Raw genomic sequence first — 127,791 nt, 5'->3', positions numbered from 1 at the left:
CGGTTGGGTATGACGATGAAAAGGGAATTTAGTTGTAGTCAGTCCCCGGGAATGACACAGCGAAACAGGACTCGCCCGGTGGTCCTTCGATCCGAGCCCAACCTAGGGGCGTTGGCGGGCCCCAGGATCCCTAATGATTCGCTGGAAATCATAATGCAGTCCATAATACGTACGTACGTACTTTGCTGCACTGCGACTGACTCCCGCGCAATCTTTGAAGTTCCGCGCCCACCCTTGGGACTAGTAGCACGCCCCAAAGGAACGCAGAGCAGAGTTCCTTTGGAAATTCAGCGCTATCCTATCTGCACATCGGCAGGCAGCACAGGCAGCACATGCAACACAGGCAATAAAAACGCTGTCAATTAGATAAAAATGTCACACAACAAACCGCAACCCAAGCGATGAACATTGAATTTATTGGACGAACAGGTAAACCTGCCTGACCTGCCTGCCCTGCCCTGTCCTGCCCAGCCTGTGCAGCCATCGATGACTCCGAGTTGCCCCTAACCAACCATGAATGTCCACCGATGTCCTGTGCAATTTACGAGCCAGTTGCGGCCACGACAGTTGTGCAAGTGACGCCCTCGGTTACACCTGCAATGCAATGTACGAGTACGCCGAAAAGATCGATCGCATCTCTCTCTCTTTAGCTCTTTGCACTTAAACTTTATGCTTATCGGCATTAGCTGATGTCCAGGCATCCGCCAAGCGACTAAACTCTTGCATATCGATTTGAAATTTACATTTACATTGCCACTTGCCACACCAGTACACCAGTACACGTGCTGGTCTCCCTCCGCTCCCTACTTTTGTACAAAGAGTTAAAACAGTTTTTCTTTTTTTGCTCTTTATACGGGCGCCTTGCGTGCCTGTCAGTTATCGAGTGGACGCTTGATGCCTCCTCGTAGCCGCTTGATATGAGCCGTGCAGGGCCCATATTCCATATACCGCCAGACCGAATGCATTCCCAGCCTCACATCATTGGCATCATTATCATGATAACGGGCCGTTCCTTTCATGTCAATGTACATAAATGCAACTTGTGCAAGGCAACGGAGGCTGGCACTGGCACTGGCACTGGGACTGATGTGGAGCAGCTTCCAGAAAGCGCATGACAAAAGCAATTGAAGCCAATCGACTGCCATCGAATATGGAAGCTTAAATGCCCTAACCACAAATTAAGCACACAAATAAAGGGTTAAACGCTAGACGTATCGAATAATACTCTGAAACTTTAAGTTTATTCAGCATTATTATCTATAAATATCTGGCAATTAATTTTCTACTCTTTGATCATATTTATCCGAATTTTGTGAGAACTCTGAATGGATTTTCCTGGTTAAACATAATGGCTTATGGATTCCTGCTGCATATTTTACCCTTTCGTGGGACCTTTCCTTTGGCATGCGGAACGTGTAGGCGCTGAAGAAGCAACCAAGAAGAAAAGTAGGCGCACGTCAACGACTCCCATTAGCAAGTCGCTCTGGGCCGTGAAAGTGTTGCTTCAGCTTCAGCTCCAACTGCTTCTGCGGCCCCAATTCCTTCTTTTTTTTTTTGTCGACTGAAATTGAAAAATTTGTATGTTACTTATTTTATTAGCATTTAACACTCCGTCCGCCCGTCCGCCCGTCCGCCATCCCACAAGAACGAAAAGCAAAAGCGAAAGGGGTTGGCACTTGGACATGCAATGCGCTGCATGGCGTGCCATCTTCAGATCTTCAGCAGCTCTCCAGCTTTCCAGCTCCTCCTCATCCTACTCTCTGTCGTTGTGGGTGGCCCCAAAACGGGATTCGTGTGCGGCATTTTGGCAATTGTCAAATTGAAAATTCATTAAAGCCAAATTAAATATGTAAATGCCAGAGCCCAAGTCGAGGAGCGACAGGCGACAGCCTGGTCCCCGTTCATGCTCCTCCATTGTTCCTCCCACCCAACCCACTCCACGGCTGCTTCGACTGAGCCCCAAACTGTTTGACTTGGCTACGCAAATATTGACCACACATGCCCCAGCCCACCCCCCCAGGGGCAGGAGCAATCTATGGACGCGCAAGCAATTGAAAAAAATGCAAAAATATCATATGTACATATGCTCGAACGGCAGCGATAAAAAGTCAAGTGGAAATCAAAGCAAATACGAAGGCTTCAAATGGAAGCAAATACTGTGATGCTGGATACGTTGCATTGGATGGTTCCATCAATCCATCAATCCCACATCGCACAGGACACGGACCTGTTCGAAAAATTGTTAAACAAATATCGCATAAATTGCACATTGTTCGAACGAGTAGCCGGCAAATTGCCGATGGCATGGGTTAATTCCCATGAAAATTAAAACTAGATTATACACACGTTCATGCCCATGGGCATGGACATGGGCATGGACATGAGCATGAGCATGAGTATGGGTTGTCCTTTGGTGCAGGACCCTTGCAGCGCCCACTGTGTCATTGTTTGGGCACGCCCAAGGGCCAATTCTGCTCATCTTTGTGCCGCCTGTTGTGCCCCGGCGCTTTGTTATAGATTGCATATACTGATGGTTATCAGTATCTAGCTAGAGTCCGGCAAGAGTCTGGAGCGCAGATCTGTGTAGATTCAATCTCTCAGTGCATGGACGGGCAATTTTTGTCGCACGGCAGCCGACTTTGATGCCGCAATTTGGGAATCGGTTTCGGTTGGCTTGGGTCTGGTCTTGTTTTGCCAACACTCGAACCGATCACAATCTGAGGTGATCTTTGGCAACTGCCTGGCGCCAGGTCCTCATATTCCCCCGCCCCACTTCTCTCCCTCTGTGATCATTCAAAATTTGACTAATATGATGGCATTAATCTTGCAATCAGGAATTAATTTTATGCCTCGCTTCGCTTCGCTTTGCTGGCTTATTGGTTAGTTCCACACTCGTTGCGTTGCGTTTCCGAGTCGAGTCGGAAGTGAGACTCATAATCGATCGACAAATTGTGATGGCCATTGTGTGAGATGCAAGAGACAAGGGGTTTTGGGTCCCACGTTAATTCAAATTTGAAACACTGCGAGTTCGAACAAAAGAAAACAGATGAAAACTACGCAATCACTTGAGAAAAATCAAAAAGACTCTCGAAAGGACCTCGCTGGAGTCTCTCTCTCTCGGTCTTAGCCATAACCATAACAGGTGGCACGGAAGCCGCACAAAATAAAAATGATTAAAGCAATAAAAAAAATACAAAAAAAAAGCAACGAAAACGAAACCACGCAGACAGACACACACATACACACACATACACACAAAAGACGGAAAAAAGGCCACGCCACGCCACGAAAGAAATAACAACAATTTTTAATAAGATTTTGAAAATTTTGAAACAACATTGAGAGCGAGAGAGGGAGAACTGGGATGCTGCCCCTTGCTCACGCTCCCGCTCCTTCCCTGCTGTTGCTCAACATCCGATTTCGATTGACGATCCGAGATGCCGAGATCCTTGGGCGTCTACCAGCAGCATAGAGCATCCTATCCTACCAAGTGTGAGAACATTTTGCGGAAGGATGTGGCTAGAAAATGAATAATGATTGTGAAAGCGAAGGGAAGGGTTCAGACACTACCCACGGTACCACGTGGTCAAGATTCACTTTCGAGTGACTCACAGCTTCAGCCCCTGGAATGGGTATGGCTATGGCTATGGGTATGGGTATGGGTAGGGAATCTTCTGAATGGCATTGAAATTACACAGGAATTCTCGTTGCAGCGTAATTGAGCATCTAATTTGCGGCGGCAAGCGGCAAGCGGCAGGCAGGCAAAGCAACAATTGCTGGAACCCCTCTCGCTATAAACCGAGGATCCAGCCATCCAGCGATCACGATCCCTCTTAGATGCACTTCATGAATGAAACGACGACGAAGACTACAATGGACCGCAATGTCTGGGGTTTTTATTGGGTCTGGAAAGTGTTTTCCCCGGAACCCTGAAGTGTGCCCCATCTCCCCTAGCCCAACGCCCATTCAGTTGGTCGTTGCGGCGGCCTCGGCCACGGCGGCCACTCGAGCGCGAAACAATTAACAAGTTTTCGGTCTTTTGATAGCAGTACACAGTACAACAATTGCCATATTGTTGCACTTAAGATTTGTTTAGAGCGAGAAAGAGGAAGAGAGTGCTGCTCTGCAAATTCCTTTGAATTCACCCTCTGAGAATGCAACTGACCTTAGCAGAGGAGGGAGTGCACCAAAACCATGCCAGCAACAGAGATCGCCAGAGATCGCTGAAAGAAAACGAAAATGTATAATAATGAGAACGGGCCGGGCCGTATACATATGTATGCACATTTGTATATGCATAAGTATATATTTGTATAAAATGTAAACTAAAGATACTATTTATATGCATTATTTCGGCTGAAAAGGAAGTAAGAAATTACATTTAATTAGGTGAAACAACAAAATTCGCGTACGGTACGCGAGCGATGGCAATGGCGACGCAGTCAAAGTTGGAGTGGAGTTGGAGCTAAAGTTGGATGATGATGATGATCATCATCATCATCAGATCAGGAGCGGGTGCATCTTCAGTCAGAAGTCAGACCGATTACCACCGAAAACGAAAACTGTACGGTGGTGTCCCTGTCCCGCCAGTTCAGGAGTCTCTGAAGCCGATGCCTCTGGGTGAAATTCGCACGTTTAACCTTTAGGCAAACAAAAATTAACAGAACAGCAAGAGAGGCAATCGGCAAGCGGCAACCAGCAACCGGCAACCGGCACAACGAATCCAACAACGATCAGCAATCGAAAACTGCGAACGAACCTGTTGAACCCAAATGCAACCCAATTTTCATATCACTTTGATTGCTGCCCGGGATGACACGCGTGCGCCGGCTAGAGAGAGATGAGATAAGCTGCCGATGATCAGTGCCCTGGCCATGGCCAGCACAAGCACAGGACAGACCCCAGAATGAAGATGAGCCAAAATTAGGGTAACAACCGCGACGCTTAACCCAAAGGGAATCCAGCCACAAAAACAAAAAACATAAAAAACAAAAGCGAAACTTTCAAACGGTTTCAAGGATTTCGCTGAATGTCTGGACTGTTGTTTCTTCCTTCGTTCATCAGGGTTTTGGTTATCTTATTTTTATTTTATTTTTTTTTTTTTTGTTGGTGCTGAGGTCAGTTTATTATAATTCCCATTTCCCATAGGTGCCATTGGCAGTTTTGGCACCTCTCAACCGTCCTCTGTCTGTCTGTACGTCTGTCCGACTGGCGGGGTACTATGTAGCACTTGGCCCGAAGTCAAGTAGCACACATAACACTTGCTTTGGTCGCCTGTCTGGAGTCAGACGAAGAGACAAAAGAAATCGAAATGAAATACAAACAAATCCCAAACGGTCAGTGTGAGAAATTACTTTCTAGGAAGGATACTCCAGCTACCAAGAGATCGCCAGGAGCAGCAGCAGCAGCAGCAACAGCAGCAACATGAGACTGTCAACGATGCTCGATCGTTAGTAATTGATATGTTTTTGGCCTTCGTGTAGGAAAAAGTGAAATGTAAATCGTAACTGATATCGATGGGCCTTTTGGGCAATGTAATTTCTCAACATCAGTTCATGAAATTGAAAAATTGCCCATCTGATAAGTGGCCGTGTTACAACGGCTACTGCTCGGGAAAGGGAGGGCAGGGATGTGGGAAATGTATTTATAATTTCCAATTTGAAAATCAAATTCAAGCAAGTGTGCTGCTGGGCTGCGCTGTGCTGACAGTTTCTTGATCGTGGAGGGAGGTCTCCTCTGTCGATGCTAAGGTGACAATTGCATTATATGAAAATTGATATTTTCCAGCCGCAAGAGTGTCAATTGTTTTGCTTGAATCTGAGACTGGAGTGACCACACAGGAGCTGGCCAGCGCAGGTAGCCATCCGAGTTGGGCCCAGAAGCAGTTCCCAGCAAATTAACGCAATGATCAATGATCTTCTTGGCTGCGAAGAGCATCCTCTTGATATTTGCAATTTGCAACAGGAAAAGGTGTGCCGGATAATTGGAACTAGACCAAATGTGTGAAAAAAATACAAGTACTTGGCAATTACGAGTACTGTGCAATGTGCAATGAGGTTCCCTTCGGTGGGAACAAAGGCTCAACATGACACTAGACATTCGATAAATGATCTGCCACCAAAAAGAAGAAAGAAAGAAATCAAACTCATAATTAGCATAATTACAAACCAATAAGCCGACGCGACGCGACGCCAGGACAAATACCAAAATGGAGAAAGGTCTCTGAATCTCTGCGGCTGATGATGATCGCTCTATTTCGATTTCGATTTCCAGGAATTTCCACGAATTATTTGATAAATCGACCAGAAACTCGTGTCTGACTTAACGCCCTCGCAGCAGAGGAGCAGAACAGAACAGAACCGAACATGGCAGAAGGGGTTAATTGGCCTGCGGATGAAAGGATAGCAGGATAATTTCTCTGGCTCCGACACTGGACCCTGGCCCTGTTCTATCACGTGTCTATTCAGTCGTGAGTCGTCGAGCGTACAACTTTAATTGCCCCAATTCACAAGGGGAATGGATGCATTGGCGTTGGCGTTGGCGTTGGCTTTGGCTCGCTCTCGACCACAATCCTTCGCTTGTTTGCACTGCATTCACATATAGAATTCATATATGTACCCCGTTTGGATGTCGAGGCACACAAATATAAACAATAATCAATCTCTTCGAGGGTTGGGCAAACAAAAAAAAAAAACACACACACACACAACGAGCCAAGGCAAAAGGCAAGGACATGCTGATGAGAAATTCTAGAGCGAGCGATGGGATTTGAAGGCGTTCTTGAATTGATTATTCCTTTGGGTTTAGGGGCCACAATAGAATTGAAATGTGAAAGCAGCTCTCTAATTTAATACATATTTATGAGGAAAATAGATCAATGCCATCCAAGTTGGAGTAGGAGTAGCGCTTCCACTCCGCTGCTGCTGCTGCCCTCCTCTCCACTCTCCCTAACTGTTTTCAGCATTATATTTTTTTCCACTTGACCACAAGTTAATTTTTAAACGCTTCATTAACTTTTTGGCCACACGCGTACCAAACTTTTTTTTTCTTCCAGTTTTCTTTCCTTTTTCGGGACTCGGGCCGGGCTCGTCTGACGCGCGTCTGCCATGGAGGTCGGTCGTATGTTTTTGGCCTGTTGTTGTCTCGTCACGTTAGCTGCTTAATTGCTCGACTTGCGGACCTTGGTCTAAACACCTTAACTTCTCCACCTCACCTCACCCGCTGCGATGGTCAGGGGATGGAGCACCAGCACCAGCAAGCAAAAACGAGCCAACGCTTTTTACTTCCGATTTTTTTGTTCTCTCTTGGTTTGCATCAATATTTTTGGAAATGCAGTGTCAGGCGACAGCTGGCACACGCTTTTTTCGGATGATTTGGAATCCATACAAGACAAGCAGCAAGACAACACGCAGCGTGTGTGGGCATACTTTTTTGAGGACAACGTGGGTGTAGCAAATAGAAATACGAGTGAAAGTCCTGCCAGATGGTGCTGGCAGTGATGCAACAGCAAGTGTCAAGGCTGGGCTAATTATTAATAATAACATAAATCCATTTAACTAACGATTAGAAGGCGTGTGTGCACAACTTGTGCGAACAATTGCATAACTCAAAAGTATACATGAGCGGTCAAAAAGGCAGCAAATAATATGTATGTATGTCATCACAAAAAGAAACACAGAATATATTAAGACCGGTACGAGAAAACGCAAGTTCTAATGAGATAAAATGTCAATTGTTTACATACATAATTTAATAATACGGGGACTCAAATTCTAATAATTTATATGATTTTTATGTAGATATGTACCCAGGCTGCCTCTTATATACATCTGGATGTATATATATGTATTTTAGTTAGCTTACAGTGCCAACTAAATTTAAAAAAAACTCAATGCATTTTGAACATTTTTCGAACGTCGCTTGTTGTTGATTTTTGAACCCTAACGGCGCACCAAACTCCAATCGAATATGCACCGATAGTAGTCGAAAAACATTTTATCGTTTTCGATAAATTTACCAACAAAACCAAAACGAAATGAAAACAAAGTGCTTTGGCAAGGTACGGCCCCAGTATTAAAACGGACAAGCTTTTTTTAAGGGCCTTGTAAGGACCTCACCCTGGCCCCGAAGGACTAAATGTACAGTGGGAGCCGAAAGCTCAAAACAATCCACGGTTTTATCCTTGAAAGCTCTGGATTTTGTGACCTTGCTTGGCCAAACACAGCTTAACTTTTCTCAGCATTTAAAAGTTTCCTTTAAGCTTTCATCCTTAAGAGGAAGAAACAAAACGGGGATATGATGAAATGTTTATCATCCATGCAATGATCGATTTTAAAAACTGTGTTTTTTATTATGAGTAGACGGATATGCGAAAATTGTCACTAATTTTAAATGCATCTCATTTTATTTTGCAGTTTCTGGTATTCTTGCAGATACCAAACGGGATCGAGATATATATAGAATCTAGTCTAGGTCGAAAACATGCCAATACGAGTAAATTTATTGTTACTCAGGTTTCAAAGCAGTTTAAGCTGCTGTATTCCAGTTGGAGTACAGGAAATTTCCCAATTGGGTATACAAAGTGCCATACTCCTCAAATAAGTCGTTGATATGTAGCAAATGTGTAGTTGCTGTGTAGCTACCGTGCTGATAATGACGTGGTATATATTGGTATATTTCTGATGTATATTTTATCGGTAAGTCCGCGGTCACACTGGTTCGTTCCAATTGCGGCGTTTCGGCAATTTTTGGGTTTTATTCATTTTATCTGAATTATAATACCTCGTTGGACCATTAAGTTAGCTTGACAGCATGCCTACCATTGGAGTAAAACGTGATCTGCTTTTCGAGGCGCTCGGCAAGAAGTACAGTAAGTTGAACAGTCCACGTGTAATCACGTTTTCCATTCGCGATCTAAACATTATTTACCCCTTTCCGCAGCCGATGATGAATTTCAGGGGCTGTGCTTTGCCTTCGGCCTGGAGCTGGATGAAGTGGTAAGTAGGAACACCAGTCGTGCCGTGCCGACAACTAACTAACCAATTGCATCATCCGATTAGACCACGGAGAAGCAAATGCTGACCAAAGAGCAGGGCGATGTGGCGGCAGCGGCGGATGCCAGCGAGGAAATCATTTATAGAATAGATATTCCAGCCAATCGTTACGATTTGCTGTGTCTGGAGGGTCTAGTCACGGGCCTTTTGGTATTCCAGGGCAAGTAAGTAGCAGCCACTGCAATGCTACAACCGTTAAATATATGAAAACAACCATAAATTTTCAGAGTCAAACCACCAAAGTTTGAGTTTGTGGCTCCTGCCCAGCGCCAGGTGCTGAAGATTGACCCCTCAACGGCGCAGATTCGTCCACATGCTGTGGCCGCTGTGCTGCGCAACGTAACCTTCACGCAAGAGTCCTACACCAGCTTCATTGATCTGCAGGACAAGCTGCACCAAAACATATGCCGCAAGCGAACCCTTGTGGCCATCGGCACTCACGATCTGGACACGATCAAGGGACCCTTCAGCTATGAAGCCCTGGCGCCGGAACAAATCAAATTTGTGCCACTCAACCAAACTCAGGAGCTGAATGGAGTCCAGCTGATGGACTTTTATGCAACGCATGCCCAACTCAAGCAGTATCTGCCCATCATTCGCGATTCTCCAGTTTATCCGGTGATATATGATGCTAATCGCGTGGTGCTCTCACTGCCGCCTATCATCAATGGCGATCATTCCAAGATCTCGCTGAAGACAAAGAATGTGTTCATCGAATGCACAGCCACGGATCTGACCAAGGCCAAGGTGGTGCTGGACACCATTGTCTGCCTCTTTTCCGAGCATTGTGCCAAGAAATTCACGGTAGAGCCATGCGATGTGGTGCAGCTCGACGGCAGCATTGTCTCCTACCCAGAGCTTGCCGTGCGAGAGGAGCGGATTTCGGTGAAGCGTGCAAATGCCTACATTGGTATTGATGAGCCCGCTTCAAAGCTGGCGGATATGCTGACCAGAATGTACTTGGAGGCTCGGGTCGATGGAGACTCGCTTGTTGTCAAGATTCCACCCACTCGACACGATGTTATCCATGCCTGCGACGTCTATGAGGACATTGCCATTGCCTTTGGCTATAACAACATCAAGAAATCCCTGCCAGCCTTCATGCAGATAGCCAAACAGTTTCCACTCAACAAGCTCACCGAACAACTGCGCGAACAGGTGGCCCAGGCTGGATTTACCGAGGCGTTGACTTTCACGCTCTGCTCTCGGGACGACATCGGACGCAAGTTAAACAAGACGATTGAAGCCCTCCCAGCGGTACACATTGGCAATCCCAAGACACTGGAGTTTCAGGTTGTGCGAACCACCCTGCTGCCTGGTCTCCTTAAGACATTGGTGGCCAATCGCAAGATGCCGCTGCCCCTGAAGCTCTTCGAGATAAGCGACGCTGTTTTGGTCGATGAGAAAACAGAGGTTGGTGCCCGCAACGAGCGTAGATTGTGTGCTGTGAATTGCAACAAGACTGCCGGCTTCGAGGTGGTCCATGGTCTCTTGGATCGTGTCATGCAACTGCTCTCTGTTCCCTGGAAGACGGCCAATGTCGACAAAGGCTACTATCTGGAGTCTACAGAGGGTGAGCTAAATACATATAACACTTCCAACTATAAGAAAAAGGATTTACATTTCTTGTTTGTTGCCCTCTTTTCAGATGCCAGCTATTTCCCTGGTCGTTGTGCCAATGTTATGTACGATAATGTGGTCATTGGCAAGATTGGAGTCCTCCATCCTACAGTGCTGCAGGCTTTCGAGCTAACGACACCCTGTTCGGTTGTCGAATTCACAATTGAACCGTTTGTCTGAATGTCCTTATACTTGTTTCCCTAAATAATGCAGTCCACTGTAAGAAATGTTTAACATTTTGTAAAAGTTCACAAATAAATTATCACAAAAAATAATGAAAGAAGTGTACTCGAAATGCGAGTCCAAAGAATTTGTATTTCAAAGCACGGCGTGCCACATGATGTTGGCACATTGATGCTCGAGTCGAGATGTACGAGCGAATTCAGAAAAATAGACTGCCCGAGAATAGTCCAAAATTGATGCTTGTCTTCAATTATAAATGAAATGAGTTTCGGGGGTATATTTTTTGTGCTGCTTTAAAATTAAAAAAAGAAAAGCCTGTCGGCCGCTGATCTAAAGTTTTCCCGATGTGCCTATGTGATTTTCAGGAAAGCATAGAATAGACCCATTCTTTATAAAGATAAATCTAGAAAAATCATTATGAGAGATTTTTAAAATTAATGGAGAATCTTTTAAATAAAAAACCCATTGATTATGCTTTTATTTTTTATTCATGCTGTTTAATGTTCTCTTTTATATTTTTCCTTCAATACAATAATAATAATTATAAGAGTAATAATAATAATCCGTAGTATACTCATATAGTATGGGTGTATTTAATATATGTAGGGTTTTTATTCATTTTGTTTTTTGTTTCCTTCAGTGTTTCTCTTTTATTTCTGTTTTGTTTTTGCTTTGTTTTGCATACTTTCTCTCATATTTGAAGTATATTTATATTATTTTTTAAATTAATAAATCTATGTGAATTCAATTTCTTTCGCTTGAAAAAAATTCTACATTTATTCTTTAATTTTATTCTCTCGCATTGTTTTTTTTGTTTCTCAAATTGAGGATGCATCATATCATCATCTGATGATATTTTAACGGCTGCATGCATATTCATAAGGTGCTCCTTCAGCTATTTTTTTTTCTCTTATATTTTGTGTGTTGAATCCTGCTGTTTTTGGGGGCATATATATGTGGTATATGTTGTATATATATATGTGTTGTATAGCATTTGCGGCTATTTATTCCTCGTATTCTCGGTTGTATCAAATAACTTAAACGAACGATCTCCATTCTCATTACATTATTTTGCTTGCAGCTAAAACATTGTTTGAAACAAACAAACAAAAAATACGACAAAAAAGGTAGTTTCATGCTCACTTATATTATCCCTTTGTTTATTTTTCATTCAATTTTTATCATCATTAAAGTTATATATCCGTTCAGTGTGTATTTTTTTTCTGTGTATGTGTGTGTGTGTGTATATATCTGGGAGTTTATCCATGCGTGGAGGGATTGTTCATATAACGATCCTCTTCTCTTCTAAGCATTTGCATTGCGATCTCCTTTCTCCAGAAGAATTTTACAAGATGATGCCACCATCCAGGATCATCCAGCGTAGGGAGGAAAGTAAAGTGTTCTTCATCAAGTGTTTTTACATAATTTTTTTCGTTTTCTGTTTTTGCTTTCTTTGAAATAAAAATTTGTTTTGTTTTGTATAATTCGTATGCTATTCGCTAGTATATATATATATATGTGTATGTATATATAGTATGTACGTCTATGAGCAGTGTTGGAAAAGCATCAAAGATGGCAAGCAAGCGCCGTTACATCGTTTCATCTCGTTTTTTAATTTTTTTTCGTAAATGGAATATTAAATGTTTTTCTTTTCATTTTCATTTGTGTTCTTTTGCTTAAGTTATTTAAGCAACTTCAATTTCTACTAGCTACATTTTTACGTGTTGTGTGTGTGTGTGTTGTTTGGGGATGGTAGTGGTGGTGTCTCGAACTCAAACTCAAAACCAAATCATAGAACAGAACAGAAACGTTATAAGACCTAACCACTAATCCGATTTTCTGGAATACTACGAGGTGAGAACACTCCACTCCACTCCGGTACACTCGCTGTATTTATCAGCATTTATGCATCATTTTTTTCATTCAAATATAGTATCTGTATAACTGTAACTGTTAGTTAGCGTGTAGTTAATGGTATGTATATGTGGTAAGTAGAAAGTTAAGTAATTTCTTGACGGTTTCCATCATTCGTTTCCGTTCTCTAGTTTCCGTGTCCATATCCGCTACGTATCATTTGCTTCTTATAAATGGATTGGTGGTTTAATGTGTGGAGGGGGGTTCGGGGATAGAGAGAGATAGAAAAGTGCGCTCCTAAAATGTACAATTTCGGCATTCATTTTGTTGCTTTTATTAATGTTATTAAATATGTATAGATAGATGTATTTATGTATAAGTGTAATATGTGTGGGGTGTGTGTGTGTGCTTTAGCTGGCGCTAAAAAAATTCACTTAAATCTTTCCATTCATAAGACCGACTTCTTCTAAGTTAAGCTTAAAATTAAATTGTGGTTTTGTAGGTTTTGGATGTGTGTTTGTGTTGTTGTTGGTATTTTGAAGCTTTCCAAATTTCTTTTCTGGGTTCTTTTGCATTTGTGTGTATTCTCATCATACAAAATGATATAGCCATAGGCTGGGGTTCTGCCAAGTTTTTGCTAACTTCATGCTTCGTTTTCAAAAATTATCAAAATAGCTTGTACATTTTAAAAATAAATAAAGTATATTGCGCCCAAAAAGTACTATACATTTTGGGTGCCATTTTTTTCGAATCATATTTTCCGTTTGTTTTTTTTTTCCATTTATGCGCAACATTTTTTTTTCTATCTTTTTTCTCTGTCTGTTGATCGTTTAACCAAAAATATGGATAACCTGCGAATTTAATTATTGGTCGGAAATTACCAAAAAAAAAAAAAAATAGAATAATTTAAAATCGAAAAAAATAAGAATTAGCAAAGCCAAGTTTCAAATCCCGAGTCTTCGTTGGAGTTCTTGTGGTTGATTGATTGGATAAGGACGTGGTATGATTGATCCGTTGATTGAATGAAGGTTTGAAGCAGTGGATTCCGCATGTGGAAAACGTTGGAAATTCAATAAATATTATCTTGCTTTGCTTTGCATTTTGTTTGAAATATCAGGTAGATGCTGCTGCTGCTGTTGCTCCGGCTGCTACACTGTTGCTGCTGTTGTTTCATCCTTTCATGTTTTAGGATTAATTCTCACTCATAGCTGTTCGTTTCACTTGGTTGAACGACAGATATCGAAGAGATCCTCCTGCTGAAGATCCCCCAGACATCAGTTCGACCAATTGGTAGTGTAGTTAGTCCAGGGCATCTGTTTTTTGGAAATTTGGAAATTTTCGATAAGTCAGAATGCTTCCGAGAGAGAGGAGAGAGAGGATTAGCCGCATTGTCACATACATGTTTATCGTGGTGATCCCACACTTCCATCTTGTCTGCCATATGGGGCGCAATATCAGCAGCTCCAGGGGCCCCAGCGAAATGCTGGAAGCCATAGGATTGCATCAAGTTGATATGGTGGTGCTGCTGCTGCTGTTGACCCATATTCGGTGGCGCCTGCATGTTGTGGTAGTCCATGGGCATCTAAAATAGAGTAGAAAACTTACATTGGAGGATCGATCCCTGCAATCGCATATTTCATCCAAGAACTTACATTCATCTGCTCGTGCTGCTGCTGCGGGTATGGTCCATTGTTGTAGGGCCTGTACTGCTGCTGTTGTTGTTGTTGTTGTTGCTGCTGCTGCTGCTGTTGCTTCAACCAATTGGGCGGCTGCTGCTGCTGTGATTGGGGTGGCGGCGGCTGTTGTAAGCCCGGCGGCTGAGCCTTGGGCTCGTGCGCCCACGGCGGCAGTACATCGTCCATGCTCAGTGCAGATGCGGCCACATTGAAGTTGTTAAACTTCCAGGAGGCAGCACGCTCGGTGCCGATTGGTCGCGGCATCTTGCGTATGTCATCGTGGTTTGGTGACATGGCAGAGGGCGAGCCCAGTCCAGCCATGGCTCCTCCGTTCTCCAGATGCAGCATGTCGCGTCCCGAATACGAGGGATACTCCAGAGCGCCGCCATACCAGCGTTGTGGCGCAGCGGTGGCCGACGGTCCACCGGGCAGGCGTGCCGCTCCCGGTGGCTGACGGATCTGATTGCCAAACATATTTGACTGTTGGCCAGCACCTTGATTGATTGGTGGCTGATTCATGCCGCCACCACCAACACTGGGAGCCTGCTGCTGCTGCTTGTTGCCCTGCGTAAACACAGAGGCGCGAGGATTCAGACGCAGCATATTGTTGCTGTCCACAATGTAGTGCGACGCCGAAGGTTCCATGGGATAGTTGAGCGGCTGCTGCTGCTGTTGCTGCTGCTGCGAGGCCCCCACCTTGTCGTAGATCAGTCTCTGCAGATTCTGCTGCTGGCGATCGATCATAGCTGCAGCGGCCGCAGCCGCAGCTGCTGCTGCTGCACTGCTTCCGCCAGCATTCGAGCCAATGGCCCCGAAATTGAGACCACTCGCTGCAGGCGGTGCTTCCGGGGCAGAGATCTGCATGGGGACATGTCTCTGGATGGGAACAGTGCCCGGCGGCGGCTTGATAACTCCCGGTGAGTGCGCGGCACTAGCTGCTACCTCGCCATTAATCGAGGGTCCAACGCTCGAGGAATTTCCCTCGCCGGCTGTCACCAACGGTGATCTGGCTGGCGCTGTGGATGGCGCTCCACTGGTTATTATGTTCAGTGCCTGCTGCACACTCTGCTGCTGCTGTTGTTGCTGCTGCTGTTGCTGCTGTCCCTGTCCGGGCTGTGTCTGTGTCTGTGCCTGTGGCTGCTGCTGCTGTTGCTGCTGGATCACATTGCCCACCGGTGGCGAGGTCGAATGATTCGACGAAGCCTTGGAGCTGCCAACGGGAGAGCTCAGTATATTCCTGTTGTATCCAGGCGCCTTGGAGGCATCGGCCTGGGGCAGGCCATCCCCCACAGCCCCACCGGCTGTCCCTTGATCCAGTTTCCCCCACTGCGAGGTCTGATAGTCACTGAACAGGGAATAGGCACTCGAAAGCTTGGCAGCCAGCTGTGCACTGAAACTATCGCTTGCGGTATTGGCGGCCATCAAATCGGCCATCAACATGTTGGTGTTGATCATCAGATTCTGTTGGGATGTTGTCGCCTGTTGCTGTTGTGGCGACTGCTGCTGCGGTGGGTGTTGCTGCTGCAGTCCGGGCACGGCCGACGGCTGTGAAGCTGTTGCCTGCGATTGCTGTTGCTGTTGTTGCTGCTGCTGCTGTGTGGGTGAACCGATCCTCTTGTTTGGCGGGCCAATGGGTTTCACATTGCTACTGCTGCTGCTGCTGCTATTGTTGTTGCTGGTTGCTGTTGTTGCTGTTGTTGCTGCTGTTGCTACTGTTGTTGTTGACTGTGGTTCCAACCGTTCCAGCGGCCGCCACTGCAGCGGCGGCATTCACGGCCGCCACATCCGCCACGTTGAAGGTGCCAATTGGTCCAGCCAATATGTTGCTGGCTGCGGCGCTTCCCAGCTGCGAAATGTTTGCTCCTGTGGCCCCGGTCACGGGTTTTCCACGACCGAAGGGAGCCACCACACCACTACTGCGTCCGCCAGTGGATGCAATCACCGATCCCGTCCCCGCCGTCGTCCCACTACTGTCCACCTTCTTGGGTGAGGATTGAGCGGCAATGGCCGCTGCCTTGGCAAAGTTTTGGGCCGTCAAAGTGGAAGACGGCTTGCCTGCAGTAGCAGTGCCAGCAGCGGCAGCGGAAGAGCTGCTGCTGTTCTTCTGTGTTCCTGGCAGAGATGATTTGGCCGAGGAGCCCTCCTTGCTGCTCTTGGAGAGCACACCATTGGAGGAGGAACCTCCGCTACCACGGCTCGAGGTCGCCTGCTGGCCTGCATATCCGCCACGGCCGTTCTGTCCGCGTGAGCCAGAGCCGGAGGTCGAGAGCGAGGTGGAAGCCTTGCTGCTGCCGCTGCCATTCGCTTTGGCGGATGAAGAGACGCGTCCACTTTGTCCCTTTGATGGCGGCTGCTGCTGCTGCTTGTGTGCACTGCTGTAGGCAGCGCCCGTCGCTGTGGTGGAGCTGGCCGATGAGCTCGACGATGTGGACGTGGTGGATGCCGCCGAGGAGAAGGTACTGGCCGAAACACCGGCAGCCGTACGATTATCCCAAGTGCCGACTGTCATGGGGGCCGTTGTGCCTGCTGCTGCTGCTCCTGCCGAGGCGGCTGCCTTGATGCTGCTATTAATGCGTGGCAACATTTGCAGGATGTCCACATCGGGATCCTTGATCAGGGCCAGGATGAGCATGTGCGCCTGCTTGGTCGCATCCGTCAGTCCCTTGATTGTAATGCATCGCTCCGACTGGTTCTTGCCCTGCTTCTCCACCTCGATGTGGGCCCCGGTGGTGGCGCGTATGGCATTGATGTTGCTTCCGCCGCGGCCAATCACACGGGAAATGGCATTCACCGGCACCTGCACCTTCTTGCAGGTCATCTCAGGGGCTATCGATGTCGTTATGGTTGTCAGGGAGCCAACGCTTGTCGAGCTGTTGGCCACATGCGGATGATGGGCACCCCCACCATGAAGGCTGGTGGCCGAACTGGCGACCGTCACTGTCACTGGGGCACCACCTGCCACCTGCTGTGTGCTGCTCTTGCGCACCACTTCCTTCCAGCCATCCACTTCGCTGCGCTTCACAGGATTCAGGCTGGCGGCACTTCCTCCGCTTGTGGCGGATGTCAATGGCTTTGTGGTAACCTCTTTCCGGTTGCTGCTGGCTATATTGGTGGATGATTCGCTACTCTGCAGCTTAGCAGCACCACCAGCACCGCTGCTTGTGGATTGATGTTGCTTCGATGCCGGCTGTTGTTGGCTCGTCGACTCCTTGGGTGCGAGGTTCTCCTTCTCGCGCTTGTTGGCGGCGGTGCTGCTGTTGCTGTTGGGCTCCTTCTTCTTCAGTGACGCCTCTTCCTTCTTAGGAACCTCTACCTGTCGCTTCACTGGAGCTGCTTGGACTGGCGTAGACTGAGCCTGCACTGGTGTAGCTAGCAGCCTAACACTCTCGATCATCGGGTGTTTCTTGTACACGGTTGCGGGTGCTGTTGCTGCTGCTGCTGCTGATGCTGCCGTGGCAGGTGTGGCAGATGGAAGTGCTGCGGGTGTTAATGCTGTAGCTGAACCTGTGGCAGGCGTTGATAATTCAAGAGAAGACGATGCCGCTGTGGTGCTCTTACTCTTTGGCTGCTTCTTGCTTTTCTTCATCTGTTGGCTGTTGCTGGCTTCGGCTGTAGATGCTGCGGCGGCTGCTGCTGCTGCAGTTCTGGTGGCAGTAGTTTTGGTGTCGCCACTCGAACAAGAGCCCTGATCAATGCCAGAATCACCCTCTTCACGTGCCCCTGAGCCAACACCGGCCCTTGCACCAGGTTCAACCTCTTCATCGTCGTCATCCCTGTCGGAATCATCATCCTTGTCACTGGCATCATCGTCATCGCCCTGATGGTCACCACCACCACCACCGCGGCCGCCCTGCTGCTGTCTGCGCTTCTCCTCCTTCTTCTCCATCTTCTTTTTCTTCTTGCGCTCGCGACGCCGGGCGGCTGCGGCCTTGCGGCTCTCCTCGCGAGTGCGCTCCAGATCAAGTTCCTCGAGCAGAATCGAGGCATTCTTGTTGGCCTTGACGGCCTGGGCCTCCTTGGCACTGCGCAGGATCTTCATGCAGTCGTAGCACTTGTCGATCAGCTCCTTGTCACTGATTGTGCCAATGAAGCGTATCATCTCCTGGTCCGACGGGAACTGCGACACATACTGCACCATCCACTTGACGATCTTTGTGTGGCCCTTGCGGAAGGCGGCCATCAGACAGGAGACCCTCCGATTATCCTGCGAATCAATGTCCGCATTATGATCGTACAACAGCTCAACAACACTCAAATGCCCCCCGTGTGCAGCCAGCCAGAGCGGGGAGTTCCCCTTCTTATTCTTTACCTCAACACTGGCTCCACGCGACAACAGCAACTCCACAAACTTCTGATGTCCCTTGTCGGCGGCAATGGTTAGTGCCGTGTCCCTGGACGTGGGCACGGGCGCTGCATTCACATCCGCTCCCTTGTCGAGCAGCACGCGTCCCACCTCAATGTATCCCCCAGAGGCGGCCTCCATTAGGGGCGTCAAACCGGTCTTTGCTCGATGCTCCACATTGGCCCGGCGGTCGAGCAACAGGCTGACGACCTCGTGCCGGCCTTGGAAGCAGGCCAGCGTTAGGGCCGTATTGCGATTGGTCTCGATTTGAGCATTGATATCGGAGCCCTGATCCAGCAGCAGCTTAACCGCCGCCGTGTGGCCATTCATGGCGGCCAGCATGAGCGGGGAGATGCCCAGCTTGCTGCCGGTGCGCGAATTGATCTCTGCCCCATGGTTGAGCAGCAGCTTGATGATATTCACATATCCACCGCTGGCTGCTAGGCTGAGCGGAGTGTAATCGGATACGTTGCGATGCTCCTTATTGGCTCCGACACTCAGCAGCAGTTCGACGACCTCGTACCGACCGCCTGAGCAAGCGAGCGACAGCGGTGTGTCCTTGGTGCGCTCAGACTGTGCCTCCAGCTCGGCGCTATGCTTCAGCAATATGTCCACGACCTTCTCGTGGCCAGCCGTGGCGGCCAGGATGAGCGGTGTAAATCCCTTCTTGTCCCGATGCTCGATATTTGCACCACGATTGATCAACAGCTCGACCAACTCCTCATGGCCGCCGGCACAGGCCAGCGTGAGGGCTGTGTCATGGTTTGACTCCGTCTCCGAATCAATCTCAATCGTTTTATCAACGCTCGCAGTGGCTGCAGCAGCCACAGCCAACTGATTCTGCAGCTGTGCCTGCTGTTGGGCGGCAGCGGCCGCTGCTGCTGCCGGCTGTTGATGCTGATTGGTGTTCACTATAGAAAGAGGACATAGGTGTTTAATATAGTAGCGACAAATATCAGCTGGAAAACTGACCTTGACTGCCTGCTGGCGTTTGACGGAAGGTTGAGCATCGTCGATCCTTGCGCGATTGCTTGTCAATGGCCTTCTTGGCAATGCCTCCCGGCATCGACTTGCCTCCTGCAGCGCTGGGTGTCGGTGTGGGCGTGGCCATGGGCCAAATGGATAGCTCATTCTGTGCTTGTCCGGGCTGCAGTTGTTGTTGCTGCTGCTGCTGCTGTTGCTGCTGAGGCGGTTGCAGGGCAAACTGCGTATACTGTCCGACGGCGGTTTGGGGTACCATCACCGAGGCAGGATGCGTCTGCGTTCCCACCTTCAAGACATACACAAATTAATAAATAAATGAAATGGCGCTCGGATCTGTAGCAAGTGCTTACCTGATGCTGGACACAGGTGGGCGCCTGCATGTTCGATGGCTGATGCAGATGCACCTGTTCTTGCAGATTGAAGTGCTTCTGCTTGAGTGGCAATGCCTGTTGCTGCTGCTGCTGGACACCACTTGGAGCTGTTGTCTGCCTCTGCAGCAACAATTCCTGGGCCACCTGCTCTAGTTCACTCTGTGTGGGTGGACGCTGTCCGGCTGCCCGATGCTGCTGCTGCTGCTGTTGGTGCTGCTGGAAGAGATGCGCCTGCTGCTCGGCATGCAACTGATGATCGCCGGTTTGGTCACAGCCCACTCCCTGAGACATGTTGGGTGGCAGCTGGAAGAGCAGCTGCACGGGCGGTGCATTCTTGTCGCCGCTCTCCACATTGTAGACAAAATTGGTGGCCGGCTGCTGTTGCTGCTGGGCAGCCACTGCCTTGATAATGCGCGCATTCGAGTATTGCTGCAGCTGCTGCTTCAGTTCGGGATCGCCCTCCAAGGCGAGCTGTTGCTGCTGGTGGAACTCGGCGGCGGCGGCTGGATGTAGTTGTTGCTGCTGCTGCTGTTGCTGATCGTCCGGGGCAAATGGTAGAAGGGATAAAGGAGTCTGCTGGTGCTGCTAAGGATATATCAAATAAATATCCTTTCTTCACAGATATTTAGAGCTATAAAGAATTCTCACCTGCATGTGCATATGCTCTTCGGCCTCCAGTATATTCTGCTGCATGGGATAATCCAATACAACAAGATTTCCCTGACGCTGGGCAGCAGCAGACGCAGCATCCTGCGGCATACCGTCCCCAGTGCGTACCACACCCACTAGCTGTCCATCCTGTCCCGTTGTCCACTTGCCTGACGACTGTGTCGCCCATTGGCCCGCAAATCTGCCCTTGCACATCTGATTCAGGCTGAATTCGGCCAACTCTGGGTAGTTCAAGCTGCTGGCCAGCTCCTGTTCCGATTGAAAAATAGACTAAATCAAGGGGGCTTTCAGTTGAAGAAGAGCTGCACACCACACAAATCAAACCCAAAACAATCACCTGGAATATATCCTCCATTTCCCCATCGTTGGCAAACTGCTCCAATCCCGAGTATAGATCACTGGCTCCAGCGCATCCTTCGTCATCTGTAAATAAGTTTCAAGTTCTCATTAAATCTACAACTAAAGTTGTTGCATCACTTTTCCCTACCGCAATGCTGGACGCCTTCTGCTGCTCCATGCTGATGCTGATGGTGCATTTGCTGCTGTTGCTGCTGCTGCTGTTTCTGGTGCTGGTGCTGATGCTGGTGCTGATGTTGATGCTGGTGGGCTGCTGCTGCCTTGGCCTGTGCAGCGGCTGTGGCTACTGCCAGTTGCTGGTGCAGCACACTGTTCAATGCCGCATTGTTGGCAGCGGCCGCCTTGAGATTGCTTATCTGTGGCAGGACATGGACCAGCTCCGAGTTGGTCATATCTTGACGGAAATCGCACAGCGTCTGCTGGAAGATCTCTGGTTTGGTTAAAATCAGATTCTCCAATCGCGTGGCCATTTTTCGTTGCTTCAGTGGCAATGAACCGGAGCCGGTAGCAGTGCCACCGATGCTGCCTCCGCCGCTCTTCGGGTTGTTGTTATTGTTGTTGTTGTTATTATTATTGATATTTCCATTGTTTTCATTAACGGGCACATCCAGAAAGAACTCATCATCGTCTTCATCTTCGTCCTCCTCATCGTCGGCTGGGCCCTCGTCCTCATCAATGTAATCAACATCTCCATCCCCATCTCCGTCCCCATCTGTCTCAATCTCCCCGCTATTGCTCTCCTCGGGCTCATCCTCATCATCATCCTCCTCCTCGGCCTCCACCAATATAATGCCATCCTCGCGCAATGCTTCAGCTAAATCCATTGGCTCTGGCGGCATTGTATTCTCATCGCCCATGGCATCGTCCTCATCACTATCCAGATCCGTACTGATGTCATCCTGATCCTTATGGGCTGCTGCCACAGCAGCGGCTGCTGCTGCTGCCGAACAGAGTGTGGCCAGATTCTTCATTTCGGGACGCGTTGTCTCCTCCTGATGCTGCTGCTGTGGTGGTGCTCCCGCTGATGGTTGCGGCGGCGACATGGTCGTCTCCTCCATCTCGGGTGGCGTTTCGGTGGGCGACTTTGGCTGATCGCCAAAGAAATTGTGCACTCCCACCATGTGCCAGCCCTCCTTGAAGAAGTTCAACGGTGGCGCTGTCATGGCCAATTCATTCCTGCCCCGCGATCCATTCACAGCTGTCTCCAGCAGACCACGAAAGTCCTCCATGGCCGTCTTTCGCTGCATGGCCACATCCAAGGTTCCTCCGCCTGGATTCTGTTGCTGCTGCTGCGTTGGCTGTTGCTCGGGATAGTTGCCGCCGCCACCTCCTGTGGGCGAGGCCAGCGGTGAGGCCGGGGAATTGGTATAGAGATTTGGATTATTTGCCACGGCTGCTGCTGCAGCGGCTGCATTGTCCAAAGCCACACGCTGGTGATGCAACTGCAGATGCTGCTGCAATTGCAGATGCGTCTGCTGCATTTGCTGCATTTCGGAGAGAAAGAGAGAGAGAGAATTTGATGAGATATTCAATTCCTCAGTTAAATGAAACTCACCAAATTGTTGTAGATGGACACCATTTGATTCTGCTGGAGATTGGGTAGCGCATGCTGGGCGGCCACTGCTGCGGCGGCGGCTGCTGCTGCTGCGGCTGCTGCTGCGGCGGCTGCTGCCTGCTTTCGGTTGTTCTTGTTGGTGGCCTTGACCTTTGGCCTATCGCTGATGGCTGTGCTCTGGAGAACATCCGAAATCTGCGTAATGGGTCCACCAGGTCGCTATAGCGGTTTGGGTTAGAAATGTTTAATCCTTGATACTTGAATCGTGTTATCCTGTTATCCTTACCGGTGGATATATGGGATGCGAACACGATGCCACACCACTGTTTTCCATTGCTGTTGTCACCGTCGTCGTCGTCTGTGCGGGCTGCTGCTGCTGATTATTTTCGGCTGCTCCTTTGCAAATGAAAAATTCAAATGTTGTCAGAAATCCCTTAAAATATTGCCACATTTTGTTGTGACATACCTTTCATGGCCAGCTGGTCGTTGGTGTCACTGCCGCCTTCACTTGGCGGCAGTTCCCCCTTTTTGAGGTCCGGCATGAAGCCTCGTCGCCGCTGCAAGCGTGGATCCTCGCCAGTGCATGAGAACTGCGGCTGATGGGATTTGCCACCATCTTCGCCCAATGGCTGGGAGCGCACCTGCTCGTTCAAATGATCCAACGGACACTCGATGATGCCCAACACTTCGCTCTTGAGCGGACGATTCCTGCCGGGCAGTGTGCCACCCCCCTTTAGCTTTGACTGGGCATGGAGTTGTATCTGGTGCTGCTGTTCCCCGTGTTGTTGCTGCTGCTGCTGCATATGCAGCACAGGCTGTTGGCAAATCGTATGGAACAGCACGGGCGGCGCTGGCGGCGCCTTCTGTGGCGGCTGCAGCGAATTGATGTGCTCCATATCTAAATCGAAATGCTTGCAGGGCACAAGCTGCTGATTCTGCCCTGCCGCTGGCTGCTGCTGCTGCTGCTGTTGTTGTTGCTGCTGCTGCTCAAAGCCTGGCTGTAGATGAAAGAGTCGCGACTTGGCAATGAGTCCCTCCTGTTGCTGGGCTCCCAGGGTGGTTAGATCGATGCCACCGACTCCACCAGAGACACCACCGTATTCCTCGGCTCCTGCCTCGCTGCCAGTGGCACTGGCAGCTGCTGCTGCTGCCGTAAGTTGCAGCTCGCCAGCGTCTAAGAAGTCGCCGGTGCCAAGGGCAACAATGTTCGAACCATTGCCGCCGGCACTGAACTGCTGCTGGTGGAAAAGCTGCTGGTTGGAGGCTCGAGCCGCCTCGGAAAGCTCGTGGAGGCCGGGCGGTGCATTGAGCTGCTGTAGCTGGTGTTGTAACTGCTGCTGGAGGATCTTCTGCTGCTGCAATCGCATTTGATTGGTGCCCGCAGCAGCGGCTGCGGCGGCGGCAGCGGCTGCAGCAGCGGCAGCAGCCTGTGCCTGGCCAGCGCTTGAGGCCGCCGCCAGCTCAGTGGGCGAGATGTTGGGATAGCGGAAGAGCAGCTCCACGACACGCGTATGGCCACCCTTGGAGGCCTCGATCAGCATGGTGCTGTTGTCCTTCAGCTTGTGGAAGGGATCGGCATTGTTCTTGAGCAACAGTTCCACCACCGACTGATGGCCGCCGGCACAGGCCAGCGAGAGCGGTGTGTGATCATTGCTGGTCGTCTGTTTGTTGACATTGGCGCCCTTCTGGATGAGGAACTTCACGGTGCACAGATGTCCCGCGCGGCAGGCCTTCATCAGGGGCGTGCGACCGCCCTCGGACTCGTGCTCCAGCTCGGCGCCATACGAAAGAAGCACGCCGGCCGCATCGGTGTGTCCATTCTCGCAGGCATGAGTGAGCGCCGTGTCGCCCGTCTGCGTCTCGGCATGCACATTGGCCTTGTTCTTCAGCAGGAATCGCACCAGATCCGTGTGTCCCTCCTGTGAGGCCTCCATCAGGGGCGTTGAGGCGCCCAGCTCCAGATTGGCGCCCTCTTTGATGAGGAATGCAGCGACCTCACTGAACCCACCGCAACAGGCCAAAGTTAGGGCCGTTTCCTGGGTCTCCTCGGTGGTGGCATTGATATTTGCGCCCTTGCTAAGCAGCAGAGCGACCATTTCTTCATGCCCCTCCCGTGCAGCCTCCATCAGCGGTGTGTAGCCCTCGTCGTTGACCTCCTCAATATTAGCCCCACGCTCAATCAGCAGCGTGGCCAACTCCACATGACCGCCACAGGCGGCCAGTGTTAGGGGCGACTCAAACGAATCGGTTGGCATATTCACCTGGGCCCCGGAGTCGAGTAGCAGGCGCGCCACTTCAACATGGCCGTCCATCGATGCCTCCATCAGGGCTGTATGCATTTCATCGGTTTTATGCTCCTGATCGGCACCGGCTTGCAGCAGGAAACGCACCATATCCAGGTGGCCCTTGTAGCAGGCCAGGGTGAGGGCACTCTCCTTGAACTCGTTCGAGTGGGTATTAATGCCGGCTCCATGGTCCAGTAGCACCTACAGGGAGGATTAAGGGATATTCGCATTAGCACTTGCACAAAACCGTGTAAATTATTGCACTGCATCGTCGGACAACTTGCATTGCATCAGATAAGATCAAAATAAATCACAGAGGCGACAAATCAGTAACTCGATTAATGTCATTTCCTCTCAAATCTCGGATTATAATCATTTTTAATGTAAATACTCGAAAAACGATCGTCAGAGGCTGATGAATATGGACTCACCTTTGCTACTTCCACGTGGCCCGCTGATGCCGCTTCCATGAGAGGTGTATGTCCATTTTCATTCTGCTCCTCCACATTTGCGCCATGCTTCAAGAGCACCCTGACAACGTCCACCTGACCGCCTGCGCATGCAAACATTAATGGTGTATTGCCGGTGGCGCAATGGGCATTCACATCGGCGTTGTGACTGAGCAGCAGGTTGACAATGTCCAAATGACCGGCTGATGCGGCTTCCATTAAAGGTGTTGAGTCCTTTTGGCCTTTGTCCTCCACTTGCGCGGCGGACATGGCCAGAAGTACCTACAGGACACATACACACATACGCATTATATACATGTTTGTTTCAATTGAACGGGGGGAATGTTTGGAATTTGTCGATCAACCAAATCTATTTTCGCGTTTCAGCTAATTTGTGGCACAATTCGTTAAGTGTAAAGAACTTGCACAGCCTTTAAATCTTTAATTAGGTGGGTTTTTTTTTTGTTTTTTTGTGAATGTGCAGCACAATTTTGGTTGCGTGCTAGCTTAGCTTCTTCTTCTTATCGATAGGGCCAATGATGCCAACAATCGAATCGAGACGCGTGCCAGTGAAGCGTTGCCACACCAGCGAAAAGAGACGCGATGGCGGACATTTTCGAGTGCAGCTGGTAACCCACACACACACACAGCTGCAGCGATCAGCTGATTCGAAAATTTCATTTCACGTGCAGCAAATCCGAAATCCCAATTTTTGCTTTTTTTTTTTTAAAAGAAATTCGCCTTGTTTGTTACATACCTGTGCTAATTCATAGTAGCCTGCTGAGCAGGCCATTGATAGCAGGGACTCGCCGTCGTCGGTGGAGGCGGCGGCATCGTTAAGATTCACATTGCCCTTGCAAAGCAATCGTTTCACCGTGTTCACGTCATTGTCCGTGCAGGCGGCGACAAGGGAGCGGGAGAAACCACTGCTGCAACCACGGATACGGAAAGAAAAGTGGTGGCGGATTAAGTACATTGGCCATGGCATTAACAGAAACAGTAACAGATTGGGATCTATTAATTTACTAACTTCTTGTCGCGCGGACTGTTGGCACAACGCATCTTGGTCAGCGCCTGCTTGGTCTCATCGATGGCGTGGGTGGCGTGTCGCAGGACGGGAGCTTTCTCATTGGCCGCAGCCTCCAGCAGGGCTGTGAGATTACTCGAACGCTTGTTGTTCGCGTCCAGCAGGAAGGGACTCACTTCTGGCGCATCCTCCTCCTCATCTTCGTCATCGATTTCCTCATCATCTGCATCGTTGTCCTGAAGGACATCTAAAAAAAAAAGGGTCAACGATTAAAATATAACTAAAAGAGAACCATTAACTTTTAAAGATAAACAGTACTTACCAATCTCTTCCTCATCCTCCTCATCGTCACCATCGGACTCTTCGGAATCCTCCGACTCTTCCTCCGTCTCATCTTCATCCTCGCGCACCTCTCCTTCGTGGGGGCAACTATCCGGATCAGACTCGGGAATATCGTCCTAAAAGCAAACGAGAAAACATTGTTGGGTTAATTAAATTCGTTAAGCGGACAGGAAATGAAAAGGATTAGAGGGAAAGAGTCTAGAACTGCGGGAGTGGGGGGTTATATAAATACGCTAGAAGTTGTATACATATTAATAAAGCTTTTTATTTGATCAGTAGAGCGCACATTCTTGTTGTCTAAGGCCAGCAACAAAGTGGTGTTGGATTTATCTATGAGTGAAGGTGTTATAGGGGGGGAGTGTTAAGTACCGATTGAAATTAATGTTTTAAAGGACCAATCGTTGGATTAGTAGTAGAGAACTGATTTGAAACTTTAGAGACTATGGTAATTATTTGGGATTATTGTTTTAGGATCTGTCTGTAGAGCAAGATCAAGAGCGGGACCGGGTGCGGGTTGTGGCAATTGTATAACGCGAAACTGAAACTTACCAGGAGATCTGGCCTTAAACACAAGAATGCCAATAGGATCTACAAATAAAGAGAAACGAAAGAAACGTACATAAATAATAAAAATTAACACGGTCTAAGCAGAGCAGGGTATGAGGCAAGGAGTGTGGAAAGACGGAGACTTGGAGCGTAGCGCCCTCTGATCGAGGCGAAAAGCTTGGCTCGGCTGAAATCATGCACGGGAATTTTTACGTGAATAAAATATTGCAAAACAATGTCCATTGTAGATCTTGCACTCCGCATCATCACTTCGGCAATATCAAGGAAAATGTCAGCCATGCCATCAAACTGGGTTTGGTTGTCGGATGGAAATGCAAATGGAACAAAAATTTACTAAACTTTTTTTATAACTATTTCGTTTAGCCGATAGTAACAGATGTGACAACAAATTCCTCGAATAACTGTAAGGGGTAAAACTATCGCAGCGATGTTGCCAGACCGCAGCGCAGAGGACGGCATGTGCATGCAAACGAAATATCGATAGCCAGCAAATGCGAAAAACTACCAGCAAGAAACAACAACAACCATTCCCTTATTGCTGTCCCTTTCTTACCAATTCTTGAGGTTCTTCTCATTTAGCACTAAACTCAAAAAATGTGTTTCCCCAGCTGGCCCCCCGACCTTACTGATAACTATCAAATAACATAACTATCAATAACATATCCAAAAAGTTTTTTTTTGGAATTTAAGAGATTGGCATGAGTCAGATTTTACATCGATTTAAATATTGCACGCACTCTCGCATACACAAACACACACACACAACAAGGAGGTAGAGCCACGTATGGTCTGCAAGTGTGTGTGTTACGCCCACGCCTTAAACTATTGAACCAAAAAAAGAAATGCCACAATCCAAAATTTCCCGAAATATGCATGTACATTTTCAACACGCGGCCAAGTTCTGGGCTGCGCTTAAACTTTCATGAATGGAGAGTAGATAAAAAGAACAGAACATAACCAAGCAGCGCAGCAGCACCAGAACCAGCAGCGCCGAAGAGAAAGACGAAACAGCAAAGAACATACAAAAAAAATTCAACATCATGAACATGAACGAGTTCAACAGCAGCCCAGCCAGACCAGCCCGCAGACCGTTCGTTTGTTCTCGTTACACGGGCGCGTGTGTGTGTTGTGCGCCGTGCATTGGTGTATGTACGTGTGGTTGTGTGTGGGAAAAAGAAAATGAACCATCAAAATGTTTGCACGCCACACAAAATAATCAACCAAACGAAAAAAAAAGATGAGGAATATAACTTGTCTCCCCAAAATGCCATCAACAGAGTATCTCGAAAATTCGCAAAAGTTCATTACTCTCTCTCTCTCTCTGTCTGTCTCTGTCGACATTCGTTTTCTACCATCATTATTATTATTATTACTTTTATTTATTATTGTTATTTTTGTGTATTTGTCTCTTCGCACTTTTGCGCATTTTCTCTTCACACAACGATTTCACCTTCGTTGCAACAACAAAAAACAGCAGCTAGAAAGAAACAGCAGAGGAGAGGCTATGCTGAACCGTCCGGTGTTGCCGGACCTTCCGTGGATATCTTTGTCACGCTGCTCTGCTGCTCAGAGAATTCGCGAAGGCAACCGAAAAAAAAGTATATACATATGTATGCGTGTACATGGCAATGCATTGTATGTATGTTTTTTTGGAGCAATTGATTCGTGGAAGAGGCAGGGGGTGGGAAGGTCTCGAACCGTTGGGTCAATTATGTTGGATAGTATAGTGGAGGATTATTGAACGTGGGCGGTAGTGATCTGATCTGGCTAATGACCTTTGATTTATCGAATGGCAGACATGAAAGCGTTTTTCGCGAGAAACGAAAAACAGGCTGCTAGACAAAGAAGTACGTGTGTAGTCAATCACACATACACTCGCCCAGCCCAGCAAGCAAACAGCTGATAAATCATTCACCAACACCAAGGCGAGAGAGCGAAAGGGCTTGCTTGCACACTCACACACGCGCACAGATGAGAAATTCTCAACGTGTTTTTTTTATGATCATATCATATCGAAATAATTACGCGAATTTGTGTGCGTGTGTGTGTGTGTGTGTGTGCAATCAATTCAATGGAAGGTATTTTTCTCCACGTCGCTGCAGTGCTGCTGCAAGCCTGATAAAACACAGTGGCGCCCACCCACACACTAACAACCACAACCACACACAGAGAGAATACAAATATGTACAAGTGAAACAGTGAATACAAATATGTACATTATAACAGTGAAATTAGTTGGAAAACATTTGTGCCACTAATTTTTTTTTCAGCGAAACGCAACGCAACTGCTTTTTTTTCCAAGCAGCTGTGATAACGCTGATAATGTATGATATAGATGCGTCAGGTAAGAAAATTGATACCTCCACGAAACATGCGATCGGTTCGCAGTTTCATTCATGTTCACATTTCTTCTTTCGGATGCGGGGTGCTAATCTAGTCTGACCTTAGACCTTCGACTTTAATAATGATTAATCTATGAAATAGTTCTACAATCGTCACGATTTATTGGTTCTGTTGGAGTACAGCTTTGCTTTCCTCGTTGGCCAACAGCCTACAATAATTCAGTGTTTAGATGTTAGAAATGTGGAAAATCTAGGTTTTTTTTTTTAGGAATAGGATTCATAAGAAACCTTTAAGAACTTGGATATCCGACAGATATAATTCTCTAGCTACAGACCTTTCAACTGCGATGAAAACTTCCAAAGAGGAGCACTTAAAATCTAAGGTATACAAGGTCCAAAAGGGCACTCACCTCTGAGACAGACTCCTCTTCGGACTCGGACAGATCTGTGGTGACGGGCTGGGGATAGAACTCGGTATCGGTGTCCGTATCAGGTGTTATGATGTTCTGCAACGCCGACGAAATGGCATTCACAATTCCCACCGATGAGGAGAGCGACGAGGCGTTCGAGGACATGGACGACGAGGCAGATCGGTTTGAGGCGGACGCAGAGGCTGAAGCAGCGGCGGCGGCATCCTTTAGCTTTTGCTTCAGCACCGCAGCCGCATTGGCCACATCGACGGCAGGATTGAGGGCCATGCTCAGTGCCCCGGCGGCGGTAGCAGCGCCAGCGTTGCTATCGACGGCAGCGGCGGCGGCTCCCATCAGCAAAGTGGTTGCGGCGAATTTTAAATGCGCTGAATCCTTGCTTCCAGGCAATCCGACGGCATTGTTGTTGGCGGGCGAGGCTGCGTTCTGCTGCTGCTGTTGCATGGCCACCTGTCGCTTAAGGGCGGCGACTGCGGCTCGCGTCTTCTTCGAGCTGCTGCTGCTGCTGCTGGAGCTGGACGTGGGTGCGTTGGCATTGGCATTAGATGTTGCTGCGGCAGCGGGCGATGGTCCGGGCGCTGAGGCAACGGCAGCACGAAACTTTGCTGCACTACCGGCGGCAGTTACAGATACGGGATTTGCAATGACCGTACTGCTGCTGGCGGCATTCCCGTTACCACTACCGCTGCTGCTTGTGGCACAGCTGCCGGCATTCGTTGTTGTTGTGGTTGTTGAGGTGGCAGTGGCCGATGCGGGCGAGGGCGTGGGAGTGCTGCTGCTGCTTGTACCGGACATTATTTTGCCGTTGTTGTTAGTATTGGCAGTGGCTGAATTGTTGTTAACTTTAAGTCTGCCCGCTGTTGTGGCACTGACTGAGGCACCACCGGTTGTGGCTGTGGCGGCGGCTGATGTCTTCTTCTTTAGTAGACTCAGCTCTGCCACAAAACTGGAGGAGGGCGCCTTGGAGTTGGAGGTGGTGGTGGTGCTGCTGCTGGTTGTAGCTGGTATGGTTTTTACTCCTGCCGACAGATTCTCATGCTTTGCTATCTTCCTGGCACTGCCACTGCCGCCGCTTTTGTTGCTGGCGAGTATTGCAGCGGCTATGGAGTTCCTGGCCGTCGAGATGCGTGGCAAGTTATGGTTAAACTGTCTATTCGGCTTCTGGTTATTGTTGTTGCTTGTTGAAGTTGCTGCTGCTGCTGTTGTTGGGGTAGTTTTGCTGGTGGCAGAAGATGCAGACGCAGCTGAAGTGCTCCTGTTGTTGTTGTTGTAGTTGCTGGTCACTGCTGTTGCTGTTGCTTTTGCTGCTGCTGCAGCTGCAGCTGCATTTGTGGTTGATGTTTTATTCAAATACGCCGATGAGCGCACATTCAAGTCATCGCAATCATGATTTTTCGCATCATTATTCATTTTACTCTTTCGTGGGAGTTGGGTCTATCTCTCTTATGCTTGATTCGTGCGTCCTTTTTTTTTGGTTTGGGGATTATCGAAAAATAAATTATTCTTGAAATTTTGTGTTTTTGTTAAAATTTGACTGTATCCAAAGAAATGTACTTTAACAAATTTGACATTTTGTTGCAGTGTTTCCCAAAGACCGGGGCAGCCGGAACGAAAAAAAAATCCTGGCCTATGCGATTCATTTGGAGCACTAGAACAAAACGCAAACATGTTTGGGTCTTGGAGATTTTTACAGTTTTATTGATTTTTTTTTTATATTGTTAGGAATTGGAGGATATGTATATATATACATATATACAATGGAAGGGGCACACACACACGACATACACACAGCCACAAAAACTCATACGCGAGCATACACACACGGCACGGGGGTCGTCTGTAGCGGTATGGCAACGCTACGCATTCTTTCACTTCTTTGCCATTGCACACTCATTCGTATATTCAATCGTATTTTAATTCTTCCAATTCCCATTCTCTGATTCACATTTTTTAACATTCGAAATCGGCCGAGATAGGAGAAGAGAAAATGAATGATACCCGCACGGCGACATGAGAAAGGAAATCACTTGTATTTTCTTTGCACATCGTTTTCCTTTATTTGCGGAGGCAATCGATGCGCAATTAGGACTTCGGAGACGAGCAAGGCAACGTGCTCCACTATTTATATAATCGCTTTGGGGGCAAAACAAATCCGCCAATCGATTGATGCATTTTATTCGATCATTTATTTGTTGTGCATTGGAAACTGCAGCATTTTATTTATAAAACTTTTCGAGCAGTTTCGACTTCGCCCGAACGAACGGAGGAAAAAATCACTTTTCGACTTTGGCGTATGCGTTTCGCTTGGTCGATATCCTCGTCTCGCTTGCGCGCACGAAATGCCTTGACGCGGCCACTCGGACCGATGTTGTTATCTCGCTTCGACGCGCAGACGAGGGCAGAATATAGAGACTAAGGGAAAATTTTTTTTGTGCTACTATTCCGTTCATTTTCACTAATTAACTGCGGTCCCAGCGCTTAAAAGCTATCACATTGCGTCAAGCACTTGTTCGCCATCACTTTAGCGATATTCGCGCGTATTACCGTCTCAAATTAATAGCGAATGAATCAATTTTCCAGCAGTGTTAAATTCTCTGTCTCTCATCAGAGTTATTTCGGATCGCCATATTATTCCCTTCCCGGATATAAGGTTGCCACTTGATGTTAGGTTGCCATCGATGTTGCTATCGATGCAACGATATTTTTTCCATTTTTTTACACATCGTTTGCTTGCGACGAAACATCGATTAGTCTGTGCGTCAGTCCCGTCTCTGTGACAGGAAGAACGTGGAAAGAGAAGAAGGAGAAGCTGTAAAGGGGGGGAGTTATTTTAATTTCTATGTTAGTTTTACCAAAGAGTAAAATAACTGAGCGAGAGACAAACAACTTAAGAATAAGTAATTCAATAATTTTTACACATGCGCACACATGCATGTGTGGTTTATGTAGGAACAAGGAAAACTGCAGGCGTGTTTCTTGGAGGAGAGTTTGGTTTGTTTGCTGGCAATACGATGAACATAATGGAATACCTAAAGCGACTCCACCCGGCGACATTGGATGCATTCCTGGTTCGAGATGTTCAGTTTCCGGCGGGATGAGATCGAAGCATGAGGAAGCAGCAGATAGGGGGAATGATCGCAATGGACCTGCAACCTTTGTGTGTCCTTCGTGTCAGCAAATTTTAAGACAGCTTGACCAGTCATTTCTGTTTGTTAAAGTTTTTATAAAAAATCAAAGATTTGATTAAAGATTAAATCTACAAAATCGTAAATATTTTAATATCTTGCTTCCGAACGAAAGGTCTCTGATACACTTTTAATGATTAATTTAAATTAAATTATAATTTGTTTTTGGAAATTTGAATACAACGCCGTTCCTGATATTTTTCCACCTCTAGACCTATCGATAGACAGCATATACACTATGGTGTGACCGTCCGTTGAATCTAGAAAAAAGTGCTACCGTCTGATTTTCTCAGTACTAACAAACACTACGTGTCATTTGCCGAATTTCAGGACGAATTAACGATGCATACGGTTTTAACCAGAGGAAATGCCACCGTGGCGTACTCCCTGAGCGTCCTGGCCTGCCTCACATTCAGCTGCTTCCTCTCCACCGTTTTTCTCGACTACAGAACCGAGGCCAACATCAACACCGTCCGGGTGCTGGTGAAAAACGTTCCCGACTACGGCGCCTCCCGTGAGAAGCATGATCTCGGCTTTGTAACCTTCGACCTGGAAACGAACCTCACCAGCGTCTTCAACTGGAACGTGAAGCAGCTGTTCCTCTACATGACCGCCGAATACAAGACGCCCTCGAATACCCTAAACCAGGTGGTGCTCTGGGACAAGATCATCCTGCGCGGCGACAACCCAGTGCTGGACTTTAAGAAAATGAACACCAAATATTACTTCTGGGACGATGGCAATGGCCTGCGCGATAATCGCAATGTCTCGCTATATCTCTCATGGAACATCATTCCGAATGCCGGCCTTCTGCCCTCCGTGCAGGCCACCGGCAAGCATGTCTTTAAATTCCCCTCAGAGTACGCCACATCGTCCATTTAGATCCAGGTTTAGATTAAAAGATACTGCATACTACATATATTAAGGGTTCTGTTCTGTCTGAAACGTAGTGTGTATCGAAAATAAAAAAAAATAAATTAAAATCTCAAGTACGATTTTACGAATGTGACAATATGCTTAAGATAAAGAGCAAGAGAATGTTTTTGGACACGACACAATAAAATAAGGTAGAGTGAGTTTCTCTACATGAATTCGTAGTTGCTATCGTCGAAATTGCGATTGCCGACCATGGGACCGCCGGCGCCGCCCATTTGATTGGGATTCTGGACGCCACCGCCCATCTGGGGACGGAATTGGTTGCCAGGCGTCGTCTGGTGTTGGAGTAGCTGCCGCAATCCGGGATTATTGTTGCTCATCATGGGCCGAACCATGCGCTGCTGCTGCGCCGCCTGCTGTTGCATCGCCGCCACATTGGGTGCCACCTGCTGTTGCAATTGTTGCTGCAGATTCGGATTAGGCACGCCGCCGGGCACACCCACACCCACGCCAACACCCAGGGGCATTCGTTGCTGCATCATGTTCATTTGCATTTGATTCTGTTGCATGGGCATGCCGACGCCGCCAGGACCGGGTCCGCCACCGCCACCTGGACCGGGTCCACCACCGCCCTGCATTTGCATATTCAGTTGATATTGATTGTAGTGCTGCTGCTGCTGTTGGGAGTTGTCCTGCTGCTGCATCTGCTGTTGTTGTTGTTGCTGCTGCTGCTGCTGTTGCAGCTCCATGGGGGATTTCCCCTGCTGCTGGAGCATCTGCTGCTGCTGTTGCTGCTGCATGTTGCCATGCTGCTTCTGTTGTATGACCTTCCGCAGTCGCTCCACAAACATGGCCTGGTTGTTGGGTATGAAACCCAAGAAGGCATTCCGATCCGGTGTATAGAGGAGTATGAGAACCTTGAGCTCGCAGGCGGGGGCATTTGGCATTGAGGAGAAGTGCACGCAGCCGGCATAGCCGGAGGTCATCATCTTGGCCAAGGAATCGAGCGCCTCGCCGGGCGTCGGCCGAAAGACAACCATCTTGGAGTCCTTTAGAAACTGCCCCCCAATGTTGCCTACCAAATGTTTGGGCATCAGTTGCATCAGTAGCTTCGGTGGCCAATTCTCCGCCTTGATCTCTGGCTCCCCATCCTTGATGTTGGTACAGACAGTGCACTGAAGCGTGTGGGGTATCTTCTGTTGATCATTTTTCGGCTTCTCCGACCATTCCAATAGACCTGTCCAGATTTTCTCTCTCAAGGAGGCCTGCTCCTGCTGCTGTTGGGGATTCGATTGTTGTTGTTGTTGTTGCTGCTGCTGTTGGACCTGAACTTGTGCCTGCTGTTGGGGATTCTGTTGGGCCTGTTGCGCCACTTGCTGCTGCTGCTGTGGATTGGGCATATTTCCCGCATTGGATACTGCCGGCATCATGTTGCTGGCATTGGGATTCCCTTGCTGTTGCTGCCCTTGCTGCTGCTGCTGTTGTGCCAATTGCTGTTGCAGCTGCTGATTAAATTGCTGCTGATTAAGCATCTGCAATCTTTGTTGCTGCTGCTGTTGCTGCAGAGAGTTCACCGTCTGATTTGGCGGGGCATTGATCCTGGAAATAAGCGCAGAATTGGCATTCTGCTGCTGCTGCTGTTGTTGCTGCTGCTGCTGCTGCTGCTGTAACTGCTGTTGCATGTTACCGCCACCACCTCCAGCACCCTGCTGCATGAATGGCGGACGAGCCTGTCCCTGTTGATTCGGATATATCCAACGATTCTGTCCAGGCACCACATTTTGCTGAAAATTGGGATTCTGCATCTGGTTTTGGGGCACAAATTGATTCTGCTGCTGCTGTGCCAACAGTTGTTGCTGCTGTTGAGGATTCAGTAGACCCGCCTGAGGATTGGGACCCGGTTGCTGCTGTTGCATTGGATTCATGTTCATCACCTGCTGCTGCTGGGGCGGACCTCCCTGTTGTTGCTGCTGCTGCTGTTGTGCTGGTGTGGTGTCCATTGGCATACCCGGACCCGCCTGCTGTTGTCCGCCTGGATTCTGCTGCTGCTGTTGTTGTTGCTGCTGCTGCTGTTGCTGCTGTTGGACCGCAGCCTGAGCTGTGTTCGGGGCTGCCATTTGAGCAGCCATGCTATTGGGACTGGCGGCACGCTCCTTCAGGCTGTATCCCTTCAGCAGAACCAAATGACGAATGTTTTTGGCGTAGTTCTTGCTGGTAATCGGCTGATCGCCGTCCGCCTTCATGAACAACTTGAAGAGTATCGGCATTTTGCGCGGTGCAATGATCGACAAATTGATCTTCCGCTCGTTGAACAGCCCTGCCAGCTGCTCGCACGACTTGCCCAGATATTTCCACGACTCTGTCACCGGCATCTGATACGGCGGACTGTTGCAGATGAGTATGCAATGACGCTGGACATTGGTCTGGTCGAGCATCTGGCGGCGCTCGCTGATGTCCTCAAAGCAGCCATGGGCGGCGGCAAAGCCCTCGGCCATGTGGGCACACGACTCCATGCCGCCCCCAACCAACGGCAGACGCTCGATCGTCTCCATCACCTTCTGGGGCTGCAGGAAGGGTCCGTAGGTGGCGCACACCGGCTCCAGCAGATTGGAGGCCGTGCGGTATATGACAATGCCGTAAAGGGTGGCAAATCGCTCCGCTATCAGATACTCCCGCTCGTCAATGGAGCCCGTGGTGAAGTGCTCCAGCGTGGGCAGAATGTAGTTCGTCTTCAGCTCGTTGATGTACGCACCGTTGATGGCGGTGCCCTCGATGACAAAGACCACATCGGCCAGGGACAATTGGTCCACCTCCATGACCAGGCAGGGGGCAGCAAAATTCGAGACTTGACGCCTTTTTATTGCAACAATACTTGCAGCAGTGTGACCCTCAGAAATGTACGGAAATATACCTTCTCAATACATATACCGTAAATATACCGAGGAAATAAACAAACTCAACAAATGTTTGCAACGACATGAACTTTTTGTATATATAGTGCGTATGGTTATGTTATGGTATTCCTACATGTATCAAGAATCTGAATCGGGATCGCGATATATATATAGAGGAATCTAGCTTAATGATGAATAGCTATAAAACATGTCAATCTGAGACAAAAGGGTAATAATAAATATTTTGTTGATATATAGGAAATGTGTAGTTACCGTGTATTTACCATGTAAAAAAAAAGACATGACCTTTATTGAAACCTCATTTTATAAGTTATCCAAGAAAAAAAACTCCTTTAGATTAACCAATCCTGGCGAAAATCAATTCATAAATAGGATAAAATTATATTTTAAGTGGTGAGATACCTAACTAGGTTGTAATATTAAATCGAATAACAAAATTGAGGAATGTGATTTTTCTCATTATATTTACGGTATATTATGAAAATGTCAATCTGAGAATAGGTATATTTTTGAGGGTCAGACGGTATGTTTGATCCATAAATTTGCGGTCACACTGCTTACTTCTTCTTCTGCGTTTGTGTTTGTCAAAACAAAATTAACAAAAAAAACAATTAATTTGGCCTTAGTTTTGATAATTTAAAACATTGGCCGATTTAAAAACTTGCATGTAATTGAAGATATCGCGCGCTACTACATACATGTCCGTGTGATCAACAATTGTTGCTGCTACAGTCTCGAATTCAAAAGAAAAGTTGCGCGTCTGGAAAGAAAAAAATTGAAATGTTTACTTTAAGTCCCTTGCAAGTTGAAAACCTCAATTAAACAGTTGGAAAGGCAGTCGCAAGTAGCCAGTATGCTGCAGTATAAGAATGCCACGGCTGCCAATAGTGCGCCAGCAGCCACGCCCGCTGCCAGCGTTTCCGGGAAGGCGCCACAAGGGAATGGAAACACCAACGCTGCTGCTGCTGCAGCCCCCACCATGCAACAGATCATCAATATCCACCAGATGCCCACACAGTTCGGGGGCGGCAGCGTTTCAGGCGGACAGCCCCAAGCCATGCCCCAGAACATGTTCCAGATTGTCCAGCCGATGCACGGGATGCAGACGGTGAATATCGATGGACAGGAGGCGATCTTCATACCCAACCTGAATGCACAGCTGGCGACAGCACAGGCCGTGAATATCAACGGGCAGCAGGCCTTCATCACGCCCAACGGCCAGATCCTGCGTGCTCCACAGTCGCATGCCGGCCAGGCCGGTGGTCAGGCCATCCAGCTGCAGCAGGCCACGCCCACACAGATCATCAATGGCCTGGGGCAGGAACAGACGCAGCTGTTTACCATTCCCGGCACTAGCATTCAGATACCGGTGACCAATCTCATCCAGCAGCAGCAGCATCAGGGGGCAGTACAGGTCCAGCAGCAGCAGCAGCAGTCCCAGCAAGTATCGACGGCTGGTGGTCAGGCTGGAGGTTCCCAAGGCGTAGCAGGCGGCGGCGCCGGCACGGGAATGGAGGCCTGCAGGCCACACAGCTGCCGAGCACCATCACCATCCCAGGCACGAATATCCAGATACCCACATCGGTGGCCGCGGCCAATGGGCTGCTGGGTAACCTCTCGAATCTGTTGGGCGTCGGCGGTGGAGGCGGCGGCACCTCCACGCTCAAGCTGGAAAATGGCCAGCTCCAGCTGCGGCCACAGTTGGTGCAATTCCCGCAGCCCGTGCAACAGCAGACGGTGGCCGTGCAGATACCCGTACAGACGGCAGGCGGACAGACCATTTACCAGACGGTCCATGTCCCAGTGCAGGCAGCGCCCGGTGGTCTGTCCAATCTGATGCAAGCCCAGTCGATGGGCATGCCCGCTGCGGCGGCTGCCACACAGATGCACCAGATGATGCCACAGTTTGCGCAAATTGCACAAATTGTGACGCCCAACGGGCAGATACAGCAGGTTCAGCTGGCGCCGATGCCTTACAGCCAGCTGCCGCCGAATGCGAACATAATACATATCCAGAATCCCCACCAGCAGCAACAGCAGCAGCAGCAGGTGCAGGTGCAACAGCAGTTGCAACAGCAACAGGTACAGCAGCACCAGCAGCTCCTCCAGGCCATTCAAGAGGCCTCGGCGAGTGGCCAGATACCCGCGAATCAGCCCATCACCATAACGAATGCCCAGGGACAGCAGCTGACGGTGATACCCGCCCAACTGAGGCAGAATCCACAACCCACTGCGACGCCCGCGCCACAGGCAACCACTGCCATGCAGCTACCCGCCGGACTCCAGGCCCTGCCCATACAGAATATCCCTGGATTGGGTCAGGTGCAGATCATTCAGGCGAATCAGTTGCCCGCCAATCTGCCGGCCAATTTCCAGCAGGTGCTGCATCAACTGCCACAGATGCCACAGGTGCATGCCCAGGCGACAGCACAGACGCAGGCACAGGGTCAGGCGTCGACCAATGCAACATCATCATCATCCACTACGATGCCCAAGCAGGAGCCACAGAGTCCCACGCAGATGATTACAAACATCAAGCAGGAGCCGCCGGATACATTTGTCGCTGCTGCTCCAACGGCTAATCCTCCGCCATCCACGCTCACATCGATGGCAACGTCCCAGCCGCAGCCACAGCAACAGCAAATCAAATTCATTGTGCCGCAGGCGCTGCCAGCCCCGCAGACGGAAGGGGGGAATCCGAATTCCCATTCGAATACGAATCCCCTCTCGAATGTGACTATCCCAGCGTCCATACAAATCACAGCATTGCCACAGACCCAGCCACATCCACAGCCCCAGGCATCCAACGTAGCCACGTCCCTGCCACCGCCTCGAACGCCACCGGTTTCGATAGCCACCATTGCCAGGAGTGGCAGTGGCAGTCTCCCCACAAAGGCCACCACCATAGTGAACACCTCCAGCGCACAGATAACGATTGCACCCACCGGCGGGCAGCAGGTGATGCGAACCACAGCAGCGAGCGGCATCAGGAGCAACAGCAGCAGCAGCAGCAGCGTCAGCATCACAAATCCCAGCATTACAACGCCAGCGGCCCAGACGAGTGTGAGCGTGAGCATGGATGCCAGCGGAGCGGGGGCAGATATCAAGCCCAGACTCAAGCGTGTGGCCTGTACCTGTCCCAATTGCACCGATGGCGAGAAGCATTCGGATAAGAAGCGCCAGCACATATGTCACATACCCGGCTGCCAGAAGGTCTATGGCAAGACCTCCCATCTGCGTGCCCACCTCCGTTGGCATACGGGCGAACGGCCGTTTGTCTGTTCGTGGGTCTTTTGCGGCAAGCGTTTCACCCGCTCCGACGAACTGCAGCGCCATCGACGCACACACACCGGCGAGAAGCGCTTCCAGTGTCGCGAATGCAACAAGAAATTCATGCGCAGCGATCATCTGTCCAAGCACATCAAGACGCACTTCAAGAGTCGCTCCGGTGTGGAGCTGATCGAGCTGAGCATCAAGCAGGAGCAGAAGAACAGCGCCAAGAGCATCAGCACGATGAGTGGCATTGTGACGATCGAGATACCTGGCGGCGGTGGTCAGGTGATGGGCAGTGGTGCCTCCAGTGTGGCGGCAACGGTTGCGGGCTCAACTGTTACAGCAGCACCGGGCGGGGCGACTATTGTCCAGCTGCCAGCTGGCGTTGTGGGTATGGTTAGTTATGGCGAGGACGAAGAGGATGTGGATGATGAGGACTCATCTGAATTCAATTCATCTGAGGAAGATGAGGAGGAGCTGGATGAAGAGGAGCAGGACCCGGACCCGGACCAAGAGAGTGGCGAGGATGAGGAGAAGGCAATGACCATTTCGGTGAGCGAAATGGGTGAAAATTCATCCAACTAGCATTCGGAGTCGCTGTTCATGGAACAGTTCATGTTTGATCATTTCCCATAGCACAGGCAGCAGCAGCCTCAGCCTCAGCCGCAGCAGATCCTTCTCCTTTAGGAGCGACTCATTTGTAAATAATGTTCATAATATTCCTAAGCATTTCAAATGTTACTTTTTGTTTCGTGTAAAATTGTACATATAGCAGAATCAATCGAGAGGATCGACAATTGTATTGTTAGTTAAGGGTTTTTTAACATTTGTACTCAATTAATTAACTAGACTGTAGACTTTAATCGAAATGTGTTTTTTAATGCAGTTTTTTATACAATCCACCCACACACAGACACACAGAGCAACAACAAATATATACTATAAATAACATCAAAACAACTCGCAATTACTGGATTCATAGGTCAGCCTCCTGTGTGGATGCGGCTGCCACTTGTGTACCAAAAGCAATGTAATCCTCACTGCTTGGTGCTACTGGCTGCGACTGTGACTGTGAGACAACCAGGGACATGCTCTCCGAGTTCATCTGAACGCCAGCCTGCATCCAATCTTCATCGTCCTGATCATCGAACTGTGGAGTACGTGGCCGCGCAAAGAACGAAGTCTCCGTTTCTGATTCCGACGGAGACGTTGGACTTTCCTCGCCTGGGAGAGACTGTAAGCAATCGATAGCCGTCTGGGCTAGGCGCTCACGCTCACGCTTCCAACGATCTAGTCGAATGTTGTTCGTCCTTTTCAGCTGGCTTCTGTTTACGAGATTGGCGTTGGCCACATCTTCGTCCGTATACGGGGTCACCATTTTCCTGACCACCGCCTTCACCAGCATAGCATTGATGAAACGCTCCGAACGATTGTCCAGACGATTCTTCTCATTAAACCGCTCCTTGGCGTCCCACAAACAGTTGAGATGTGTCATGTCGACGCATACTTTGACACGCAGACACAGCTCCTTCACCTCATCGCGGCTGTACTTCCGTTGCAAATCCTCAGGGGTTACTACCTGCCAATGGTTGCCCGGATTATACAGATTATACATACATGTATGTGGATGCCATCCCGGTTTGATTGTAGTGTAATTTTTACTTACGGTTCTCGAATAGTATGTCAAAGTTAATTCCCTCTCGCTTTCTTCGGTATTGTCCATCAGCAATTTCTTCTCCGCGGCAAGGTACTTGACGAGGTATTTCGGCAGTCCTGTTCCTGACATGGCTTTGCTTTGACTATAATACTATAATAACGCGAACAAATAACAAATTTTCTAATAGCATCTCCCGCTCGAATTATCGAAATGCAACTCCACCAAACAATGCACTAAAATACCAACATTCGAGAAAATACCAGCTCGGATTGGTATTTTAATACCGAAGAAGATAAGAAAAGAGGAAATGGCCAAAGACGAAAAGAAGAGCGACGGTTTACACAGCAGAGCGTTGATCAAACTATACTATATTTAAACATAAATACAACAAAAAGACGTCTGTTGTTAACGCGCCAACACACGCAGTTAAAGCCAAATAAAACGAACCCAGAAAGTGGCTAGTCTAGTTAAGCAAATAGTACGAAATCTCTACGTGTTTTTATTTCATTCCTGTACCTGAGTGTGCGTGTGTGTGTGTCGTGTCTGCTTGCGTGCTTGGATGCGTGTGTATGACTGTGTGGGACAAGAGCAGAGCAGAGCGCTTGTTTTGTTTTGACTAAAAACCCAAGTTTTGTTTGAGCATTTGAAATGTCTGTCAAAATGGAGCAGAGTTTCCAATTTTGGGATGTTCTCGTGACGCGTAATATTGTCAGCCAGCGGCAACACTCGGCGGCTGGCTCCAAGCCACCATGTATACAAAAACAAGAAACGACGGTGAAAACGAAACGCGCAATAACCAAAGGGAAGACAAACGCGCAGAAAGAGGAATGAGATGGGGGAGAAAGCAATATAATAGTAGTTTCCATTTGAGTTGAGAATCATGACTAGAGAACCATAAATAAGCGAGAAAAACGAAAAATATAAAATTTCTAGTGCACTACAGTTTGATGAAGAAATACTGACAGCTACAGTTACATTTGCAAAATTATTGAGTAATAAGCGGCGACGAGACCGGACCGTACAAGGGAAGCGGCAGAGGCGCGTTTGTGGAAAGAGGCGGGACAATAGTCGCTGGAAAGGTGCAAAAAGTTGAGCCACAGCCACAGGAAACCCACATGCAGGTGAACAGCCCCGGACACGGAATCTAATCAATGCTGCATCGTTTCGTCCATTTTCCGTGGTTTCGCCCACCCACGCTATTAAATAGCTTGCTCTCTAACTGTAACGCTCCATTTTCGTGGTCATAAACGAGTATACGTATGTATGTGTGTGGTGTGCGTATGCTGTGTCTGTGTGTATGCTTGCACTTTGCGCGCGCTTGCAAAAATCCTTTTTTTTGCATTTATTTTTGATTTTGGACCCCAACCAACCACCCACACCCTCTCCCCTATCGAGTCTATCTTTGTTTACTAATACAAAATAATAATTCAAACCAATTTATTAATATTTTGCAGAGACGCTTATCATCAGGCGGTTATTATGAAAGGTTATGATTTGTTTCCAACTATCCTAAACAAAAAAAAAAACAACAAAAAATACGTACTTACAAAAATACATTCCATTTGTGTTGCTAAGCGAGGTTTTGTCTCCTAACCTGAGCGAGCCCTAACTTCCTTCAAAGAGAGCTTGCACCGCAGTCCGTTAATACCGAACACTACTCTAACTGTGCTCCTCTTCCCCTCTTTCTCGTCCATCTCTCACAGGCAACCATTATAAGATGTCTCGTAACAAAGACAAATACGACAGCGCCAATCGAAGGCAGCAGATCTTTCTCTCCCAAGAGGACATTGCCGCTGGCAAAAAGACAAACTGGAGCGGCCTCGAAATAACTGGTGAGTGATTGCACCCGAAATAACTGTGGATTTCTCTGTCTCTCTGCCATCCACATCCACATCATGGCTCCCATAATTACCGTTTCTTACAGGCTGCGTGCGGAACATCAGCCCCTCGCTGTGGGAGTTCGAGCATTTGACCGCCCTCTACCTGAACGACAACCAGCTGCTGCGACTCCCCGCCGACGTGGGCATGCTGACCAGCCTCCGCACCCTGGATCTCTCCAGCAATAAGCTGCGAAGTCTGCCCGCCGAGCTGGGCGAGTTAATACAGCTGAGGTGGGTAATACGGTTACGACGCAGCATGCATGCAATGCATTTCATATGGAAACCACATCTTTCACTCACAATTGTTGCTCCTTTTTAGGGAACTGCTGCTGAACAACAACTTTCTGCGCGTGCTGCCGTACGAGATTGGCAAGCTCTTCCATCTGGTCATACTCGGCCTGATGGGCAATCCGCTGCAAAAGGAGTTTATGAACATCTACAACGAGCCGAATGGCACGTCCAAACTGCTCACCTACATGCTGGACAACTTGTCATGTGAGTGTCTACGCTTCGTTTTTGTTTTGTTTTTGTATGTGTGTATGAGTATGCCATGCCGCTCCTGTTCATGGAGCGGATCTGTGTGCGTGTTGGGGTAAAAAGGAAAGCACATAAGCACATGGAAGAAAAGGCTTCCGAAAAGAGAAAGTTTTCTCTGTGCCACCAAGGGTATTTTGACTTTGTGGGGAGATATGATATTGCCCGGAATCTAATATTATGTACATATTTATTGAACCTTTTAGCCTTATCTCTTTCGAGTACATGGCACGCATTCCAATATAAAATTAACATACATATTTATAAAGTTTAGCCAAGCCCTGAAAACCTCTTCTTTTTTCCACGTCTATTATTGATTCAATATCGATTATTGATTGATTGATGTTTCCATCAGCTATTTTGAACAGGATAATCTTTAAGTCTAGCCACAGCAACAACAAATACAGCTAGTGTATTAAATGGGTGTTTACGAGTACCAGGATCAGCCAAGTAACCGGTTTTGGCTGGCAGCTGCTGTAATTAAAGTTCAAACTCATGGTTTCTCATTAATGCCAAAAAACATAATGCACAGCCAACAATTATAAGTTTGTTTCTTTTTTTTTAATTGAATGCAACAATTACAACAATTGGCAGCGGCTGAAAAAAAAGAACTGCACGACCTCGACATGCAAAAAGCCGCGCTCTGGACGTTGGCCCGAGAGCAGCGTGCAGCTTGCAGTGTGCATGATCAAGCCGGCAGTGTTTGTGGATTGCAAGTGTGGAACCCAAGAGAATCCAAAGCAACAGAGAGAGAGAGAGTGCCAGAGCGAGAGCGTGCTCCAACTGGGCATAACGGCTTTTACTGTTAACCGGTGTGGGGGCCGGCGCGCAAAAGCTTGAATTGAATTTTCAGCTGACTTCAGTCTGCCGCACGCCAGGCTACGAAGCGGACGCTCTCTGCTCTTGCTCTTGGCCACAGAAACAAAAACCCGTTCGCGACCGTCGCACCCGATTTGTCTCGTACTCCGTACTCGTTACGTACCCGTACCCGTACCCTTACCCGTGTTTCGGTTGGCAGCCGCGCATGCGCAAAGTGTTTCGTAATTGACAGCCAGCGAGCAGCAGCAACGGCTTGTCCCAGTTTTCAGTTCGCTTTTCATTTCGTTGTAGACAGAGATTTTTGTAGATTTTTTGGTAATGCCCACGGGCCGCGCGAATGCATCATTGAGTGTTGGGGGCATAGTATATTGAAAGCGGCCAAGTGATGTGCAATCGACTACGTACCAAGCCCAGACGACAAGCAACAGACGACGCCACCACCCACAGAGATCAGGAGCAAGGAGCAAGGCGGCAGGATTATGAGATCGCATGTGGCCGTCTATCACGCGCCAGACAACGGGAATATCCATGCTGGACCCTTTGCTAGATACCATCAGCATCAGCACTTGCACTGGGCCTCAACGCCGCCGGTTCCTCCACCCACATCAGCCGCTGCCGCTGCCGCCGCCGCCGCCTGTTACAATCAGCTACAGCGCCAGCGCCTGCATCATGGACCACACGCTCCCTGGACACCTGCTCAGGCGCAGGGGCAGACTCCACTCCCTCAGGCAGGCAGCTATGGCATTGGATTGTCCCTACCGCCTGTGGTTAATCAGCAGCGGATCAACGAGTGTGCAGGAATCCCACTCATCTCGAACGCCTCCAGCCACTTGTCGCCGGGCCAGCGTCAGCGTCTGCTAAGGAAGACGGCTCCAAAGACGCCGCCATGGCCACCGACGGGGTTGCACTCGATGTCCCAACTGGCGGCCCATGCCCAGGGCATGCCGCTGCTCCAGCAGAACGGCAAGCAGCATCTGTCACAGCACCACCATCCGCAACAGCCGCAGCAGCACCAGCACCATCATCCAACGTCGTGGAGTGGCTACCAGCCGATGCCCCCAACCAGCCAAAGCTACAAGCTGGCGGATAAATGCCGTGCCCTACGCTACCAGAACTCTGCTCCGCCCATGCTCCAAAGCCAGGAGAAGCAGACGCAGGCCGGCAGTGCCACTGGCGGCCAGGATGCCACACCGCCGCCGGAGAGTTGCTTGCCACGGATAATCAAGCCGCGCAAGCGCCGCAAGAAGGATCGGAAGCCCGGAAACGGGGTCTTGCTCAAAATGGAACCGGACTTGCAAATGAAGGCGTCCGTCCAGGGAGAGGACCATCCATACCATCATCATCTGCTGCCTCTGGGCGGAGGTGGCGGACTCTTGCAGCACGATCACACGCACGGCGTTTGCTTCTGCCGGGACTGCGATCCGCTGCGATCCCTGTGGGACTACCAGACACAGACGCTGCGTCGCTCGCTCTCCGATGCCTCGTCCAGCGAGCCGGGAGGCGGCAGCCGGGAGTCCTCCTCCTCCACCTCGTCCACGCACTCATCGGATAGCTCCTGCGATAGCTCCATCTGCTCGCAGAGCTTGCCGCCGGCCAGCGACTGTGCGCCCACTGTGCAGGAGGAGAGCGTCGAGGAGTTTGCCCCCATAACCGTGGACAGCAGTCGGGCGGAGATTGTGGGCGTCATTGGATCGCAGCGAAGCCACCAAGTGGGTCATGCCCATGAGGGCGTCACCGCGACGCCTTCACAGTGCAGCCTCAGCGATGACTCGGGCTATGGCGACATCTTGAGTGGGATCAACATTGCCAACGATCTGTTTGGCAACATTGGCTTCAAAGGCAGGGCCTCATCATCGGAATCATCCTACTCGTCCGCCTGCGCCCAGGCGGAGACGCTGCTCGACGAAAGCATCAGCGAGATATCGAGGAAGCTCATCGAGACGTGCAGCAGCAGTGCGTCGTCGTCGTCGACGTCAAGCGGAGATCGGCACGGTTCGGTATTGGGATCGGGAGCTAGCGACAGTGGCTTGGATAGTGCTGGCAGCTACAGTCGCGACTCTGGCCTCGTCTTTAGCTTTGAGCATTTGAATCTCAATTTGAATCTGACGGATGCGACGCCCACATCTTTGGATTTTCTTGTGGATTGCAACAACAACAGCAGCAGCAGCAGCAATAGCAAAAGCAGCTGCGACAGCAACCAAAAAAACAACAATAGCATCAGCATGGGCAACGACAAGGGAGGAGCAACCTCACAGCAATTTTATAACAATTGCTTTGGCCTGTTGTGGCAGCAGCAGCAGCAGCAGCAGCAGCAGGGTGGAGGCGGACACGATGACAGCCAAGTGGCAGCTGCCAAACCAAACCAAAACCAAAACCAAGACCGAGACAACCGCCGCGACACACCCACAACCAGGCGACTGATACTGGGAACGTTGCACGGTAAATTGAAGCCAGCATTTTCCACCATCTCGTGACGCCGACAATGAAAAACTAATCAAAAATCCAAAGCGACAATCCCCCATGGAATATAATAACTACAGGAAGGAAGGGAAGGGAAGGCAAACGAGGAGTCGTCACCGGCGTGCCCTTAAATGGCAGGCGTTCGAAAGTCGTTCATTTTGAGAGAATGGAGAGATTGATCCGCTCAAACGCAGCTGTTTTGGGGCTGACGATGCGTGGGCGGGCGGGCGCATGAAGAGAAAATGTATATTCAAGAAATTTTCAATTTCAACCGAAAACATCAATTGCATAACCAACCAACCAACCACCTTCCAACGAAAGACAAACGAAAGAAGAAAAGCCATTAAATCTGTTCAAGGCATACACATATGTGAAAGATGGTCATCATCACGATCATCACGATCATCGGGCGACGATAAAGAAAGCAAAAACAAAAGGCCAACAAGTTTTACAAACTCCCCAAACCCCAATGGAAATCGTACGAAACGGAACAGAAAGACAGGCCGCCGCAATCGGGACTTGGGAGACTGGATGGGAAACCTTGTACATACATACAACATACAACACTTTAGCTGCTTCAAAACTTTCACTTTCACTGCCTGCCGACTGGCGACTGCTGACTGCTGACTGCCGACGATGCGGCGTTTTATATTTTTAAGACAGTGTTTCTTTTTCTTTTTGCCAAAGACCACCACAAAATGTTGACGGGGTAGCGGCTTGGTGTTGCGGGTGGAGGGGAAAGAACGTGAGAGAGAGAAGAGAGAGAGATAGAGATAGCGAGACTTGGGTGCGCGAGAGAGACTCTTATGCAGATTTTGTGGTGAAAAAAGAAGAAGAAACTTTGTAAAAATCGAATTGAACTACAAACTATGACTATATATATATATATATATACCTGTACGATATCTACAGATCTAGCGAGTATATTTCACTGTATCTACTACAGATCTACGAGTACTATATCTAACCATACTTAGAAATACATCTATGTACAATATGTATGTATCCATCTATATATGTACTATTTACTTTAATTGTTGTTATTTGTGCATTAACGTTAAGCCCCAGAGTTTTGTATAGATTTGTACGGGTTGTTTTTATATGGAGGGGGTACTTTTATCAGTTAGCTGTTGGACATAATCGAGCTTAAGCCAACGTTCCTACATAATAATATTGTTTTGTTTCAGCGACTCCTTGGGTTCCATTTAATATTAATTTTATTTTAGTGTGTAATCGTGCCGAAGCGCTACAACGTGAACTTTTCTTAGTTTTGTAAGTCCTTAAGTTATCCTTAGACACAAAAAGAAGGATCTCTGTGAGGGTTATAGAAGTTTATTTTATTAGTAAATTGATTATTGCATTTCCAAATGTTAGGACACTTGTTGTCTTTAGATTTGAATGGAAAGTACTTACATATAAAGTGGTTATTAGGGTTTTTATTCGACGAAGTCAGTGTCCAGTCGAGTGGGGATTGGGGGTCTTTCTTGTATTTAAAGTTATTTCAGTACTCTCTTAAGCATTTCCCCCCTTCTTTTATTTAGAATTCTATAAAATTTCGAATGGTATTTTATGCGTAAAACTATATTTAAATTTTCTTCTGATTATAAAACTCAGTTTAAAGAGTTACTGCTATGCAAACTAGAATAATGTTTGTTTCGTCTTCAGATCAACTTCTGGTCTCCCATTCCCCTTTGAAAACAATTAACTATCAATTCATTCACATCTTCCTCATACATTTTCAAGTGAAGTCTCATAATTTGTTAAATTGTATAAAATTTGTTGTGCTGTAGACGACGAGATCTCCCTCCGTGGCTGTGGAGATCTGGTGCAACAATTAATTCCGATTGTGAAGATCGCCAAAGCATAAAATCTAAATCTGAAAATCGAGAGCAGCCCTAGTTACCTGCTTTGTTTGTTGGCGAGTAAAAGTTTTCGCCTGTTATTTTTTTTTTTTCTTTCTTTTTAATTAAAAGAAACTCACGAACGCGGGCGCACAAGCGCACTGAAATTACTTGGAAGTTTTCCGCTCTACTCGACGCTGACTGTAGACTCTGACTCTAGACTCCGGCTTGGAGGCATCGTCACAGCTCAGCATCAGAGCTGTTGGAAAATGTCACAGATTTTCCATTGGCAAGTTCCGGCAGACAGGCAGGCAGGACAGACAGAGACTTGTGTTACCATTCCCCAGATAGAAATTACCACTCGAAGCTAATTTATTTAATTATTATTTTCACTAGTTTGTACTCGTATTGTATTATCCGTATTATTGTAGTGTTTGTTTGTATGTAAGCATCGTTTTTGCACAAATAACAATATATGTAGTTTACACACAATACTCTCCCCCTCCCCCTCTTTTATAACCCAAACACACATTTGTATGCTCCCCGCCACCACCCCCACCCTATACAGAAACAAAAAATTGAAACCTTATTTATTTTGATTAAGATCGAACTCAAGAACTCAATAAAAAGTGTAAACAGAAATGTCAAACAAAGAAAGAACTTGATTGCTGTTTTGATAGTCTCAAAAAATTCGGAGAAAAGAAAAGAAAAACCCAAAAAAACTTCATCTTCTAATGAGGCACGTACAACAGATGGAAAAATAAACAGAACTGTAGGCCTACACACCATTTTTTGGAGTAGCATGCACTTGAAAATGAACTTTCCCAACACATTAGCTCTTGTTGACAGAAGACGACGTCGACGACGAAGACGAAGACGCAGACGCAGACTTTTCTCATTGCACAGCGACAGATCTCCATTGTCAGGGAGTAGAGGATCCCAGTATGCTGGAATACCAGTATGGATGGATGGATGGATGGACGGATACATAGATGAATTGGTTGTTGCGGCCCTGGGTCCCACCTTTCACCTTTTTGCGAAAAAGATTAACCGCTGCAATAACCGTAACTGGCAAATTAATTTTTAAAAATTTTTGTGCCCGTCATTAGGCTAATTAATGTCTCCATTTTAGGATAGTATCTCTCTCGTCATCCAGCTAGTTCTTTTCTGTATTCTATTCTTTTAAATGCTGTTAAAGACGCCTATTTCCCATTTGCAACCATCATCAGGGCTTTCACAACGAGGTCTGAACTTCCAGAGGTCCGGACCCGGACCGTACCGGACCGGACCAGACCAGACCGTCGAGCGTTGAGTGGGTCAGTGGATAATTGGGTCATTTGCAACACTGTTTGCGCCATCAGTTTCAGTCAGCATCGGGTACGGTACGAGCCACCGAGTGGCAGCAGCAGCAGCAGCAACAGCAGCGGTGGCTAATGTGTTTTGGCTACGTCAATAAATGCGTCGCGTCGCGTCGCGTTTGTGGCGTTGCTGTTGTTCTTCTCTCCAACGAAGCGGGACCAGGCCAGGCCAGGCCATCTCTCTCTCTTGGCAGACCATCCACCATGTTGCTCGGCTTCGCTCTCTCCCTCCTTCTGGCCACTCAAAATTTAATTGTTTTTTCTCACCTTCCCTAACCGGGCGGGGGGGTATGCGCGCTTTATAGTTCTGTGTGCATTGAACCGAAAAAGAGGCAACCAATTAGTTTTCTTTTAGCTGGGACATGATTTGAGTATCTTTTTGATCTTGAGTCACGTTTTATAACATCGAATATATTTTGTTGATAAGTTAAAAAATGTAGCAAGAATTTGTGGCACTTTTACACCATAATATTCTGTTTACACGTGGTTTTCATTATTGCGATTCAACAAAATCTCAGTTTTTTCCCAATGCCAAAAAGTTGCATTATTTTTGCGCACAGGAGCGTTTATTCGATTAGTTATGCCCCCGTCTATCATTCGACTTCCAGCACCAACAGCGATAACCAAAAACAGCTGCTCCAAAATTAAAACTTTGGCGTTTCGTCCATTTAGCTGTCGTTTCCCATAGCCTAATTGAATCTTCAAAATTAGCTTGCTTTCCATTGTTTCCAGCTGGTTTTTCATAACGCAATAACGCAACTTTATACCAACGAAAACTCTCGTTCTGCGTTATTGGCTTAATTTCGGTTTCAATAGCTAACGTGCAGCAGTGCAACTGAGCTATAAGTATTCTATAAACTGGGTATAGAAAGTCCTTTCAGTATAACCTGAACCCATAAACCATAAATGTATCCATGACACTGACAAATGAGTTTCTCAATAGTTTATCGAATGGAAATATACAATTGTACAAATTAAATATTTCAAAACATACATATATTGAATAGAATGTACATAGCTCCTGGAAAGCGTATTCCAATCGCCACTTGGGACTTCTACATGAACAACGATCTTTCCTGTTGCTTCTTCTAATGACATTTTTCACTTTGTCTTGCCATGTTTTTTTGTTGTTGTTGTTTTTTCAAACTTCCTCTGGCGTGCCCAGCTACTTTTCCACCAAGTTGATTTTTCTTTTGGATGGGAAATTAGCATTTCGCCATGAAATTGAAAGTTTCAGTTTCCAATTAACTTGGCCAGTTCAGTGGGCCAGACGAAACAAAAAAAGGTTCATCATCACGGCATGGCATGGCATGAGCAATGGGCAATGGCTGATTGCTCAAGTTCCTCTCTGAACGAAGAGAGAGAGAGAGAAACAACAAACACACAGAAAAAATATGCTGTTAATCCGAATAAAGGCCAAATGTCTACGAAAAAGGTTACGCAAAATGTCAAACAGTTAAGAATCCCAACTCCTAACGGCCACAAATGTCATTATTACATTTATTTTCCCCCATTTTTAATGTCGTCTGCAAACGCTCGCGCTCATGTCGTTCATGTGGTTTACTCGTGGTGATTCTTATATGTAGTTCTGCTTCTGCCTTGGTATTATTTCAGTTCTTAGACAATGTTCTGTTGGTTTCTTTGTCTGTCACAGCCAGCAGAGTGTTGATCGCTCGCTCATTCGCGCTCTCTTTTGCACAGCAGAAGAATGATGGAAGGAAGGGCTCTTGGGTTCCACACAGCTTAATGTGGAGTGGATTATATGTGCATATAATTGGATGCTATTAAAGTATATTTAATGTGTGTGTGTGTGTGCAAGCACTGTACTATGTGTGTGTGGAAATATGGGGTATGCGGTTGAGAAATTTACAGATCTGAAATACAAATAAAGATTTGATATTTGGATGGAAATAATAAAATATAAGTGTACAGAGATACATATAGACAAAACCCCCAAAGATCACACCTCTTTAGCTGCAAACTTTCTAAAGTTCTAGACTTCAGAAGATGCTGCTTTTATCAGACTTTTCCAGCGTAACCATTGTTAGTCAAGAGTTTCATAATCAAAAGCCAATTAGGTTGTCCATTTCTTTAGAAGATTATTATTGAACATGATTAGGTCACAAGCTAAGATTGCAACCAGTGGCTGGGATGGCATGGTCATTAGAACAACTAATAACCGATTCGGAGCCCATCAACGCATCTGACCACTCATCCATCTCATTGTCATTACTGCAGCCAACCACAAAAGATCTTGCCAAGATCTCTTGAAGATCTCGCAATGCGTGGCTGCTGCTGCAGCATCAAATGATGAAATCATTTGAGGCCTAATGTCGCGCCTCTGACGTAAACACACATTAAAAAAAAAAAAGAGAAAGATGCACACAGTCAAAGGGCCAGCTGGGCCGGATCCCCACCTGACCGGAGATCGTAGACCGGAGCTACTATGAATGATGGGGCTGCTTGATGGTTGGATGGTAGTAGATGGACTATCTATAGAGACACTCTGGTGTTAAGTCTTTCTGCCATTTGTGTCTGCTGCTGCTGCTGCTGTTGTTGTAACATATTCTTTTGCTTTTTTGTGCGCTCGCTCACGAAATGAGCACAACATGAATTCATTTTTTCTGCTTATAATACCCTGTATTAGTGGGGTAGTGTGGCAAGAAGTTGCACTGTACATATTCTTAAAATAAGAGGGTTGTCAATACCCCAACGATGGTTTATATTCAGACATATATAGCACAAGGGTAAATTGTAGAGGGTTTTTCGATCTCGAGCACAATTGGCAGATAACATTTAAGAAGAGCTGTGGAGTTTTGGAGCAAGTTTAACTACATTTTTGTGGCTACATTTCTTCAGCTAATTCAAAGCTTTGGTTTAGCTATTCCCCATCAATCTGCTACAGATGTGTACTTTATTTATAAATTTGAAGAAAGCTTAGGCTAAACCTCGTCCTGGCCGATATTCTTTTACTTTTAGCGGGGGGTATACTTGTAGTCGAAACCTTAGGGTCTTCTACATATTTTTATTCATTGTCTGTTTGTTGCGTTGTTGCGTTTCTCTGTCTATCTCTTTCTGTTGCTGTTGCCAACGTCTGTACAAATTTTGCCCCTCTAGTATGTAGGTTTACGAGCATCACTTGGCCTGGCCCGTCGTCTGGGCTTTATTATTATTGCTGCTGCTTCTGCTGCCGCTGTTTGATGACGATGTTTTTCAGTGCTCATTGCATACACTGCCACTGCCACTGCCCCGCGACTGCTGCCTGTTGCTGTTATTGTTGTAACTGTTACCTAATCGTTTAATTGGCTTAAGTCTGTAGAGTCTGTTTTTTCCGCCGCTTCGCTCCCTCCTGGTGATTTTATTACTCGTTTTTTGGCTTTTATTTAATTTAATTTTTATGACAACTTTGTGCTTTGTAATGCATTTTAAACGCATCGCGGCATCATCGATTCCCACATTGTTAGCCGATTTAGTGGAGCATGTTGATAGCCAAAAGGGAAGAGGAAATGTATATAAATACACTGAGAAAATGGGGAGATCATCAAACAACAAGGTACACTGTATTTTTTGTTTGTTTTACGATCATCCACGCCAGCTAAACGCACAATCGAAAAAGGCAAACCAGAAGTCAAGGGAAACCATAAACAAAATACATGTTTTGTGCATGATGTTCGGCTGGAGACTATGATCAAGGCTCGGTCCCACGAATAGAAAAACATGACGATACATATTGATACTCTACTCGAGTCTGGACAGGAGTCTCGAAAAGGGTTCAGGCATGCCCACAGCAGGTTTATACTTTTAATTTGTAGCTCTCTGCCCAATATACCTTTTGAGTTCCAATTGTGTGTCTTCCTGGGTATGGAAAGCATGACAAAGAGCTGAAATGGTTTATTTATACTCCACTCGTATGCTCGAAACCGGTATTTATAACTGCAATTGGGCGAGGAAGAGGCGATACGCGACAGAAGCAGCAGTATCAAATGATGATGATGATATTAGTGCCAAAAATTATAATAGTAACAAGCAACAACAACAACAACAACAACATTAGCACCAACATAAAAAAAAACAGCTGTTCATTTGGGGCCATCACGTACCCAAGCCATCGCCCCCCGCGCCGTACCCCTCCCTCTGTTGGCTTTTGTGAATGTTAACGGTTATTTCGGTTACGAAATGTGAACTTTTTTTCTTCTTTTTTTTGTGTGTTGGATGGGGCAGTATTTTGTGCTTGGTCATGACAAAGCTTTTTCCGTTTCTCGTTTTGTGTTTTTTTGAAGTCTCTTTTTTCGAGCGATTCGCATAATTGGCCCATATTTTTTCTTATAAATATGCAACAGAAATCGGAAATGTCTTCTGTCTCGTCTCGTCTCGCGTCCCCGCCTCTTTGTTATTGTTTTAAATGCGGAAGTGAGGCTTACAGCCAAGCCAGCCTGTTTTCATTTCATTTGGTTTCTTTTCGTTTTCATTTCACTATATTGTGCCCGTACCCTTACCAAGCAGAGGGTATTACCATATTTACTAAGTGTTTGCACTGCAGTAGGAGCAAGCATAAAGTACTCCATATGTATGTAGAATTTGTGTGCTTTTGTGATATTGAGACAGTTCATTTTGCTGATGTAGAGCTACTAAGATCTAGAACCCAGAACCTGGACGACTCCCCTACTCGATCTCTCTCTGAGTGAGATATAACGGCCCGATATTATATAGTAGGTGGGAAGAGAAAAAGTGAAAGATAAAACGTAACGTGCTGTATGGAAATAGAAATAATATTTGCCATCAGTTGGAAAGAGGATGACGAAGTGCAGGAATCTACATATTACATTATTTACAACAACAAAAAACCATAGAATATAAGACTAAGACTGACTAGGAGTACTAGGTATTGTAGTGTCGCGGCACGTGTGCCGTTTTGTATTTGTAAGAGTATCTAAAGCTTCGGCCGCTGAAGAAAGCCTTTACTTCTGGCTTGGTTTTTGGTAGGGGGGCTTATCAAGGTTTTTGTTGCGTAAAAGGAAGTGCAAATGGTTAGAAAGTTTTATGGGTAGACGGAAAGATGGACTGACAGACAGAATGGCCAGGGAATGGGCTTTTGCGTGTGGAGTGTCTGCCCCTTAGATGTATGTCTGTGCTACAGGCTGTGTCACTGTCAGAGTCGCGTCCCTCTGCCCATCTCTGTCTCCAGGCAGCAGGCATCATGCGGCATGAGGCATGCGGCAGGCAGCCAGCAGCGTAGGCCGCTTTCCAACTGCGGGAGAGAGAAAGTGCGAGTCCGCCGAGCGAGTGCGCTCGCGCAAAAGTTTCAAAAGTGGATCAGCGAAAGAAAAATAAACGTAACCAGGCGGCGTGCAACAGCAGCAGCAGCATTGTTGGACGATCGCGTGAGTGCCGCTGCCTCCTACGAAGATGCTGCATCGGGTGGAAAGAAAGCCCCCACACCATTCGCTCTGTGCATAATCATTGTGTGCTGCGCGCGCGCACACATTTCCAATTGATTTTCCATGTGACGCAGCACAATTGAAGTTTCAGTTGCAGTCTTTTGAATATGGCGCTCACGGATCAGTCACGATCGTCCAATGACCCAAAGAGTCTCCACCAGCCAGCAACTAACAACAGCCATTGCCACTGCAATGCTGTCCAACTGGTTTCCCACACGCATACGATACGTGTGTTTGCCGAGTGTGTGGACTGGACTGGAGTGGAGTGGAGTGCAGTATGAGTATGGAGTGCCTGAAGTGCACCTTAAATTGTGTTTCATTATTATGATTTTAATGCCAGATTGTCTTAAGTGGAAGCATCGAATCGACAGTCCAGTGGTTCGTTCACTACAGTCGTACTTCTCTAACTGGAACTAACTTTGTCATACATCAAAATTGTTTAGATATTATTTAAGTTACAGATATCTGTAAGAAATACTCATAATGCTGCATTGAAATGTTCATGTTAAACCTCCCGCACTGCGATAGAAACTAGCTTTTTTATATGCTAAGTTTTTTGTGTTGAAAAAAATCACGGATCACGGAAATCTACCAAGGTGACATGATGTGCCCCATAAAAGCATTACATCACAACTTAAATTGTGTTTTATTGTTAGGGAAATTTCATGTTAAGGAAGTTCCCCGTTTGAGTTATGGAGATACATATGTAAAGGCCATTTAATAAATAAAGATTACAGATTTAATACAGATTCTCATTCTATAATCTTTCTAGCAGAAATATAGAAATAGCTATCGATGAAAGTCAGTTTCCCGATCCTTGCGTTTCTTATTTGTAAATTTAAATCCTGCATCAAAAGGAAGGATCTGTCTAACATTTGTTTTGCAAGGATGGCAAGTGCTAGTCATCCATAGCAATTGTGGATTTCCATTGCTCCGAGATTTATTCTTAGCCTCTTTTTTTATTTTTGTTTTTAGACTGCTCCCAATAAAATTAAAAAAAAGTCTGCCCACCCTTGATGTGTAGGTTTCACTGTATGTAGTCCCCCCAACTGAAGCTAAGAGTAGCCGGAGAACGCCATTGAACATTGGCAGTCATTTGCTGGGAGCTCGTCGTCGCCTTCGATGTCGATGCCGATGTCGATCTCGATCTCGATGCCGCATTGGGAAAGAAAAAACTGGTGCAAATGAAACAAGTTATCTAATTGCAGTGCTTCGAAGTGTGGCAAGTGGCGAGTTGACTTTTGTTTTCTATTCGGAGCAGGCCTCCGATCTGCTGTGGCTGCTCCTCCACCTCCACCTTCTCCTTCTCCGTTGTGGCTGCAACATGTTGTGCATACGAAATGTCTTGGCTAACCCAACACCACACCACACAGACACAGATACAGACACTCTCGATACTGGTGTGTGGAACAGGCTCTTGCCGCATTGGCCTCTTGGCGTTTTTAATCGCACCAAATTTCAATTTGAATTTCACTTTCTTTTTCGATACGCTCACTTGGGTTTTTGCCTTTCGAACTTTTGTCTTGTGTTGTGTTGTGTGTTCGTTTTTCTGTTTCTGAAGTTTTGTGGCTTTTGTGTATTTCATTTCTTTTTGTTTTCGAATGCAGAGCCAAAGCAACGACCATGAAAAATTGTGTGAGATAGAAAGGGCTTTCTTGAGAAGCAGCATTGAGAAGGCGCTGGCACTTCCAAACACGACATGGCGTGACATCAGGCTCTCTCGGCTCTGAGCGCTGAGCCGCATATTGAACTATTATTTGTGGAGCTCCACTTCGTTTGAGTCTGAAACTTCTCCTCCTCTCTGAAACCGTGTCAAGAGAGAGTAAATATAATTGATATGCGGCCATTAGGCAATAAATAATCTCTATTGGGGGCGCACAAAAGAGCGGTCAATGGATGGCAATAGTCGAACTTCCATCTAACGATATCTAGCAGGAGGTTAAGAGAACGGATGGGTTAAAGGCTCAGATTAAGATCAAGAAATATGGAGAAAGGTCTCCCAATAGAATAGAAGAAGATTCAAAAGAGAAAAGTGCCCCACAGGGACTATTTTCTATTCATGAAAGGCAAAAAAGAAGGACGCTAGGAACACAGAAATAAAATCATTGATCTAGATCTAGTTATCCATTATATACGTACATACATATGCTCAAAGACAGCTCTAAAATATCTCTTAATGTACCTCTTCGTCGATAGTTTAGACTCTACGGGACTCTTGAGGAATCAAACTGTATCTAATTTGTATTTATACATACCTACTTACTGTGGATCTGTCCAGTCATAAGTTTGTTTCCACTGCATCTTGGGTTTCCATTAAATTAATGGATTTTTTGCGGGGTACTCTATGATTATCGCCAGATAAGATCCCAATGTCACATAACATCGGTCAAGTCCAAATATTTGTTAGCGGAACTTTCAGTTTCATTTTTATTATTTTTTCATTCTTCTATAAAAACAATAAACAATAAAGTTTTATTTTTTTTGGTTAGTGTGAGATTTAGGTAATGTTTCTTATTAGTTTTAAAGCGTACATATATAAAAGAGTTAAATACAACAGTACCGTTAATGGCTCTACATGTGGTCATTGTTTAGTGTGGAAATTAGATAATCAAAGACTATTTGAAATATTGACATCTGAAATATTCAATGGAGTCTTTTGTATGTAAAACATTCGTCTGTCTTTCAGTGGATACCACCACAACTTTCCTCAAATAATATTATTGTTAATGAGGCACGCTTGGCTGGATGAACAAATTTGTTTTAATATTTTGTCAAAAAGTGTTTTTTTGTTCGGTTTCCTCTCTTTTAGTTACCCCGTAACGCGCTGCTTTCCATATGTGTCACGCGTGTGTGTGTTAGTTTGTGTGTGTCGTGTCGTGTGGGGGCAATCAGTCATAAATTTGGTGAAATTATTTACCCATTCATCCCCCACCCACACCTGTTGGGTGCCGTTTAGGTGCCATCTCTAGGCTCGAAGCGAATGCGCGGGCGCACGCGTCAAGTAAAAGTTCCATAATTTACCATACCCCCCCCACCCACACACACACAAACCATACGAATATATCCACCACTCACTCTTTTCCTATCCCAACAAAAATAACAACAACAACAGCAACTGGGAGATGCCACTTGGGGGATACTCGTATTTGTGCATCACAAAATAGTTGGCATTGAGATTGTGATTCTACAATATTCTGTCGAATAATCAAAAATCAGTTTTCGCTTGCAATCCAACCAACCAACACATACAAACAACACTCCAAAAACAACACTCACCTACACACACGGATAGAGGAGGCAACCGTCAGCCGTATAGAGAAGAGAGTTACCGTTACCGCTGCTCCGCTCCTCTCCTCTCAAATATCCTGTTTTGCTATTCGCACTTTTTCGGGTGACGCATTTGCGTGTGCTGCGTAATTTCTGTTGTGTTTTGTTTGCAATTTAAATTTCAATTCCAATTAAATAACGTTTTTGCATTAATAAGTTTGCAATTAAAATGCAATCAAAATTATGTTAATGTAGTCATTAAAGGGACGACAGTCAAAAAGAAAAAAAAAACAACAAAACAAATCCCAGACCCCCAAACAGTAAATAAATGCTAAAAACAGCAAGCGGCAACACACACATAATATTATGAACCAAAAAAAAAATCACAAAATTTATTAATAAGTGAAAGTTTTTAGTCGTTGGTTGTTGTATTTGTGCACAAACAAAATTATCCGAGAGGGAAAAAGAAATGCAAAAACAATCATCGACTCTTGGAAACAAACCAAAAACAAGAACAACAACAACAACAGCAGCAACAGCAGCAAAAGCAGCAGCGGCAGCAACAGAAGCAGCGCAGCAACAAGCGCCAGCCCGCCAGGTCGTGAGAGGAGGAGTCCAAGAGAGTTTGTGCAAACCAGCAGAGGGAGGCGAGGTCGTGCGAGGGGCCCAGAGAGTGCGCCCAGACAGCAGGTCGCGAGAGGAGCCCAGAGAGTGCAAGCAGCCAGGTCGCGCGGGAGAGAGGGCCCGCGGTTAGCAACTGAACGAATGCGTTCCACACATAACGGCGCCTAACTGGTCATAATAGAATCCCCAAACAGCAGCAGCAGCAAGCAACAGTAACGACAAAACAAAACAAAAAAACAATAATTTCTGCGCCGACCCCCTCTTTTGAAAATGCTGTAAGAAGGAATAGACGCCACGGATAATAACAGAAGAAATGGGGGCGGTGTGGCGCGAAGATCTTTCGCGCCCCCGCAACCACGCCAGGTCCTATACCATCCGATGGCCCAGGCATCCCAAGTTACCGCCAATTGGAGAAATCCAGGTAACACCTGTAAGTGCACATTTCTTTCTCTCTCTTTCTCGGTCGCTCTCTCGCTCACCTTGTATACATATGCAAAAAGGCCAAAGTGAAGCAAAGGCGGAAGCAATTTGATTGCTTGTGCATGTCACTTTCACCGTTTGTAATCTTGATGTGTGTGTGTGTGGTGGGGGAAAAGAATGAAGATCAAGGTAGATCAAAACAAGGTAAGGCATTCCCAGATGACACTCGGGAACTAGGCAACTCGTGAGAGCGGTAATGAGTCACCTGTGGGAATGTCCCACCTGCTGGAAATGCACCCTGCTAGAAGTGGGTCATCCGGGGATAGGGGTGTAGGCGTAGGAGCATGTGCGTGCATGCAAATGTGTGTGTTAGGTGCATGGTATATAGTACATTCGAATGAATGTATGTTTGGGTGTTAATTTCATCATCGAATGACTCTCTTTGCATTTCACTCACCAAATAACAATATATTCATCTCTGTCTCTTTTTAGTTACTGTGAATCCACCACCCCAGAGGCCATGGCTGCCCCTGGCCAAGCCGAACAAAACTCGCCCAGCCTGTAAGTGTTGTAGTCCTAAGCCTTTCCAGCAATTATCCAGGTATATACAATGGTACATGTGCACTCTAAGAGAGTGACCTATTTATACGAGTGCCTGGATCTTCCAATAGGCGGTTGTTGGGGACCTTTGGTAACCATGGATCTAATGGAGCCATTCCTGGTTCATTCTAGTATAACTACCTTGAACAAGTGATTCCTGTTCTTGATGTGGAATATGTCCCTATTAATTGATATTTTTCCACTCTCTTTTGGCAGGCATTTTTACGGTTATGTGCTACAATGTGCTCTGCGACAAATATGCGACACGGCAAATGTACGGCTACTGCCCATCGTGGGCCCTGTGCTGGGAATATCGGAAAAAGTCAATCATCGACGAGATACGTCACTATTCGGCGGATATCATAAGCCTGCAGGAGATCGAAACGGAGCAATTCTATCACTTCTTTCTGCCAGAGCTCAAGAATGATGGCTATGAGGGCATATTCTCGCCCAAGTCGCGTGCCAAGACAATGTCCGAGGTGGAGCGGAAGTATGTCGATGGATGTGCAATATTCTTCAGGGCCTCAAAGTAAGTATTGGCTATAGAGAATGGTAGAGGATGCTAGAGGATGCTAAAGTATGATTCGCTTACAGATTCACCTTGATCAAAGAGCACTTGATCGAATTTAATCAGCTGGCGATGGCCAATGCCGAGGGATCGGACAACATGCTGAACCGTGTGATGCCCAAGGACAACATTGGTCTGGCTGCGCTGCTCAAGGTGAAGGAGAATGCCTGGGAGCCGATGTCCGAGGTGACACAGATCTCACAGCCGCTGCTCGTCTGCACGGCGCATATCCACTGGGATCCGGAATTCTGCGATGTTAAGCTCATTCAGACGATGATGCTCAGCAACGAGCTGAAGACGATAATTGACGAGGCCTCGCACAGCTTCAGGCCGGGACACAAGAACGACTCGAACAGCGTTCAGCTGCTGCTCTGCGGCGACTTCAATTCGCTACCCGATTCCGGAGTGGTTGAGTATCTGGGCAAGGGACGGGTCTCCATGGACCATCTGGACTTCAAGGACATGGGCTACAAGTCGTGCCTGCAGCGCCTGCTCTCGAACGACACCAACGAGTTCACGCATTCCTTCAAACTGGCCTCCGCCTACAGCGAAGACATCATGCCGCACACCAACTACACGTTCGATTTCAAGGGCATCATCGACTACATATTCTATACGAAGACGGGCATGGTGCCGCTGGGTCTGCTCGGGCCCGTCTCAAATGATTGGCTGCGCGAGAACAAGGTGGTCGGCTGTCCCCATCCGCATATACCCTCCGACCATTTTCCGCTGCTTGTTGAACTGGAGCTGATGCACACGGCCAGCCAGGCGCCTCCCAATGGGCTGATCAACCGACGGTAGCAATAGAATAGACGCGGCAGACCCACCACAACCACCATGATGACAACGACAACTACACGGACAGCAGCCACAATCGGAGGAGGAGCAAGTGGGAGCAGTGGTAGTGGTGGTGGTGGTGGTGGTGTCGCCGGCGTCGTCGTCACTAGCAGCAGCAGTGGCAGTGGGGTAAATAATATTCACGGCAGCAGTTACAGGGGACGCAGCAACAGTGGCAGTGGCAGTGGCAGCGGCAGTCACAGCCACAGCCATCGCATAGTGGCACAGAGAAAGGTCAATCCTGTAGCAGCTGCAGCGGCACCACCAACAGACAAGCTGCCACCACCACCGCCATGAAGAGAGACATCCAATCCACGACCACTTGTCGCACAGAGACACACACACACACACACACACACACACACACACACCCAACTGACGTGGCGCTCTGTCCGCATCCAAGATTCAGTTTTAGTTATGTACGTTATAAAGATTTGATTTACCCCTCCCCTCATGCCCCTCCACGCAAACTATCATCCTCAAAAATCCAGTAAGTTATAAGTTGACGACGTTGTAGAGGCCTCGCTCCTTTGTGCGCTGGTTCGCAAATCGCGTTACCAATGCAATACAAAACAAAAAACAAAACAAAACAAAAAATTATGATCGTAGCTCGTAATTGGAGGATATTAACTTACTTGCTGATCTGACCCTCGCCCTCACTTCTCGTTTTTGGTTTTATCCTCATTTCACACACACACACACCCCAAACACACCCATGTTTTCCCCATCGAATAAAACTATATTTAAAGATACGATCGATCTGTGTACATTGTTTAGTTCTTGTAACAACCGAAAAACCGAACATAAATGTAAGCCAAATGTTTCATTTAACAGTCGTAGATCGTAAGAAAGTGAGAAAAGAAAATAGCAAAAACAAACCCTTAACTATAAGTAAAAGGTAACAAAATAAACCTAAAATACTGTAAAAAAAAATTAAACAAGATGGGAAAATATGCAGAGTTAATTGATGGACCGTTTTTTGAAAAAAAGGTTTTAACCAAACAAAACAATATATGTAATCAAAATGGGGGAAAAATGGACAAAGTAAACCCTACTATATAGAGATACTCCGGTACAAGATATGCAAGCTTATGTGTATAGATATGTATACTTATTGGGCCACCCCACAACCAATCAATTCCCTGAATGTGTATTGAATGTAGAAACAAAACAGCAAAACCCGAACCCTTGCATACCTCTACTTTTTGTGGTGTGTCTGCTTAAACGTCCACATATTGTAGACCTGAAGAGCTGCGCTAACTACTTTACAGTAGATACATGTACATACAATACTATATCCGTTAATGCATAAGTGTCGTGTGTGGTATGGGATAAATGTCTAGCAATAGAATCAATCGAAACAACCAAGCACCGTCTCCATATACCAGCATATACAATGTGAAATTCAACAATTCAATATGACAGTTTCAACAAATAATAATACTAAATGTAAATCTGATTGATACCGAGGCGCACATGGGCAGGCCATCTTCATTCAGAGAACCTCCACCCTCCCCTCATACATACATACATACGAATAAAACCAGGAATCAAATGTATAACAAACGTTATGTTGTTTTTTAATTGGAGATCAAACTACTTTTGGAAATGCCTCGCCTATGGCATTGGCCTCCTTCAAACGTTTGTCAATCGCTGACCACAGCTCAGAGTTGCCCTGCAGCAGTGTCTCCATGTTCCCAATGATGTAGAGCGCCCAGCGTGCACGGGAAAGGGCCACACAAGCACGATTCGGCTTACCCAGAAACCCTATGTGGCCGGACGGATTGCTGCGCACCAGCGAGAGCAGCACAATGTTCGCCTCCAGGCCCTGGAAACTATCCACGGTCGACACCTGGACACTATTTGGACCCTTTGCATATTTCATCGGGAGCTGCAGAATAATTGGAATGGATTAGCAATTAAAAGTTGAGGTAGAAATCTGTTTATGAACCGTTTTCTTGATGCGCTCCACTTGGGCATTGTAGGGTGACAGAATCACAATATCACTGGCCTCGTATTTCGATTTTTCCAGCAGGAATTCCGTCAGCTCAGCCAGCTCTTTGGCCTCGTGAATATTCTCAATGGACATATCTAGCTGCGGTTTCTCCGGTTTATTGTGCGACACAAAGAACAAATTCTTGTCCATAAGGCGGACGTCTTCGTAAGCATTCGTCGAGTCCGAGCAGAGCAGCTCCTCATAGATGCTGGGCACCAGAAGCCCCGAAATGCAGGGACGCATTCGGTACTGGACATTGAGCAGAGAATAGGGCAGGCCCTTATCGATGAGGCGCTCAAAAAGGGAGACTTGCGACAGCTGGCTGCAGCCAGTGAAGGGCTGAAGCTGCTTGTGGTCCCCCACGAGAATAACGTGCTGCGTGTGGGGTGTGAGGCAGGCCAGTATGTGTGCCTCCTGAATCTCGGCTGCCTCCTCGAAGATGAAACACTTGGATTTCAGCAGACGAAACAGAAAATTCAAACGAGCCGCGCACGTTGTGGTCATGGCCAACAGATCCTTGTTTCTAGCCAAATAATATTGGAAGATGATGCGCACAGTGTCCAGTCTCTCGGACACCTGCTGCAGCTGCTCCTGTGCGACCAGGGTCTCCTGGTAGCTCCCCTCGCTCCCATCAAAGTTGGCGTACAGCGTTTGAAGTCGCTGGAACTGCTCTTTGTATTCAGTGTTCACCAGCCACCACACGCGCTTCAGGCGTGGCGGTACCAGCTCCGGGTCAAGCATTGAATTGGCATTGAATTTGGCTAATTGTGGATCGCGCGTCTGGCAACCGAAGCGCAGTATTTCCCTTGTGTATTTCGATGCCTTTACCAGAAACTTGTCCAGAGAGTCGTTCGTATAAGTTAGCACAATGATGGGTCCAGTGCCCAGCACTTTGGCGTTCTGTATAAGACTGTTTACCAGCTCCACAGAAACATGCGTTTTGCCTGTACCAGGCGGTCCCTGTATAATGCAGAACTCATTGGTGTAGGCTGCCTCAAATGCATTTCTTTGCCTGTCATTTAAAATCAGGTCCTGGGGTGGCTGCGACGGCGTAAACGGTTTCCGATTATACGTGAGCTTAACGTCAGGTTTAATGTACGCTGGTGGCCGTATATCAATCTGCAAGTGTATAACTTTAGGTTTAGAATATTCACATATTTTAGATATACATATGCTACTTGCCTGTCCATCCACAATGTAGCGACGCATTGGGAACTGCTCTGTGCTGCAGGTGCTCAGGTAATTATGCACCCGAACATATGGCTCAAAGAATACGGGCGTCTGGAACATCATCAACGGTCGCTCGTAGATGTTGCCAATGTTGTATTGTTTTACAATCACCACACTCAGCTGGGGATTACAAATATGATTAGATTTAACGTGAGAAAAACCTTCTGTTATCACTTACAAGTCCTTCGTTCAGCTTGGCAGGCTCGGTGTAGCCAACGGTGCACAAAATGAGATTCTCAAAGTCCAAGCCAGTGGTCAGGCACAGCAGAGCACCCGTTTTGAAGTTCTCCATCAATTTTCTATTAATCTTTATCTTCTTTGAGTCAGCGACAGGTCGTAGGTTAAGGAAAACCAGGCTGTGTCGTTGCGCATCCACAAATTCCGGATTCAGATCAAGTTGTGTGCCTCGCCAGAGGAGACCCCGCTCCTCCAGACCATCTACATTGCATCCGGCTCGTAGATACTGAACGAATTCCAGTAAAGGCAGAAAGAAATCCTGCTGCAGTATGTGACGCTGTGTGCTTAGATAGTCTGCCACTTGGTTGGACGCAGATGGTGCTGGTGGATTGGGTGGCTCCAAGTTTTCCAGCTGGAGCAGCCTGTCCACCGTTGGGTAGATTTCGCCCTTAACGTTGATCAAGGCTGGCAGTGTGTCTGTAAACACCTCCAGCTCTTGAGACAAGTCAGAGGCTAGAAGCTGCGGCAGCTTGCTTTCTGCGATCAGCTTCTTGCAGATGCCCACCAATTCGTAGCCCTGCTGTCCAAGAACTCCGATCTTGTTCGCTCGTGCCATCAGCCATATCATGTTCCTTAAAATCTGCTCAGATTCTGCATCGCATTTGCCTTGCAAAGCGTTTGCGGAGATCGCCAGGGCAAAACGCCGGAACGAATTGAAGATTACCGTCTGCTTGGAGAAGGCGGCCAAGAACTGATCATCGAATCCGCCCAGCTCCAGCTGACAGATCGACTTGAGAGCTTCCAAAAGTATGGACAGACGCTTCAGGCTGTCATTGCCGGCAAGTTGAGCCACAAACAAATCCCGATCCTCCGACATGAAATAGAGGAACATATCCACGGGTAACATTTTCAATGCTTTCGACAGTTCTATGGTTGCAAAGCGACCCGATGCCTTGGTTTCACCAGCGCTGCTCTCCAAATCAAGTTGTTTCAAACAGTCTGAAAGTGGCCGTCTCAAATAACAAATCGTATAACAATGGACTATGAACTGTGACTATAGAACAATGGAATTCCCCCACATACCCACGGCATCGCTGCACAATATCTGCTCATCCTCCTCCTTCTGCTCATCCTGTTGCTTCACCTGGTCCTGGAAGCTCTGCTCAATCTCCTCCTCGTCTTTGGTAAACCAGTCATCATCTTCAGAGCCAGACATAATTGCAATTGTGCATAAAAATCCTGTTGCACTTCAAGGTCAATTCGTAGCTGGAAAAACAATAGAGATGGTAGCATCGATATAGTCGCTGTTTTTCCATTTGCACATATCGCATACAGACAAACACATTCAAACAAAAATCGTACTCCACTGCATTTAAATTGAAGAGTGTGAGACCAGCATTTATGCTCGGTATATATATTCACTGGTATATATGTATATATTTATATATAAATATAATATAGATATGTTGCCACTTCGGCGCCAACCCAAACATCGATATCTGCAGTCATCAATCAATGTCATCGAAGTTTTCCCAGCTCTGGTCACAGCAAGCGTTTCACTGCGGAATTATTTAGCAAAGCAAACAGTTTCGTCACAATTCCCGCATTCGGCATTATCATTTCCTATGCCGAACCTCAGCTAACTCTTTCTTTCTAGAAAGCAAATATCCAAGTAAGTTCCGATCACAATATGTTAGTGCGACTAGCGTTTACTTTCAGTTCGCCCGCGCTTTTTGTTTTCAGAGATATAGAAATTGTATATTCGAATCGAATACCAAATCCAATGGAGAACAAACGCAAAATGCGTCGAAAATTATCGTCGGAATCGGATGGGGATAGTTCTTCCTCGGAGCCGACAAATAAAAAGAGCAAGAATGCCTCAGTTCCAGAAGATTACGTAGATATTGTCGAGCAGGACTTGGACAGTCTTCTGGTACCAGCCAACAACAGCAGCAGCAGCAGTCGACAGTCGACAGGCTCGCGCAGGTCCCAGGCATCATGTTCATCGTTAAGTCTTTCGGTGAGTTTAGTTCAAATTTAGTTGGTTAAATTGGTATCTAACTGTGTTTCATCTCATTTCAGTGCGAACCAGAGATACCATGCGAATTTAATCGCTGCGGCAAGGTCATATCTATTCATCTGGAGAATTTCATGTGCCATGAGAATTTTACCGTGGATTTTGGTCCCAACATCAACTTCCTTGTGGGCAAAAATGGCAGTGGCAAGAGTGCCGTGATCACAGCGCTTTCATTGGGTCTGGCAGGCAATGCGCGCGCCACTAACCGTGCGGCCAGCATTAAGAGTACGTTCTTACAACCATACCACTTGCCCTTTCAGCTGATTTATTTGTTCATTTTGTTTTCAGAGCTAATTAAAAACGGCGAAACAGCAGCCAAAATCGAAATAACCTTGTGTAATGTGGGAATGTGCCCATTCGATGCTGAACATATGGGACCGCATCTGACGGTGGTGCGGCACATTCGCCAATCAGCCTCGTCATATGAGCTAAAGGATGCACGCGGTAAAATTGTCTCCAAAAAATTAGATGATGTTAAGCGCTTGCTGCGCCGCTTTCGCATTCACGTCGAGAATCCAATTTTTGTGCTAAACCAGGATTCTGCACGTGAATTTCTAAAAAAGTAAGTTGCAATTTTTGTTTAACCGAAAAGATGAACGTTGATTATACCTAAATACTTTTGCAGACTGGAGCCATCATCGAATTTCTCGCTGCTGATGAAGGCAACACAGATGGATACTTGCATTAATGCACTAGGCGAATGTATGGCTCAACGTAAAATGCATCACAGAGCCTTGGAACATTTTCGAAAGGTAATTCAAATCGAATCATATATGTAGGTGCATTTAGCTTACTCAGTTTCCCATTAACGCAGAGAAAGGAAGTATCGGCAGAACTGGTGAAGGCGGAGGAGGAAAAGCTGGCCACATTCAGGGATAAGGAAGCAGTCAAGGCAAGTATTTGCTGCCCACTAGATACATATATTTTATTAACAACTTGTATGCACTTTCAGTTGAAGCTAGCCGAGGCCAACTCCAAGCTGGCTTGGCTGTCGGTGGGGCGACAAGAGGAGGAGCTAGCTAACTGTGAGCAGTCGATTAAACTGATTGAAACAAAGAAGGCCAAGCTGGTAGCAGCCACATCACAGAAGGACTCAGCTCAAGCCACACTCACGCAAAAGTTGAGGTCAGTTGAGCAGTTGACTCAGTTGAGTCCCTAACAATCTTCATGTACCATGCTATTTCTTTTTGTAGCACCTTTGAGGAAAAGAAAAAGCATAACCAAGATGTCTACAAATCGCATGAGACAAAGATGCGTGAGGCCGCGCGCATATTGCAGGAGCATTATTTGAAAGCCAGCAATATCCGAACACAAATTAAAAATGCCGAAAAACGCCTCAACGAGGAGGAGCACGAATACGATGCTTGTGAAAAGCACATCAACAATTACCATGCCGACTATGCTAGAGCCAAACAGGAGCGAGAGGAGAACGCCACCAGAGCTGTGCAGCTGAAGAAGCTGGTCGTCGAGAGCGAGGCGCTTGTTAAACAGGCCCGAGACGATCAATTGGAGACAAAAGAACGATTGAGTTCTGTCCGCGAACAGGTGGACGCCCGGCGATTCGATAGGAACAAAATTAATCAAACCAAGCGTGAGTTTTAGGTTAATTTTAATTTTCAGCTGAAGCTATTATTTGATCTTTCTTGTTTTTCTCTGTGCAGAAAACATCCAATTGGAAATTGACACGCTTGGTCGCAACAAAAGCAACAATCTATCCATTTACGGCGAGCAGGCGATCAAAGTGGTTTGTGCCCTGCGCTCTCAGTATAGCGGCCCGAACCAGCACCGAATGCCGCGCGGTCCGATTGGCCAATATATAACTGCAGTCAATCCCAAGTACAGGGATTTGGTTGAGAAACAGTTATCCTCTTGCCTACGCTCATACATCGTTAGCTCTGACAAGGAGCGTCAAGCGTTGAGAGCCTTACTCCAGCGGTTCTATGGCAACAAGGTGCCCAACATCATTACCAGTACGTTCACAGATCGCGTCTACAATGTGTCCAAATTAAAAGTTCAGGCCACTACACCGAACACAACAGTGCTGATCGATGAAATCAGGTGAGGCTTAAGTCACGACTCATAATATATTTGCACTATCTAAGTACTCTATTCCCTAACGAATTCATAGCTGCGATGATCCGGTTGTAATGAACTACCTAATAGATACGATGCGCATCGAGACGGTGCTGGTGACCGAGTCCAAAGAGATAGCCGAATTCCTTACTTCCGACACGGAGAATGTGCCACCCAATTTGACGCGTGTGCTGGTGCCAAACCTGGGACTGGAGTACATACCATCGCCCAACTATGCCGTCTATACGGCTCGTATATTCCCCGGACGATACATGCAGGTGAATGTGGACGATCGCATCCGGCAGCTGCAGGATGAGCAGCGTAGTCTGCAGGAGCGTGCGGCATCGATTGAAGCCGACTATCAGACACTGAGGGAAATGCTGGAGCGCACAGCTCAGGAGGTCACCCAAAAGACGAACGAAATATCTCAATATCGTGCCGTGGTGCAGAAGGCTACCCAAGAGATAATTGAAATTGAAAACATTGAGCATCCTGATCTGCCAGAATATGATCGCCTGGTAAGTGCATTCATTATAAACTCAAAGTCTAAACATTTACATGTTTTTTGTTTTGCACAGAAAACCCACTTGGCCGATTGCGCCGAGAGAATGGAGAAATGTAAAGAAGAACGCCGTGAGCTGAAGCTGAAACTCGAAGAAATCGATGAGCAAAAGGCCCAATATGAAGCTATGAAATCCGATGAAATGAAGGCCCTCGAGGAGATAAGCAAACAAATGGAGACCCTCGATACGGAGGCCTACGAAGTCACAAAGCAATTACGTACCTTGGACTCTGAATTCTCGCAAAATAATCAACGTCTCCAGAAAATGGTAGCGCTCGGCCAAAATCATCAAGCAGCTAAACAGGATATTATCAATGAATTGGAGAAGGTGCGCCAAGCGGCCAAGCTGATGGGAGAATTTATCGCCACGACAGAGACAGAAGAGGAGCTCCAAGATTTAATAAGTCAACACAAATCGAAAATACGGCAAGTGGAGCAACTAAATTACGATCCCGAAGAGTTGGAGAAGAATTTAAGTGTCCTGCGGGATAAGCTTGGCGAGGATGCCAACCGTTTTAACATAACGGACACTGTCATCAAGCATCTGCGCAAGGCGTACCACGGCAATGCGCAAAATTTCCAGAGATCTCGCTATCATTACCTAACAATGGTTCAGTTTAATTTTCAAGTAAGTGTTGCGTCGTTTCTCTTATTAATTAAATTAACGTTTTCCCTTTCAAAATGTTCCACAGCATGCCCTAGACCTGCGACACTTTAAAGTGACCTTTGACAATGATATAAAAGCTAAGACCTGGGACATAAATGTTTTCCCGGCAAGTGGCAACAAAACCTCAAACGCAAAAAGTCTATCCGGGGGCGAACGCTCTTTCACAACAGTTTCACTGCTGAAAGGATTGTGGACAACTTCAGATCATCCGTTTTACTTTTTGGACGAATATGACGTTTTTACCGTGAGTTGTACCGGGAGTTTTGGACTCTGTACACGAGTTGGCTAAACTTTTGTTCATTGCAGGACGAAGTCAACCGAAAGTTTATAACTGAACTGCTAATTAAAGAGGGAAAAAATTGGAGAAGCCGACAGTTTTGCTTTTTGACACCCCTGGACACGGAAGTGGAAGAAAGTCCATATATCAGAATACTCAAGTACGTTGGATGGATGCCCCACGTTTATGTTGAAATAATGTTTTAAATGTTGATTTATTCCAGATTGTCTTCGCCCGATGAAGATGATTCCAACATGCACTAGACCTAAGGTATTCCTACAAAGACGGTTGCAGGACGACGACAAATTAGCATCCAAATGTGAAATCCTCAGGAAACACACAAATTCTTTACCATTAAACACAAAGTGTATTATTCTATACTTGGAATAATCCTCATTTGAATAAAATGGATAGTTCTTTAGATTTAAAATGTCCAATTAAATATCATTCGTTTCAATCTCATTGCGCGGAAAATGTTGTAATTATCGATGGTTTTGTGCGATACTAGTGTGAACTATCGATTAAATTTAACTAAACGATAGTTGAACGATATAACCTCAAAGCGGCGACAGGGAATTTCGCCTATTTATTTTTTAAATTGCTAAACTCTTTGCACAATGAGCCGAAATTACAAGGAGGATCAGAGCAGTGAGGTCGAAGCTCTGGATTCTATTTACTGCGGCGAAATGGAGGGTATGTACAGAGACGTCTGCGAAATATCTAACTAATGCACTCTCTCTCCACACAGTTCTTGCGACCGAGCCTTTTCACAAATTCCAAATTCCCATTGCGACAGAAGAGTACAGTGCAGGGGAAAATGAAAATGGATTGTCCTGCAAGTTGGTCTTCACATACACAGCCACCTATCCAGATGCGGCGCCGGATGTGGAAATTGAGGAAGCAGAAAATTTTGAAGACACATTCGAGACACGTCTGCTGGAGCACTTGCGGATAACTATTGAGGAAAATCTTGGCATGGAGATGATATTCTCGCTGGTGAGCAGTGCCCAGGAGTGGCTCAACCAGCGTTGGGATGAGCATACAACCCAGGCGGAGGAGAAGCGTGTGCAGAAGCTGCGGGAGGTGGAAGAGGAGGAGCGCAAGAAATTCGAGGGTACGCGCGTGTCGGTCGAGACGTTCATGAAGTGGAAGATTGACTTTGAGGAGAGCACGGGCATCGCAGCGAAAAGGGATAAGATTAATGATTGCAAGAAGCTGACTGGACGCGAGCTCTTTATGTGCGACAACACGCTGAATGATTCCGACATTAAATTCCTGCTGGAGGCGGGCGAAAACCTTGAAAACGTCAAGATCGACGAGACACTGTTTCAAGATATTGGCGAGCTGGACTTGGATGATGACGACGATGAGGACTGGGTGCCTGGGGCCGATGACGATGATGATTGAACGAACTGCAGCTGCGATATTGAAAAAAAAATGGTTTTTTGAAGGCCCATTCGTGTATTCTGTGCAACATTAAATGCGTACTTTTTTGGCTAATCTAAATTGTTTGGTTGTTGTAAACTCATATCGGACAATTTCAGGCCATGAGTGTACACGGGCTCGATGTCGTCTAGGTCGAAGAACTCTTCATCGCTCTCATCGTTTTTTGGCACTTCGGCGGCAATGGTTTTCTTGGCCGCTGGCATTGTGGCACGTTTGAAATTCAATTTTGACCAAGACCCTGCCTCCAGCTTGGGCAATGTGATCTCAACCTTGGTGCCGTACATGTATGCACTCGCCTTGTCCACATTGACAATCTGCAAAAAAGAGTTGCATCTTGAAAAAGAGTTTGGGAATGATAAACTTAAAGACTTACGCCTCCCAGCTCCAGATCAATGTCAAAAGTGGCGTTTTCCTGCTCTGGGAAAACGAGTTTCACATGCAGCCGGATAGGGTTTACTTCTATCACACTCTGGGCATAGTGATACTTCTTCGCGTAAATGGCCACCACCACATTTGTGGCCGTCTGATGCCAATCATATCGGCACTGCACCACCTTTCTTGTCTTCGTTCTGCGGATTAATATTTAATTAGTCTTCAATATGAATTGTGTATTCGGTGTAGACATAACCTCTTTGACCCACTTGTGCTGGCCGTTCACACAGCCCCTCTGCGCCATGAATTGGGCAAAATCTGAAGTACGCTTTTGGCAGCATGACCAGAATTTCATACCCTCGTGGAAGATGGGGACACCAGGATGATAGGCACACTGGCCGTTATCGCTGTCCGTGCCAGTGAATGAATGGGAGCATCCATTGTTTTTGCAACTTGTGCCCACAGCGATGGCATCGCTTGCCTCTCCGAATGGCGTTGCTGCCGGAGCAGCACTGCTCACCTTCAGGGTATCTATAGTCTCTTTCAGGGCAGCGGCAACTGTTGGCTGAAGGACCCTGAATGGTGTTTCTAAAGGTGGCCTGCGCATAGCTTCTCGTATGGGCGCGCGCACTACGATGACCTCGTCCTTGGCCTCATTGCTGTCGTCTTTGGTTGGTTTCTCCGGCTCTGGGGGCTTTACATTCGAATGTTTCGCCAGTGTGCAGCCCTTGATGTTCAGGAACTCGGTGAAGTCCACCGATTTTTTGTGGCAGCACGACCAGCCCTTGTAGGCATCATGAAAGAACGGCTCTCCGGGATGGTGCCGGCAAGATTCTGCGTAGGGAATACGAATCTTATGATGAAGCACGTGCCTTGAATGGCCATCAGTCCAGCTTACCATCATTATTGGCAGCTTCATCGAAAAGCTGGCCACAGCCTCTGTTGTAGCATTGCAGCATTTTAGCTTGGTTTGTATTTGTTTAACAAATTTTGTTATTTTTTGCCAAATCCAGAAGATTCTTAAGCAGTGTGACCGCGCTAGGTTATTAGAGTGACCGCACAAAAGTATTTTCTGAAAATACCGAATACTAGACGTCTCGTCTCTAATAAGTATTATGTCATGTATCAAAGTTACATGTAGATGTAACATTCTTAAATCCCGATTTACGCGATTATCGGTTATCGGTAGTCGGCTATCATTTTTAAATAAATTGGTGAACTATTTAAAATTAAAATTTTAGTTCTGGAAGTGAACTAAAAACAGACGGGGATATAATAAGTACCCAATCTGTGAGTATCGCTCATGGCTGGTCTGTTTGGAAAGGCCAACCAAAACAATTAAAAGTGATAGTAAATTCCGAATTATGCTAATTACTGCCACTGTTTCAGAGATCTATAGAATAGCTAATTGCCAGATGGAATTGGAGTCACAAAACGATTTTGCAAAAGAGCTGAAGGTCAGGCGATAAACGGTCTACGTGATTTCTGCACAGGACTGACAGATCCGACAAATTGTGGGACCGTACAGAGACACTCTTTAATATTAGATCAGTGAGCAAAGTGAGAGGGACAGTGAGAAACAGGAGCGTGCCATGATTTCCACAGCCATTGGCTATATCTATTCCGCCTTTGCCTGATTGTTGATTTGTCACATTCATGGTTTCGTTTTCATTTATTGCCTACGGCGGTGTCATAGAATAAATTTGAACTTGCAGTCGGCACAAGTTGTCGTTTCGTTCGAAATTCTTGTGGTCAAGCAAGGTTATCAACACGATTGGCCGGCCGTTCCTGGGTTGCAATTCCAATGAAATTATGACAAAATCCTCCGCTCACTCCCACTCCCACTCCCCTATCCAATCCAATCCTGTCCTATCCAGGGGGGCACATTCAGTTTTTATTTTGCCACTGCTTCGGCTGCTGCCTGTGAATCATGCCATTTGCTAATGATCCCGCCGCCATTGTTGTGAAACCGCCCGAGAATTGTAAAATTGTTGTTTTTTTTTTGTTTGTTTGCTTTATTTTCATATTACGAGTACATAAAGCGGCGGCATTGCGGTGCTCTGCTACTTTTGACAATTGCAAATACAAATAAATAAATAAATAAATATAACGCGCTGCGGACACTTTTGGTCGCAACATCGCCAGTGTCAATGGAAATTAACACCGCCCAGCACGGCCCGGCATGACTTTGGCTTCAACTTCAGCCTGGGCCTCGGCTTTGTCTTTGGTTTTTGTTGGTTGCCTAGGCGTATACGTAATTTAGCATACAATGGCAGCGGCGGCAGACATGCAATTGTGGAGCTGCGCTGCTGTGCTGTGCTGTCATGTCATGTCTATTTCCCTGCCAGAGCACAGATTTCTCGCAATGCAATGCCCAAGCGCATTCGCAGCATTCCAAGACCAATGGCGATGGCGATGATGATGACGATGATTCCCCCCCATTATCCAGATTTGTGCGACGGGAATTGCTGTGCAGGAGAAAAAATAAACTCTGCCATGCCATAAAGTTAACACATTTATTTACAAAAGAATTGTATCTAGTCTCCAGCTCTTGCTCCTACGCCTCCTCCTTCTCCTCCTCCTTACTTCTTCTGTTCTCCTGCTTCCAGTTCCTGTTTTATTTAGGCTACTGACTACACAACATGACTCGACATGGTTCCTCATCATCTCACATTCGCATCCATATCCGCATCCTCAGAAGTATCTAAACCGTGTGGTATACGGATTACTGAAGTAGTTATATGTCGCATACGCGGTGTCGGGTGTCTGGAAGCTGGTGCCAAAGAACGTTGGATCCGCCACTGCAGCTGCTGCTGCTGCTGCCACTACCGCTGCCGCTGTTGTCATGGAACAGAAGCACAAACAAAAGCATTTTAATTGGGTTTTGGGTTTTTTTTTTCTCGATTAATAATACGAATATTGGGCCAGGCCAAGTGCACTTGTGGTGTGGGGGGATTAGTGGTGGTGTTTGCGGTGCTGTGACTGTAGCTGGGGTGCCAAGTGGGTAAATTCCAAGTGTGGGCGTCACCCCCATTGACGCGAAGCGGGCCTGAAGGTTAAGCTTCAAGCCAAGACACACACACTTACACACACCCCGTCAATCACAGAGTCGACGTCACAGTCATTGGGCTGTCTTTTGATTTGTCCAGTGCGTCTTTGGGTCCGACAACGACAACGACAACGCCCTGCCGCCACATTGATTAGAATGTCGGACACATTACACACCAATGTGATTGTGGTGGGTGGCGGCGGTGCGGTTGCGGCTGCGGCTGCGCTGCTGCTGGCAATTGCCCAACGCCAAACTATTCCAATTGCCGTTCGAATTCATGGCTGGAATAGAGCTTGAGCTTGAGCGGTGCGGAGTACCACAGTTCGACCATTAATCTACGCCAGTCTTGGGTAATTGTTACGCTGCGGCTTCAGTTATAGATTGCCATTTGCCTGCTGGCACTAGTGCTGGCACTGGGTCTCCTAGCCGCAGGCAGTCCCAGTCCCCAAGTCCTCATCAGGAAGCCCAGCCGCGTCCAACTGCGTAACCAACCATTTGTGGAGAGGGAAAGAGAACTTTTGCTATGCAAAATTAATTACACAATGGCCATTTGTTGGCCTGTTAGACCAGGTCCTTGTCGTGGAGACCCGAGTGCGCTCTCAGGCTCCGCAGCAATCGTGCATAAATTGTCAAATTGTAAAAATTATCTTAACTTAGCGTCGTTTGTTCGATCGCTTTTTTTCACTCGGTCTTAGTCTCTGTTTTTGTTTCTGTTTCTGTTTCGGCTTATGTTTTTTTGTTTTTCGCTTGCAGTTCATTGTGAAATGTCTTTCCATTCATTTGTACTCGTGCAATGGGTCCAAGTCCTCCTCCAGTACACACAGAAAAAGTTGCTCCATTTCTGTTTCTGTCTCTGCCTCAATATCGATATGCAAAAAAAGAGCAGAGCAAAACTCTGCGCTCGGCACGTACAAAAAAAGATCGAAAATAAACTGCTAACATATTTTGCATGCGGTAAAAGCAAAGCAAAAGTCGCATTAGTCGCGCATATCATTGACTCCGTCTGGTCCCCAGGTCCCGTGGCTCTGTCTGTGCCCCTCTCTGTCTCTGTCTCTGCCTCTGACTCGGCGTCTCCCAGATGCAAGTATGTGCTGCTCATTGGGTCTGTGGAGCCAGACTCCCCTTAAACTCCACTGAGACTCCGCGGCACGGGCACAAGAGTGCCATTTGTGGTCTGACTGTTGATTGTTGTGCCAGCACCTGCTTCTGCCTTGTCCGCTTGTCAGCCTGTCTGGCTTCGTATCGTTAAAGAAACTGTTTAAAATGTATTCTCTTCTCCAGTTGGAGGTATAATAGTTGGTGTAAGATCTTGGCACTGCCTTTATGCAGACAGAATTGCCCAGGGGAAGCTAATGAGATTTCCTTACTGATTTTTTTCAGAGTTGTGTTTGGTCTGGCCTACCTTCCGCCTTGCGCAGCGGAAGGAACTGCAATCTCTGAAGATTTATTACATCGTACCGTTTTGTTCAACACATTTGTTTAACCAATTCCATTTCCATTTCCATTTCCATCTCCTCCACTCCATCCACATTTGGTTGTGGCTCAGCTCCTCTCAAGTGTGAAGAGCATCCCCCGGTCGACCCGGTCACAGTCGATGGTTTCCCTGCTTCCGTCCGTCTGCCCGCCGCCCGTCGTCTCCCACACGACTCCTTCAATTTGTGCTGCCGCCGCACTTCAAAGCCGGATCGGATCCGATCGGAGCTGTTAATTAGGCGCTAGTTTTATGTGCGCTTAAAATAATTGCTATAAAAGTGATCACAGAACAGATACATATACGAGAAAACGAACAAACAGCTAAAAAATAGTGCATTGACAAACGGAAAATGCAAAAATCAAAATCAAAACAAAACCAACAACAAAAAATATATGCAAAAATAATTCCGAAATGTAAAGAATTTGTTGGCAAATAAATAATAATAACAATTTTGCCATGGATACGGTATACGGTATACGGGATACGATACGATTTGTTTTTTTTTTGTAATAGTAGTTTTCTTTTTATTTATAATTTAAATTTTGCTTTTTTGGGTTACAAATAAAATAAAATTAAAAGTAAAATAAAATCAAAAAAATTATAATACAATTCCAATTTGAAATATAAATTAAAAAATGAAGCAGAAATCATAAATCGAATTTAAACAAAAAAGTATAAAAAACGAAACAATAAAAATATGCAGTTAAATTTTAGTTTTTTCAAGCTAATTAAACTAACTAATGTTAGGGGGTGGGGTGTTGGGAGAGGGTGTGGAAGTGGGTGTGGGTATGGGGAAATAGGAGGAGGATGGGGGGTAATTAATTTGGATTTGTGGGTGGTTAAGCGGCAGGTGTTTGATTGGTTTGTTTGTTTGTTTGTAATTAGCTAAAAAGAGGGACGCATTTCCGTTTCCGGTGCTGGTGGTGGTGCTCGTGCTCATACTCAGGTGCATGTGCATGTGCCTATGCATCTGTGTGCGCGTGCGTTGAAGGTTTCTTGGCTTGTGTGTGCGTGTGTGTGTGTGTGTAGTACGATAGTAGTAGTGGTGGATAAAGCTTTTGAATTAATTACACATGTACGATTTGTGTGAAGATTTGTTTGTTACGTTTAACCAGTGACTCTTCCTGCGAATAAGACATTTATTTTATATGTAGTTGATAGCAAATTAGTTACTCGACAAATATTCAACAAATTAAATACAAGTAGTAACAAGTAACAAATAAAATATAATAAACTGCTCTGCTCTGCTCTGCTCTGCTATACTATTGAACTAATAAAGCTTTTCTCTTCTCTTCTTTGTGTGTGTGTGGGTGTGTGATTGTGGGTGTGGTATGAGATGTATCTAAGTATCTGTATCTATGTATGTTCATTTCCCTGTGTGTGTGTGTGTGTGTGTGCTCAGACAGTGCGCTTAAAGATATTCGCATTACTTTGCTGGGGCGGCACAAAGCCATAGCCGGAGGCACCCACAACCACGCCGCTGGACTCGTCGACTGCATCTGGCGGGGATGGGGGGAACACCACGGGGCCTGCAACAAGTTGGATCAAAGTGAATGCAAGAGAAACAGATTGCAAAAACGAAAAGAAATGATTAGATAAAGAAAAAATTATTGTTCGCCGCTGCATTGATCGTACCTCTGTTCTGTCGGGGATCCCGCACTTGTTGTGTGGCAGATGAGGGCTGGGCCAGGGACAGGGGATCAAATCCAAAGCGGGCACGACTCGGGAACTGTCCCAAAAAGTATTGCTGGCCCGTAACGTACGCCAGGCACAGGCAGAGGGCGGCAATGGTGACTAACTGTAAGTGCAAGTGGACAATGCATTTGGTTATTATAATTAATATATGTACTGGATATGTGAATGGGTATGGGTATATGTATGCTTATAGATATTGCACTGGTTATACACACACACGTTGGCCAAAGCAATTAAGCGCTGCAAATGTATGCCAATGCCATAATCCAACAATTAAATATCAAACGAAAGACGCAGTGGCCACAGTAGAATGCCACCACACCGCCACCAGCCAACGGCTTGGCTTGCCACCGGTCAAGTGCAGTCGCCTTGGGCACGAGCCAGTAGTTTCAGTTACAGTTCCAGTTTCATTTTCAGTTTCAGTTTTGGTCCCTGCCTGGTCACTCGTGCAATTAGCCACGTCAATTGCTGTAGTCCCCAAAACGAATGTATCACAAATATTGCACTTTAATGGGCCCCAAATAGGCAAAAGTTCTGGGAACGGACATGAAGCTATTTTGTATCTTTGCAAAAAAGTACATGGGCAGATTTCAGATATTTGAAAATAATAAAAATGAAAATAATAATAATAAATAAATAATTATCCAGCTCTTAGCTGCTTCGATTGGCTCTTCTTATCGCTAAAATCTGTTTACATCCCTGGCTATCTCCCCCTTTCCACAGCTTTTGTGGTTCGGGGAGAGCTAGCAGGCCAGACCAATAGTAAAATATCCATTTCGAGCTCATGCATATCACGTTGATCATCCGCTGAGCTGAGCTGTCACCAATGCGGCAAAGTGTGATAAATTTGGTTAAATAGCATAGCAGTTGTGCTCGTTTCGTTCTCCCAGTGACCCCATTCCAGCAGGCAACCAGCCAGGTAACCAGGTAAGGGGATGCAGTTGGCGTGGGAGTGGGGGCAGCGCACATGCTGTGCAAATTGTTTGCCCGACGGGTTCATAAATCCGCTTGAAGCTGTCCGCGAGACGCTTTGCATTTGTGTCGAATGTCTTAGTTAAGGCCGTCACGCAATTGGCAGACTGACTTTAATCATAGGGCAGATTTGACTTAATAGAACGGGTTTTTGGCCAACCGATCGGACAATTGCACCAACACTGGCTCTTGCACATACGAGTACGAGTACTTATGGACAGCACTGTGCGCTCTGGTGTGGTGTGGTATGGTATGGTAAGTACTCAGTCGGCTTCTTATGGCTAATGCTCTGGCAGTGCAAATGTTGCAAAAGGTTTTGTGCTTCATTAATTGTTTAATGGGCCGCGCCTGCGCAACAATCGACTTCAACTGCCTGCAGGCCATCAGGGGGAAGGGAGGCAGCTGGGAGCTCCCTGTGTAACCAACTGGAAGAAGGATACAAATAAACGTAAAACCCTATGGGGCCAAGTGCTACAGCCATAATGCTAATTGCTATTAAGTAAAATATGCAATGCACAAAAAAACAAACAAACAGCCTTTAAACAAAATAATCAACAAAAAGTATGCAAACAAGGCGGTCCGGCACGGCCCGGCTCGGCCGCTAACTTGCCAACAAGACTAGCCGGAGACCCAGAGAGACTTTTTAGTGACTCCGGCAACTTGTGAAAATACTTTTAATTAATTCGTGTTTGTTGTGGCTGCCACAGAGCCGCTCAGAGCTCTAAGCTCTGAGACTGAGACTGAAATTCAGCGTCTATTGCCACATCAATGAGGGGAAACAGTGGAGCAGGAATTGATTTCCAGTTTAAAGAGTTCTCAAAAGCAGCAAAAGCAAACAGATCGTTAAGGGAAATACTATGCACCAGTGTGTGCCAGATGCTCAAACAATAAAAACTGAACTGAGAGGAATGATCCTCCAACACTGACCAGCCTAATGGGACTTTCGTGCAGTGTAATTCCTTCTGTCGTGTAATACTTGTCTTCCATCTGGTTATCCCCTTTTGGCCACTGCCACTGTCACTGGTAGGTAGAACTGTCAAGTCAACGCTCAACGTACTCCAGTTGTGCCTCCAACTGGGGCATGTAAAACACATGTAAGCCGTCACAATGTCGTCCGCTGCTCGCTTGCCTCTGGAATTCCGCACATACTTCACAAGCAACTGCTTAGATCTCGATTTGAAAGTAATTGGTTAGGCTAATTCGGTAATTTTTTAATTAAAGTGCATAATTTGCAAGTGGGATTGGGAACAATGCTGGCGGTGACGGTGACTCCCTAGCCCGAAAAATCAGACACCCTGCCAGAGCAGATTGCAGCCGCAACGAAAAATTAGCTGAACAAATGACCTTAGATATGATTTCGTAATTGGCAGGGAGACTTGGAGCGGGTGGTGGCGTGGCGTGGCGCTAGCTAGAGATACTAGACACCCAGACACAGTCAAACACCAAACAACACAACACAACACAGATATCGGGGCAGCTACAATATGTACTTTGGATCTACCTCTTACCTCTGGCTGCTGCTGCTGTTGCTCCTGCTGCTGTTGCTGTTGGCCAACGGCGGCTCATGCGAAAATCCACCCACCCACAAACAATGATTAAGTGCAGCAACATGTGAGCGTGCCAGTGCATACGAGTAAAAAGTTAATAAAAAAAAATAAAACACTGCAACTACGGAGCACTAGTCGCGGCTGGGGGAGGGTACAAGTACGACAGGCGAACATTGTCTCGTTAGCATGAAAATGTAGATAGCCTTTGCCGTTGTGGGGTATAATAGCATTGTCATGCTGTTGATAACTGACCAGGCGCATTGGAATGGGCAGATATTTATGACAATATGAAAAGTGATTCAAATTTGATACGTTTGGTCGAGCTACCCTTAATGAGTCTGCATCCCGCTGATATCGATTGGCATTTAAGGAATATATCGAACTTTCAACAAGGGTATTCGGTAATCAGCATTGCAGCAATTAGCTTTTCGCTTCAAATATTCAATTAGATTTTTCATTTGTGCTGTGGCATTTATTGGCGTTTAGATTTTGATTGGCTGCAAATGTGCGGTTAAAAATAAATTATATTTATTGCTTTACAAGTCTAAGCAACAAGCCAACAAACCAACAGCCAATCGAGTGGAGTGTGGAGGGGATAGAACTGAACTGAACTGAACCATTGCACGGGCTTTGAATGAGGTTGGGGTTGGGTGTTGATCCAGAAGCTTTTGCCAAGTGCTCTGCTCCGCTCCGCTCCGCTTTGATTTGAATGAGTCAGAGGGAAACCCGGAGACTGATCTGATGGATATCCAGGTGGCAGGCAGTCAGGCATGCGCAGCCAGCTGCTAATTAATCTTGTTTAGGTTTAAACGATTTGTCATTTACCGGATCGGGCATAATTAATTTTTGCGTGAAAATTACGTGGCTGGAAAAGTGAATGGGATTTTAGAGGGAGGAAGGCAGACAGACAGACAGACAGACAGACAGACAGACAATTGAAGTCTCTCCGTACAAAAGTTATTATTGTTATCTTTTCTGTTAATGATAGCAACGCCCAGTGTTGTTCATTTTAATTTTTTTATGTTTTTTTTTTCGGATTTTGGAGATCGGCATCCTGGGGTTCAATGCTCGATTGAGCAACAATTTGGCTGACTTTCAACACGGAAGCTGGGCTTCAAGTCACTGACTACTGGAGACTGGGAGAGAGACTCTCGACTTTAGTTTGACTGGACGCCTTTTAGCAAGTTGGCAAAACGCAAATAACGCTGGAACGGACGCTGGAAGCTCGTGGCTGGATCAGGGTAAAGTGTTGAATGAAGTAGGTGCAACAGCAACAGCAAACTGCAACTGAAACAGCAACAACAAAATCAAAGGCAACATTAACATCAACGGCACGGCCTGACCAGCAACAGCAACAGAAAAAAACTTTGGACTGCCGCTTCAAATTACTTTGAATTGTGTTTAATAGGTGGGAAACGAAACGAAAACGAAAACAAAGTCAGGCCGCGGATCTAACGACTGTGGCCAGCTGCCCCGCTGACTGCACTGCATGCCGGGGCAGTCCAGTCCGAGCGAGAGCTCGGAGTTGTTGCTCAATCTATTGTCAATTGTAATTGAATTATTAAACATCAATTTGGCTAGGAAGTGCAATTTGCGAGTGCGCGCTCGTGCAGCGTGAGAATCAGCAATGACGTTGATCTGGCCATTGATTTTCCTTTTTCCTGCCCGCAGAATGAGTTCAAGTTCAAACTGGTTACCAGACAGCCGGACAGCCCGATAGCCGGACAGCCGGACAGCCGCCGCTGAACTGAGCAAATTTGTAGCATTTAAAGTCTGACAAAATGCCAAACACAGCGCAAAACGCACATGCCTTATAAATATGGTAATGGAGCATACGTACCCCCTATCGATCTGCAGCGATAAATCTAACAGAAATATTTTTCGCAACTAGCGAATGAGAGCCGCCGAGCAGCCGCTCATGTGGGCAGTGGGCAGTGAATTTTCGGAGCTCTGAGACTGAGGCTGAGCCTGTAGCTGGACATGTGTATGCCATGCACTTGCCATGCCATGCCATGCCATGCCATGAACATTGACTGACTGACAAACTGCCATAGATCCAACTTCAAATCCAACTCCTGGCCCGCTCTCTTCTCTGCTCTGTCTGACTGTCGATTCGATTGCAACAGCTGCTGCGCAAACGCAAACGCGAACGCAAAACTCCAACGCTAATCGCCGTCAAGGCGGCCTAAGCGACATAAAATTGTCATAAAAATTTTTGCGCTGTGCTGTGCTGTGCGCCAGCTCACCGATGGGACGATATCAAATGACATGGCTTAGAGTCCTGTTTTCCCAGTCCAACTGGATGCTTATGAATGCTCAGCCTCAGCCGTCAATCGTTGTCTCAGATGACCCAAATGAATCCTCTGGGAATGTGCAAGCTGCACTCACTTATTGGCTAGGAGATTTACTCCGGCTCTAGAAACTATTTGGAAGGATCCAACAATCACGCAGACTTCTGCTCGCTGTACCCAAGCAGTTTGGAGTTGATCTCCACCAAAGTGTCTCAGGCCAAGAGCATGCAAACAGCAACCGCTAACTACCCGCCACCATCAACGGTGGACATGTCGAAGTCGGAGTCTCCAGTACGTACGTACATGGGGCCATTGGGCAATCGGCACTTTCCGGCGCGACATCTTCATTAGAGAGAAGCCAAGCGAAACGCAAGGCGAAACCAAACCAAACCGAAGCAAAGCAAAGCAAATACAAAATAAATACGGTGCGCGTACTCCGCTCGTCTATGTATGGGCAATTAATTTGAATTTCAACACGCAAAGCGTGTAAAAGGCAGAGTAACATTGGACAACAGACGGACCGAAAGAGCAACACAGAGTCTGGCTGGGCAAAAGTTGACGGCGACAACGATTAACCACGGAAAGGTACATCTAGAGGGAATGCGAACGGGGGGAATGGTAATGGAAAACGGGAACCGCACGATGGCTGAGAGCAATTAATAAATCTTTAACGTGTGCATGGGCCAAAAATCCTAATCGAGAGCGACGTTGATTGCGGTTTCCCAGGGTGCCACAGCCACTGCAGTCTCTCCTCCACTGGGCCCACCGATGAAACGATGCCGACTGCACAGCGACAGAGTTAGAGACCCCATTCCCCCAGCTACAGAGAAACCCCCCCCTGTGGGCTGCACTTCTCCCCAAGTCCCCCCATCATCGGGAGTTGCATAAGTTTTTTGGTTTCTAATGCATTGCACGCTTGCATTTTTATAATTTTTAAATGTGCTTTTCATTTGCTTTTCATCTGGTTTTTTTCACGCACAGCGTCGATTCATTCATTCATTCATGATTGGAGGCTAACGCGGCTGGGAGCCAGACTCCACTTGGGAGGGGGGGAACGGAACGGGGCACGGCACGCAATTGGACACAAGAAGCTGGTCGGTCGGTCGGTCAGAGCGGGCCTGGCTTGGAGGCATGGTCTTGGCTTTGGCATTTCTTGGCTTGGCTCTTGGACTCTTGGCTATTGGCGCGTGTGTATCGCACTTTTCAATTAATGTTACAAAACGCATGCCCCTGCACGTTTATAGCTTGTTTTTCATGCTGCTGCCTGATCTGTCTGCTGGCCGTCTCGTGTCTCGCACTCTCAGCATTGCGTGGCCTTCAACATGAACTTGAACATTTTTTGCTCAAGCTCGGGCTCAGTCTGGGGCATTTTGCGTGCGTTTTTCCATGTACTCGTAATTGCTGGCGACCCCCTCCCTCCCGGACTGAAGGCCATTGTCGGGGCGGAAACTCCTAAAACTTCTAATTAAATCTAGTTTAATTTGTATAATTTTGGGCTGATATTGCAAGAAATATGATTATAAACTGATGGGTTAGATGCTTAGAGAAGGTCAGGGATTTCCATCAATTTGAGGCACATTCCCATCAGCCACATTTATCGAATTATGCATGGAAATCTTTTGTAATAGTGCAACCCACCAATATGCATAATTTGCCTTGACTAATGGGCATTGTTCGTCAGTTGGATGAAACATCAGAGCCGCAATGGCCAAAAGTAATGCAAGGCCAGTTAGGCCTTGCCATAAAGGAACGAGCATCTGGCTTGAAGTGGAACTACTTAGGCATTGGATTGGTTATCCATTTGTATGTAGATATAGACATATCGAGGCGGTGACTTTTGCCTTCATGGCCTGCTGACACACACGAATTTTGTGGGCCATAAATTAGAGTGCCACGGTTCACCCAATAAAAATTCTTGGAGAACGAAACAAAGCCCAAGCAGCCAGCAGCCAGCAGCCACCGCAACAGTCATTTGACAACTGTCAAAGCCAAACTAGCGGACTTCATTTGCGGTTTAAATGTGGCCCGAACGTGTTAACAATTATATTGCATTAGCGGCAAATCGAAAATGTGGTGACAATTGCCGCAAAAACCAAGAGTAAAGTAAACCTCAAATGAAAACAAAAGACTTGCGAAACAAACTTGCAAACTGCAGAGCACACAAAAAGTACGAGGTACGTGTTAAAAATACTTACAAATTTCATATTGATGGTTGATTGAGCTTCTGCTGCTACTACTGTTTGTGTGTGTGAAGCTGCAATTAGTTAACAAATATTTGAAATATTATGTTTATGTTTATTTATGGGCTTTTAAACACTTTTGCACTTTTTTTCTTTCATTTGCATGACACGAAAACGTTTTGGCTTTGAATTGTATTAACCGAAAACTGATGATTAGTTTTTTGTTTTTTTTGTGTGATATTTCAGTTGCAGTTACGCAAAAAACAAATGCAGCAATGCGTTAAGTTAATATAATTTTTTCAGATATTTGTTATTTGTTTGTTGTTTGGTTTTTGATTCGAACAGGGCACGACGACGACGAGCACGCGAAGTCAAAGGAAAAACTAAATTCAAATGCTGTGAACCACCCGCCCGACTGTCTGCTTGCCTGCCCGGACTGGACTCTTGGCGGGAGCTTTGTGGCGGATCGAGCTGACTTACACGAAAGATTTGTGTGCGACGGAGCTCACGGGGCCTCTAACTGCTCGGTACGTCGGTCGGGTTGTGCAGTAAAACGTTTAATGAATTCCAACAGATATGCTCAGATGATTTTATATAAAGCATGAGACCCCCAGACCCAGGCGCCTGCTTTGTTTCGTGCGTTAGTTTTTTGAGTGGGTCTCCGTCTGCCCGCTTTTTGAGTGAGTTTTTCGCTACCGCCGAGTGCTTTTGCTTTGCTTTGCTTTGGTGCTGCTGCTGTTGGTTGGGCTGCTGCTGCCGCTTTGGTGTCTACGTGCAATTGTTTTCCTTTGACTCTGGCCACGTGATTTACATATGTATGTTCTTTTCGAGTAGTGCGCGTGCTCACACAAATAGGGGGCGGAATCGGCTGCAGTGTCAATTCAACTTTCTAGCAAATTAATATTCATCTGGTTTATTGGTTCCGGTAACCAGTTTTGGGGTCTCCAAACTAGTCAATCAGCTGCTGCTGCTGCCGATGCTGATGCCGATGCTGTAGTGGCTTATGCAAATCCACACTATCCAGTGTCTAGCATATGTAATTGGAAAGCTGGCAACACCTTGACTTGATTGCAGGTGAAAATACAAAAACGAAACAGCTTTGGCGGCACTGCGCACGTTGCTTTGGCAATTTCTTCCGGCTCTGCTTGACCGTGAAATGTTTTTGTGCTTGCCAACATTGTTTTGTATTGTCTTTAGTAAAGTCCTCACCTCACCCCTCTTGATTCATTTAAATGACAGCTAAAGTTATCAACGCTTCAATGATTTAAAATAGATACTATATGCATAATCATATCATATACGGCTACTGTCATAATCATAATTATAACGCGTTATATGTCTGCCGGAAGCGGATCAGCAGATAGCAGCGGCACATTCCGTAGAACCTAAGCGGCATCTTTTTTAATTCGAGCTTAAGTGTCGCATCGTTAAACGATTGACATTTATGTATTCTATGTTTCTGTATCTATAACTACTCAGCATGTGCATTTACAAGTGTCTATCTGTCTCTGTGTCTGTGGCCCTTAAACAACAAATAAATATAAAATTCATGGTGAGGGAATGCTTGTCATGTTTGTTTATTTTTAATTTAATACGATTTGCACACCTGTTTGCTGCTATGCGAAAAATGTGTTCTGTTTGAGTTAAACATACGAGTATTATACTCTTGCCGAGGGTATCGTGATTTGTCCTAGAATTTTGGCACACAAGAAAGTTACAAAGTGTATAAATAAGGTGGTTCTGTACTGTTTCTATGTTTCTGTTTCTAGTTTCGCAGCAGTACTCGTATTCGAAAGAAATAGCGGTGGGAAGATCACTCATATCCGTCTTGGAGTTACATCCTTCCAAAATGAAACTAAAATCTATCTATAATTTATCTATAATTAAATTCTACTCCACAAGAACCAAAAAAAGTATCGACAAGTGTATTAGCAGCAGCGACACCCGAGGCTGGCCTATCTTTCTGGTTTATTCAGTTTTTGCCTGTTTTATGGGCCAAGCAGTCAATCAGGCATGAAGCTTACGGCGGTAGTTTGTAGCGGGAACAAGAGACAGTGGCAACGGCAGCGCCGAGAGGGAGAGAGCAAGTTCAAGTTCAATCCACAGCTGGCCCCAGCCGCAGAAACTCCTTGGCTGCGGGTGGGGAGGGGCGGCAAGGTGCAACCGCCAAAGTCGAATTGATTGATGGATACCCTCGCCCAGATAGGGTCATAACGGCTTCTGGCCGTAGTTAGTCATGCCTGGAGGGAGCTTTGCTTTAATGGCAATTGCATTACTGCGAATTGGCCAGAGTGTAGCGTATGCTTGCTGTTGTTAATGGCCTTCCGTTCTGTTCTTTTCGCTTTTTGCATTGTCTTCACTTCACAATCCGGCGAGAGGGTCAAGTTCAGTTTCAATTGTTGTAAGCGAGGCAATTACGCGTTTAGCGGCTAATTGTTGATTGCCATTGATTTATGCTGAATCAATTAGCCAAACCAAAACCAAACGAATTGCGCGCACTTTGGCTTTCTTTGCTTTTGCTTTTGCTTTGCTGCCTTGCCTGCAAAGTTATCAATCATTGGCGTACCAATGAAATTTCAGCGGCCTCAGCTATGCCCTGTCTTGGCCCCAGTCCCAGGTTATTGCCACTTTGAGGAATTGAAATTAAAAAGTCCGTCTGCGTGTTTGTGTGTGTTTGTTGCGCCTGAACTTGTCTGCACATGACAGCCGTCGGCTATGGCTAACAAATGAGCTTTTAAGCGTCCAACTAATTGCCCGATTCTAACTGGCTATAAATAAATGCTGATCCGATCATCCAACAATGCCATTTATGTTATCCCGCTGCTGTGGGAAACTCTGTCCCTCTGGCTATCCCGCTCCATTAATCATCTTTCGGGAAGCGCCCGTCCCCTGCGTGTGTCGTACTTTCATTTCGAGCCCAAAATAACCGCAATCCGCAATGCAATATTTCACTCGTGCATGAGGAAGGAAGTCAAGTGGCGATGAGTCGTCAAATGAATCGCATAAAATCGAACAAGAACAAACACACAAAATAAAAACTCAACGCAAACGTAATTGCAGCTGCGCTTCGGCTGCCGCTTCTGGACGGGGTGAAAAGTGAAATGATTTCATAAATGACTGATATAATTAGCCACGTTATATTCCAATTAGCGGCGTGTTGAGGAAGCAACCTCTGAGAATCTCCGCCGACTTTCACAGTTGACAAATACATATGTACACACATATGTACATGCTGCACCGTTAGCCGCTGCTTCTAATTAAGCTAATTGTGCCCAAACTGCACTCCAACTCCAAGTGCATGCTAAAGTTCCTGTCCGTTTTGCATTATTTAGTATTTTCCTTCCATATATTCTCACGATTCGACCTTGACAATGCCCCCCAAAAAGCACAACAGCCAGCCACGGCAACGGAGACAACGCAAACGCATGGCGAGGAAGAAAACTCTGTGTGGGAAACTGGTTTCTCCTTCTCGTTTTCCATTAGGCGTGCCACAGGCGGCGCATGCGCGAAGGCGCGAATGTGCGTGTGCAATAGGCCGTTAAACCTAAACTGCCTCCGCCACAGTTAACGGGCCCCAACGCAGGCCATTACTTTGACAAACTGACAGAGTTGTTGGCGTTGTATGTTGTATTCCAATCCGATTAATATTCATTCAAACAGGTTGAACAAACACCCATGATGTGCATACGAGTATGTACATATGTACGCATGATTGTGCTGTCCGAAAACATTTAAATGGGGGAAATTGCTTATGACAGCAATTTGCGTTGGCATTCATCAGTTCAGTAGTTTCAGCTGCACTTCCGTGACATATTTTAACATAACAGCAACATCAATTTGTCCCACATTTTTTAGACAAAATTATCATTTTATACATTTGTTTTTGTAAGGTATTTTTCCGAAAATCTGTATAATATAGTTATATTTAAGGCACGTATCGTAATAAATGGCATAGTAATATAAACATTTAAGCATAAGTTAATAGTAAAAATGCAACATTTTGCTAATACAATTGAATTGAATTGCTAAACGGCTTTTTGTATACCGTTTCCGTTATTTTTAAAAATTATTGCAAACAGAAAGTTATATACATGCAACGTTTTTTCGGTATATTATTAAAATGAAAAGATATATTTTTGACGGTAAGGTTACACTGTTTCAGTTGGTAAAATAGTCAAAAATATGTATCATATCATATGTGTAGTTACCGTGTATTTACCATGACCAAAATTGACATTTTGGCTGACCTTTGTTCAAACCTTATTTTATAATTAATCCAATTATGGGAGTCCTTAAAGTCTGTCAGATTGTAAAAAATTGATTCATCTATCTGATAAAATTATATTTGTAGTTGTTAAAGCCTTAACTAGTTAGAAATATGAAACCGAATATCAAAATCGAGAAATATCAACGCATCTTGTCCGTCAGTATATTTACGGTATATTATGTAATCAAGTTCCAATTATTTTTTAATACTTTTGATATTTTTAAAATGACCGCCAAACTCATTTATCGCACAAAAAATACTGAAATATTTCGCTCTCAAATCGTTGTGGTTATTCAAAATTTGCTCTCTTTTCCGAGGTGAAGAGACCGGTTTCGTGGTGACTTTCCTCTCCTTTTTGTGGTGTGAGCCGCATGTTCATAACTGGAAGGCGTCCCATAAGATACATTTGATTTGTATGGGAAAAATTTTAGCAACATGGGGAATGAATTAGTATTGTTGTGCAACTTTGGCACGAAATGAGCAACAAATCTGAATACCTTGGGAAAAAACAGAAATCAGCAGAAGGTCGCTGGTTTATTTAATTTCTCGTTTTTTCTTGTTTCTCTTTGTATTTCGTTGCTCTCTTTGCTCGATCTAATTTCTCTCATTTTCTGCCTCCACTTTCCGCCGCTTAAACGGCAGAAAACCGTTAAATTCAAATCTGAGGTACCAGGCGAACAGCAATCAGCAGAAGGTCGCTGGTTTTTTTTTGTTTCTCTTTTTTTTGTTTCTTTGCGTTGGTCTCTTTGCTCGATCTAATTTCTCTCATTTTCTGCTTCCACTTTCCGCCGCTCAAACGGCAGAAAACCGTTAAATTCAAATCTGAGGTACCAGGCGAACAACAATCAGCAGAAGGTCGCTGGTTTTTTTAATTTCTCGTTTTTTCTTGTTTCTCTTTGTATTTCGTTGCTCTCTTTGCTCGATCTAATTTCTCTCATTTTCTGCCTCCACTTTCCGCCGCTCAAACGGCAGAAAACCGTTAAATTCAAATCTGAGGTACCAGGCGAACAGCAATCAGCAGAAGGTCGCTGGTTTTTTTAATTTCTCGTTTTTTCTTGTTTCTCTTTGTATTTCGTTGCTCTCTTTGCTCGATCTAATTTCTCTCATTTTCTGCTTCCACTTTCCGCCGCTCAAACGGCAGAAAACCGTTAAATTCAATTCTGAGGTACCAGGCGAACAGCAATCAGCAGAAGGTCGCTGGTTTTTTTAATTTCTCGTTTTTTCTTGTTTCTCTTTGTATTTTGTTGCTCTCTTTGCTCGATCTAATTTCTCTCATTTTCTGCCTCCACTTTCCGCCGCTCAAACGGCAGAAAACCGTTAAATTCAATTCTGAGGTACCAGGCGAACAGCAATCAGCAGAAGGTCGCTGGTTTTTTTAATTTCTCGTTTTTTCTTGTTTCTCTTTGTTTTTTGTTGCTCTCTTTGCTCGATCTAATTTCTCTCATTTTCTGCCTCCACTTTCCGCCGCTCAAACGGCAGAAAACCGTTAAATTCAAATCTGAGGTACCAGGCGAACAGCAATCAGCAGAAGGTCGCTGGTTTTTTTAATTTCTCGTTTTTTCTTGTTTCTCTTTGTATTTCGTTGCTCTCTTTGCTCGATCTAATTTCTCTCATTTTCTGCCTCCACTTTCCGCCGCTCAAACGGCAGAAAACTGTTAAATTCAAATCTGAGGTACCAGGCAAACAGCAATCAGCAGAAGGTCGCTGGTTTTTTTAATTTCTCGTTTTTTCTTGTTTCTCTTTGTATTTCGTTGCTCTCTTTGCTCGATCTAATTTCTCTCATTTTCTGCCTCCACTTTCCGCCGCTCAAACGGCAGAAAACCGTTAAATTCAAATCTGAGGTACCAGGCGAACAGCAATCAGCAGAAGGTCGCTGGTTTTTTTAATTTCTCGTTTTTTCTTGTTTCTCTTTGTATTTTGTTGCTCTCTTTGCTCGATCTAATTTCTCTCATTTTCTGCCTCCACTTTCCGCCGCTCAAACGGCAGAAAACCGTTAAATTCAAATCTGAGGTACCAGGCGAACAGCAATCAGCAGAAGGTCGCTGGTTTTTTTAATTTCTCGTTTTTTCTTGTTTCTCTTTGTATTTCGTTGCTCTCTTTGCTCGATCTAATTTCTCTCATTTTCTGCCTCCACTTTCCGCCGCTCAAACGGCAGAAAACCGTTAAATTCAAATCTGAGGTACCAGGCGAACAGCAATCAGCAGAAGGTCGCTGGTCTTTTTAATTTCTCGTTTTTTCTTGTTTCTCTTTGTATTTTGTTGCTCTCTTTGCTCGATCTAATTTCTCCAATTTTCTGCCTCCACTTTCCGCCGCTCAAACGGCAGAAAACCGTTAAATTCAAATCTGAGGTACCAGGCGAACAGCAATCAGCAGAAGGTCGCTGGTTTTTTTAATTTCTCGTTTTTTCTTGTTTCTCTTTGTATTTCGTTGCTCTCTTTGCTCGATCTAATTTCTCTCATTTTCTGCCTCCACTTTCCGCCGCTCAAACGGCAGAAAACCGTTAAATTCAAATCTGAGGTACCAGGCGAAACAGCAATCAGCAGAAGGTCGCTGGTTTTTTTAATTTCTCGTTTTTTCTTGTTTCTCTTTGTTTTTTGTTGCTCTCTTTGCTCGATCTAATTTCTCTCATTTTCTGCCTCCACTTTCCGCCGCTCAAACGGCAGAAAACCGTTAAATTCAAATCTGAGGTACCAGGCGAACAGCAATCAGCAGAAGGTCGCTGGTTTTTTTAATTTCTCGTTTTTTCTTGTTTCTCTTTGTATTTCGTTGCTCTCTTTGCTCGATCTAATTTCGCTCATTTTCTGCCTCCACTTTCCGCCGCTCAAACGGCAGAAAACCGTTAAATTCAAATCTGAGGTACCAGGCGAACAGCAATCAGCAGAAGGTCGCTGGTTTTTTTAATTTCTCGTTTTTTCTTGTTTCTCTTTGTATTTCGTTGCTCTCTTTGCTCGATCTAATTTCTCTCATTTTCTGCTTCCACTTTCCGCCGCTCAAACGGCAGAAAACCGTTAAATTCAAATCTGAGGTACCAGGCGAACAGCAATCAGCAGAAGGTCGCTGGTTTTTTTAATTTCTCGTTTTTTCTTGTTTCTCTTTGTATTTCGTTGCTCTCTTTGCTCGATCTAATTTCTCTCATTTTCTGCCTCCACTTTCCGCCGCTCAAACGGCAGAAAACCGTTAAATTCAAATCTGAGGTACCAGGCGAACAGCAATCAGCAGAAGGTCGCTGGTTTTTTTAATTTCTCGTTTTTTCTTGTTTCTCTTTGTATTTCGTTGCTCTCTTTGCTCGATCTAATTTCTCTCATTTTCTGCCTCCACTTTCCGCCGCTCAAACGGCAGAAAACCGTTAAATTCAAATCTGAGGTACCAGGCGAACAGCAATCAGCAGAAGGTCGCTGGTTTTTTTAATTTCTCGTTTTTTCTTGTTTCTCTTTGTATTTCGTTGCTCTCTTTGCTCGATCTAATTTCTCTCATTTTCTGCTTCCACTTTCCGCCGCTCAAACGGCAGAAAACCGTTAAATTCAAATCTGAGGTACCAGGCGAACAGCAATCAGCAGAAGGTCGCTGGTTTTTTTAATTTCTCGTTTTTTCTTGTTTCTCTTTGTATTTTGTTGCTCTCTTTGCTCGATCTAATTTCTCTCATTTTCTGCCTCCACTTTCCGCCGCTCAAACGGCAGAAAACCGTTAAATTCAAATCTGAGGTACCAGGCGAACAGCAATCAGCAGAAGGTCGCTGGTTTTTTTAATTTCTCGTTTTTTCTTGTTTCTCTTTGTATTTCGTTGCTCTCTTTGCTCGATCTAATTTCTCTCATTTTCTGCCTCCACTTTCCGCCGCTCAAACGGCAGAAAACCGTTAAATTCAAATCTGAGGTACCAGGCGAACAGCAATCAGCAGAAGGTCGCTGGTTTTTTTAATTTCTCGTTTTTTCTTGTTTCTCTTTGTATTTCGTTGCTCTCTTTGCTCGATCTAATTTCTCTCATTTTCTGCTTCCACTTTCCGCCGCTCAAACGGCAGAAAACCGTTAAATTCAAATCTGAGGTACCAGGCGAACAGCAATCAGCAGAAGGTCGCTGGTTTTTTTAATTTCTCGTTTTTTCTTGTTTCTCTTTGTATTTTGTTGCTCTCTTTGCTCGATCTAATTTCTCTCATTTTCTGCCTCCACTTTCCGCCGCTCAAACGGCAGAAAACCGTTAAATTCAAATCTGAGGTACCAGGCGAACAGCAATCAGCAGAAGGTCGCTGGTTTTTTTAATTTCTCGTTTTTTCTTGTTTCTCTTTGTATTTCGTTGCTCTCTTTGCTCGATCTAATTTCTCTCATTTTCTGCCTCCACTTTCCGCCGCTCAAACGGCAGAAAACCGTTAAATTCAAATCTGAGGTACCAGGCGAACAGCAATCAGCAGAAGGTCGCTGGTTTTTTTAATTTCTCGTTTTTTCTTGTTTCTCTTTGTATTTCGTTGCTCTCTTTGCTCGATCTAATTTCTCTCATTTTCTGCTTCCACTTTCCGCCGCTCAAACGGCAGAAAACCGTTAAATTCAAATCTGAGGTACCAGGCGAACAGCAATCAGCAGAAGGTCGCTGGTTTTTTTAATTTCTCGTTTTTTCTTGTTTCTCTTTGTATTTTGTTGCTCTCTTTGCTCGATCTAATTTCTCTCATTTTCTGCCTCCACTTTCCGCCGCTCAAACGGCAGAAAACCGTTAAATTCAAATCTGAGGTACCAGGCGAACAGCAATCAGCAGAAGGTCGCTGGTTTTTTTAATTTCTCGTTTTTTCTTGTTTCTCTTTGTATTTCGTTGCTCTCTTTGCTCGATCTAATTTCTCTCATTTTCTGCCTCCACTTTCCGCCGCTCAAACGGCAGAAAACCGTTAAATTCAAATCTGAGGTACCAGGCGAACAGCAATCAGCAGAAGGTCGCTGGTTTTTTTAATTTCTCGTTTTTTCTTGTTTCTCTTTGTATTTCGTTGCTCTCTTTGCTCGATCTAATTTCTCTCATTTTCTGCTTCCACTTTCCGCCGCTCAAACGGCAGAAAACCGTTAAATTCAAATCTGAGGTACCAGGCGAACAGCAATCAGCAGAAGGTCGCTGGTTTTTTTAATTTCTCGTTTTTCTTGTTTCTCTTTGTATTTCTTTGCTCGATCTAATTTCTCTCATTTTCTGCTTCCACTTTCCGCCGCTCAAACGGCAGAAAACCGTTTAATTCAAATCTGAGGTACCAGGCGAACAGCAATCAGCAGAAGGTCGCTGGTTTTTTTAATTTCTCGTTTTTTCTTGTTTCTCTTTGTATTTTGTTGCTCTCCTTGCTCGATCTAATTTCTCTCATTTTCTGCCTCCACTTTCCGCCGCTCAAACGGCAGAAAACCGTTAAATTCAAATCTGAGGTACCAGGCGAACAGCAATCAGCAGAAGGTCGCTGGTTTTTTTAATTTCTCGTTTTTTCTTGTTTCTCTTTGTATTTCGTTGCTCTCTTTGCTCGATCTAATTTCTCTCATTTTCTGCCTCCACTTTCCGCCGCTCAAACGGCAGAAAACCGTTAAATTCAAATCTGAGGTACCAGGCGAACAGCAATCAGCAGAAGGTCGCTGGTTTTTTTAATTTCTCGTTTTTTCTTGTTTCTCTTTGTATTTCGTTGCTCTCTTTGCTCGATCTAATTTCTCTCATTTTCTGCTTCCACTTTCCGCCGCTCAAACGGCAGAAAACCGTTAAATTCAAATCTGAGGTACCAGGCGAACAGCAATCAGCAGAAGGTCGCTGGTTTTTTTAATTTCTCGTTTTTTCTTGTTTCTCTTTGTATTTCGTTGCTCTCTTTGCTCGATCTAATTTCTCTCATTTTCTGCTTCCACTTTCCGCCGCTCAAACGGCAGAAAACCGTTAAATTCAAATCTGAGGTACCAGGCGAACAGCAATCAGCAGAAGGTCGCTGGTTTTTTTAATTTCTCGTTTTTTCTTGTTTCTCTTTGTATTTCGTTGCTCTCTTTGCTCGATCTAATAATTCTCTCATTTTCTGCCTCCACTTTCCGCCGCTCAAAAGGAAAAAACCGTTAAATTCAAATCTGAGGTACCAGGCGAACAGCAATCAGCAGAAGGTCGCTGGTTTTTTTAATTTCTCGTTTTTTCTTGTTTCTCTTTGTATTTTCTGCTCTTTGTCCTAATTTCTCTCATTTTCTGCCTCCACTTTCCCCGCTCTTAAACGGCAGAAAACCGTTAAATTCAAATCTGAGGTACCAGGCGAACAGCAATCAGCAGAAGGTCGCTGGTTTTTTTAATTTCTCGTTTTTTCTTGTTTCTCTTTGTATTTCGTTGCTCTCTTTGCTCGATCTAATTTCTCTCATTTTCTGCCTTCCACTTTCCGCCGCTCAAACGGCAGAAAACCGTTAAATTCAAATCTGAGGTACCAGGCGAACAGCAATCAGCAGAAGGTCGCTGGTTTTTTTAATTTCTCGTTTTTTCTTGTTTCTTTTGTATTTCGTTGCTCTCTTTGCTCGATCTAATTTCTCTCATTTTCTGCCTCCACTTTCCGCCGCTCAAACGGCAGAAAACCGTTAAATTCAAATCTGAGGTACCAGGCGAACAGCAATCAGCAGAAGGTCGCTGGTTTTTTTAATTTCTCGTTTTTTCTTGTTTTCTCTTTGTATTTCGTTGCTCTCTTTGCTCGATCTAATTTCTCTCATTTTCTGCCTCCACTTTCCGCCGCTCAAACGGCAGAAAACCGTTAAATTCAAATCTGAGGTACCAGGCGAACAGCAATCAGCAGAAGGTCGCTGGTTTTTTTAATTTCTCGTTTTTTCTTGTTTCTCTTTGTATTTCGTTGCTCTCTTTGCTCGATCTAATTTCTCTCATTTTCTGCCTCCACTTTCCGCCGCTCAAACGGCAGAAAACCGTTAAATTCAAATCTGAGGTACCAGGCGAACAGCAATCAGCAGAAGGTCGCTGGTTTTTTTAATTTCTCGTTTTTTCTTGTTTCTCTTTGTATTTCGTTGCTCTCTTTGCTCGATCTAATTTCTCTCATTTTCTGCCTCCACTTTCCGCCGCTCAAACGGCAGAAAACCGTTAAATTCAAATCTGAGGTACCAGGCGAACAGCAATCAGCAGAAGGTCGCTGGTTTTTTTAATTTCTCGTTTTTTCTTGTTTCTCTTTGTATTTCGTTGCTCTCTTTGCTCGATCTAATTTCTCTCATTTTCTGCCTCCACTTTCCGCCGCTCAAACGGCAGAAAACCGTTAAATTCAAATCTGAGGTACCAGGCGAACAGCAATCAGCAGAAGGTCGCTGGTTTTTTTAATTTCTCGTTTTTTCTTGTTTCTCTTTGTATTTCGTTGCTCTCTTTGCTCGATCTAATTTCTCTCATTTTCTGCCTCCACTTTCCGCCGCTCAAACGGCAGAAAACCGTTAAATTCAAATCTGAGGTACCAGGCGAACAGCAATCAGCAGAAGGTCGCTGGTTTTTTTAATTTCTCGTTTTTTCTTGTTTCTCTTTGTATTTCGTTGCTCTCTTTGCTCGATCTAATTTCTCTCATTTTCTGCCTCCACTTTCCGCCGCTCAAACGGCAGAAAACCGTTAAATTCAAATCTGAGGTACCAGGCGAACAGCAATCAGCAGAAGGTCGCTGGTTTTTTTAATTTCTCGTTTTTTCTTGTTTCTCTTTGTATTTCGTTGCTCTCTTTGCTCGATCTAATTTCTCTCATTTTCTGCCTCCACTTTCCGCCGCTCAAAGGCAGAAAACCGTTAAATTCAAATCTGAGGTACCAGGCGAACAGCAATCAGCAGAAGGTCGCTGGTTTTTTTAATTTCTCGTTTTTTCTTGTTTCTTTGTATTTCGTTGCTCTCTTTGCTCGATCTAATTTTCTCTCATTTTCTGCCTCCACTTTCCGCCGCTCAAACGGCAGAAAACCGTTAAATTCAAATCTGAGGTACCAGGCGAACAGCAATCAGCAGAAGGTCGCTGGTTTTTTTAATTTCTCGTTTTTTCTTGTTTCTCTTTGTATTTCGTTGCTCTCTTTGCTCGATCTAATTTCTCTCATTTTCTGCCTCCACTTTCCGCCGCTCAAACGGCAGAAAACCGTTAAATTCAAATCTGAGGTACCAGGCGAACAGCAATCAGCAGAAGGTCGCTGGTTTTTTTAATTTCTCGTTTTTTCTTGTTTCTCTTTGTATTTCGTTGCTCTCTTTGCTCGATCTAATTTCTCTCATTTTCTGCCTCCACTTTCCGCCGCTCAAACGGCAGAAAACCGTTAAATTCAAATCTGAGGTACCAGGCGAACAGCAATCAGCAGAAGGTCGCTGGTTTTTTTAATTTCTCGTTTTTTCTTGTTTCTCTTTGTATTTCGTTGCTCTCTTTGCTCGATCTAATTTCCTCACATTTTCTGCCTCCACTTTCCGCCGCTCAAAGGCAGAAAACCGTTAAATTCAAATCTGAGGTACCAGGCGAACAGCAATCAGCAGAAGGTCGCTGGTTTTTTTAATTTCTCGTTTTTTCTTGTTTCTCTTTGTATTTCGTTGCTCTCTTTGCTCGATCTAATTTCTCTCATTTTCTGCCTCCACTTTCCGCCGCTCAAACGGGCAGAAAACCGTTAAATTCAAATCTGAGGTACCAGGCGAACAGCAATCAGCAGAAGGTCGCTGGTTTTTTTAATTTCTCGTTTTTTCTTGTTTCTCTTTGTATTTCGTTGCTCTCTTTTCGATCTAATTTCTCTCATTTTCTGCCTCCACTTTCCGCCGCTCAAACGGCAGAAAACCGTTAAATTCAAATCTGAGGTACCAGGCGAACAGCAATCAGCAGAAGGTCGCTGGTTTTTTTAATTTCTCGTTTTTTCTTGTTTCTCTTTGTATTTCGTTGCTCTCTTTGCTCGATCTAATTTCTCTCATTTTCTGCCTCCACTTTCCGCCGCTCAAAGCAGAAAAACCGTTAAATTCAAATCTGAGGTACCAGGCGAACAGCAATCAGCAGAAGGTCGCTGGTTTTTTTAATTTCTCGTTTTTTCTTGTTTCTCTTTGTATTTCGTTGCTCTCTTTGCTCGATCTAATTTCTCTCATTTTCTGCCTCCACTTTCCGCCGCTCAAACGGCAGAAAACCGTTAAATTCAAATCTGAGGTACCAGGCGAACAGCAATCAGCAGAAGGTCGCTGGTTTTTTTAATTTCTCGTTTTTTCTTGTTTCTCTTTGTATTTCGTTGCTCTCTTTGCTCGATCTAATTTCCTCTCATTTTCTGCCTCCACTTTCCGCCGCTCAAACGGCAGAAAACCGTTAAATTCAAATCTGAGGTACCAGGCGAACAGCAATCAGCAGAAGGTCGCTGGTTTTTTTAATTTCTCGTTTTTTCTTGTTTCTCTTTGTATTTCGTTGCTCTCTTTGCTCGATCTAATTTCTCTCATTTTCTGCCTCCACTTTCCGCCGCTCAAAGCAGAAAACCGTTAAATTCAAATCTGAGGTACCAGGCGAACAGCAATCAGCAGAAGGTCGCTGGTTTTTTTAATTTCTCGTTTTTTCTTGTTTCTCTTTGTATTTCGTTGCTCTCTTTGCTCGATCTAATTTCTCTCATTTTCTGCCTCCACTTTCCGCCGCTCAAACGGCAGAAAACCGTTAAATTCAAATCTGAGGTACCAGGCGAACAGCAATCAGCAGAAGGTCGCTGGTTTTTTTAATTTCTCGTTTTTTCTTGTTTCTCTTTGTATTTCGTTGCTCTCTTTGCTCGATCTAATTTCTCTCATTTTCTGCCTCCACTTTCCGCCGCTCAAACGGCAGAAAACCGTTAAATTCAAATCTGAGGTACCAGGCGAACAGCAATCAGCAGAAGGTCGCTGGTTTTTTTAATTTCTCGTTTTTTCTTGTTTCTCTTTGTATTTCGTTGCTCTCTTTGCTCGATCTAATTTCTCTCATTTTCTGCCTCCACTTTCCGCCGCTCAAACGGCAGAAAACCGTTAAATTCAAATCTGAGGTACCAGGCGAACAGCAATCAGCAGAAGGTCGCTGGTTTTTTTAATTTCTCGTTTTTTCTTGTTTCTCTTTGTATTTTCGTTGCTCTCTTTGCTCGATCTAATTTCCCCATTTATTTTCTGCCTCCACTTTCCGCCGCTCAAACGGCAGAAAACCGTTAAATTCAAATCTGAGGTACCAGGCGAACAGCAATCAGCAGAAGGTCGCTGGTTTTTTTAATTTCTCGTTTTTTCTTGTTTCTCTTTGTATTTCGTTGCTCTCTTTGTTCGATCTAATTTCTCTCATTTTCTGCCTCCACTTTCCGCCGCTCAAACGCAGAAAACCGTTAAATTCAAATCTGAGGTACCAGGCGAACAGCAATCAGCAGAAGGTCGCTGGTTTTTTTAATTTCTCGTTTTTTCTTGTTTCTCTTTGTATTTCGTTGCTCTCTTTGCTCGATCTAATTTCTCTCATTTTCTGCCTCCACTTTCCGCCGCTCAAACGGCAGAAAACCGTTAAATTCAAATCTGAGGTACCAGGCGAACAGCAATCAGCAGAAGGTCGCTGGTTTTTTTAATTTCTCGTTTTTTCTTGTTTCTCTTTGTATTTCGTTGCTCTCTTTGCTCGATCTAATTTCTCTCATTTTCTGCCTCCACTTTCCGCCGCTCAAACGGCAGAAAACCGTTAAATTCAAATCTGAGGTACCAGGCGAACAGCAATCAGCAGAAGGTCGCTGGTTTTTTTTATTGTTTCTTGCGTTTTTTCTTTGATTTCTTCTTTCGTTCACTTTCCGCTGCTCAAATGGTAAACTCGTTGAAGCAACATGAGCACAAGATCGCTTCGAGCTTCTTTGCTTCTTTGCAGCTCGTTGCCTTCTTCGATTCAACTTCATTTTGCTGGAGCGCTTTGGATCGCTCAACGTAGAATACGATGAAATTACCCGTCGTTTTGAGTTGTTGCTCTTGTTCGATCTAATTTCTTCTTTTGCCAATACTTTCTACCGCTCACGGCAATAGTCACTAATTTCAATTGCAGTACCAGCGAATAGCATTCTTTGTTTTGTTTCTTCGTTCTCTTTGCATTTTTGTTGCTCTTCTTTGATTTAATTCTTTGACCTTGTGGCTTTTTTTAATTTCTTGTTTTTTCTTGTTTTCTTCTTCGTATTTTCGTTGCTCTCTGTTCGATAAACAAGAAAAAACGAGAAATTAAAAAAACCAGCGACCTTCTGCTGATTGCTGTTTGCCTGGACCTTTATATTTGAATTTAACGGTTTTCTGCCGTTTGAGCGGCGGAAATGGCAGAAAATGAGAGAAACTAGATTGAACAAGGAGAGCAACGAAATACAAAGAAAAGAAAAACGAGAAAATAAAAAAAAACCAGCGACCTTCTGCTGATTGCTGTTCGCCTGGTACTCTCAGATTTGAATTTAAAGACCGGTGTTCTAGCGGTTTGAGCGGAGAAGTGGAGGCAGAAAATGAGAGAGAATTAGATCGAACAAAGAGAGCAACGAAATACAAAGAGAAACAAGAAAAAACGAGAAATTAAAAAAAAACCAGTGACCTTCTGCTGATTGCTGTTTGCCTGCACCTTAGATTTGAATTTAACGGTTTTCTGCTGTTCGAGCGGTGGAAAGTGGAGGCAGAAAATGAGAGAAATTAGATCGAACAAGGAGAGCAACGAAATACAAAGAGAAACAAGAAAAACGAGAAAATAAAAAAAAACCAGCGACCTTCTGCTGATTGCTGTTCGCCTGGTCCTCAGATTTGAATTTAACGGTTTTCTGCCGTTTTAGCGGCGGAAGTGGAGGCAGAAAATGAGAGAAATTAGATCGAACAAGGAGAGCAACGAAATACAAAGAGAAACAAGAAAAAACGAGAAAATAAAAAAAAACCAGCGACCTTCTGCTGATTGCTGTTCGCCTGGTATCTCAGATTTGAATTTAACAGTTTTCTGCCGTTTGAGCGGCGGAAAGTGGAGGCAGAAAATGAGAGAAATTAGATCGAACAAAGAGAGCAACGAAATACAAAGAGAAACAAGAAAAAACGAGAAATTAAAAAAACCAGTGACCTTCTGCTGATTGCTGTTCGCCTGGCATCTCAATTTGAATTAACGGTTTTCTGCCGTTTGAGCGGCGGAAAGTGGAGGCAGAAAATGAGAGAAATTAGATCGAACAAGAGAGCAACGAAATACAAAGAGAAACAAACGAGAAATTAAAAAAACCAGTGACCTTCTGCTGATTGCTGTTTGCCTGGTACTAGATTCGAACTTAACGGTTTTCTGCCGTTTGAGCGGTGGAAAGTGGAGGCAGAAAATGAGAGAAATTGGATCGAAGAAAGAGCAACGAAATACAAAGAGAAACAAGAAAAAACGAGAAAATAAAAAAAACCCAGCGACCTTCTGCTGATTGCTGTTCGCCTGGTAACTCAGATTTGAATTTAACGGTTTCTTCCTTTTGAGCGGTAGAAAGTGTAGGCAAAAATGAGAGAAAATAGATCGAAAAGAGAGAGCAACGAAATACAAAGAGAAACAAGAAAAAACGAGAAATCAAAAAAACCAGCGACCTTCTGCTGATTGCTGTTTGCCTGATACCTTAGATTTTAATTTAACGGTTTCTGCCGTTTGAGCGGCGGAAAGTGGAAGCAGAAAATGAGAGAAATTAGATCGAGCAAAGAGAGCAACGAAATACAAAGAGAAACAAGAAAAAACGAGAAATTAAAAAAACCAGCGACCTTCTGCTGATTGCTGTTTGCCTGGTACCTCAGATATAAATTTAATGGTTTTCTGCCGTTTTAGCGGTGGAAAGTGGAGGCAGAAAATGAGAGAAAATAGATCGAAAAGAGAAAGCAACGAATACAAAGAGAAACAAGAAAAACGAGAAAACCAGGACCTTCTGCTGATTGCTGTTCGCTGGACCAATTGAATAAGGTTTCTGCCGTTTAGCGGCGGAAAGTGGAGGCAGAAAATGAGAGAAATTAGATCGAACAGCAAATACAAAGAGAAACAAGAAAAAACGAGAAATTAAAAAAACCAGCGACCTTCTGCTGATTGCTGTTTGCCCGTACCTCAGATTTGAATTTAACGGCTTTCTGCCGTTTTAGGGGGGGAAAGTGGAGGCAGAAAATGAGAGAAATTAGATCGAACAAAGAGAGCAACGAAATACAAAGAGAAACAAGAAAAAACGAGAAATCAAAAAAACCAGCGACCTTCTGCTGATTGCTGTTCCCCTGGTACCTCAGATTTGAATTTAACAGTTTTCTGCCGTTTGAGCGGCGGAAAGTGGAGGCAGAAAATGAGAGAAATTAGATCGAACAAAGAGAGCAACGAAATACAAAGAGAAACAAGAAAAAACGAGAAATTAAAAAAACCAGCAACCTTCTGCTGATTGCTGTTCGCCTGGTACCTCAGATTTGAATTTAACGGTTTTCTGCCGTTTTAGCGGCGGAAAGTGGAGGCAGAAAATGAGAGAAATTAGATCGAAAAGAGAGAGCAACGAAATACAAAGAGAAACAAGAAAAAACGAGAAATCAAAAAAACCAGCGACCTTCTGCTGATTGCTGTTCGCCTGGTACCTCAGATTTGAATTTAACGGTTTTCTGCCGTTTGAGCGGCGGAAAGTGGAGGCAGAAAATGAGAGAAATTAGATCGAACAAAGAGAGCAACGAAATACAAAGAGAAACAAGAAAAAACGAGAAATTAAAAAAACCAGCGACCTTCTGCTGATTGCTGTTCGCCTGGTACCTCAGATTTGAATTTAACGGCTTTCTGCCGTTTTAGCGGTGGAAAGTGGAGGCAGAAAATGAGAGAAATTAGATCGAGCAAAGAGAGCAACGAAATACAAAGAGAAACAAGAAAACACGAGAAATTAAAAAAAAACAGCGACCTTCTGCTGATTGCTGTTCGCCTGCTACCTCAGATTTAAATTTAACGGTTTTCTGCCGTTTTAGCGGCGGAAAGTGGAGGCAAAAAATGAGAGAAAATAGATCGAAAAGAGAAAGCAACGAAATATAAAGAGAAACAAGAAAAAACGAGAAAATAAAAAAAAACCAGCGACCTTCTGCTGATTGCTGTTCGCCTGGTATCTCAGATTTGAATTTAACGGTTTTCTGCCATTTGAGCGGTGGAAAGTGGAGGCAGAAAATGAGAGAAATTGGATCGAAGAAAGAGAGCAACGAAATACAAAGAGAAACAAGAAAAAACGAGAAAATAAAAAAAAACCAGCGACCTTCTGCTGATTGCTGTTCGCCTGGTACCTTAGATTTGAATTTAACGGTTTTCTGCCGTTTGAGCGGCGGAAATTGGAGGCAAAAATGAGAGAAAATAGATCGAAAAGAGAAGCAACGAAATACAAAGAGAAACAAGAAAAAACGAGAAATTAAAAAAAACCAGCGACCTTCTGCTGATTGCTGTTCGCCTGGTACCTCAGATTTGAATTTAACGGTTTTCTGCCATTTGAGCGGTGGAAAGTGGAGGCAGAAAATGAGAGAAATTGGATCGAACAAAGAGAGCAACGAAATACAAAGAGAAACAAGAAAAAACGAGAAATTAAAAAAAACCAGCGACCTTCTGCTGATTGCTGTTCGCCTGGTACCTCAGATTTGAATTTAACGGTTTTCTGCCATTTGAGCGGCGGAAAGTGGAGGCAAAAATGAGAGAAAATAGATCGAAAAGAGAGAGCAACAAAATACAAAGAGAAACAAGAAAAAACGAGAAATTAAACAAACCAGCGACCTTCTGCTGATTGCTGTTCGCCTGGTACCTCAGATTTGAATTTAACGGCTTTCTGCCGTTTTAGCGGCGGAAAGTGGAGGCAGAAAATGAGAGAAATTAGATCGAACAAAGAGAGCAACGAAATACAAAGAGAAACAAGAAAAAACGAGAAATTAAAAAAACCAGCGACCTTCTGCTGATTGCTGTTCGCCTGGTACCTCAGATTTGAATTTAACAGTTTTCTGCCGTTTGAGCGGCGGAAAGTGGAGGCAGAAAATGAGAGAAATTAGATCGAACAAAGAGAGCAACGAAATACAAAGAGAAACAAGAAAAAACGAGAAATTAAAAAAACCAGCGACCTTCTGCTGATTGCTGTTCGCCTGGTACCTCAGATTTGAATTTAACAGTTTTCTGCCGTTTGAGCGGCGGAAAGTGGAGGCAGAAAATGAGAGAAATTAGATCGAGCAAAGAGCGCAACGAAATACAAAGAGAAACTTGAAAAAACGAGAAATTAAAAAAACCAGTGACCTTCTGCTGATTGCTGTTCGCCTGGTACCTCAGATTTGAATTTAACGGTTTTCTGCCGTTATAGCGGCGGAAAGTGGAGGCAGAAAATGAGAGAAATTAGATCGAACAAGGAGAGCAACGAAATACAAAGAGAAACAAGAAAAAACGAGAAATTAAAAAAACCAGCGACCTTCTGCTGATTGCTGTTCGCCTGGTACCTCAGATTTGAATTTAACGGTTTTCTGCCGTTATAGCGGCGGAAAGTGGAGGCAGAAAATGAGAGAAATTAGATCGAACAAAGAGAGCAACGAAATACAAAGAGAAACAAGAAAACACGAGAAATTAAAAAAACCAGCGACCTTCTGCTGATTGCTGTTCGCCTGGTACCTCAGATTTGAATTTAACAGTTTTCTGCCGTTTGAGCGGCGGAAAGTGGAGGCATAAAATGAGAGAAATGAAATCGAGAAAGAGAGCAACGAAATACAAAGAGAAACAAGAAAAAACGAGAAATTAAAAAAAACCAGCGACCTTCTGCTGATTGCTGTTCGCCTGGTATCTCAGATTTGAATTTAACGGTTTTCTGCCATTTGAGCGGCGGAAAGTGGAGGCAGAAAATGAGAGAAAATTAGATCGAGCAAAGAGAGCAACGAAATACAAAGAGAAACAAGAAAAAACGAGAAATTAAAAAAACCAGTGACCTTCTGCTGATTGCTGTTCGCCTGGTACCTCAGATTTGAATTTAACGGTTTTCTGCCGTTTGAGCGGCGGAAAGTGGAGGCAGAAAATGAGAGAAATTAGATCGAACAAAGAGAGCAACGAAATACAAAGAGAAACAAGAAAAACGAGAAATTAAAAAAACCAGCGACCTTCTGCTGATTGCTGTTCGCCTGGTACCTCAGATTTGAATTTAACAGTTTTCTGCCGTTTGAGCGGCGGAAAGTGGAGGCATAAAATGAGAGAAATTAGATCGAACAAAGAGAGCAACGAAATACAAAGAGAAACAAGAAAAACCGAAAAATAAAAAAAATCAGCGACCTTCTGCTGATTGCTGTTCGCCTGGTACCTCAGATTTGAATTTAACAGTTTTCTGCCGTTTGAGCGGCGGAAAGTGGAGGCAGAAAATGAGAGAAATTAGATCGAACAAAGAGAGCAACGAAATACAAAGAGAAACAAGAAAAAACGAGAAATTAAAAAAAACAGCGACCTTCTGCTGATTGCTGTTCGCCTGGTACCTCAGATTTAAATTTAACGGTTTTCTGCCGTTTCAGCGGCGGAAAGTGGAGGCCGAAAATGAGAGAAATTGGATCGAAGAAAGAGCAACGAAATACAAAGAGAAACAAGAAAAAAAGGAGAAAATAAAAAAAAACCAGCGACCTTCTGCTGATTGCTGTTCGCCTGGTACCTCAGATTTGAATTTGACGGTTTCTTCCATTTGAGCGGTAGAAAGTGTAGGCAAAAATGAGAGAAAATAGATCGAAAAGAGAGAGCAACGAAATACAAAGAGAAACAAGAAAAAACGAGAAATAAAAAAAACCAGCGACCTTCTGCTGATTGCTGTTCGCCTGGTACCTCATATTTGAATTTAACGGTTTTCTTCCATTTGAGCGGTAGAAAGTGTAGGCAAAAATGAGAGAAAATAGATCGAAAAGAGAGAGCAACGAAATACAAAGAGAAACAAGAAAAAACGAGAAATCAAAAAAACCAGCGACCTTCTGCTGATTGCTGTTCGCCTGGTACCTCAGATTTGAATTTAACGGCTTCGCCGAATTAGTGGAAGTGGAGGCAGAAAATGAGAGAAATTAGATCGAAAAGAGAAAGCGACGAAATACAAAGAGAAACAAGAAAAAACGAGAAACAAGAAAAAACCAGCGACCTTCTGCTGATTGCTGTTCGCCTGGTACCTCAGATTTGAATTTAACGGTTTTCTGCCGTTTGAGCGGCGGAAAGTGGAGGCAGAAAATGAGAGAAATTAGATCGAACAAAGAGAGCAACGAAATACAAAGAGAAACAAGAAAAAACGAGAAATTAAAAAAACCAGCGACCTTCTGCTGATTGCTGTTCGCCTGGTACCTCAGATTTGAATTAAACGGTTTTCTGCCGTTTGAGCGGCGGAAAGTGCAGGCAGAAAATGAGCGAAATTAGATTGAGCAATGAGAGCAACGAAATACAAAGAGAAACAAGAAAAAACGAGAAATTAAAAAAACCAGCGACCTTCTGCTGATTGCTGTTCGCCTGGTACCTCAGATTTGAATTTAACGGTTTTCTGCCATTTGAGCGGCGGAAAGTGGAGGCAGAAAATGAGAGAAAATAGATCGAACAAAGAGAGCAACGAAATACAAAGAGAAACAAGAAAAAACGAGAAATTAAAAAAACCAGCGACCTTCTGCTGATTGCTGTTCGCCTGGTACCTCAGATTTGAATTTAACGGCTTTCTGCCGTTTTAGCGGCGGAAAGTGGAGGCAGAAAATGAGAGAAATTAGATCGAACAAAGAGAGCAACGAAATACAAAGAGAAACAAGAAAGAACGAGAAATTAAAAAAACCAGCGACCTTCTGCTGATTGCTGTTCGCCTGGTACCTCAGATTTGAATTTAACGGTTTTCTGCCGTTTGAGCGGCGGAAAGTGGAGGCAGAAAATGAGAGAAATGAGATCGAGCAAAGAGAGCAACGAAATACAAAGAGAAACAAGAAAAAACGAGAAATTAAAAAAACCAGCGACCTTCTGCTGATTGCTGTTCGCCTGGTACCTCAGATTTGAATTTAACAGTTTTCTGCCGTTTGAGCGGCGGAAAGTGGAGGCAGAAAATTAGAGAAATTAGATCGAACAAAGAGAGCAACGAATTACAAAGAGAAACAAGAAAAAACGAGAAAATAAAAAAAAACCAGCGACCTTCTGCTGATTGCTGTTCGCCTGGTACCTCAGATTTGAATTTAAGGGTTTTCTGCCGTTTGAGCGGAGGAAAGTGGAGGCCGAAAATGAGAGAAATTGGATCGAAGAAAGAGCAACGAAATACAAAGAGAAACAAGAAAAAACGAGAAATTAAAAAAACCAGCGACCTTCTGCTGATTGCTGTTCGCCTGGTACCTCAGATTTGAATTTGACGGTTTCTTCCATTTGAGAGGCGGAAAGTGGGGGCAGTAAATGAGAGAAATTAGATCGAGCAAAGAGAGCAACGAAATACAAAGAGAAACAAGAAAAAGCTAGAAATTAAAAAAAACCAGCGACCTTCTGCTGATTGCTGTTCGCCTGGTACCTCAGATTTGAATTTAACAGTTTTCTGCCGTTTGAGCGGCGGAAAGTGGAGGCAGAAAATTAGAGAAATTAGATCGAACAAAGAGAGCAACGAATTACAAAGAGAAACAAGAAAAATGAGATATTAAAAAAACTAGCGACCTTCTGCTGATTGCTGTTCGCCTGGTACCTCAGATTTGAATTTAACGGCTTTCTGCCGTTTTAGCGGTGGAAAGTGGAGGCAGAAAATGAGAGAAATTAGATCGAACAAAGAGAGCAACGAAATACAAAGAGAAACAAAAAAAACGAGAAATTAAAAAAACCAGCGACCTTCTGCTGATTTCTGTTCGCCTGGTACCTCAGATTTGAATTTAACGGCTTTCTGCCGTTTTAGCGGTGGAAAGTGGAGGCAGAAAATGAGAGAAATTAGATCGAACAAAGAGAGCAACGAAATACAAAGAGAAACTTGAAAAAACGAGAAATTAAAAAAACCAGTGACCTTCTGCTGATTGCTGTTCGCCTGGTACCTCAGATTTGAATTTAACGGTTTTCTTCCATTTGAGCGGTAGAAAGTGTAGGCAAAAATGAGAGAAAATAGATCGAAAAGAGAGAGCAACGAAATACAAAGAGAAACAAGAAAAAACGAGAAATCAAAAAAAACCAGCGACCTTCTGCTGATTTCTGTTCGCCTGGTACTCAGATTTGAATTTAACGGCATGAGGAAAGTGGAGTCAGAAAATGAGAGAAATTAGATCGAGCAAAGAGAGCAACGAAATACAAAGAGAAACAAGAAAAAACGAGAAATTAAAAAGACCAGCGACCTTCTGCTGATTGCTGTTCGCCTGGTACCTCAGATTTGAATTTAACGGTTTTCTGCCGTTTGAGCGGCGGAAAGTGGAGGCAGAAAATGAGAGAAATTAGATCGAGCAAAGAGAGCAACGAAATACAAAGAGAAACAAGAAAAAGCTAGAAATTAAAAAAACCAGCGACCTTCTGCTGATTGCTGTTCGCCTGGTACCTCAGATTTGAATTTAACGGCTTTCTGCCGTTTTAGCGGCGGAAAGTGGAGGCATAAAATGAGAGAAATTAGATCGAACAAAGAGAGCAACGAAATACAAAGAGAAACTTGAAAAAACGAGAAATTAAAAAAACCAGTGACCTTCTGCTGATTGCTGTTCGCCTGGTACCTCAGATTTGAATTTAACGGTTTTCTGCCATTTGAGCGGTAGAAAGTGTAGGCAAAAATGAGAGAAAATAGATCGAAAAGAGAGAGCAACGAAATACAAAGAGAAACAAGAAAAAACGAGAAATTAAAAAAACCAGCGACCTTCTGCTGATTGCTGTTCGCCTGGTACCTCAGATTTGAATTTAACAGTTTTCTGCCGTTTGAGCGGCGGAAAGTGGAGGCAGAAAATGAGAGAAATTAGATCGAACAAAGAGAGCAACGAAATACAAAGAGAAACAAGAAAAACGAGAAATTAAAAAAACCAGCGACCTTCTGCTGATTGCTGTTCGCCTGGTACCTCAGATTTAAATTTAACGGTTTTCTGCCGTTTCAGCGGCGGAAAGTGGAGGCAGAAAATGAGAGAAAATAGATCGAAAAGAGAAAGCAACGAAATACAAAGAGAAACAAGAAAAAACGAGAAAATAAAAAAAAACCAGCGACCTCCTGCTGATTGCTGTTCGCCTGGTATCTCAGATTTGAATTTAACGGTTTTCTGCCATTTGAGCGGTGGAAAGTGGAGGCAGAAAATGAAAGAAATTGGATCGAAGAAAGAGAGCAACGAAATACAAAGAGAAACAAGAAAAAACGAGAAAATAAAAAAAAACCAGCGACCTTCTGCTGATTGCTGTTCGCCTGGTACCTCAGATTTGAATTTAACGGTTTTCTTCCATTTGAGCGGTAGAAAGTGTAGGCAAAAATGAGAGAAAATAGATCGAAAAGAGAGAGCAACGAAATACAAAGAGAAACAAGAAAAAACGAGAAATCAAAAAAAACCAGCGACCTTCTGCTGATTTCTGTTCGCCTGGTATCTCAGATTTGAATTTAACGGCGGAAAGTGGAGTCAGAAAATGAGAGAAATTAGATCGAGCAAAGAGAGCAACGAAATACAAAGAGAAGCAAGAAAAAACGAGAAATTAAAAAGACCAGCGACCTTCTGCTGATTGCTGTTCGCCTGGTACCTCAGATTTGAATTTAACGGTTTTCTGCCGTTTGAGCGGCGGAAAGTGGAGGCAGAAAATGAGAGAAATTAGATCGAGCAAAGAGAGCAACGAAATACAAAGAGAAACAAGAAAAAGCTAGAAATTAAAAAAACCAGCGACCTTCTGCTGATTGCTGTTCGCCTGGTACCTCAGATTTGAATTTAACGGCTTTCTGCCGTTTTAGCGGCTGAAAGTGGAGGCAGAAAATGAGAGAAATTAGATCGAACAAAGAGAGCAACGAAATACAAAGAGAAACAAGAAAAAACGAGAAATTAAAAAAACCAGTGACCTTCTGCTGATTGCTGTTCGCCTGGTACCTCAGATTTGAATTTAACGGTTTTCTGGCGTTTGAGCGGCGGAAAGTGGAGGCAGAAAATGAGAGAAATGAGATGGAGCAAAGAGAGCAACGAAATACAAAGAGAAACAAGAAAAAACGAGAAATTAAAAAAACCAGCGACCTTCTGCTGATTGCTGTTCGCCTGGTACCTCAGATTTGAATTTAACGGTTTTCTGCCGTTTGAGCGGCGGAAAGTGGAGGCAGAAAATGAGAGAAATTAGATCGAGCAAAGAGAGCAACGAAATACAAAGAGAAACAAGAAAAAACGAGAAATTAAAAAAACCAGCGACCTTCTGCTGATTGCTGTTCGCCTGGTACCTCAGATTTGAATTTAACGGCTTTCTGCCGTTTTAGCGGCGGAAAGTGGAGGCAGAAAATGAGAGAAATTAGATCGAACAAAGAGAGCAACGAAATACAAAGAGAAACAAGAAAAAACGAGAAATTAAAAAAACCAGCGACCTTCTGCTGATTGCTGTTCGCCTGGTACCTCAGATTTGAATTTAACGGTTTTCTGCCGTTTGAGCGGCGGAAAGTGGAAGCAGAAAATGAGAGAAATGAGATGGAGAAAAGAGAGCAACGAAATACAAAGAGAAACAAGAAAAAACGAGAAATTAAAAAAACCAGCGACCTTCTGCTGATTGCTGTTCGCCTGGTACCTCAGATTTGAATTTAACGGTTTTCTGCCGTTTGAGCGGCGGAAAGTGGAGGCAGAAAATGAGAGAAATTAGATCGAGCAAAGAGAGCAACGAAATACAAAGAGAAACAAGAAAAAACGAGAAATTAAAAAAACCAGCGACCTTCTGCTGATTGCTGTTCGCCTGGTACCTCAGATTTGAATTTAACAGTTTTCTGCCGTTTGAGCAGCGGAAAGTGCAGGCAGAAAATGAGAGAAAGTAGATCGAGCAAAGAGAGCAACGAAATACAAAGAGAAACAAGAAAAAACGAGAAATTAAAAAAACCAGCGACCTTCTGCTGATTGCTGTTCGCCTGGTACCTCAGATTTGAATTTAACAGTTTTCTGCCGTTTGAGCGTCGGAAAGTGGAGGCAGAAAATGAGAGAAATTAGATCGAACAAAGAGAGCAACGAAATACAAAGAGAAACAAACGAGAAATTAAACGAAACGACCTTCTGCTGATTTCTGTTCGCCTGGTACCTCAGATTTGAATTTAACGGCTTTCTGCCGTTTTAGCGGCGGAAAGTGGAGGCATAAAATGAGAGAAATTAGATCGAACAAAGAGAGCAACGAAATACAAAGAGAAACTTGAAAAAACGAGAAATTAAAAAAACCAGTGACCTTCTGCTGATTGCTGTTCGCCTGGTACCTCAGATTTGAATTTAACGGTTTTCTGCCGTTTGAGCGGCGGAAAGTGGAAGCAGAAAATGAGAGAAATTAGATCGAACAAAGAGAGAACGAAAGAGAAACAAGAAAAAACGAGAAATTAAAAAAACCAGCGACCTTCTGCTGATTGCTGTTCGCCTGGTACCTCAGATTTGAATTTAACGGCTTTCTGCCGTTTGAGAGGCGGAAAGTGGGGGCAGAATATGAGAGAAATTAGATCGAAAAGAGAGAGCAACGAAATACAAAGAGAAACAAGAAAAAACGAGAAATTAAAACAACCAGCGACCTTCTGCCGATTACTGTTCGCCTGGTACCTCAGATTTGAATTTAACGGCTTTCTGCCATTTGAACGGTGGAAAGTGGAGGCAGAATATGAGAGAAATTAGATCGAAAAGAGAGAGCAACGAAATACAAAGAGAAACAAGGAAAAACGAGAAATTTACTTTTACTTTTTTGGTATCCTTAAAATTGTGGCTGCCACAGATTTTCGTCCTTTGTGGTGGTGGAAAGGGGCAGATCACATGAGTCTGGAAACAAAATTTGGTTGATCTAGCTTTTATAGTTGGAAAACGTTTCCTTATTCTTAACTCTTTTTGAGAACGGGAATAAAAACCAATTTTGGTGAAAGCGGCCAAAAACTGTAGAACCCACACAAGCACAGTATGTGAGAATACATGGCACACACACATTTACTTAGGTTTCAGCTTAGGCTGCTATATTCCAATTGGAATGTAGAAGTTTAAGTTTAAGAAGTTTCCCAATTGGGTATACAAAGAGCCATATGTAGCAAATGTGTAGTTACCGTTCACAAAAATCAAAATTTTTGCTGACCTTTGTTCAAACCTTATTTAATAAGGAATCGAATAAATGGAAGTCCCTAACATAAGCCAGATTGTAGAAAATTGATTAATCTATCTGATAAATTTACATTTTTAGTTGTTTAAGTCCTAACTAGGTAGTAATATTAAACCGAACTTCAAAATCGAGGAATATTAACGCATCTTGTCGTGTTCGTCGGTATATTTTTACAGTGACAAGGTATATTTCGGTATATTTCTGATGATCGTTTGGTATATTTTATAGCTAAGTTCGCGGTCACACTGTCACAACCGGCAAAGAATTTTTTGCAAAAATATTTTTATTAGTTTTTCGAATCAAACCCGAAGGAAATCAGAGGCCGACGAATGCAGAAATGACCCAGACGATCAACACAAATTGTCTCCTGGCGCTCTTTGTCGTCGTTTTGGCATCGGATACATTTGGTAGCGATGGAGACTACATGAAGCGGGACCATAGTTTGGTGCGTCCCTTTCAAGGTATTTTATTTATTGTGATGCGGGCTTACGTGTACCTCGAACAACTGCGACTGCAACTGGAACTGCATTGAACCATTCAATTCCAGGTGTTGGCGTCATTCTACCCCACTGGGACTTCATGGGCAACACAATGGTGACCAGCAACTATATAAGACTGACGCCGGACTTGCAATCAAAGAGCGGCGCACTTTGGAACTACAATGTGAGTATACTTACCTGTGATGTTATCAGGGTTTTTCTTATGATTTTAATCTAATCTAACTTGCCCCTCTTAAGCCCATCATGACACGCAACTGGGAGATACATTTGGGTTTCAAGGTACACGGCAAAGGGACTGAACTGTTTGGCGATGGCTTTGCTGTTTGGTATACAAAGGAGCGCATGCAAACGGGCCCCGTCTTTGGCAGTAAGGATTACTTCAACGGATTGGCCATCATTTTGGATACATACAGCAATCACAACGGTCCCCACAATGTACGAAAAAACGCATACATTTTACTGATTCCATGTACCATGACTAAGCCTAAGCCTTCCGTCTGGTCTGTATTTTTAGCACCAACATCCGTACTTGAGTGCAATGGTAAACAATGGCAGCTGGAGCTACGACCACGATCGCGATGGCACTCACACGCAGCTGTCAGGCTGTGAGGTGCGGTTCCGCAATGTGGAATACGAGACACTCATCAGTATACGCTACGAGAACGATATTCTGTCCGTGTCGACGGACTTGGAGAATCGTAACGAGTGGAAGAGCTGCTTTGTGGTGGCGAACGTAGAGCTGCCCACGGGCTACTACTTGGGCTTGTCGGCCACCACGGGCGACTTGTCCGATAACCATGACATCCACAGCTTTAAGTTCTACGACATTGATAATAACGTTTCAGTATGTACCCATGGTATTTATCAACAAAACCATTTAATTGTTTTTTTATTCTTGTCCGCAGCATGACGAAATTGTGCGACGCACCAATATCATACCAAATGCAAAAAGCTTTGAACCACCACGAGAGCACAAAGACGACCCCAAGCCGGGCATGTCGAATGCAAAAATATTCTTCATACTGCTATTCGTTGTGGTTGTGGCGGCTCTGGTGGCCATATTTGCCATCTCCTACTTCAAGGATCGCAATGCGCGTAAGCGTTTCTATTGAGGGATGGAGATAGATGCCGCCTCAAAGCTAGTCGTAGCTATCATCAAAGCATCATGTTACGAGTGTCGCGTCTCGTATCTCTACGCGAGACTCTGCGGACTAACAAAACAAAACCCAACTTTATTTATACCGACTGTATCACGCATACTTATTCCTTAGGTTTTCCCATTTGATCCTCCCGTGTCCTTTTTCCTCGAGCGGTTAGAGTATATATATATATTACACGTGTTGAAGAGCGTTAAATTTAAGTGCAAATTTTTAATCTGAACTATAGGAAAATTGAGACCGTGTTACAGCATAGACAAAAGATTAAAAGCCACAAGAAAACCATGTATGTGTGTGTGTGTGCGTGTTGCTAGATTGAGAAATCTACACTCGATGCTCCTGCTGGCGACTACTGGCAGTGGGTGGATGTGGTCGTCCTCCGGCTAGCATGGACTCGATCTGCCTCACCTGATTGCTGACAAAACGATCGCGGGCGCTTCCCTCCTGCTCCTGCTCCTGTCCCTGACCCTGCCCAGATGATGCTGGTTCACTCTCGGACTCTAAGGCATCGTTGGATTTGTGCATTCCACTGAGGATGCACTGCTCGAACAGCGACTTGGACTGACCATCATCATCGTCCAAGGAATCGTCCGAGCTATAGTTGAGCTTGCTGCCATCATCCATGGTCTGTTTCCTCTGGCCATTTGTCTTGGACAGTGTGCTGGTACTGGTGTTGGCATGACTGGAACTGGTGCTGGCACTGGCCCCGCTTGGCTGTGGTCTGCAGCTACCAGCCGCTATTGCCTATTAACAAGTATAATTAATGCATTTATTTCCATTGCTGATACGCGGCTTTAAATCACTTACCTGGCTCAGCAGATTGCAGTCGTCATCCGAGTCCATCGAAAGAGAGCTGAGCGAGTCGCTTCTCTTTGGCGGCAGACGCGGCTCCACTTCCACATGCGAGGTGGCATTGCGTCTGGGTGGAAGCTTGGGTGCCTCTTCGGACAGGTGCACTGGCAGCTGAGAGACTGGACCTGCCCGCGTGGAGCCCACAGTCAGATGGGATAGTCCCGATATGACCGAGAAGGTGCATGGGCTGTCCTCCACATAGTATTTGCTCATCTCGTCGGAGACTGGCAGATAGCTGGGCAGCGAACTGCCGCCACAACGCATCTTGGCGATGGCATCCTCTGTGGTTGCGGCTGCCAAAACTGGTACGCGTGGCGGCGGTAGTCGCTCCTCGTTGGCATTCAAATCGTTGGGTATGGACAGAGTGGACAGTTCACTGTTGCTGGGCGCCTTGGAGAGCAGGGCCGGAGTGTCCTCGGTGCAGTAACTGCGTGGGTCGTCTCCATTCCCATTGATATCGTTTCCATGCGTTTCACGATTGCCATTGCCATTGGCGTTCGAATCATCCAGAATGCTCAGGTTACTCAGGCTGGTGGCACACGAGAAGACAGCGGGTGTGTGCTCTAAATGGAATCTGTTCAGCTTGTCCTCGAACACATTGTCTTGGGCGTTCCTTGGGGTCGTTGTCGTCGTCGCATCATTCTGATTCTGTCCGTTCGGCAGATTTGACATTTTACGATCGCGTCGCGGCGACTGTGGCATACTCTGGGTGGGGGAATCGGGCAGCTCTGAGGGCGAGATAACACCGCTCTGCATTCGGCTGTATTCGCTGATGACGGAACCATTATCCTCGCAAGCAATCGTCTCATCATCCCCACCCACAAGCGAGTCCATTGAACTGCGTCGCGAAAACATCAAAGGTGTCTCCAGCGCCGAGTCAATGTTTTGCGGTGTATTGCTGTGCAGCGCCAGAGCTCCAGGCGGCGGCTGTGGCGGCTTTGTGGGCGTTTTGGGTGTCATTGGGTCTGTCGATTTACCCGTCTTCTCTGTCAGACTGTTGAGGGAATCAAAGCGACTGAAACTGCCCGGTGTTCCCTTCCTCGCAATAGTTGATCGGTTGCTCTCCCGTCTCAGTGCCAATTTTCGGTTTCGCTATGGAAACTGGAACAAGCGCGGAGGCGGACTCTGATTTGGCCAACGGCAACGCATCGCTAATAATCTCACTTGCCTCTGCTTTCAGCTGTGGCTCTGCGGTGCTGGCCGTTGTGATCGATCGTCGCTCTTTGTAGCGTGCACTAAAGTCCGTGGGCTGATCCAAATCGATCTCGAAGGTTTTGGTGTCAGGCTTATGCTCCATGTACTTCATAGAGTAGTCAATGGGTTGCTCCTCCGTGGGCGTTACAATCTCAAAGGGGTTCTTTGAGCCGCCCTCGGACTTGCTTGAGTATTTTGTGGAGTCGGATTTTCCCGAATAAATGGATTCGCGACTGCCGCCGCATTTTCTAGTCAAAAATTCAGCCTTGCCGACTGTTGCTGGTCGAACTTTCTTCAGGGATCCCGTGGGATTGGAGCTTAGCCGCAATGAAGTGTAGCGTCGGGGCAGGGTGCCTGCATGTCCTGCATCATTTTCCAAGGAAAGGGAATCACCGTTGGGTATCAGCTCTAGAGCCGCCCTAAAATTCACAAGATTCTTTAGAGCCGAGGCACTGCCCTCGGCAATCATGGAATTCTTGGAGGCGATCAGAGCACGCAGCAGGGGTATGGCATTGTGATCGATAAGGAACTGCTGATCTTCGGGACAGCGGGCCGAGAGGTTCCACAGCGTGCCACAGGAGTTGCTTACCACGGTAAGACTCTCCGACTTCAGCTGCTGAAGCAGGATGGACAGGCCGTCGTGCCGGCGTAGAATCTCACGATAAGATTCGCAGACGGCAATGTGACTGGAGACGTTGCGCAGTATACCGCCAGCATTCTCGATGATCTTGAGCGTCTTGCTGGGCCCCTCGTAGCTGAGCATGCTCACCAGAAAGGCCAGTGCCCCGTCCACAGCACAGAACTCTGCCTTGTTTGTGCTGCAGTGAGCCGAGAGATTCCACAAAGCCGAGAGCACAGCCTTCAGTGTGTTTTCGCTCTTGTTCTGCATGGCTGCACGGGCCAGGGCCGTCACTGTGCCCAGCTCATTGAATATGGTCTTCATGTGCTTGTCAGCGCGCCACGACAGATTGCGCAAAACTCCAGCCAGGACCTGCCACATCGAATGGGTTAAAATGGAGAGAAATCGAGAAATGATTTGAAAGCTGATTCTTACCTGAAGCAGATCATCGGGCGCCGTGTTTAGCTGGGCAATTACTACCTCCATAAATTGACGCTGACCGCATAGGTAGGACTTGTTGTGGACATTTTCATCTCCGAATGTGAGATTTGTCAGAGCCATCAGTCCGTAGCTCCTCACCGCGTTGCACTGTTCGCGCCCCGCTGCCGGCCCATGGACAGCGTGATCGAGATGCACCAGATTGGGGATCGCCTTCAATGCGCCTAGCTCACACATGGTCATGCGGTGCTCCTCATCAAAACTGGCCTTCATCAGCAGCTTCATAGCAGCCAGGGGATGCCGATCTTCGTCGTCGGCTATGGCCTCGCCACCGCTCTGCAGCTGTGTGCGCAGAAAGTTGCAATAGTCGAGGATCTGGTCGAGCAGTCGCAACATCTTGACCTCTCGCTGGCGCTCCTTTTCCTCCGGATTGCTGTGCACAATGTTATGCAGCGCTTGGCTGGCATATTTTCGGGCTGTGGCCAGACCCTCGTCATTAGCGTGCAAGATCTGCACCAGAATTTGAATGCAGTCGGAGCTGCGCAGATCGGTGCAAGTCTCCACATTTCGGGACAGCTCCAAAAAGTTGCGCGTCAGTTCCAATCTCGTGTCACTCTCGTTCAGCGTCATGGCTTCAAATAGCTGTCCTGACTTTAAAAGGCACTCTCACTGGAGGGCATGTGCATGTGGAATGCCTAGCACAGGCTTATTCCAAGAAGATCCTTGTTTTATTGTCGCACCTACAGGTAGATATCACCATCACCAGTTGATCCTTAATTTGTGTCCTTTCTTTCCAGCCATTTTCTAAGCGCACGATCGCATAAAACTATCGATAGTTTTCGCTACAGATCGATTGTCATCGACCTAAAGTTCTTCTCTAACAATGGTTTTAATGCAGTTATATTAGTAACTTAACGCTTATAGATTTGAATGATTATATATTTAATGAAACTAATCATATTTATTTGAATATAATTGGTTTCGTTTTTACTGTTCACTGATTGTATTCCAACACAAAAACATCGCACGCGCATTGACCATCTCTAGCCAGCTGTTACGTCACGGCCAAACAGCTGTTGGACGCAGATTTTTACCGAAAAATAATGAACTTCCTGAAAAAGGTGAGTTAAACAATAATAAAAAACGGATTTAAATGCAACTAAACTCTGTTCCCGATGCAGTTGGTGCCCCACATGGCGCTGGCCGAGACGCAGCTCCACAAATCGGCGGCCCTGCACACTAGTGCAGTGTGCTGTCGGGTGCAGTCGGGCCGCTACCGCATAACCACAAAGCGGAACAGGCCGCTAACCTACGAGATGGCCAATCCACCGCATTTCATTGGACACCGCAAGTCCTGGAACTCGTGGAACACATGTAAGTTCGAGGGCAGTATATTGTCGATAGTTTATTTACGAAATTTACCCCTACTTCAATAGCTACACTGCAGGATTCGCAGCGTCCGTCACAGACGGCCATTGAGGATTTGTTCATAAGGAAGTTCATCACCGGCACCTGGCATGCACTGGTCTGCTCCGAGATTATCATTAAGCGCCAACACAACACAATACGCATCGCTTCGATCATCCGCCAGGCCATCAGTCCACGCAAAATGTATTTTCTTATTGGCTACACGGAGGAACTGCTCTCCTACTGGATGCAATGCCCCGTCACGCTGGAACTGCAAACGGTGGCCGACAAGAAGGACGTGGTCTTCAAATACATTTAGTTGCTTACGCTCTTTACTCGTGTCCTTAATAAACATTTTGTAGAATTACCTAATGCGTGTAGTCCACTTCGCTGTTGTTTATCTGCAGCGACTTGATGGCCTTGTTAACTATGACACCATCGGGATCCTCCACCTGAAAGACAATACCACGTTTATTATATGCGATTTGGCAGCGGGATGTTTCGCCTTACCGTTTCTATCAGCCTTTTGACCTCTGCCAGAGAACTTTGCTTGAGGATCAGGTACCTTATATCCTTGACTAGCTCCACAAAGAGGAACACGACAATTTTGCGCGACCCACCGACCACCTTGTCCCAGATTTTCACCAGCACCGTCTCACAAATGACGCCAGCAAAGCAGGTGATGTACCAGTTGTCCAGCAACACCGAAGTGCTCTCGAATAGACCCAGCTGCTCCAAGCGGCTAAAATGAAGAAAATCAAAATGAATTCCACGCAAAAGGAACTTTGATTTGACATACTTGAACAGTGAGAGATCCTCGCGCTTGAGCAGGATTTGTGTCTGCTCCTTTAATTTGGGGCATTCTTTTTTCAGCTCGCGTGTGTAATTGTAGAATCCCTTTGCTATCCAATAGGTTTCCACATCGTTGGTGAAAATTTGCAGCAGAGTTCGCATGATTTCAATGAAATGAGTGTCATCCGCCTGAAGTGTGGCATTCGCATTGCCGTGCCACAGTCTATTGGATTCCAGCAGCCACATTGTGTGCATGACCAGCTCCTTCTTTTGGTCCACACCACGCAGCACGGACACAGCCCGGAGCAGGTCCTCATAGACCTCGCGACGTTGGTCCCGTATGTAGTCCGTGGAGTTCCTGTGAAGTGGCAGAATGCCCATGACTAGCGACCAAAGACAGTTTCTGTGCAAATTCGGTACGGTGTAGTTCAAGCAGAATTGCTTCAACTTGTTTAGGTTGCGTATGTCATCCTCCAGCAGCTTGTTCAGCGACTTGTTCTCCTCGACGCTGTTGATAAGGCATTTCTCATAATAGCTGGATCGAAAATTGCGCTCGTCGGTATTCATTATCCATGGATTTTGTCAACAAACCGAAAGAAGAATTGTGTGTGTGTGTGCGTGTACCATCGATAGGCAACTGGGCAATGGTCCAGTCGATAGGTTGTAGTCTGCCACCACTAGTACATACTGGATCTATCTGCAAAATGCCTCAATATCTGAAAAGGTAAACAAAATGTGCAATTCGGGCCAAAGAAAAGGCAATTTGTGTTGACGGGGAGGCTGGAGAGTGCAACTGGAAGGTGCTGGATCCACTGGAGACGTGCGGGGGCTGCCAAATGCCAAGATAACTGTATGTGTACACCGTGGCGAGGCTGTTGCACGACGCGAGCCAGAAACTGAAAATCAATAATTCAATCAGAAAATCAAAACACGGATTTGCCCAGATGCAAGCACACGTTCGCGATAAATTATGCAATTGTTGCAGCCATTAACCCTTCTTCTTTCACGCCTTTCACACCTCTCGCACCACCCCACCCGCAGTTGATATTCAAATGTTGGGCTCGTTTTCTGCTGCTGCTGCCGTTGCTGTTGCTGCTGCTGCCACTACTGTTGTTTTAATTGGGTGTCGCAATGGAACAGGAAATCGGCACCTGGGACTCGGTGCTGCTCGAGAATCTGTCCGAGGATAGTTTTGTAAACAACATCCATCAGCGCTATAAGCGGGATCATATATATGTAAGAGAAAACATGCACAATTTATGGCCACTAGCTGCTACTCTGTCTATTGTGTCTTCCAGACCTACATTGGAACTTCTGTTGTGGCTCTGAATCCATATCATCACATATCCGAGCACACGCTGGACAATGTCCGCAACTATGGCGACAAGGGCATCTTCCAGCTGCCACCCCACATGTGAGTAGTGGATTGCCAGTGTCCATGGTACAGCTTCATTCTCCTTACTATTTTTCTTTTAGTTACGGCCTCACCAACCTGGCCTACCAATCCCTCAAGGATCACAGCGAGGACCAGTGCGTGCTGCTCACGGGGGAGAGTGGAGCAGGAAAAACCGAGACATTTAAAATGATTGTCAACTTTCTGACTCACATTCAGGATCGCTCGTTCTGCCCCACTCCGAATGTCTTGCGCAAGCAATCGTCCACCAGCTCGGCCAGCGGTGTTCCCGTGCACGCCCACAGGCGTGCCTCGAGCAGCTGCTCCGGCACTGCCAATTTTATTATATGCAAGAACAGGGCCGAGAACGCACCGTCGGCCATTGCACGTCGCCAGTCACCGTCGCCTGGACCATCGCAGCGCTCGAGGACGCGCGCCGAGAGCATTGAACGCCAGAGCAGGCGTAATATGCGTGAGAAAATCGTGGACTTTGATTTCTCACACCACAAGAGCAGCGAGAACATCAGCACACTGATCGAATCGCATGCCGCCTCATCCTCACATCACTTGCATCCAACCAAGTCATGCTTCAAGCATCAGCAGACTCAAGCTCAAGCCTGCACTGCCACTGCCACTGCCACACTGCCCCAAAAGGGGGCAAGCAACAACACATCGCCCAAGTATGCCATGCTCTCGCACGGCGGCTGTCGCCAGTGCGGCCACAGCAAATGCATACGCGCCCAGAGCCTGGAGAAGGAAGAATGCGGCGCCGCCGAGTCGCCGGTTCTGCTGCTGCGCGGCAGTAATAGTCGTCTATCATCCACTACCGCCGCTGCCCACCAAAACAATCTAAATCGCGGTAGCTGCTCGAATCTGGTGCGCCAGCACTCCACAGAGAGTCAGCCAGAAAGGGATCGGGATCGGCACTCCCTAATGGGATCCACGCAACGTATTTCGCTGTACGATGCACACAAGCTAAGCAAAGTGCTGGGCGAGCTGCCGCCGCCGTCGCATCATCCTAGCTCGGTCTCGGTGTCGCCCACGCCTTCGGCCAGCTCCTCACTGCATCGACGCCACAAATCGCCCACACAACGGCTGCGTGAGTGCGTCACCTGTGCTGATGTCTTTCTAGAGGCCATGGGCAATGCCTGTACGCTGAAAAACAACAACTCCAGCCGATATGTAAGTGGTGGGCTAATCATACATACATAAGTGCCATGTAAATTACAACTAAATGAATGTCTCGCTTTTCAGGGAAAACTATTTGATATTGAAATTGATTTTAGGGGCGATCCGATGGGAGTGCACATAACCCACTGTAAGTAGAACCCCCTACCCCCCGAATAGGTCACTATACACATATGTATGTAAATCCATTAACCATTTCGGTATTTGTCTCCATGCTTGCCCAAAAAGATATGCTGGAAAAGGTTTGCTCTTAGACAAAAAGTTTTTGATTTTTGTTAAAGTTTTCTGTTGCTAACATTTTTCCACCCATCCCTTCCACAGACGCGCATTACGGACACCATCATTGGCGAGCGAAACTTTCACATATTCTACCAATTACTATTGGGAGCTGATCTCCAGTTGCTGAGTAAATTATTGAACTAATTTTACACAAGGCTTTTGCCTAATAAATGTATATCCCAAATGCTTTTAGAATCGCTCAAGCTGTATCGAAATGTGGAAAAGTATGAGCTGCTGCGCAACACAACTGCCATGGAGGAAGATCGCTTAAACTTTCATTATACCAAGGTCAGTTCTCAGTCCCTAGACCTGAAAAGTGGTTATACCCTTCTATGATCTATCATTTATAGCGTTCTCTGGACGTACTGGGGCTTAGCTGTGATGAGACTAGCTCCATTTTTCGTGTCATTGCTGTCGTTCTAAAGCTGGGCAACTTTATATTTGTGCCCGTGACCAATATCGATGGCACCGAGGGCTGTCAGGTGTCCAATGTGTATGGTAAGCTCTGGAGCATGAAATATCATATAATTAGAATCACATTAATTAATTCATACTCCTTGCAGAGGTTCAAGAAACCGCTCAGTTGCTTAATCTGGAGGCTCAAGTGCTAATCAATTGCCTGACGCGTGCCAACAGTTCGAACAGCAGTCAGGAGGATGTGGGCTCCGAAATGGATGCCCGACAGGCGGCCAACAATCGAAATACACTGTGCCGCACACTCTACAGTCGTCTGTTCACGTGGCTGGTGAACAAAATCAATGAGACCCTGAAATCGACGCAGCGCGAAAAGAACCTGGCCCTGCTCGACTTCTATGGCTTCGAAGTGCTCGATCACAATTCGTTTGAGCAGTTTGCCATCAACTACAGTGCCGAAAAGATCCATCAGGCAAGTAAAAAATCAATAATCAAAAATGTTTCTCTTGTTTTAACTCTTTTTGGCAGAACTTTGTGTTCCATTTACTGCGCTCTGAGCAAGAGCTGTACATACGGGAGGGATTGGAATGGTCGCGTATTGATTACTTTGACAACGAGTCCATTTGCGAGCTGATTGACAAGCCAAGCTATGGCATCATCAGCCTGATCAACGAGTCCCATTTGAGCAGCAATGAGGCACTGCTTTTGCGTGTCCAACAATGCTGTGCAGGGCATCCAAATTTCATGACCAGTGGCAGTAATTCCATGTGTTTTCAGTGGGTATTTCCCTTCCATCCAATGAATTTATTTTCATGAATATTTGTATATTTATTTTGCAGGATCCGTCACTTTGCCAACGTTGCTAACTACTCGATTCATCGCTTCCTGGAGAAAAACTCTGACATGCTGCCAAAGTATATAAGTGCCGCCTGCTATCAGAGCAAACTGTCGCTGGTGCAGAGCCTGTTCCCCGAGGGCAATCCACGCCGACAGACGAGCAAAAAGCCCAGCACTCTCAGCTCGAACATACGCACCCAGCTGCAAACGTTGCTGGCCGCTGTCAAGCATCGTCGCTCCCATTATGTGTTCTGCATCAAGCCCAATGAGGGCAAGCAGCCGCATCAGTTCGATCTGGCTCTGGTACAGCATCAGGTGCGCTACATGTCACTAATGCCGCTGGTCCATCTGTGTCGCACCGGCCATTGCTATCACCTGCTGCACGTGAAGTTCTTTCATCGCTACAAGCTGCTCAATAGCCTCACTTGGCCCCATTTCCATGGCGGTAGCCAGGTGGAGGGCATTGCCCTGATCATACGCAATCTGCCGCTGCCATCGGCAGAGTTCACCATCGGCACCAAGAATGTGTTTGTGCGGAGTCCGCGCACCGTCTACGAGCTGGAGCAATTCCGACGCCTGCGTATCGGTGAGCTGGCGGTGCTCATCCAGAAAATGTTTCGCATGTATCATGCGAAGAAGCGGTACCAGCGCATGCGACACAGTCAGATGGTTATATCGAGTGCCTGGCGCACATGGCGAGTAAGTAGTGACAGCTACTCAGCATCAGTTCCAGCTTCTACCTTAATTTTTCGTTGATTTTTTCTGCATGTTCTTCTTTGTAGGAGTGCCGCTTTGGCATTCCCTTCACGGGTCGTAGGCACTTGTGGAGTTTATATCGTGTTGTAAGCATTGCATGTTGTTACCACACTTTCTCTACCACTGTTTATTCCTTCCCACTTATTGAGTATCATTGTCTGATATTCTTTATTATCCATTCGGCAGGCACGTGAAGAGTATCGATCGCTCAAGTACAAACGCCAGGTAAAATGGGCCATCGAGGTGATAGCTCGCTACTATCGCCAGTGGAAGATACGCCAGTTCCTGCTGACCATACCGCTGCGGCTGCCACCGAACACACTGAGTCCGCTCTCCACCGAGTGGCCGGCGGCGCCTGGCTTCCTTGCAGACGCCTCTCGGCTCTTGCGCTCCATATATCATCGCTGGAAGTGCTACATATATCGTCACTCCTTCGATCAGACGGCGCGCAATCGTATGCGTGAGAAGGTTACGGCCAGCATCATATTCAAGGATCGAAAAGCCTCCTATGCCCGCAGGTATGGATAGCAGACTATTCACCATTTATCCGCTCTAATCCTGTATGCCTCTTCCTTGGCAGTGTGGGGCATCCGTTTGTGGGCGATTATGTGCGTTTGCGTCACAATCAGCAGTGGAAGAAGATATGTGCCGAGACAAACGATCAATATGTGGTCTTTGCGGACATAATCAATAAGATAGCCCGCTCCAGTGGAAAGGTAAGCAGCAACGGCAGAAAGTCTCTGGATGAAAACTGAGCTGAAAGATAAATATTTATTGTACGCTTGCAGTTTGTACCCATTCTGCTGGTGCTATCCACTTCATCGCTGCTGCTGTTGGACCAGCGAACTCTGCAGATCAAGTACAGAGTGCCTGCCTCGGAGATATATCGGATGTCATTGAGCCCCTACCTGGATGACATTGCTGTGTTCCATGTGAAGGCGGTGAGTGATGGCTATAGGCAGTTGGCTACAGAGTGGTGATCGAATCGTTTGTTTTGCAGTCTGAATTTGGTCGTAAGAAGGGAGATTTTGTGTTCCAAACGGGCCATGTCATTGAGATAGTGACCAAAATGTTTCTAGTCATACAAAATGCCACAGGCAAACCGCCAGAAATACACATAAGCACAGAGTAAGTACATCTGATGCGATCTGGTACAATATATAATGCGAGATTCCTTGCAGATTTGAAGCAAATTTTGGCCAACAGACTGTCATCTTCTCGTTCAAATACGGTGGCATGTCGGACTTAGCACAAGGCCCGCCAAAGGTCACGCGCAAGGCGAACCGCATGGAGATAATTGTGTGATCCGCAACAGAATCTAATCATAGCTACGAGTTATCACCTTAGGGCAGCTGGGTTCGGTGGTCCGTATCCATAATACATACATATATGTACATCATTTTACCAGTCATCATGCCTCTGCCTCATCGTCGTTGTCGTCTTTTATAATGGTCCCAGGGATCAAAATACAATTTTAGCAATATTTAAACCACACACACACATTCATTTACAGCGTAAGAAAAAGGTTTTTTTTGTTCACAAGCGACAATCAGGAGAGAGATTCAACCATAATTTGTTGTCATTTGTTGTGCCAAAAAGGGAAACTAGTAGGAAGCGGTAGGGGAATAGGAGAACTAATTTTAGAATGCACTCGTACTTTATTTATGCAAAAAGCAAGCAAACGAAACTAACGAAGTGAACAACTGAATTTATTCATCTAATTTGTTGTGTTCGAGTGTCGAGCGATTTTAGGTTTAAGTGTAAGTTCATATGTCATGCACCAAGTCGATTAGAATTGCAACAATAAGTACGTACTGGCTACTGGAATGGGGAGCAGTGTAGTGGATCAGTGAAGAACGTTA

General features: G+C 45.6%; 18 protein-coding genes across 29 annotated transcripts in view; 10 read left to right on the top strand and 8 right to left on the bottom strand.

Moving 5' to 3' along the window:
* The first annotated feature begins 8,688 nt into the window (after positions 1–8,688).
* On the top strand, positions 8,689–10,960 carry LOC111075712 (phenylalanine--tRNA ligase beta subunit). Its single transcript, XM_022369175.2, has 5 exons — positions 8,689–8,869; positions 8,941–8,996; positions 9,060–9,217; positions 9,281–10,626; positions 10,702–10,960. The coding sequence occupies exons 1-5, from the start codon at positions 8,812–8,814 to the stop codon at positions 10,851–10,853; spliced, it is 1,770 nt and encodes a 589-aa protein (XP_022224867.2). The 5' UTR covers positions 8,689–8,811; the 3' UTR covers positions 10,854–10,960.
* A 2,429-nt stretch (positions 10,961–13,389) lies between these two features.
* LOC111075717 (ankyrin repeat and KH domain-containing protein mask) lies at positions 13,390–31,715 on the bottom strand. Its single transcript, XM_041591621.1, has 19 exons — positions 30,087–31,715; positions 27,317–27,355; positions 26,748–26,883; positions 26,429–26,672; positions 26,156–26,324; positions 25,381–25,680; positions 23,131–25,150; positions 22,951–23,060; positions 22,665–22,883; positions 21,364–22,593; positions 21,240–21,291; positions 21,090–21,175; positions 20,732–21,001; positions 20,063–20,668; positions 19,701–19,998; positions 16,132–19,639; positions 14,363–16,046; positions 14,110–14,292; positions 13,390–14,023 (listed from the first exon to the last, which is right to left on the bottom strand). Exons 1-19 carry the CDS (start codon positions 31,512–31,514, stop codon positions 13,985–13,987), a joined length of 12,621 nt encoding a protein of 4,206 aa, XP_041447555.1. The 5' UTR covers positions 31,515–31,715; the 3' UTR covers positions 13,390–13,984.
* Positions 31,716–33,565: 1,850 nt separating this feature from the next.
* Positions 33,566–34,272, top strand: LOC111075720 (signal peptidase complex subunit 3). The gene has a single exon (XM_022369187.2). The coding sequence runs from the start codon at positions 33,632–33,634 to the stop codon at positions 34,169–34,171; it is 540 nt and encodes a 179-aa protein (XP_022224879.2). The 5' UTR covers positions 33,566–33,631; the 3' UTR covers positions 34,172–34,272.
* LOC111075719 (mediator of RNA polymerase II transcription subunit 25) lies at positions 34,202–37,065 on the bottom strand. Its single transcript, XM_022369186.2, has one exon. It carries the CDS (start codon positions 36,979–36,981, stop codon positions 34,372–34,374), a length of 2,610 nt encoding a protein of 869 aa, XP_022224878.2. The 5' UTR covers positions 36,982–37,065; the 3' UTR covers positions 34,202–34,371.
* Positions 37,066–37,557: 492 nt separating this feature from the next.
* LOC111075730 (transcription factor Sp4) lies at positions 37,558–41,326 on the top strand. The gene is made up of 2 exons (XM_041591575.1): positions 37,558–38,566; positions 38,605–41,326. The coding sequence occupies exons 1-2, from the start codon at positions 37,934–37,936 to the stop codon at positions 40,936–40,938; spliced, it is 2,967 nt and encodes a 988-aa protein (XP_041447509.1). The 5' UTR covers positions 37,558–37,933; the 3' UTR covers positions 40,939–41,326.
* On the bottom strand, positions 41,207–42,558 carry LOC111075735 (telomere-binding protein cav). Its single transcript, XM_022369206.2, has 3 exons — positions 42,527–42,558; positions 42,020–42,160; positions 41,207–41,932 (listed from the first exon to the last, which is right to left on the bottom strand). Exons 2-3 carry the CDS (start codon positions 42,137–42,139, stop codon positions 41,330–41,332), a joined length of 723 nt encoding a protein of 240 aa, XP_022224898.1. The 5' UTR covers positions 42,140–42,160; positions 42,527–42,558; the 3' UTR covers positions 41,207–41,329.
* LOC111075733 (CCR4-NOT transcription complex subunit 6-like) lies at positions 42,318–62,651 on the top strand. 5 transcript variants are annotated; one of them, XM_022369203.2, is made up of 8 exons: positions 42,318–42,488; positions 43,465–43,496; positions 43,714–43,842; positions 43,935–44,121; positions 44,210–44,385; positions 61,144–61,212; positions 61,468–61,780; positions 61,846–62,651. In XM_022369203.2, the coding sequence occupies exons 2-8, from the start codon at positions 43,490–43,492 to the stop codon at positions 62,618–62,620; spliced, it is 1,656 nt and encodes a 551-aa protein (XP_022224895.1). In that variant the 5' UTR covers positions 42,318–42,488; positions 43,465–43,489; the 3' UTR covers positions 62,621–62,651. The 5 variants fall into 5 exon arrangements, with proteins under 5 accessions (XP_022224895.1, XP_041447507.1, XP_041447505.1 ...); XM_041591571.1 differs by lacking the exon at positions 42,318–42,488 and adding an exon at positions 42,715–43,131; XM_041591573.1 differs by lacking the exon at positions 43,465–43,496.
* Positions 45,191–48,686, top strand: LOC111075732. Its single transcript, XM_022369202.2, has one exon. The coding sequence runs from the start codon at positions 45,723–45,725 to the stop codon at positions 47,715–47,717; it is 1,995 nt and encodes a 664-aa protein (XP_022224894.2). The 5' UTR covers positions 45,191–45,722; the 3' UTR covers positions 47,718–48,686.
* A 1,387-nt stretch (positions 62,652–64,038) lies between the features above and the next one.
* On the bottom strand, positions 64,039–67,497 carry LOC111075731 (NFX1-type zinc finger-containing protein 1). 3 transcript variants are annotated; one of them, XM_022369201.2, is made up of 6 exons: positions 67,422–67,497; positions 67,143–67,325; positions 66,061–67,058; positions 65,835–66,002; positions 64,608–65,771; positions 64,039–64,547 (listed from the first exon to the last, which is right to left on the bottom strand). In XM_022369201.2, exons 2-6 carry the CDS (start codon positions 67,273–67,275, stop codon positions 64,248–64,250), a joined length of 2,763 nt encoding a protein of 920 aa, XP_022224893.2. In that variant the 5' UTR covers positions 67,276–67,325; positions 67,422–67,497; the 3' UTR covers positions 64,039–64,247. The 3 variants fall into 3 exon arrangements, with proteins under 3 accessions (XP_022224893.2, XP_022224892.2, XP_041447504.1); XM_022369200.2 differs by having other exon boundaries at positions 67,393–67,465; XM_041591570.1 differs by having other exon boundaries at positions 67,397–67,453.
* Positions 67,498–67,595: 98 nt separating this feature from the next.
* Positions 67,596–72,145, top strand: LOC111075729 (structural maintenance of chromosomes protein 6). The gene is made up of 14 exons (XM_022369198.2): positions 67,596–67,731; positions 67,803–68,079; positions 68,142–68,361; positions 68,425–68,698; positions 68,762–68,888; positions 68,951–69,028; positions 69,089–69,261; positions 69,330–69,727; positions 69,798–70,194; positions 70,265–70,727; positions 70,788–71,399; positions 71,464–71,682; positions 71,745–71,875; positions 71,939–72,145. The coding sequence occupies exons 2-14, from the start codon at positions 67,843–67,845 to the stop codon at positions 71,976–71,978; spliced, it is 3,369 nt and encodes a 1,122-aa protein (XP_022224890.2). The 5' UTR covers positions 67,596–67,731; positions 67,803–67,842; the 3' UTR covers positions 71,979–72,145.
* Positions 72,146–72,253: 108 nt separating this feature from the next.
* LOC111081674 (RWD domain-containing protein 1) lies at positions 72,254–73,215 on the top strand. Its single transcript, XM_022377804.2, has 2 exons — positions 72,254–72,408; positions 72,464–73,215. Exons 1-2 carry the CDS (start codon positions 72,333–72,335, stop codon positions 73,120–73,122), a joined length of 735 nt encoding a protein of 244 aa, XP_022233496.1. The 5' UTR covers positions 72,254–72,332; the 3' UTR covers positions 73,123–73,215.
* On the bottom strand, positions 73,152–74,591 carry LOC111075737 (cysteine and histidine-rich domain-containing protein). 2 transcript variants are annotated; one of them, XM_041591574.1, is made up of 4 exons: positions 74,432–74,591; positions 73,790–74,367; positions 73,535–73,723; positions 73,152–73,475 (listed from the first exon to the last, which is right to left on the bottom strand). In XM_041591574.1, the coding sequence occupies exons 1-4, from the start codon at positions 74,490–74,492 to the stop codon at positions 73,212–73,214; spliced, it is 1,092 nt and encodes a 363-aa protein (XP_041447508.1). In that variant the 5' UTR covers positions 74,493–74,591; the 3' UTR covers positions 73,152–73,211. The 2 variants fall into 2 exon arrangements, with proteins under 2 accessions (XP_041447508.1, XP_022224899.2); XM_022369207.2 differs by lacking the exon at positions 73,152–73,475 and having other exon boundaries at positions 73,599–73,730; positions 74,432–74,590.
* A 1,176-nt stretch (positions 74,592–75,767) lies between these two features.
* LOC111081675 lies at positions 75,768–87,315 on the bottom strand. Of its 2 annotated transcripts, XR_005967491.1 has the most exons (6): positions 87,222–87,315; positions 86,757–86,815; positions 79,692–79,854; positions 79,487–79,585; positions 76,058–76,370; positions 75,768–76,001 (listed from the first exon to the last, which is right to left on the bottom strand). XR_005967491.1 is itself a non-coding variant. In XM_022377805.2 (5 exons), exons 2-5 carry the CDS (start codon positions 86,763–86,765, stop codon positions 76,228–76,230), a joined length of 414 nt encoding a protein of 137 aa, XP_022233497.1. In that variant the 5' UTR covers positions 86,766–86,815; positions 87,222–87,315; the 3' UTR covers positions 75,768–76,227. The 2 variants fall into 2 exon arrangements, 1 of the variants encoding a protein (XP_022233497.1); XM_022377805.2 differs by having other exon boundaries at positions 75,768–76,370.
* Positions 87,316–114,335: 27,020 nt separating this feature from the next.
* On the top strand, positions 114,336–116,044 carry LOC111069422 (vesicular integral-membrane protein VIP36). The gene is made up of 5 exons (XM_022359488.2): positions 114,336–114,564; positions 114,651–114,766; positions 114,841–115,038; positions 115,118–115,447; positions 115,509–116,044. The coding sequence occupies exons 1-5, from the start codon at positions 114,441–114,443 to the stop codon at positions 115,713–115,715; spliced, it is 975 nt and encodes a 324-aa protein (XP_022215180.2). The 5' UTR covers positions 114,336–114,440; the 3' UTR covers positions 115,716–116,044.
* On the bottom strand, positions 115,946–119,682 carry LOC111069421 (adenomatous polyposis coli protein). The gene is given in 4 exon segments (XM_022359487.2): positions 115,946–116,504; positions 116,568–117,647; positions 117,649–118,797; positions 118,861–119,682. Coding segments are annotated over 4 exon segments (3,282 nt in total). The 5' UTR covers positions 119,494–119,682; the 3' UTR covers positions 115,946–116,084.
* Positions 119,683–119,875: 193 nt separating this feature from the next.
* On the top strand, positions 119,876–120,637 carry LOC111069486 (28S ribosomal protein S24, mitochondrial). Its single transcript, XM_022359570.2, has 3 exons — positions 119,876–119,984; positions 120,045–120,237; positions 120,300–120,637. The coding sequence occupies exons 1-3, from the start codon at positions 119,967–119,969 to the stop codon at positions 120,587–120,589; spliced, it is 501 nt and encodes a 166-aa protein (XP_022215262.1). The 5' UTR covers positions 119,876–119,966; the 3' UTR covers positions 120,590–120,637.
* On the bottom strand, positions 120,243–121,924 carry LOC111069485 (TBC1 domain family member 7). Its single transcript, XM_022359569.2, has 4 exons — positions 121,070–121,924; positions 120,781–121,012; positions 120,639–120,722; positions 120,243–120,573 (listed from the first exon to the last, which is right to left on the bottom strand). The coding sequence occupies exons 1-3, from the start codon at positions 121,627–121,629 to the stop codon at positions 120,639–120,641; spliced, it is 876 nt and encodes a 291-aa protein (XP_022215261.1). The 5' UTR covers positions 121,630–121,924; the 3' UTR covers positions 120,243–120,573.
* LOC111069480 (unconventional myosin-Ia) overlaps positions 121,705–127,791 on the top strand; it is a 6,831-nt gene continuing 744 nt past the window's right edge. The window contains exons 1-18 of one of the 4 annotated variants that reach the window (XM_022359558.2): positions 121,707–121,786; positions 122,104–122,298; positions 122,361–122,476; positions 122,539–123,637; positions 123,710–123,773; positions 123,872–123,885; positions 123,965–124,049; positions 124,116–124,210; positions 124,273–124,420; positions 124,486–124,808; positions 124,865–125,112; positions 125,176–125,872; positions 125,956–126,015; positions 126,116–126,447; positions 126,510–126,645; positions 126,718–126,870; positions 126,930–127,057; positions 127,111–127,791. The exon at positions 127,111–127,791 is cut by the window's right edge and continues 744 nt beyond it. In XM_022359558.2, coding sequence (XP_022215250.2) covers positions 122,194–122,298; positions 122,361–122,476; positions 122,539–123,637; positions 123,710–123,773; positions 123,872–123,885; positions 123,965–124,049; positions 124,116–124,210; positions 124,273–124,420; positions 124,486–124,808; positions 124,865–125,112; positions 125,176–125,872; positions 125,956–126,015; positions 126,116–126,447; positions 126,510–126,645; positions 126,718–126,870; positions 126,930–127,057; positions 127,111–127,234 — 3,927 coding nt within the window. In that variant the 5' untranslated portion in view covers positions 121,707–121,786; positions 122,104–122,193 and the 3' untranslated portion in view covers positions 127,235–127,791. Of the gene's footprint in view, positions 121,913–122,103; positions 122,299–122,360; positions 122,477–122,538; positions 123,638–123,709; positions 123,774–123,871; positions 123,886–123,964; positions 124,050–124,115; positions 124,211–124,272; positions 124,421–124,485; positions 124,809–124,864; positions 125,113–125,175; positions 125,873–125,955; positions 126,016–126,115; positions 126,448–126,509; positions 126,646–126,717; positions 126,871–126,929; positions 127,058–127,110 lie in introns of those variants that run through there. The other 3 variants (XM_022359559.2, XM_022359560.2, XM_022359562.2) reach the window with 3 other exon arrangements.

This window comes from Drosophila obscura, unplaced genomic scaffold, assembly GCF_018151105.1.
Source record: "Drosophila obscura isolate BZ-5 IFL unplaced genomic scaffold, ASM1815110v1 contig_150, whole genome shotgun sequence".
Lineage (NCBI taxonomy): Eukaryota > Metazoa > Arthropoda > Insecta > Diptera > Drosophilidae > Drosophila > Drosophila obscura.
This window is presented reverse-complemented; position numbering and strand designations above follow the sequence as displayed.

Coding starts and splice junctions, on each gene's coding strand:
- LOC111075712 (XM_022369175.2), top strand. CDS start 8,812: ATGCCTACCATTGGAGTAAAACGTGATCTGCTTTTCGAGGCGCTCGGC. Junction 8,997..9,059: donor GCCTGGAGCTGGATGAAGTG/GTAAGTAGGAAC, acceptor TCATCCGATTAG/ACCACGGAGAAGCAAATGCT. Junction 10,627..10,701: donor CTATCTGGAGTCTACAGAGG/GTGAGCTAAATA, acceptor CCCTCTTTTCAG/ATGCCAGCTATTTCCCTGGT.
- LOC111075717 (XM_041591621.1), bottom strand. CDS start 31,514: ATGAATAATGATGCGAAAAATCATGATTGCGATGACTTGAATGTGCGC. Junction 22,884..22,950: donor CGCATCCCATATATCCACCG/GTAAGGATAACA, acceptor AAACCGCTATAG/CGACCTGGTGGACCCATTAC. Junction 14,024..14,109: donor GGGATCACCACGATAAACAT/GTATGTGACAAT, acceptor TCCAAAAAACAG/ATGCCCTGGACTAACTACAC.
- LOC111075720 (XM_022369187.2), top strand. CDS start 33,632: ATGCATACGGTTTTAACCAGAGGAAATGCCACCGTGGCGTACTCCCTG.
- LOC111075719 (XM_022369186.2), bottom strand. CDS start 36,981: ATGGAGGTGGACCAATTGTCCCTGGCCGATGTGGTCTTTGTCATCGAG.
- LOC111075730 (XM_041591575.1), top strand. CDS start 37,934: ATGCTGCAGTATAAGAATGCCACGGCTGCCAATAGTGCGCCAGCAGCC. Junction 38,567..38,604: donor CTGGAGGTTCCCAAGGCGTA/GCAGGCGGCGGC, acceptor GGAGGCCTGCAG/GCCACACAGCTGCCGAGCAC.
- LOC111075735 (XM_022369206.2), bottom strand. CDS start 42,139: ATGTCAGGAACAGGACTGCCGAAATACCTCGTCAAGTACCTTGCCGCG. Junction 41,933..42,019: donor TGACATACTATTCGAGAACC/GTAAGTAAAAAT, acceptor AACCATTGGCAG/GTAGTAACCCCTGAGGATTT.
- LOC111075733 (XM_022369203.2), top strand. Junction 44,122..44,209: donor GGCGAGTTAATACAGCTGAG/GTGGGTAATACG, acceptor GCTCCTTTTTAG/GGAACTGCTGCTGAACAACA. Junction 61,213..61,467: donor GAACAAAACTCGCCCAGCCT/GTAAGTGTTGTA, acceptor CTCTTTTGGCAG/GCATTTTTACGGTTATGTGC.
- LOC111075732 (XM_022369202.2), top strand. CDS start 45,723: ATGAGATCGCATGTGGCCGTCTATCACGCGCCAGACAACGGGAATATC.
- LOC111075731 (XM_022369201.2), bottom strand. CDS start 67,275: ATGTCTGGCTCTGAAGATGATGACTGGTTTACCAAAGACGAGGAGGAG. Junction 66,003..66,060: donor CCAAGCTGAACGAAGGACTT/GTAAGTGATAAC, acceptor TGTAATCCCCAG/CTGAGTGTGGTGATTGTAAA. Junction 64,548..64,607: donor TGGAGCGCATCAAGAAAACG/GTTCATAAACAG, acceptor ATTATTCTGCAG/CTCCCGATGAAATATGCAAA.
- LOC111075729 (XM_022369198.2), top strand. CDS start 67,843: ATGGAGAACAAACGCAAAATGCGTCGAAAATTATCGTCGGAATCGGAT. Junction 69,029..69,088: donor GGGATAAGGAAGCAGTCAAG/GCAAGTATTTGC, acceptor ATGCACTTTCAG/TTGAAGCTAGCCGAGGCCAA. Junction 70,728..70,787: donor TGCCAGAATATGATCGCCTG/GTAAGTGCATTC, acceptor TGTTTTGCACAG/AAAACCCACTTGGCCGATTG.
- LOC111081674 (XM_022377804.2), top strand. CDS start 72,333: ATGAGCCGAAATTACAAGGAGGATCAGAGCAGTGAGGTCGAAGCTCTG. Junction 72,409..72,463: donor TTACTGCGGCGAAATGGAGG/GTATGTACAGAG, acceptor CTCTCCACACAG/TTCTTGCGACCGAGCCTTTT.
- LOC111075737 (XM_041591574.1), bottom strand. CDS start 74,492: ATGCTGCAATGCTACAACAGAGGCTGTGGCCAGCTTTTCGATGAAGCT. Junction 74,368..74,431: donor TGAAGCTGCCAATAATGATG/GTAAGCTGGACT, acceptor TTCCCTACGCAG/AATCTTGCCGGCACCATCCC. Junction 73,476..73,534: donor TTGATCTGGAGCTGGGAGGC/GTAAGTCTTTAA, acceptor TCTTTTTTGCAG/ATTGTCAATGTGGACAAGGC.
- LOC111081675 (XM_022377805.2), bottom strand. Junction 79,586..79,691: donor GGATCCCCGACAGAACAGAG/GTACGATCAATG, acceptor AACTTGTTGCAG/GCCCCGTGGTGTTCCCCCCA. Junction 76,371..79,486: donor CTTTGTGCCGCCCCAGCAAA/GTAATGCGAATA, acceptor CCATGACAACAG/CGGCAGCGGTAGTGGCAGCA.
- LOC111069422 (XM_022359488.2), top strand. CDS start 114,441: ATGACCCAGACGATCAACACAAATTGTCTCCTGGCGCTCTTTGTCGTC. Junction 114,565..114,650: donor TTTGGTGCGTCCCTTTCAAG/GTATTTTATTTA, acceptor ATTCAATTCCAG/GTGTTGGCGTCATTCTACCC. Junction 114,767..114,840: donor GCGCACTTTGGAACTACAAT/GTGAGTATACTT, acceptor GCCCCTCTTAAG/CCCATCATGACACGCAACTG.
- LOC111069486 (XM_022359570.2), top strand. Junction 120,238..120,299: donor CTGGAACTCGTGGAACACAT/GTAAGTTCGAGG, acceptor CTACTTCAATAG/CTACACTGCAGGATTCGCAG.
- LOC111069485 (XM_022359569.2), bottom strand. CDS start 121,629: ATGAATACCGACGAGCGCAATTTTCGATCCAGCTATTATGAGAAATGC. Junction 121,013..121,069: donor GAGGATCTCTCACTGTTCAA/GTATGTCAAATC, acceptor TCTTCATTTTAG/CCGCTTGGAGCAGCTGGGTC. Junction 120,723..120,780: donor TCAAAAGGCTGATAGAAACG/GTAAGGCGAAAC, acceptor ATTGTCTTTCAG/GTGGAGGATCCCGATGGTGT.